This window comes from Carcharhinus amblyrhynchos, chromosome 10, assembly GCF_965287045.1.
Source record: "Carcharhinus amblyrhynchos chromosome 10, sCarAmb.v2.hapA, whole genome shotgun sequence".
In the NCBI taxonomy this organism is placed as follows: domain Eukaryota; kingdom Metazoa; phylum Chordata; class Chondrichthyes; order Carcharhiniformes; family Carcharhinidae; genus Carcharhinus; species Carcharhinus amblyrhynchos.
The window spans coordinates 63341184-63485362 of NC_137333.1; the positions used below are offsets into that span (position 1 = coordinate 63341184).

A 144179-nucleotide genomic window follows, 5' to 3' on the forward strand; every position below is an offset into this window, starting at 1 on the left:
CCACTCAAGTCAATTTTTGCTAATTGAAATAAGGTGCATGACAATCAAGTGGAATGTTGTTGTAAATTGGAGAATGAGGTTATAGAGCAACAGGAGGGTTACAAACAAAGGAGCTTATTTACAAGTGTGTGTTCTCTTACGCAGCTGCTTCCTCTCTGCCCATTTCCCTGTGCTAGGGACTTATGGCAGCATGCGCTTGTCAATATTTAATGATTTAGCTATGTGCAGACAAAAGCAATGTCTATCTTTGCAATCTATTTGCTGAAAGTGAGAAATTACTGAACGTGGTTCAAAAATGGCAGTTGGCAGAAAAGATCCGACAACAATGTAAATTTTCTCTTGTGCAGGAACTGATGGCCTTTCTATGCTCCAAAGATGATCCCTAATGCTTCCCTTTCAACCTGTGCACAGTTACTTTCAGCCTTGCTCCAGGTTCGAGACACAAAAACAATGCGTTTCTCTTCACTTGATTGCATGATGTGGGAGACCACCACTCCTACACCACAAGGGGATGCATCACAAGCTAACTGCGAGGTTAGGGTAGGATTAGAATTTGAGTAATGTTCTTTTTGCTTCAGAAAAGAGTTATTGCACTGATCTGACTGCTTCCACATTTTCTTCTGGTACAAGAGGTTAGGTAATGATTTCAAAATAGTTGCCAAGTTTGAAACAAATCTTACATAATAGTTCAACAACCCCAGGAAGGAATGCAACTGGTTAATTTTCTGAGGAGCAGGCACCTCTCTAAAGCCTTAACTTTCATAGGAGATTTGGGGAGGCCAGTGGTGTCAATCACATGCACCAAATACTCAATGGAGGATTGGAAGAACTTGCATTTGTCCTTGCAAACTCTCAGACCATTGTATTCCAATCTCCGGAGGATAGCTTCCAGATTCCAAAGATATTCCTCTTTATCTCGTCCAGTGACTAGGATCTCACCCAAATAACACTGGACTCCTCTTAGTCCAATCAGGATCTGATCCATTGTTCTTTGAAACAATGCAGGAGCAGAAGTGATAGCAAATGGCAACCTTTGCTACCAGAACAAACTTGTGTGTTACAATTGTCAGAATTCCTGTGACTTCTTGTCCACATTCATCTGTAAGTAAACCTGGCTCAGGTCAATTTTGCTGAAATGTTTGCGGGAATGGCAGAAGGCCAACAAGTCTTCAGTGCAATGGATACTGTTCTGCACATAATGCTGAATTAATCATGACCTCAAAGTCTCCATAAATTCTTAGCATCCATCCTTCGAGATGATTTTTGATGACCGGATCCTGAATTTCCTAACTCACAAACCATAGTCAGTAAGGATAGGCAACACCTCCTCCTCCATGATCATCTCAACACCAGTGATCCACAAGGCTGTATTCTCTGCCCCCTGTTATATTCCTTATGACTGTGTGGCCAAATTCCCCTCCAACTTGATTTTCAAGTTCGCTGATGACACCACTGTAGTGGGTTGGATTTCAAACAATGACAAAACAGAGTACAGGAATGAGATAGAGAATCTGGTGAACTGGTGCAGCAACAATAATCTCTCCCTCAATGTCAATAAAATGAAGGAGATTGTCATTTGACTTCAGGAAGTGTAAAGGAGAACATGCCCCTGTCTACATCAACAGGATGAAGTAGTGAGCGTCAAGAGCTTCAAGATCACCAACTACTTGTCCTGGTCCCCCAGTGCCGACACTATAGCTAAGAAAGCTCACCAACGCCTCTACTTTCTCAGAAGACTAAGGAAATTTGATGTGTCAGGTACGACTGTCACCAACTTTTACAGGTGCACTGTAGAAAGCATTCTTTCTGCTGTATCACAGCTTAGTACGACTCTTCTTCTGCCCAAAACCACAAGGAACTACAAAAGGTCATGAATGTAGCCCAATCCATCACGTAAACCAGCCTCCCATCCATTGACTCTGTCTACATTTCCCACTGCTTTGGCCAAGTAGCCAGCATAATTAAGGACTTCACATACCCCGGACATTCACTCTTCCACCTTCTTCTGTCGGCGAAAAGATACAAAAGTCTGAGGTCACGTACCAACCGACTCAAGAGCAGCTTCTTCTCTGCTGCTGTCAGACTCTTGAATGGACTTACCTTGCATTAAGTTGATCTTTTTCTACACCTTAGCTATGACTGTAACACTACATTCTTTGCAAGCTTAGAGAAGGAAAGCTAGTGTGCAAGTAACAATGCTTTTCACTGTATGCTAATACATGTGACAATAATAAATCAAATCTGCCCCGAATAGTGTCATTTAGCATACTTCCAAACTCACAATATTCTGCAAGCTTTTAAGCACAGCCATAAACTGTGCAATTGACTCCCTTTCTTCTTGGTTTCTTTTATGGAATCAAAATCCTTCTGTAATCACCAAGGATTTTGGCAAAAAATGTGCTTGCAAAATATCTATGATCTGTTCATACATTTTAGTGCCTAGCTTCTCAGGTGCACCAAACTACAGAAGAGATTAACTGTTTTCATCCCTCCATCACGCTCAGGAAAGTGGGCATCTTAATATCTTCAGCTATTTTGCTTGCCTGTACAAAATAGTTAAAACACTCAGTATAGGAGACCCTATACTGGTCCATATTTTCATCAAAGCATCCAATGATACCGGAAGCTCCCACCAACTTTCTTACTAAAGGAGGGTTCCTATATGCACACTTTGCAATGTGTTTCCAGCAGTTACCTTGCTTTTTCTTTCACACAATGCAACCACATAGAATCCCTACAGTGTGGAAAGAGCTCATTTTGCCCATTTGGTCTGCACCAACTCTCCGAAAGAGCATCCCATCCAGGCCCTTCCCTCCACTCTATCCCCGTAGCTCCGTGCATTTACTGTGGCTAATCCTTCAGATACTAAGGAGCAAATTAACATAGCCAATCCACCTGACCTGCACATCTTGAGACCTGAGCTTCAGCCTCTTATTTAACACACACAGTCCTAATACTACCGGAACATACTGTTAGCTGCTCCAGGTCTGGAGCACATGTGAAAAGCTTCTTCTCTAACTTTTCTTTTCCTGACTTTTTCCTCTGTAAATTTGTCTTCCCTGGTGGCTAGTGTGTGCCATTCATTGTCCTCATCCTCAGTTTTTATGTTGTAGATTGGAGGATGAGGAGAGAGCTTGGAGGGTCAAAAACAATCGTGATATGTATATAGGTCCGTGTCTATTTCCTACGGTAGGAACATTTGGCATTTCTTCCGGTGAATACATTGATACAGCAGAACTCAGTAAACCAATAAGAATTAATACAAACACATAACGGACATCTTGTGGCGGGGTGGGCAGTGTCCCTGCTTCTGAGCCAGATGCTCTGTGTTCAATTCCCAGCCCAGGACTTGATGGCTAAGGAAGGTGAATATGGAATTTGGGCAACCAGCTTGAGTATCAATCTGCAACTCCTGCCAACATATGCTAATGGAAGGTGGTAGAAGTGGCTGAAATTCCTGATCAACCAGATGATGGAAAGAAAATTGGAGCCTCTACTATCCATTGCTCTGGACTGCAGTATGCATGTCAAAGTGCTGGTTGGCTCAATTGGCTGGATGGTTGGCATGGATCAGATTGGTGCCAGTAATGCAGGATTTGATCCTGCCTTGGCTGATTTTTTGATTATTGTCACACGTATTAGTATATAGTGATAAGTATTGTTTCTTCCGTGCTATACAGACAAAGCATACCATACATAGAGAAGGAAAGAAGAAAGTACAGAATGTAGTGTTACAGTCATAGCTAGAGTGTAGAGCAAGATCAACTCAATGCGAAGTAGGTCCATTCAAAAATCTGATAGCAGCAGGGAAGAAGCTGTTCTTGAGTCAGCTGGTACATGTCATCAGAATTTTGTATCATTTTCCCAAGGGGAGAAGGTGGAAGAGAGTATGTCCAGGGTGCATAGAGTCATAAATTAATTTTTGTTTCTGAGGCAACAAGAAGTGTAGATAGACTCAATGGATGGGAGCTGGTTTGCATGATGGACTGGGCTTCATTCACAACCCTTTGTAGTTTTTTGCAGTCTTGGACAGAGCAGGAGCCATCCAAAGCTGTGATACAACCAAAAAGAATGCTTTCAATGGTGTATCTGTAAAAATTGGAGACAGTTGTAGCAGACATGGCAAATTTCCTTAGCCTCCTGAGAAAGTAAAGGCATTGATGGGCTTTCTTAACTATAGCATCAACATGGAGGGACCAGGAGATGTTGTTGGTGATCTGGATATCTAAATATTTGAAGATCTCAACCATTTTCACCCCTGTTGATGTAGACAAGGGCATGTTCTCCACTATGCTTCCTAAAGTTGATAACAATCTCCTTTCCTCTGTTGACATTGAGGGAAAGATTATTGTTGTCGCATCAGTTCACCAGATCCTCTATCTCTTTCCTGTACACTCTTCACGGTTTGAGATTGGACCAACTGTGGTAGTGTCATCAGCATACTTGAAAATCAAATTGCAGGGAAATTTAACCATAAAGTGTAGGTGTATAAGGAGTATAGAAAGGGGTGAGAACACAGCCTGGTGGGGCACCAGTGTTGAGGATGATTGTGGAGGAGGTGTTGTTGCCTGTTCTTATTAATTGCAGTGTGTGGGTTAGGAAGTGTAAAACCCAGTCACAGAGGGAGGAGATGAGCCCCGGGCAACAGAGTTTGGAAATAGGTTTTGTAGGAAAAATGGTGTTGAAGGCTGAGCTGTAGTCAATAAATAGGAGGCTGGGTGTATCTAGTTATCTGGGTGTTTCAGGGTTGAGTGTAGAGCCGGGGACATGGCATCTGCTGTGGACCTGTTGTGGTGATAGGTGAACTGTAGTGGATCCAGGTAATCTGGGAGGCTGGTTGATCTTTGTCATGACTAATCTTTCAAAGCACTTCATAATGATGGATGTCAGAGCCACCTGAGTATAGTCGTTAAGGCACACTGCCTGGCTTTTATTTGGTATCGGGTGATAAAAGTCTTCTTGAAGCAGATAGAGTCCTCGGATTGGTGTCATGAGAGGTTTGAGATGTCTGTGAATACCTCTGCCATACAGGATTTGAGTGCTCTTCCAGGTACCTCATTTAGACTAGTCGCTTTCTGCGGGTTGACTTTCAAATTTGGGATCTGCTTCCTTGCCCTACCTCTGGTGAAGATCATGGTGCTGTGGGTCAGACCTGCCTTTGGTGGAGTAATTGTTACTTCCATGATAAAGTAAGAAAAATGGCTGGTCTGTTTTGTGCCTATTAGTATTTTCCTGTTTATTTCCCCTCAGGGTGGGTGTTATGAGTGGCTTAGAAACGGATTTCACTCTTACTTGATGTTTATCCATTATATAATTGCTGATACATAGTATCTGTGTTGTTTTATCTAGCCATTGATGACAGCATTCTGCACGCTGCATTTTCAGTTGAAAAATGAGTGTCGAAGTCGGAGGCGTAGTTGCAATCATCCTGTTCTATTTGGCAATCCTAGCCGTTGGAATATGGGCAGCCTGGAAAAATAAAGACAAAGCAAAGCATGGTGAATTACTTCAAAATGAGGTTATAATGATAGGACAAAGAGACATAGGTTTAACGCTCGGGATTTTTACTATGGCTGGTGAGCTTATTCATTTATATTTACTTTTACACTTCCCAAAGTTTAAAAGTGATATTCATGTTTTAAACATAATTGCAGTTGTGTGTGCCATGTTAGTTTTGTGAGAACTTTTCCCACTATCTTACTGTTATTTCTGACCAAGGTGAGGAACATCCATGCTGGGAAATGGAACACTTTCAATTTCAGGATTGGAGTATTGCCATTAGTCATTATGCATCAAGCATAAATGGTTTGAGGCACAGTAAACCTCCCTTTCCTCAGTTCTACGCAAATGACTCCCTGACTATCAATTATAACTGAGTCCACATCAACTGGGCATCAAAATGAAACCCCAAGCTCACTTTATAAATGATCGTTACAGTCAGCAAACAGGACAGACTTGCTCACTCTGGTGCTGAAATTAAATTCAATCCCAGAGACAGAAGGAATGTCTATTCCATTGCAATTCCTAACCCATCTAAAAATAATATAGTTATGTAACAATAAATATCTGCTGCCAAGTCCTTACACTCTCCATTATTACTCCTGATGGTGACTGCCCAATGAAAAGGGTCTCAGTGGTGCCAGTGGGAGCTGCTGAGGCAGGTTGGACTCTTGAGGCTGACTTTAAATGAAGGCACTCAGACTGGTATGTAAAAATTAGAAGTACACGAAAAGCAGAAACAGAATTTGTCTGCAGAACCATTGCAGCCTCTCTCCACTCCTTGGATTAAAGAGTGACTGGGTGCAGAGCCTGTTTCTGCTGTCAAATGGGTGCTTCACTGATGTGACAGCAGAAAAATAAGTTGGAAGGCTCATATTTTGTTCCCCACTACCCAAACAAATTACCCTGACCTTTGCATAGTGCATGTTAGAGGAGACTCCTTTTCTCCATCTCACCCAAATGGAAATGCTGGAAATCTCGAGGCAAGGTCAAGATGGTTTACACTCTGCATAGGTCCTTATATTTAACTATGTTAGGAATCAGTATTCCCCAAGTTTTAGTCACAGAATAATCAGATAATCTCCTTCATGTTGTCGAACAGATGGTCCAAATAAAAGGGTCCATGAAGAGTCTGCCTGCTGTCCATAAAGCCTGTGGCCACCACGTGACCAATAAATGTGGTTGAAACTACAAAATTTGAAAACGATGAGAGAAATCAAATGGGCCATCCTCATTCCTCTTGCACACAAACACACTCACTCCATTCACAAACAAAGGAAATAAGGTGCAAGAACGTGAGTTTGTGTGCACGCATGAGAGGATGGGAGTGTGTTTGTGTGTGTGTGTGTGTGAAGAGTGAGGGTGAGGATGTATGTGTGTGAGGAGTGATTGTGTTTATGGGTAAGGAGTGAAGATATGAGCACATATGTGAGTATGTGTGAAAAAATGAGTGTGTGTGTGAGGAGTGTGTGAGAGGAGTGAGTGTGTGTTAATGTGAGAGAGAGAGAGACATGTTTGTCAGAGTGTGTGTGTGTGTGTGTGTGTATCTGATATTAGAGTCAGCTTTCCAGCTTCATTCCTCCTGTTAAAAATGTGATGTACACACTTTTAATCAGATACATTTTTAATTATTACCAGATTAATATTTGCATAGACGTAGCTAGAAAAGACATGTTTACATTTCATTTCTGCGTTCACACTATTTTGTGGCAAAGAAGGGGTGTTGACCTAATGAAAATGTTTAGGATTCATAGAAACATAGAACATAGAACATTACAGCGCAGAACAGGCCCTTCGGCCCACGATGTTGCGCCGACCAATTAAGAAAAAAGCAATGACCCTCTAACCTAAACCAATCCCTTTCCATCCATAAACCTATCCATGGACCTCTTAAACGCCCCCAAACTAGGCGCATCTACAACTGCAGCAGGCAGGGCATTCCATACCCTTACCACCCTCTGGGTAAAGAACCTGCCTCTGACATCCGTCCTATAACTACTACCCCTTAATTTAAAGCTATGTCCCCTCTTGCTAGCTTTCTCCATCCGAGGAAAAAGGCTATCACTGTCCACCCTATCTAAACCTCTAATCATCTTGTATGTTTCAATAAGGTCTCCTCTTAGCCGCCTTCTTTCTAACGAAAACAACCTCAAATCCCTCAGTCTCTCCTCATAGGACCTTCCCTCCATACCAGGCAACATCCTGGTAAACCTCCTCTGCACCCTCCCCAATGCCTCCACATCCTTCCTATAAGGTGGGGACCAGGACTGCACACAATACTCCAAGTGCAGCTGCACCAGAGTTTTGTACAGTTGCAACATGACGTTGCGGCTCCTAAATTCAATCCCCCTACCAATGAACGCCAAGACACCGTATGCCTTCCTAACAACCTTATCGACTTGATTTCCAACTTTCAGGGATCTATGCACATATACACCTAGATCCCTCTGTTCATCAACACTATTCAGAGTCTTACCGTTAGCCCTATACTCTACACATCTGTTATTCCTGCCAAAGTGAATTACCTCACACTTTTCCGCATTAATCTCCATCTGACACCTCTCGGCCCAGCTCTGCAACTTGTCCAAGTCTCTCTGTAAACTATGATACCCCTCTTCACTATCTACCACTCCTCCGACTTTGGTGTCATCAGCAAATTTACTAGTCCATCCTTCTATACCCTCATCCAGATCATTTATAAAAATTATAAACAGCAGTGGCCCCAAAACAGATCCCTGAGGCACACCACTTGTAACCGAACTCCATGACGAATACTTTCCATCAACCACCACCCTCTGTCTTCTATCAGCTAGCCAATTCCTGATCCAATTAACTAAATCACCCTCAATCCCATACATCTGCATTTTCTGCAGAAGCCTTCCATGGTGAACCTTATCAAACGCCTTACTAAAGTCCACATATACCACGTCAACTGCTTTACCCCCATCCACCTCTTTGGTCACTTTTTCAAAAAACTCAATAAGGTTAGTAAGGCACGACCTACCCTTCACAAAACCGTGCTGACTATCTCCAATCAATTCATTACACTCTAAATAACTATAAATCCTATCCCTAATAATTTTTTCTAATACTTTGCCCACAACAGAAGTAAGACTCACCGGTCTATAATTCCCGGGCAAGTCTCTATTCCCCTTCTTAAACAATGGGACAACATTCACTATCCTCCAGTCTTCTGGCACTATACCTGTGACCAACAACGACCTGAAGATCAGAGCCAGAGGCTCTGCAATCGCCTCTCTTGCCTCCCAGGGAATCCTAGGGTAAATCCCTTCCGACCCAGGGGACTTATCTATTTTCAAACCCTCAAGAATATCTAGCACATCCTCCTTATCTACTGCAATACTATCCAGTTTACAACCCTGTAACCCAGTGTTCTCCACAACTACTTTTACATCTCCCTGTGTGAATACCGAAGAGAAATATTTGTTCAGTGCTTCTCCAATCTCTTCCGGTTCCACACATAACTTCCCACTGCTGTCTCTGACTGGCCCTAATTTTGCCCTAACCAATCTTCTATTCTTAACATATCTAAAGAAAGCCTTAGGATTCTCCTTAATCCTATCAGCCAAAGTCTTCTCATGTCCTCTTTTAGCTCTTCTTAACTCACTCTTCAACTCCCTCCTGGCTAATCTATAGCTTTCCAGTGCACTACCTGAGCCCTCAAGCCTCATCCTGACATAAGCCTCCTTTTTCCTTTTAACCAGCGAATCAACTTTTTTAGTGCACCACGATTCCCTTGCTCGACCATTTCCTCCTTGCCTGACAGGGACATACTTATCAAGGACTCGCAGTAGCTGCTCCTTGAATAAACTCCACATTTCAGATGTTCCCAGCCCCTGTAGTTTCCTAGTCCAACCTATGCTCCCTAATTCTCTCCTAATAGCCTCATAATTACCCTTCCCCCAGCTATAACTACTGCCCCGAGGTTCATGCCTATCCCTTTCCATCACTAAGGTGAACGTAACCGAATTGTGGTCACTATCACCAAAATGCTCACCAACTTCCAAGTCTAACACCTGGTCTGGCTCATTTCCCAGCACCAAATCCAATATAGCCTCACCTCTAGTTGGCCTATCTACATACTAAGTCAAAAAACCTTCCTGCACGCTTTGTGTAAAAACTGACTCCTCTAACGAGCTAGAGCTATAGCTATTCCAATCAATATTAGTAAAGTTAAAGTCTCCCAAAACAATTACCCTATTACTTTCTGTCCTGTCCAGGATCGTCTCTGCAATCCTTTCCTCTACCTCTCTAGAACTTTTAGGAGGTCTATAAAAGACTCCCAACAGGGTGACCTCTCCTCTCCTATTTCTAATCTCAGCCCTTACTACCTCAACAGACAAGTCCTCATCAAACTTCTTTTCTGTCACTGTGATACAGTCCTTGACTAATAATGCTACTCCTCCCCCACCTCGATGTTCTTGAGGTCACGAGGTGTTCAGCAGCTTGAAAAATTTTGAAATACTGATACATAGAGTATGTATATTGCATGTAGAAATGAACTGAAATAAATGACAGGTTTGGTTTCTAATCACCTTGTATCTGTCATGTAGCCACATGGGTTGGTGGTGCTTACATTAATGGCACAGCAGAGGCAGTCTATGTTGTTGGACAAGGATTTGCATGGACACAGGCGCCCATAGGATATGCATTAAGTCTTGTCATGGGTAAGGAAATATTGTTTTCTACAAATGCTTTGTAGTTTCTTCATTGACGTGAAAACATTAATTTGGAAGAAATATATAAATGCCTTGGTTCAAACAATACTTAGCTTTTACTTTTATGCTTAAGCTCTGTTACTCATTTCATCTTTTTTGCAAATGTGCAACGGTACAATTTTTCCTTCAACAAAAGGAAAATTAAATTAGCAAGAACAAGTAGATTATTTTAAATTACCTTATGCCACTCCTGTGTCTAGAACATTGATTTCTTTTACTTACTCAGGAATATTTTCCACTCCCACCTTCAGATGACTTTGTGGTGGGTGAGTAATAAATCTGGTATGCTGGAGAAAGTCAGTTTCCCAGCAGTTGGGAATTAGTTTGGAATTTTGTTCTGATTTTGATGGCTAGGTAATGTTTCCCACTGGTTAATGTCAGAAACCATATTTGCATACATTAGCATTTCACGAATGCTTATTAAAAGGCCAACTCGCCACAATGACATACTCCCTCCAAATTAAGATTCCCACTAGCAAATAATTAGAACAGTCTGTTTCCTGACTATCTAAGTGGATGCGCCTGGTAAAATTTACTGCAGCCATGACTTGGAAGTTAAAAGATAATCCTTTTGTAATAACTTCAATGAGACCCATGGGGTTGGAATCTTGAAGTAGAAGCACTAAAAGATGTCCTTGATTGAGGTCATAATTGCCTGCCACTGCTGCCTCATAGCGCCAGGGACGAGGGTTCGATTCTCGGTTTGGGGCAATGTCTGTGTGGACTCTGCACTTTCTCTCCATGTCTGCGTGAGTTTCCTCCGGGTGCTCTGGTTTCCTCCCACTGTCTGATAGATGTGCAGATTGGGTGGGTTAGCCATGAGAATCGTCAAAAAGATTGGTCATTATTATTTACCCAACCAGCAGCTTCATCTGTATATAAATATGGGAGTATCAGGTCTTCTAGCACTCTGGATTTTGATTGTGTATGTGAAGTGTGCTCAGAGTGGAGTAGAGTTTGCTGCCTTTCAAAAAAAAAGGAAACTGGTCAAGGGATACTGGTCTCTGAACAGCTAATTCACATTCCTTTAAGAGTGTTTCTGTGAGATATTGGGTGTCTACAGCTTGTACTGTTACTACCGTACAAGCTGCAGTTACCCAATATCTGGGTATAAGAAGCAAAAATGTCAGGGAGGGATGAGACAAGCCAATCTGATGGATGATGTGGAACATGAGAAGGGAGGGGGTAGACAGATGGAAAAAGTGCTGATGTAGATTAAGAGGAAACAGGGAGGTATTGTGTAACATGTGAGGTATGGTAGGGATCAGGTGGGGAGCATAAGAGTGGGGGAAAGACAGAGGCAAGATAAAGGGGAAACAAAAAAGAGGAAAGAGACTGAGGTAGGACAGGAGACAGTCAAAGATCAGAGTTGAGTAGTGAAAGGCTGCTCTGAGGCAAGACTGTCCAAGGAAGAGTCAGGCCACATTGTCTGCAGCATGTTGAACAGACTATCCTGGATTGAATAAAAGTTGTCAGGGGAATGCTGAAGATACTAGCTGGGGCCACATTAAGGGATATATTGAACAGCCTGCCCTGGGACTAAGATCATGCTGTCAGGGGCATATTAAAGAGACTGGCCTGGATTGAGGCCCCCGATTCATTCCTGGAACCATTCTTGTCAACCTCTTCTGCATTCTCTCCAAAAAATTCACATCCTTTCTATAGTGTAGCACCCAGGATTGCACTCACAATTTCAGCTGGGGCCTTGTATAAGTTCAACGTAATCTCCTTGCTCTTGTATTGAGTGTTGCTGGCTGGGCCCATCACTAACTGTACTTGATAGTCCATTCCAGAGAGCATTTTGAGTCAACCACATTGCTGTGGATTTGGTGTCACATGCAGACCAGACCATGTAAGGATGGCAGATTTCCTTCTCTAAAGGACATTTGTGAATCAGATGGCTTTTTAACAACAATTAATTTGGGCGTGTATGGGATGTCAGGGAGGGGTAATACCTTTGGTGGGGGAACATGTCACGTCCTTTCAGGGCAGTTTGTCCATCCTTTGTCCCCCCCCAGCACTCAGCTCTCGCCTGTGGCTCCCCGTAGCTGTTTGCATGCGACAGCGGCCACACCCCGGGCAACGGTCTCGACAAGCCCGCTAAACCAGGTAAGGGTAACTGACAGGTCTCAACCCTCAGTGAGATAGGGAGATGTCTATCCCAGCATATGAAGACAGAGTCCAAAGGATTGAGCAGAAGAGACCAATGGAAGGTCCAACGGTCAAGAAGGCGGCCTCTGCAAGTGTCATGCAACGCGAAGAGCAGGACAAGACACGGAAGACGTCCTGGTCATCCACTGCGCCTAGTCCCACCTCCAGCCATCTTGACTCTTGTCTTGCCGCTGGATCTAGATGGGAATTGGGAAGTGAGAGTGAGGCTGACGCTGTGCAACTCTCCCTCACTTTAATCCAAATCAAGCGCTAGTCTCGACACCATCATCATCATCATCAGTGTCCTGTTCAACCCTTGAAGTCCTGTGGCGATGGGCGAGTGATGAAGCAGCAAGTGTGGATACGCTGGGAGCTGTAGTCACGGACCTGTACGCAGGTGGCTCAGGTGTAATGGTCGTTTTCCGCTGACCGAAGCAGCAATGGAACTTGGCGTCTACCTGGGCAACTGAGCAGTCCGCTTCAGGAAAGCACTGCTCACCTCCATAGAATGAGGAAGGGGCTAGAAAAGGTGCTCTAAACATTGCCTGCTTCACTGCACCCTGGCCAGTTTACCGTGGCTGCCAGGGATCCCATTTAGCGGTGGAACACACAAAATAAAATACAAGGTAACACCGCTCACCATTGGCACTTGGAACGTGTGCATGCTTTTGGGCAACCCTACAGCAGACACTCCAGAGAGAAGAACAGCCTTAGTTGCCAGAGAGCTTGCAAGATACAACATTGGTATTGCAGCCCTGAGCGAAACTCATCTTGCCAAACCTGGCGCTGCCTCATCCACAAAGGCTGTCAAGCTCACAAAGCAAGGTGTACTGCTGAAGAACAACTTAAGCGCGAGCTGCGCAAGTCCAGAGCCGCCAGCGCAACAACTACAGTGTCTACACAAGTCTGTCCAATATGTGCCAGGACATTCTGCGCCCAAATTGGCCTGATCAGTCATTTTTTTTTTAAACTTTATTCCATTTCAGAGTCCCAACAAGTTGGGACATTCCCAATCCAAGCTGACAAGACAGGGCTCTCACCTCCTGTCTTGGGTTTGATCTACATGATCCAAGCTGATTGGAGTAGGTGTAGCTCCTCCTCCAAGGCTTGATCTTATTTGCATCTTAGCTAAAAGGCCAAGATTTCTCTAGGAAAACACTATAGAAATGATCCTTAAGAGTATAATCTTCCTGATCAGTCATCTTCAGACACATCGCAACCAGCCTCAAAATGACTAATGGTGTCGAGGTCCTCATCGATGATGATGGACGAACAACAACAACAATTATTTCATGATCATCATTAGACTTTTTAATTTTCAGTATCAGCCATGGTAAGATTCAAACCTGGATTCCTGGAGCATTGCTCTGGGTCTCTGAACTAGCAGTCCAGTGAAAATACCACTATGCTACTGCCTCCCTTAAAGAACTATGTGCTTTATTACCTCCTCTCCCCATCTGCCCTGGCACCTGTAATAATATATACACATGCACACCAGGTCCCTCGGCTCCTGCACCACTTCAAGAATTTTACCCCTTATTTTATCTGGTCCCTCTATGTTCTTCCTGCCAAAATGCATCACCTTACACTTCTCTGCAGTGAACTTCATCTACCTGCCCACTTCACTTGTCCATGTCCGATTGAAGTTCTACACTGTCCTCTTTAAGGTTTACAATACTTCCACATTTTGTTTCATCCACAAACTTTGAAGTTGTTCCCTACATACCAAGCTCATTAATATATATCAGGAAAAACAAAGGTCATTGTTATGATGGCCATAGGGAATCATCAGTGGATTTCCTTGTGGGCCTTATTGAATATGATCTCCCCTATTAGGCAAATGTAGGCTCCCTCAATAGGGAAGGAGAAGCATAGGGTTTAAAACCAACTGGCTCCAGTCAGACTGGCACTCTGTAGCCATTGAATGGTATTCAGGTCTCACTGTAAACAAAGAGTAATTGGTGATGGAAGACTGGCCTCAATACGATTATTACATCGGTGACGAAGAGTAAGACAAGTTTCTATTCTTCCCTCCAGACCATCCTTACTGCTGAGAAAAGTAATCCTCTGATAAGAAACATGTCTCTTTTTGGTAAACTTGAAATCTATGATGCAAGCATAGAAGACTGGGCCCAGTACACAAAATGCATGCAGACTCTAGAACAAGATGCCACTGTGGTGCATGTATCAGTGCTGGTGAAAGATGTAGGTGAACACAGTTGTCCATCTGATGTTTGGGCTGCCTCCTCATCTGAGGTGGCCTAGGGATTAAATCATCTGGAGGAAGATATCCTTTGCCTTATCTTGCTGGTACCTGGAATAGAGAGATCATTAATGATTAATTAGGCAGGCTCCTACGTCATGGATCACTCACTGTCATTGTCTGCATGTGTGTTCAATGTATACTGAATGCCCCTTCACTGGCTTGTTGGGGAAGGCAAGAAGTGATACCCAGGGCTAAAGGATATTAGCAATGAATATCCAATCTGACGGTAGTGTGTGACATTCCTGTAGGCTCTAATCCTTAGCCTGTTGCTGGTTGTGGTGGAAGAGTTAATCCAGACTGGTCTTTTAGGTTCAAACTGGTTTATTGTAAGATACTTCCTTGGTCTTACTAACCTACATGAAACACTCCCACAGTGTTCCAGCTGCCTCTATTTATAGGAGAATCAATGTCACGTGTTTAACTAGCAACTGTGATTACATAGATAGAGACTGCCTTACGAGAATGCAAGTTTCAAGTGTCCAGAAGTTTTACTTATCCTGATAGAGCGAAGGAGATAATCCATCCTTTCACAGCACTGCAACATGGTCCATTTTTGTTTTCCACAGATGCCAACCTTCCTGCTGACCTCATCCCAGGTTGATGTAGTCAGGAGGGTGGACCTCCAGCTCCAATCCATAGGAAACCTTTCCTGGCTAAAAGCAAATTATTGTGATGCTGGAATTTGAAAACCAACAGAGAAAATGCTGGAAAATCTCAATAGGTGTGGCAGCATCTGTAAGGAGAGAAAAGAGCTAATACTTCAAGTCTAGATGAACCTTTGTTCACTAAGCATCTCGCTAATGCATAATTAATAAGCTGAGAAGTGGAAGATCACATGTGTTCAGCCAACTTGCTAGCAGGAATCATACTAACTTTTTTGCATGCCATCACACTTACTTTCCAGAATGAAAATTCCACCCTAAGTTACCATCTGTAAGCAGACTTTCCTATACCAGGGGACACCTGGTCTCGGTGCTTTCATACGGCCCTGAGAATCCAGAGCTTTATGAAACATAAAACTTGCAAATTAACTTGACCAGCATATTGGGAAACTCATCCCACAGACTAGTCAAGCAACAGCCTTACTTAATCAAACCCATGTACCTTACAGACAGTATCCAGGACAACACCATTATCATCCCTGAACAGTAGAACCATTATTAGCTGAGCTGTTAAGTACTATAGAACAGACTCGGGGTGGGATTTTCTGGTCAAACTCACCCCAAAACTGGAAAATCCCACTTGAGGTCAATCCCACCCACTCCTGTGGCAGGTGAGACAGGAGAATTCTGGTATGGGTCTTTGGGAAGCAGTGAGTGAACAAACGAGAGAAAAGCTTATTTGACCTTATCTTCACAAATCTACTTGCTACAGATACATCTGTTCATGACAGAATCAGTAGGAGTGACTACTGCACAATCCTGTGGAGTGAAGTTCTGTCTTCACATTGAGGATACCCTCATCATATTGTGTAACACTTCCACTGTTCTAAATAGGGTAGATTTTGAAAAGATCTAGCAACTAATGGCGGAAGTGATAGTGGATGCCTTGGTGGTTATTTTCCAGACGTCGCTGGATTCCGGGGAAGTGCCAGATGATTGGAAAACGGCTAATGTTACGCCGTTGTTTAAGAAGGGTGCCAGGCAAAAGGCGGGGAATTATAGGCCGGTTAGTTTAACGTCTGTGGTAGGTAAAATGTTAGAATCTGTCATTAAGGAGGAAATTGTGAGGCATCTTGAAGGGAATTGCTTGATAGAGCAGACGCAGCACGGTTTCATTAAAGGGAAGTCGTGTCTGACAAATTTACTGGAGTTCTAATGAGGATGTGTCTAGGGCGGTGGATAGAGGAGAGCCGGTGAATGTGGTCTTTCTAGATTTTCAGAAGGCGTTTGACAAAGTACCTCACAAGAGGTTATTGCAGAAGGTCGAGGGACATGGAGTTGGGGGTAGGGTGTTAGTGTGGATAGAGGATTGGTTGTCAAATAGGAGGCAGAGAGTGGGGATCAATGGGTGCTATTCGGATTGGCGGATGGTGACTAGTGGAGTGCCCCAGGGGTCAGTGCTGGGGCCTCAGCTTTTTACCATTTATATAGATGATCTGGAGGAGGGAACCGAGTGTATGGTGTCGAAATTTGCTGATGACACCAAGATTGGAGGAACGGCAAATTGTGCGGAGGGTGTGGAGAGTCTGCAGAAGGATCTAGATAGGCTGGGCGAATGGGCCAGGAAATGGCAAATGGAATTTAATGTTGGCAAGTGTGAGGTGGTCCACTTTGGTAGGAATAATGGTAGGAAGGACTATTACTTACGGGGCGAAAAACTGCAGCAGGCGACGGTGCAGAGGGACCTCGGGGTCCTTGTGCATGAGTCGCAAAAACCCAGCTTGCAGGTGCAGCAGGTGGTCAGGAAGGCGAATGGGATGCTGGCCTTCATAGCGAGGGGGATTGAATATAAAAGTAGGGAGGTCTTGCTGCAGCTGTATAGGGCATTGGTGAGGCCGCAGCTGGAGTACTGTGTGCAGTTTTGGGCGCCGCACCTGCGCAAAGATATTTTGGCCTTGGAGGGAGTGCAGAGGAGGTTTACTAGGCTGATACCGGAGTTGAGGGGGTTGAGCTATGAGGAGAGGCTGAATAAACTAGGCTTGTACTCGTTAGAGTTTAGAAGAATGAGGGGAGATCTCATTGAGACGTATAAGATGATGAATGGGATGGATAGGATAGAGGTGGAGAGACTCTTCCCGCTCAAAAAAGACAGTAGGACTAGGGGGCACAGCCTCAAGGTAAAGGGGGGGCGGTTTAGAATGGATTTGAGGAGGAACTTCTTCACTCAAAGGGTGGTGAATCTCTGGAATTCTCTGCCCGTTGAAGTGGTGGAGGCTACCTCGCTAAATATTTTTAAGACGCGGGTTGATGGGTTTTTGATAAGAGAGGGGATTAAGGGTTATGGGGAGAGGGCGGGAAGGTGGAACTGAGCCGCGACAGATCAGCCATGATCTTATTGAATGGCGGGGCAGGCTTGAAGGGCTAGATGGCCTACTCCTGCTCCTATTTCTTATGTTCTTACGTTCTTATGCTTTGGGCTGCCAGAAACAGCAAAATTGAGAATTGTATGCAACTGCAATCAGTTCATTCATACCTCTGAATACTCTACAATTACCATCAAACTAAGAGATCAGCCCTTTCAATAACAGTGCAGGAGGGCAAGACAAGAGCAGCACTAAGTATACCTAGAAATGAGGTGAACCTACAACACATGACTATTTGCATGTCAAACAACACAAATAACATATAGTAGACAGAGCTAAGGGATTAGATCTAAGATCTGCACTCCTGCAACATCTAGTATTGAATGGTGATAGACAATTAATCCACAAACTGAAAAAGGAAGTTCCACGAATATTTCCATTCTTGGTGATGAGGAAGCCCAGCATGCCTATGCAAAAGGCAAGGCTGAAGCATTTGCAACAATCTTCAACTTGAAGTGCCAAGTGGATGATTCATTTCAGCCCTGAGCATCACAGAGCCAATTTAGTTCACTCCAGGTGATATCAGTAAATGGCCAAAGGTGCTGGATGCAGCAAAGATTATGGGCACTGATAACATTCTGGCAAGAGTACTGAAGACTTACGTTCCAGAACTTGCTGCATATCCCTAACCATACTGTTTCAGTACAACATTGGTATCTACTCAGCAATGTGGAAACTTGCCCAGGTATATCTTGTCCACAAAAAGGACAAGTCCAACGCGGCCAATTAGCATTTCAAAGTTTAGTTTCCCTCTTCAGCAAAATGATGGAATGGGCCATCAACAGTGCAATCAAGTGGGGCTTACTTAGCAATAACCTGTTCACCAACACTCAGTTTGGGCTCTGCTAGAACCACTCAGCTCTTAACCTCATTATAGCCTAGTCTGAGTGACTATCCTTGACATCAGTGCAGCATTTGATTGAGTGATACATCAAGGCGCCCTAGATAACTGAAATCAATGGGAATTGTGAGAAAATTCTCCATTGCTTTGAGTCATAACATCCACAAAGGAAGACAGTTGTAGTTGTTTGAGGTCAGTCATCTCAATCCCAGTTCATACTTTAGTGTTCTACTCCTAACCATCTTCAGCCTTCCTTCCATGATAAGATCAGAGTGCAGATGTTTGTGGATGATTGTACATCATCGTGCGTGACTCCTCAGATACTGAAGTAGTTGATATCCATTTGCAGTAAGTCCTGAAAAATATTCAAGCTTGAACTGATAAGTGGCACGTAACATTCATACCACACAAATGCTAGCTAATTACCATCTCCAACAAGAGAGAATCTAACCAATTCCCTTTGACATCCAATGACACCACTATCACTGAATCTCCCATTATCAACATCCTGGGGGCTATTATTGTTCAGAAACTGAACTCGACCATCCATATAAGTATGGGGCAGAGTTCTCCCAAAAATTCACATGAGAACTGGAGTAATTTATGTTGTTTTTTTTTCTCAGTGGGAGTTCAGAGAAGAATCTGAATTCAGAGAAGAATCTGAATCTGAATTAGCAAGTGTGAGGTTATCCACTTTGGCAGAAATAATAGTAGGAGGCATTACTATTAAAAGGGTGAAAAGCTGCAGCATGCTACGGTGCAGAGGGACCTGGGGGTCCTTGTGCATGAGTCGCAAAAACCCAGTCTGCAGGTGCAGCAAGTGATCAAGAAGGCAAATGGAATGCTAGCCTTTATAGCGAGGGGGATAGAATATAAAAGCAGGGAGGTCTTGCTGCAACTGTACAGGGTACTGGTGAGGCCGCAACTGGAGTACTGTGTGCAGTTTTGGTCGCTGCACTTGCGCAAGGATATTTTGGCCTTGGAGGGAGTGCAGAGGAGGTACGCTAGGCTGATACCGGAGATGAGGGGGTTGGACTAAGAAGAGAGACTAAATAGACTGGGTCTGTACTCGTTGGAGTTTAGAAGGATGAGGGGGGATCTTACAGAGACATATAAGATAATGAAAGGGATGGATAGGGTAGAGGTAGAGAGATTTTTCCCACTTAGAAAGGACAGCAGGACTAGAGGGCACAGCCTCAAGATAAGGTGAGGGGGGGGCAGTTTAGGTCAGAGTTGAGGAGGAACTTCTTCACTCAAAGGGTGGTGAATCTCTGGAATTCTCTGCCAGTTGAAGTGGTGGAGGCTACCTCGCTAAATATATTTAAGTCACAGGTAGATAGGTTTTTGACAGACAAGGGAATTAAGGGTTGTGGGGAGAAAGTGGGAAAATGGAACTGATCCACTTCAGATCAGCCATGATCTTATTGAATGGCGGGGCAGGCTCGAAGGGCTAGATGGCCTACTGCTGCTCATATTTCTTATGTTCTTATCCCCCACGGTCTGTGCACTGCAGAGGTCACCAGTGTGAATATCATTAAATTTTAGGGGGCAGAGCCTATTCCCACTGGAGAGGCTGAAAGCAGTGCGCTGAGTGGGCTACTGCGCAGCCCAGTCGCTGGCCACATCCACAACCCCGTGAATGCCGGCTCTCTGTACCCTGCACGGCCTGATCGTGGCCCCTCCAACCATTCCCTTCCCAGACCCAACCTTGAATGCCCCCCACCCCCCACCCTCCGCCCACTTTCCTGGCCCATCCCAATCTCCAGCCACCCTCCTTCCCCCACCGATTTCTATGCAGAGTGGCAGCAGGACCCCCCCCCCCCCCCCCCCACCCCCACCAATCGTTCCCTCAGAGTCTGCCACCCATCAGGCCCTGACCCTAGACTCTACTCCCACCCCCTTGAAAATCTGGCGCTAGTGACACTATCAGATTATGAATGTGCACATTCACATTCAATAAGATCATGGCTGATCTGAAGTGGATCAGTTCCACTTTCCCGCTTTCTCCCCATAACCCCTAATTCCCTTGTCTGTCAAAAACCTATCTACCTGTGACTTAAATATACTTAGCGAGGTAGCCTCCACCACTTCAACTGGCAGAGAATTCCAGAGATTCACCACCCTTTGTGTGAAGAAGCTCCTCCTCAACTCCGATTTAAACTGCCCCCCGCAAGTTGGCCAATCTCCCAGTGACAATCTCCTGGCCCGCTGCACTAAAAAAATTAGCGCAGCAGGATGGGAGAGTCGTGGCCATGGTGTTTGCAAAAGCAGATCAGATACTAGGAATTCTGCAGATACTAAAACCTGTCCTCCATTTACAAGGCAGAAATCAAATATGTGATAGGATCCTCCCCTCTTGCATGGATACTTGCAGCTCCAAGAAGCTGGACATCATCCAGTACAAATCAACCCAAATTGGCACCCTATTTATCTCCTCCAACATTCACTCCCTCTGTCAACACTCACGGCAGTTGTGTACAATCTACAAGATGCACTGCAGCAATTCACCAATGCTCCTTCAACAACACCTTCCAAATATCTATCATCTAGAAGGACAATGGCTGCATGGGAACACCACCACCTGCAGGTTCCCCTTCAAGTCGCACAACATCCTGACCTTGAACTAGATCACTGTTTCTTCACTGTCACTGGGTCAAAATCCTGGAACTCCCTTCCAAACAGAATTGTGGGTGTACCTATACCACATGGACTGCAGCGGTTGGCTCATCGTCACCTTTTCAATTAGGAATGGGCAATAAATGCTGGTCTACTCAATAATGCCCATATCCTATGAACAAATATTTTGAACAGCTGATGGCTGCAATTATAGAGCTCAAAAACCATGAAGCAGGGCAAATATGAGACTAATTTAAATCAAATATTTCTACTTATGGATCTGAAAATCTGACAGAATCATAGTCATAGAGGTTTACAGCATGAAAAAAGGCCCTTTGGCTCAACTTATCCATGGTGCCCATTTTTTTAAACCACTAAGCTTGTCCCAATTGCCCATATCCCTCTATACACATCTTACCCATGTAACTGTCTAAATGCTTTTTAAAAGACAAAATTGGACCCGCCTCTGGCAGCCTGTTCCAGACACTCACCACCCTTTGTGTGAAACAATTTCCCCTCTGAATCCTTTTTTATCTCTCCCCTCTCACCTTAAACCTATGCTAGTTTTAGACTCCCCTACCCTTGGGAAAAGATATTGACTATCTAGCTGATCTACGCCCCTCATTATTTTATAGACCTCTATAAGATCACCCCTTGGCCTCCTATGCTCCAGAGAAAAAGGTCCCAGTCTATCCAGTCTATCCAGTCTCTCCTTCATTCAAATCATCAAGTCCCAGGAACATCCTAGTAAATCTTTCCTGCACTCTTTCCAATTTGATAATATTCTTTCTAACATAGGGTGACCAGAACTATACACAGTATTCCAAGAGTGGCCTTACCAATGTCTTTTACAACTTCAATAAGACATCCCAACTCCTGTATTCAATGTTCTGATCAATGAAACCAAGCATGCCAAATACCTTCTTCACTAACCTGTCCACCTGTGACTCCACTTTCAAGGAGCTATGAACATGTACCCCTAGAATTCTTTGTTCTATAACTCTCTCCAATGTCCTACGTTATGGAGAGGATTCTTAGGGATAGGATGTATGAGCACTTAGAGCGTTGCGATCTGATTAAGGATACACAGCATGGCTTTGTAAAGGGGAAGTCTTGCCTTACAAATCTGGTAGAATTTTTTGAGGAGGTGACAAAAATGGTCAACGAAGGACGGGCCGTTGATGTCGTCTATATGGATTTCAGTAAGGCGTTTGACAAAGTCCCTCATGGTAGGTTGGTAGAAAAGATTAAGGCTCATGGGATACAAGGCCAGGTATCTAGATGGGTAGAGAACTGGCTTGCTAAGAGGAGACAGAGAGTAGTAGTGGAGGGGTCCTTTTCTAGCTGGAGGTCTGTCACTAGTGGTGTGCCGCAGAGCTCAATACTGGGACCTCTTCTCTTTGTAGTATATATAAATCACTTGGAAGAGGGAGTAAGTGGTGTGATCAGCAAATTTGCAGATGACACTAAGATGGCTGGATTGGCGGGCAGTGAAGAGCAGTGTCTGGCAATACAACAGGATATTGATAGGCTGGTATATTGGGCAGATATATGGCAAATGGAGTTTAATCCGGATAAATGTGAGGCGATGCATTTTGGCCGGAATAATGTAGGGGGGAGTTAAATGATAAAGAGTAAGCCTATAAAGAGTATAAAAACGCAGCGAGACCGGGGGGTGCAAGCGCACTAGTCTTTGAAGGTGGCAGTACAAGTGGAGAAGGTTGTGAAGAAAGCCTATGGTATGTTAGCCTTTATAGGAAGGGGTATAGAATATAAGAGCTGGAGTCTAATGTTGCAGTTGTATAGAACATTGGTTAGGCCACATTTAGAGTACTGCGTCCAGTTCTGGTCGCCTTACTACCGGAAGGACGTGGAGACTCTGGAGAGAATGCAGAGGAGGTTTACCAGGATGTTGCCTGGTATGGAAGGACTGGGTTATGAGGAAAGATTGAGCAAATTGGGGCTGTTTTCCCTTGAAAGACGGCGACTGAGGGGGGATCTAATAGAGGTATATAAGATTATGAAGGGGATAGATAAACAGAGGTAAGCTATTTCCTATGTTAGAGACATACAGTACGAGAGGCCACGGGCTTAAGGTGAGGGGGGAGAGGTATAACACAGATATTAGAGGGAGGTTTTTCACACAGAGGGTAGTGGGGGTATGGAATGCTGTGCCAAGTAAGGTGGTGGAGGCAGGCATGCTGGAGTTGTTTAAGAGTAACTTAGACAGGCACATGAGTGGGTTGGAGATGAGAGGATATAGGAGATTGTTATAAATAAGGTTCATTAGCATTGGGACGTCCCTGGTAATGTAAAAGGATGTGGTATGATAATAATGTTTTTCTCTTTTAATTCACGGGTTTTAAGTCGGTCCGCCTTGTTGTCCAATGAGGGCCATACACGCGATGGGTCGTACTTGGGCTGCTCTTGAATGTTCGAGATTGGCCTAGTGCTTCATGTCGTTAGTGTGTGCTTAAACTGGGCCAGATGCTGGGCAACACGACAGCTCAGTGACTATCACTGTTTGCTGTGCAGACACATGGATTTGGGCCAGTGTCTGTGGGAGTTTGCGCATTCTCCCCGTGCTTGTGTGGGTTTTCTCCGGGTGCTCCGGTTTCCTCCCACACCCCAAAGATGTGCTATTAGGCTGATTGGAGGTAATAAATTGTCCCTAAATTAGTTTCCCTCAATGTGGAATGCCATAAACAATGGATAAGGGCCATGGGTGGAAGGGGGGACTGGTAATGTTAAAATGGTGGCGTGGGCTCGTTGGGCCGAAGGGCCTGTTTCCCGGGCTGTTTTTGTTCTTTTGTTCTTTGTTCTTTAACTGAGTAAGTCCTGCCCTGGTTCAATTATAATGCCTCACCTCCCATTTATCTAAATTAAACTCCATCTGCCACTCATCAGACCACTGGCCCAATTGATCAAAATCCTGTTGCATCCCTAGATAACTTTCTTCACTGTCCACCATGCCACCAATCTTGGTGTCATCTGCAAACTTACTAACCATGTCTCTAAATTCTCATCCAAATCATTAATATAAATGACAAATAACAGTGGACCCAGCACCAACCCCTGAGGCATACCGCTGGTCACAGGCCTCCAGTTTGAGAAACAACCCTCTACAACCACCCTCTGGCTTCTGTTGTCAAGCCAATTTTGTATCCATTTGGCTACTTCACTTTGGATCCTGTGAGATTTAACCTTATACAACAACCTACCATGAGGTAAAAATCTTCTGAAGGTATTATAGCATCACATGACAATTTGAAGTGTCTTTTACCAAATTTCAACATATCAATCATTTCTAAATGTTACAGAATGTTGGATAAAATTGGATTTAACCTCTTCATCTGCTACCCATCATATTCCAAAGTCAAAGGAGGATCTTTACTCTTTGTAGAAGAAATTTGAGTCATTCAGTTCTGAAACAGGCATGGAGCACATCTTATTTTTGTAATATGACTATAGCATTACATTATATAGTCATTAGAAATAGGAGGAAGAATCAACCATTTGTCACATCCAACATTCAAAAAGATCATAGCAGCTCCGATTGTGACCTTAACCCCACTTTGCTTCTTGCCACCATTACCTTTGACTTGCTTGTCAATCAAAAACGTGTCTCACTCAATCTTTAATATATGCAATGACATAGCCTCCATTTTTCTGAGGCAGTTAGCCCTTTGAGAGAAGAAAGTTCTCCTCATCTGCATCGTAAATGAGGGAGTCCCTTGTTAAACAGTGCCTCCTAATTCCAGAATCCCCCACGAGGAAAAACATCCTTTTGGCACCTAGCCTGTCAAGCCCTCTCAAAATCATATCTGTTTCAATAAGATTAACGCTCATTTTCCCTTATAATATTTCATTTCCCAAATTTTCATCCAATCAACTAATCTAACGATAGCCCTTTGCAGATTCTTTGGGCACAATTTCCCAGCCAAGCTCACCCCAAGGCTGGAAAATCCCAGCCAAGGTCAAAGGATCTCTGCAAGGTCCGATTCCCATAGAACAAAGAACAACCCAGCACGGGAAACAGGCCCTTCGGCCCAACAAGCCCGCACCGCCGCATCACCCTACACCTATTCTACCCTGCATATCTACGAATGGAAGCCCTAACTTAGCCAGATTCAGGGGAGAATAGTGTCAATTTGGTAAACCAATCAGCCTAAGAGCACATCTTTGGGGTGTGGGAGGAAACCGGAGCGCCCGGAGGAAACCCACGCAACCATAGGGAGAATGCACAAACTCCCACAGACACAGGCCCAAATCCATGTATCTGCACAGCTAGCAGTGCTAGTCACCGAGCTGTTGCGGCGCCCGTCTACCGGTCCAGGATCAAGCACACACACCGACACGAAGTACTGGGCCTCTCCCGGAACCTCCAAGAGCAGCCCACGCACGACCCACCGTGTGCATGCCCCTCGTTTGACAACAAGGTGGACCTCCACCTGTGGAATAAAAAGACAAAAACGTTAACTTACAAGTCTGCATTTCCGGTGTCTCCCGAGGTTCTAACCTTATTTAATAGCCCCTACTATAACCCTCCATCCTCGTTTCACTCATGTGTCTGTCTAACTGAACCTTAAACGAGTCCAACGTTCCTGCCTCCACCACCCTCCTCGGTAGCGCGTTCCATACCCCCACAACTCTCTGCGTAAAGAACCTTCCTCTCACATCCAAGTTATACCTCTCCCCCCTCACCCTTAAATCATGACCTCGCGTATTTGTACCCAGTCTAGGGAGCAGTCTCTCACTATTGACCCTGTCTATTCCCTTCAGTATCTTATATACCTCTATCATGTCCCCCCTCAACCTCCGTCTTTCCAAGGAGAAAAGTCCCAGTTTCTCCAACCTTTCCTCGTAACCCAGCCCCTCCATGCCAGGCAACATTCTGGTAAACCTCCTCTGCACCCTTTCCAGAGACTCCACGTCCTTCCGGTAGTAAGGTGACCAGAACTGGACGCAGTACTCCAAATGCGGTCTAACCAACGTTCTATACAACTGAAGCATTAGACGGCAGCTTTTATACTCTATACCCCTTCCTATAAAGGCTAGCATTTCATAAGCCTTCCTAACAACCTTCTCCACTTGTGTCACAACCTTCATGGATTTGTGAACCTGCACTCCCAGGTCCCTCTGTATCTCTATACTCCTAATCGGTCTACCTTTTATCATATAGCTCCTCTCTGCATTATTCCTTCCAAAATGCATCACCTCGCATTCGTCAGGAATAAATTCCATCTGCCACCTATCTGCCCAATGCACCAATCTATCTATATCCCGTTGTATCACCTGACTTTCCACTTCAGTACCCGCCAACCCTGCCATCTTGGTGTCATCTGCAAACTTGCTGATCACACCACCTACACTCTCTTCCGAGTCATTTATGTATACTACAAAGAGGAGAGGTCCCAGTACTGAGCCCTGTGGCACACCACTGGTCACTGGCCTCCAGCCCGAAAAGGTCCCCTCCACAACTACCCTCTGTCTCCTATTGCCCAGCCAGTTCTCAATCCACCTAGCTACCTGACCTCGTATCCCATGCGCCTTAACCTTTTCTACCAGCCTACCATGAGGGACTTTGTCAAACGCCTTACTGAAATCCACATAGATGACATCAACGGCTCTCCCATCGTCAACCGTTTTTGTCACCTCCTCAAAGAATTCCACCAGATTCATAAGGCAAGACCTCCCTCTAACAAAGCCATGTTGCGTATCCCTAATCAGATCGCAATGCTCCAAATGCTCGTACATCCTACCCCTAAGTACTTTTTCCATTAATTTCCCTACCACTGATGTCAAACTCACCGGTCTATAATTTCCAGGGTTATCCCTACTACCGTTTTTAAACAGCAGTACCACATTTGCTACCCTCCAGTCCTCTGGGACCTCACCTGTGTCCAAAGAAGAGACAACGATTTGCACCAGAGGCCCAGCAATTTCATCTTTCACCTCCCTAAGCAGCCTGGGATAAATACCATCAGGCCCCGGAGCTTTATCCGTCCTTACGCTGCCTAAAAGCCCTAGCACTTCCTCCCTCGTAATAGATATTTCCTGCAACTGATCCTCAGCTCCCTCCAAGAGACCGCACGATTCCGAACCCCTCTCCTTCATGAATACCGACGCAAAGTATTCATTCAGGAGAGGCTGGGCGAATGGGCCAGGAAATGGCAAATGGAATTTAATGTTGGCAAGTGTGAGGTGGTCCACTTTGGTAGGAAGAATGGTAGGAAGGACTATTACTTACGGGGCGAAAAACTGCAGCAGGCGACGGTGCAGAGGGACCTCGGGGTCCTTGTGCATGAGTCGCAAAAACCCAGCCTGCAGGTGCAGCAGGTGGTCAGGAAGGCGAATGGGATGCTGGCCTTCATAGCGAGGGGGATTGAATATAAAAGTAGGGAGGTCTTGCTGCAGCTGTATAGGGCATTGGTGAGGCCGCAGCTGGAGTACTGTGTGCAGTTTTGGGCGCCGCACCTGCGCAAGGATATTTTGGCCTTGGAGGGAGTGCAGAGGAGGTTTACTAGGCTGATACCGGAGTTGAGGGGGTTGAGCTATGAGGAGAGGCTGAATAAACTAGGCTTGTACTCGTTAGAGTTTAGAAGAATGAGGGGAGATCTCATTGAGACGTATAAGATGATGAATGGGATGGATAGGATAGAGGTGGAAAGACTCTTCCCGCTCAAAAAAGACAGTAGGACTAGGGGGCACAGCCTCAAGATAAAGAGGGGGCGGTTCAGAACGGAGTTGAGGAGGAACTTCTTCACTCAGAGGGTGGTGAATCTCTGGAATTCTCTGCCCGTTGAAGTGGTGGAGGCTGCCTCGCTAAATATTTTTAAGAAGCGGGTTGATGGGTTTTTGATAAGAGAGGGGATTAAGGGTTATGGGGAGAGGGCGGGAAAGTGGAACTGAGCCACGACAGATCAGCCATGATCTTATTGAATGGCGGGGCAGGCTCGAAGGGCCAGATGGCCTACTCCTGCTCCTATTTCTTATGTTCTTATGTTCTTATGAGCTCTCCCATTCCCTCCGACTCAATACATAACTCCCCACTTTTGTCCCTAAGAGGACCAATTTTCCCTCTAACTACTCTCTTGCTCCTAATATAGGAATAAAATGCCTTTGGATTTTCCTTAATCCTACCAGCCAAAGCCATTTCATGCCCTCTCTTCGCCCTTCTAATTCCCCTTTTTAGCTCCCTCCTACTCTCTCTATATTCCTCCAGCGCACTCTCCGTACCCAGTTGTTTCGACCTAACATACGCCTCCCTCTTCTTCCTGACCAAGTCTTCAATACCCCCTGTAATCCACGGCTCTCTAATCCTACCTTTCCCATCCTTCCGCTTAACCGGAACATACCTCCCCTGCAACCATTTCATTTTGCCCTTAAAAGCCTCCCACTTGCCAACCGTGGACTTTCCAGCTAACAGTCCCTCCCAATCAGTGTCCTGCAGCTCCCTCCTAATCCTGCTATAGCTCGCCTTTCCCCAGTTCAGCACACTCCCGTTTGGCCGGCACTCATCCCTTTCCATTTTTATCCTGAAGTAGACGGACTTGTGGTCACTGTTAGCCACATGTTCGCCTACCTCTACCTCAACCACCTGCCCTGGCTCATTACCCAACACTAGTGGACAGGATGGGAAAATTCCGTCTTGTGAATCTTCCTCACAACTTGTTTTCCTACTTATCTTTATATCATATGCAAATGTAGCTACAATACAGGTGGTTCTTTCTTCCAAGGTCATAAATAGCTGAGACAACAGCACATATCCAGGTGATATAATTGATACTATAGAGGCACCAGGAGTATTTGGAATGTGATTGATACTATCATACCAAGAATAATGCAATTGCACAGCACACATCATTTATTTCATAGCTGTTCAGATCACAAATATTTGTAATATATATTACTGCCAGTAACTGTTATTATAAACAAAGGAATCTGATTTAACAAATTGTTTTTTTAATAACATTTTTGCAGGTGGTTTGTTTTTCGCTAAAACAATGCGATCGAGGAGGTATGTGACTATGTTGGATCCCTTTCTTGAAACCTATGGTGGAGGGATAGGTAGCCTGATGTTCTTCCCTGCTGTTCTGGGAGAGCTGTTTTGGACAGCAGCTGTATTATCAGCTCTTGGTGAGAAAATATGGCATATATTCAAACTTTCTTGTTTTAATCTGTAAATAATGAAGAAATAGTTCTAATGAACACTCTTTATTTAGTTTTGAAGCAAGCAGGAAAATACTGCAGCCCCAAATTTGTGAGATTCTACTCCCAACACAGAATTTGATTCGCAAGAAGTGTTGCAGTTTGAGTCAACCCACCTGATTCAACATGCTCCTAATTATCTTGTCATAAAAATTGATAACCAAAATTTCATTTGCACCAACAGTTCGGCACAATAGTTTATTTGCCTGATTCTCTCAACAGCACATCCTGTCAACACAGCTTTACACTGGAAACAGTCTCACAAATTCAGAGCTTATGGCCGGAATTTTATTGTCCCACCTGCCATGGGAATCAAGGGTGGACAATGGGAAGGTCCATCGACCTTGGACAGATTTTTGCAGTTCCAGGATGAACGAGGCCATAAAATCCAGTCCAATATGCCTTCTTAAATGTCCTGAATGATATTGATAAGGAGAAGCTGTGCCTAGTGGCAGAAACTAGAAAATAGACTTAAAGTCATTCACAGTGGAATCAGAGGTGACGTGAGGAGACATTTCTGAAATGAACTCTTTGAAAGCATGATTGAAGCAGATTCAATAACAAAATTCAAAAGGGAATTGGATAAATACCTGAAGGGGGGAGGGAAAGTGAACTAGAATTAATTGGCTAGATCTATCACAGGGATGGCACAGGCACAGTGGAGCAAATGATCTCCTCCTGTGCTATATTTTTCTCTGGTTCTATAATCCATTTGAAAGGTAACACCTCTAACAGATAACACTACAATGGAATATTGTAATCCAGTGTATTAAGTTATATGCTCAAGTCCTGGAATCTCCAACATTCTGACTGAAAAGATGAGAGTGATACCGTCTGATACCTTGCAAAGAGTGATAAACTTAAAATGACACTACCCAAAGCTTTACACCCAAACTTCCACAGCCAACAGGCATTGGGCACATTTCATTCCACAAGTTATAACAGTGCAATTTTTTTTAAAATTTAAAAAGGAAGTAACATGGAAAACTATGGTTGGAAATAATTGAAATGTTGAGGGTAAATCATGAAGTAATAAACAGATGCCACAAGCTTTAAATTTGCATTTGTAGGAAGAAGCAAAGGCTGGAAGTAAAGTATTTAAAATTCTACAAAAAATGAAGTAGCATGGAGGAAGTACCAAATCTGGCATTGTAAGAAGTACGTGGGCTAGTCAATTTATAACTTAGAAAGGGAGGGAACCAAAACAGCATTTATTCACCCAGAGAGTGGTAAGTCTGTGGAATTCTCTACCACAGAAAGCAGTTGAAGCCAAAACATTGTATGTTTTCAAGGAGTTAGTTAAAGTTCTTGAGACTATAGGGATCAATGGATATGCGGAGAAACCTGGAACAGAGTACTGAGCTGGTCAAAGGGATTCTGGCCATATGAATGTAGAAAAGAGTAGTAGGAAGGATCATAATAGAGATATCAGAAAAAAAGAGGTGAGGAGTGGATTAGCTACCACATCAAAATTTTCTCCTCATATCCTGCTCAGGTGCTTCAGAGAATTTAAAGAATTGTTCCAGACATAAAAACAGAAAATAGGAGCAGGAGTTGGCCATTCGGCCCTTTGAACCTACTCTGCCATTCATTATGATCATAACTGATCATCCAATTTAGTAACCTGTTTCCACTTTCCCCCATATCCATTAATCCCTTTAATCCAAAGAACTAAACCAAACTCCTTCTTGAAATCATACAATGTTTTAGCTCCAACTGCTTTCTGTGGTAAAGAATTCCATAGGCTTACCACTCTCTGGGTGAAGAAATTTCTCCTTATCTCAGTATGAAATGATCTACTCTGTATTCTCAGATGGTGGCCCCTGATTCTGACTTGCCTGCTGTCGGGAACATCTTTTCTGCATCTATCCTGTCTCGTCCTGTTAGAATTTTATAGGTTACCACGGGAGCCATGGAAGAAATATTCAAATCTTGGATGAACTTGGATTTTTAATCAATTAGTTGTCAAAGGGAAAACAAGTTTTTGGCATGAAAAACGATACAAATTCTATCAGGCCATTCACTGCACCATCAGTCTGTGTCAATCAACATCAAAGTGGCTGACATTGTAGATGTCATTGACAATGCTATAAAGTGGCATTTACTCAACAATAACAGCGGCAATTCTCCCCAAAAAATTCTAAGTATCAAATTCTAATAAAAATTGGAGTAAATCATGCAGCTTTCTTCACCAGGATTTTCAAAATTAATTTCCCATACTCTATGCACTGCAGAGTGCACTAGCATGAATCACGCTGAAAATCAGTGGAGCTATTCCTGCTGGAGAGGCTGGGAGCATAGTGCTGAGTGGGTCACTGCCCATGTGCTGATCTGTCAGCATCAAGATCAGTGCATGCGCAGTGGCCCCACACTGCTGGCCTCCCAATCATTAGCCAGCCTGCAGTGCTGCTCCTCCGAGCCTCCCATGGCCTAGTCGCTAGCCCCGTAAACATGTCTCGGCTAGCCTCGAACCCAGCCCACCTTGATGTTCTCACCCCCCCACAGTCCCAATCTCTCCAACCACCCCCCACCACGCCAGCAACCCTGACCCCGCCCATCCACAGTCCCAAACCCCTACCCCCACCCCCCGCCTCCACTTGCAGGCTGATTCCCACCCTCCACACAATGGCCAACCCCGAATGCTGGCCTTCCTCCCTCTGTCACTCAACCCAAATGTAGAGTGGCATCGGGACACCTCATCCCCACCAATCGCCCCCATCAAGCCTCACCCCCATTAGGCCCTTTGGGCATAGGCACTTTGCCTCTTGGGCAATGCCAAGGTGACGATACCCATAAGCATCACCCAACAACATCCAATCCCCCAAGGTCCTTGAAAGCCCCCCTTTCAGTGCAGAGGGGTCAGGCCACCAACTCCCCACAAGTTGGGAGCTATACTAACCCCACTGGAGCAAAATACTCCTGGGCGGGAGGGAGTGAGAGAGGCTAGCAGGCCTGGAGATTTCAGTGCCGAGCCCGCTAATGATATTTAAAATAGATTGAGATGAGGATTTAAATAATTTACTTAGCTCCATGCTGATTTCTGGCATTAGAAATCTGGCTACAGTGGGGAGCCCATGAACCGGCTTCTGCTTGAGTCTCCCAGCCCGCTGTGCTACAAAAGCAGTGCAGCAAGATAGGGCAATCGCCCACAACATGTTCACTGATGGTCAGTGTGGATTCTGCCTCGGGCATTTGGCTTCTGACTTGAATGCATCAAACATAGAGAAAAAGAGCTGAATTCAAGAAATTAAGCAAGAATGACTGCCTGAGATTTTCCAGGATAATATGATCAAATTCTTCATCAAGATTGAGAGTGACATAATTGATTCTGAGACTAGGGTCCTGAATCTTAATAAAGGAAACTGCCAAATTTCAGCTGCTTACAGTCAGAAACAGGAGACTTTACAAGAGGGAACAAATAAATGACTGACCAAATTTGCCAACAGACAAATACATGAATAGGATGGGAATTGAGGGACATGGTCTGCAGAAGATTAGGGGCTTTTAGTTCAGTCGGGAAGCATGGTCAGTGCAGGCTTGGAGGGCTGAAGGGCCTGTTCCTGTGCTGCAATTTTCTTTGTTCTTAGAAACTACAATGGTATGAAGAGTGGATTGCTTATGATAGATTGGGAAACATTACTTAAAGCGATGACAGTAGATAGGCAATAGCAAACATTCAAGAATGCATGGGTGACAATTGTTCATTCCTGTTTGGCTCAATAGAAACATGGGAATGTTGGCTGAACCATGGCTTACAAGGGATGGCCTACAAGGGAAATTAGAGATAGTGTTAGATCCAAGGAAGGGGCATACAAATTGAAACAACAGCAGACCTGAGGATTGGGGGAAATTTAGAATTCACCAAGGGAGGAGCAAACGATTGATTAAGTAGGGAATAATAGAGTACAAGAATAAGCTTGTGGGAAACATAAAAACTGACTGTAAAAGTTTCTAGAGGTATATGAAGGAAAAAAATGGGGAAGACCAAATGTCAGCTGTGTACAGTCAGAAACAGGAATTTATAATGGGGAACAAAGAAATGACTGACCAACTAAATGCATACTTTGGTTCTGTCTTCACAAAGGAGGACACAAATAATATACCAGAAATGTGGGGGAAGACAGGGTTTAGGAGAGAGAGAAGTTGAAGGAGATCAGTATTAGTAGAGAAAGGGCATTGGTGAAAGTGAAGGAATTGAAGGCTAATAAATCCCTAGGGCCTGATAATCTCCATCGCAGAGTACTTAAGGAAGTGGCCCTAGAAATAATGGATATATTGGTGGTAATCTTTCAAGATTCTATGGACTCTGGAACAGTTCCTACAGATTGGAGGATAGCTTATTTAACCCCACTATTTAAAAAGGGAGGTGAAGAGGAAATGGGATTATTTACCAGTCAACCTGATGTCGGTAATGGGGAAATGCAAGAATTCCTTATCATGGATTTTACAGCAGTTTGCTTGGAAAATAATGGTAGAACTAGACAGATTTACAAAAGGGAAATCATTCTTGACAAATCTACTGGAATTCTTTGAGGTGAAAAGTTGATTATTGGGAGCCAGCAGATATGGTTTATTAAGACTTCCAGAAGGCTTAATAAGAACATAAGAAGTCCCACATTAGAGATTAGTGTGTAAAATTAAAGCGTATGGGGTCAGGGGAAGTGTATTGAGATGGAAAGAAAAACTGGTTGGCAGGCAGGAACACAGTAAAAAGTCTGACAACACCAGGTTTTAGTCCAACCTATTTATTTGATAATATACTCACAAGCTTTCGAGGGACACCCTCTTCGTCAGGTGAATGGAGAGTTCTGGCCTCAGACAGAGCATATAAAGCACAGACAGTTTAGAGATTACTGATTAGAATGTGAATCTTTACACCTAACCTGCTGTTCAAGACCTGAAGTGGCTGATAATGTGAGTGGAAGGAGCACTGATCACAGTTTAAAGAGATGTGTATTGTCTCCAGACAGTACAGTAAGTGAGGTTTTGCAAACCCAGGCAAGTCACGGGGGTTACAGATAGTGCGACATGAACCCAAGATCCCTGTTGAGACCGTCCTCATGTGTGCGGAACTTGGCTATCAGTCTCTGTTCAGCGACTCTGCGCTGTCGTGTGTCATGAAGGCCGCCTTGGAGAATGCTTACCCGAAGGTCAGAGGCTGAATGCCCGTGACCACTGAAGTGTTCGCCAACAGGAAGGGAACAGTCTTGCCTGGTGACTGTCGAGCGATGTTCATTCATCCGTTGTCATAGCGTCTGCATGGTCTCCCCAATGTACCATGCTTCGGGACATCCTTTCTTGCAACGTATCAGGTAGACAATGTTGGCCGAGTTGCAAGAGTATTTACGTAAATACTCTTGCAACTCGGCCAACAGGGATCTTGGGTTCATGTCGCACTATCTGTAACCCCCGTGACTTGCCTGGGTTTGCAAAACCTCACTTACTGTACTGTCTGGAGACAATACACATCTCTTTAAACTGTGATCAGTGCTCCTTCCACTCACATTATCAGCCACTTCAGATCTTGAACAGCAGGTTAGGTGTAAAGATTCGCATTCTAATCAGTAATCTCTAAACTGTCTGTGCTTTATATGCTCTGTCTGAGGCCAGAACTCTCCATTCACCTGACGAAGAGGGTGTCCCTCGAAAGCTTGTGAGTATATTATCAAATAAATAGGTTGGACTAAAACCTGGTGTTGTCAGACTTTTTACTGTGTTTACGCCAGTCCAACGCCGGCATACCCACATCATGGCAGGCAGGAAACAGAGAGTGTGAATAAACGAGTCTTTTTCTGACTGTTGGGCAATGATTATAGGGTGCCACAGGAATCATCACTGGGACATCAGTTATTCACAATATATATTAATGATTTAAATGAAGGAACTAAATGCAATATCTCCATATTTACAGATGACACAAAGCTGGGCGGGAGACTGAGCTCTGAGGAGGATGCAGTGATTTGTGTGGTTTGGACAAATTGAGTGAGTGGGAAAATGCATGGCAGATGCAGTATAATGTGGATAGATGTGAGTTATCCACATTGGTAGCAAAAAAAGCAAGGCAGATTATTATCTGGCTATAAATTGAGAGAGGGGACTGTGCAAAAAGACCTGGGTGCCCTTGTAGACCAATCACTAAAAGCAACTACGCAGGTGTAGCAGACAGTAAAAAAGGCAAATGGTATGTTGGCTTTCATAGCAAGAGCCTTCGAGTTTAGGAGCAGGGATATCTTGCTGCAATTATGTCTTGCTGCAGTAAATGTGAGGCCATCCATCCATTTTGGTAGGAATAACAGCAAAATGGACTATTATTTAAATAGTGAAAAATTGCAGATTGCTGCTGTGCAAAGGGATCTGGGTGTCCTCATGCAAGAATCACAAGGAGTTGGTTTGCAGGTGCAGGAGATAATTAAGAAGGTAAATAGAATTTTGGCCTTCATTGCTAGAGGGATGAAGTTTAAAGGCAGCGAGGTTATGTTGCAGCTGTAAAAGGTGCTGGTGAGGCCACGCATGGAGTACTGTGTAGAGTTTTGGTCTCCTTACTTGAGAAAGGATATACTGGCACTGGAGGGGGTGCAGAGGAGATTCACTAGGTTGATTCTGGAGTTGAGAGGGTTGGTTTATGAGGAGAAACTGAGTAGGCTGGGGCTATACTCATTGGAATTCAGAAGAATGAGAGGAGGTTTTGTAGAAACATATAAGATTGTGAAGGCAATAGATAGGATAGAAGCAGGGAAGTTGTTTCCATTGGCGGGTGAAAATAGAATTAGGGAACATAGCCTCAAAAAAAGGGGAGCAGATTTAGGACTGAGTTGAGGAGGAACTTCTTCACGCAAAGGGTTGTGAATCTGTGAAATTCCCTGCCCAGTGAAGCAGTTGAGGCTGCCTCATTGAATGTTTTTAAGGCAAGGATAGATAAATTTTTGAACAGTAAAGGAATTAATGGTTGTGGTGAGTAGGTGGGTAAGTGGAGCTAAGTCCACGAAAAAGATCAACCATGAAATTACTGAATGGCCAAGCAGGCTCAAGGGGCCAGATGGCCTGTTCCTGCTTCTAGTTCTTAAATTCTTATATAGGACCTTGGTGAGACCACACCTGGAATATTGGGGGTGATTCTCCCAACAGTGCTGAATTGACAGGAAAGCTGATCTAGATCATGGTTGTTTTTTCAGTGCAACTTCAGATCCAAATCTCCCCACTCTGTGCAATGCAGAGGCACAATCGTGAATATCATTAAAAGCTCAGGGACGGGGCCTATTCACACCAAAGTGCCTGGAATTGGCAGGATGAGTGGGAACCTGTGCGTGCACACATCTCTGGGAGATCGCTGAAAAGACCTCCCAGCATCCAGATCACTGCTATCCAACCCCCACAGACATTGCTGTCCTCATCGCTGGCCCCCAAACACCCCCCCCACAGGCATTGCTGGCTCCCTTCCTCCATACAGACATTGCTGGCCCCCCTTCCCCATACAGAAATTACTGCTCCCCCTTTCACCCACACACAGACATGGCTGCCCACTCGCCCCATGCCCCCATGATCGGATAATGTGGGTACCCCATCCTTCCATCCCTTAAACATACTGACCTCACTGCTACTTTGCAGAGAACTTGCATTGTGCTGACATGCACAACCCCAGATTGCGATCACTCTCTCTCTCGAATGGGAGCTTTGAGTATTGCACCCTGCCTCCCCTCACACCCGGACACAGCTACCTATTGAATGGCAGCCAAGCAGCACCCCAATGGATGCTTGGCACTCAATTGAAAGCAGCCTTCAAAATTTCTCACAAGTATTTGTTGCCAACTGGCCCTTGATTGGCCACAGTCACTGTACCTGCACTCCCTCAATAACACCTCAATAAGTTGTCAGACTTCTTATTGTGTTTACCCCAGTCCAATGCCTGCATCTCCACATCATGACTCCCTCAATAAGCCAGGGCTGTGTATAAGCTGCAGGAATGGACACACAGCCAGTCACACCACAAAGATGGCTGCATGCAAACCTGCTCCCAGATTCACAGAGAGGCCGACCAGGAGCACCTGCTAGATGCCGTGGAGGAGAAGCGTGAGCAGTTTTTCCCTGGACAGGACCCTCATCCAAGGGGTGCATCCGCCATGGCATTGTGGGAGGAGGTGGCAGAGGCGGTGAATGCCAGGAGCCTGACACTGCATTCTGGCCATCAGTGCTGGAAAAAAATGTACGACCTTCTTCAGGCAGCAAGGGTGAGTGAGCATTCCACTTGGAAACCTGCACATGCTTGGCACGGATCTCAAGCCCTGCTTTTCACCTGAAGGTCATGCAACAAGTTGCCCTTCCCCCAGGAACAGAATCTAACCCCTTCCCTTCAGTGATGACCGCTTTCCCTGAAACTGCCAGCACAAGGCCTGAGACACAGGCACGCACTGCACATCATGCACTGCAATATATTAATGCTCGCTATCCACCTTCTGTTCCCACAGGAGAATAACATTCACAACTTATGCAAGATAACATAGACTGGTGGTGGTGTGCCTGACCTGTGGCAGCTGACCAGCATCGAGGAGCATGCCATGGAGCTGGCAAAGAGTGATGGGCGTGCCTGATTGATCACTGACAGCCAGGTCAGCATCCAGCATGCAAGTGGGCAGACGCGCACCCTCAACCTCGGTCTTTATTGCAGCTGTGGACCAGAGGAATCTGACCGTTTGGGTGTTGGCACTGGCCCTGCTGCTCTGGAGCAAACTGCCAGGACCCCTCGATGACACAAGGAGGGAGGCACTGAGGAATCCTCTGAGGGCAGCACCACTGACGTGGCATTGGCATGTACCACACAATCCACCAACACAGAGACGATCACCACAGTGGGTACATTTAGTGTTGAGGCTTCTGGGTCACAAACAGGCATGCACATCACAGTCACTGATGCACATTGGGTGGAGGCAGGCACATCCGAGGACTCGGGCACACAGAGTTCTGACAGAGGCCAAGATTCAGCTGTCCCCAAGCCAGCTGCTGGGCCTTTGGTGGAGATGCATCAGCAAATCCAGGGAGTTATGGAAGGGCTGTCAGCAACCATGTTGCGACTGCAAGGCTGTTTAGGGGAGTCCAACAGAGTGCTGTTTCAGGAGGTGGTGCCAACACAGCCTGTGAACCAGGCCAACACCACAGGGTGGTGACTGCAGTGAAAGTTCTGGCTCAGGGACCTGTCCTCATGGGTGAGGGGGTCCAGCTCATCCTGGAAACACAACAGGTCACAGGCGACTATGTTTCCAGCATCCAGGAGGCACAGTGTTCAATGTCCATGGGTGTAGGGGGCACAGTGTTCAATGGCCATGGGTGTAGGGGGCACAGTGTTCAATGGCCATGGGTGTAGGGGGCACAGTGTTCAATGGCCATGGGTGTAGGGGGCACAGTGTTCAATGGCCATGGGTGTAGGGGGCACAGTGTTCAATGTCCATGGGTGTAGGGGGCACAGTGTTCAATGGCCATGGGTGTAGGGGGCACAGTGTTCAATGGCCATGGGTGTAGGGGGCACAGTGTTCAATGGCCATGGGTGTAGGGGGCACAGTGTTCAATGGCCATGGGTGTAGGGGGCACAGTGTTCAATGGCCATGGGTGTAGGGGGCACAGTGTTCAATGGCCATGGGTGTAGGGGGCACAGTGTTCAATGGCCATGGGTGTAGGGGGCACAGTGTTCAATGGCCATGGGTGTAGGGGGCACAGTGTTCAATGGCCATGGCTGGAACTCTCACTGGCATTCTGGAGCCACAGCAGGCCGTGACTGTGAACCTCGACAACTTAGCTCAGGCTCAGAGGGTACTGCTGACAGACTTCAGAGCCTGGCTCGCTCACAGAATGTTGTAGCGGAGGGTCTCCAGATCTTGGCCCAGTCTTGAGGGCCAGCGGTGAGGGATCACAGATAATGGGGCAAACGCATCGAGGCCTCCAGGACCAGCAGAGCCAGATGATGCCGGAACTTCTGGAGCTTAGTCCAGCTACCTTGGCATCCAATGAAGTGTCCCCCGGGCATCCCAAAGGAGGCGGAAGGGCTTGAGCCCATGCTAGAGCCTTCCACCCAGGAGATCCTGGATTCCCCCTTTTCTCACAAGGGGCACCTCAGGGCCAGCGAGATGAACAGGATGGCATCGAAACAGTACTATCAGCAAGTCAACCAGCGCCTTCCAGGTCCCGGCACCTAGGAGACGTCCACCAAGGGCATCACAGGCAACAGGGCTTGCATCACAGCTGGACACCTCCATCTCCGATGTGCAACTTGGAGTAGCACCTAGAAGAAGCAGTTGACAGGACAAAGTAAGAAAGTTGTAGTTCACTAAAAGGGCACGGATCACCAGTAGTCAGGGTTTATTAAACAATAACATTAAGAACACAGACTTTTAATTGCTTCTCACAGCTGTGACTAATGTGCCTCTGATTTCCCCCCCTCCCCCGCACACACACAGAGCTGAGTGATCCCAATTCCCAACCATAAAGGTGCTGTCTGTTGAGCCTTGGAGTCTCAGCCACGTATTACAGAGTGCCTGCCCTACCTTCCCCAACATTCACCAGACCCTTGGTGCAAGTGCCTCCCCCCACTGCCTCCCCAACTTTGGCCAAAAAACATGTGTCCCCAACCCTTACAGCTACATGGGCCAGGGTGGCAGCATGCATTCGGAATTCAGGGGGGAGTCAGACTTGAGTGGCACCAGGGGCAGGGTCCCAGTGTGCACAACAGCAGTCGTCATCTTCCTTCAGCCTTCAACCAAGAGTCGCAACCATTGCCAGCCCAGGCACATTAATAGGGTCAGATGTTTCTAGGGGATCGGGTGATGGAATGAGAGGGGCTGGGGAAGGGTGATGTGGTGGTTTGAAGGCCAAGGTCAGTTTGGAGGGAGAACAATGGCTGCACTTGCTCCTGGGGTGTGGTGGTTCCAGCCCCATCGGTGCACACCACTAGATAGTTGAAGCGGGCTGCAAACAAGGCGTCCCTCGCTGCCTTTCCCTGCTGGATACTTGCCGATGCTGCCCGCCTTCTTTCCTCTGGATCTTCATATGGTGGGACATCCACCTTGCCACTCCTCCTCCGGCTGATCCACCCCGGGCAATGTTGTCCAGAGCACAGCAAATGATGATGATACATGAAGCACGCACACGGTCATACGCAGAGCCCCCCACAGAGCAGTTGAAGCAGCAGAACCGCATCTTAAGCAGGCCAATGCGCCACTCTATGATGGACCATATCTCCACCTCGGACTAGATCTTCCACACTGGCATATCAGCCATGACCTTAGCAGGTATCCTTTGTCACCCATTAGCCAGCCCAGGAGCCTGGGCTGATCTTCAGAGAGCTGAGGGATGTCCAACTGCCTGAGCACACAAAGCCATCATGGATACTTCCTGGATGGTGTGCATCGACCTGCATGATCCTCATTTGATGGTCGCAGACAGTTTGGATGTTCAGGGAGTGGAATCCCTTCCTGTTCACAAATTGCTGTGGTCCTGCATGTGGGGCCCACAAGGTGACATGTGTCCCATCCACTCCTCCCTGGATGTTGGGAATCCCAGCAATGGAAGCGAAGCCAAGAGCCCAGGCCTCCTGCTGTGCATTGCCCACATCGAAGTTTATGTACTGCCCTGCTGGGACATAGAGGGCATCTGTGACCTGCCACATACATTTGTGCATGGAGGCCTGGGAGATCCCAACTAGGTCCTCATTAGGACCCTGAAGTGAGTCGGAGGCATAAAAATTCAGGACAGCTGGAACCGTCATATCAATAGGGAATGGGTGCCAGGTATGTGAGCACCTCACAAAGGTATCTTGGAGGGGCACAGCCAGCGACAGCACATCTCCTGCGAGAGAGCCTCGAATGATTGGTGTGGCCTATACCTCCTTGGTCTCGGAACCATCCACCTTCTGTGCACCCTCTCGGGAACCTGCTTACTCACCTCCTGGCCCTCTGTGGCAACCCCTTACCCTCCTTCCTGACAGACTGGCAGTGGCTGCTCCTGGGTGGTCTCTCCATGCTGCCACCTCCTGAGCCACGCCTCCTCCTCCGCCCCTGCTGCCACCATAATGGCCAGCTCCAAATTGAGCAAACCGAGATCCATCTGCGTTTGGAATGCACATAGAATGACAGATAATTATCACTGGCTGAATAGACCCAGTAGCACCCCAATCCCTCACTTGGGCCAATACCCCCACTTGTGGGAGCTGGCAACACCACACAATCCATGATGTCATGCATGACCCAATTAGGGTTGTGTGAGATTCCCATCATAACAAATGCTGGAACAGATTATGAAGGTTGGTGTGCAGCCGTGGGCATTGCATACCCTTGAGCCATTGCTATGTGTGTAACTGCAGCATCCGTTACGGGCATATGTTGCTAGTCTGTGTCACAGGACAGGGACAGACTGCAAATCAGCACCAGATTGGTGTCCAGTGACAGCAGATCCCATGCAGTCCATGTCCAAACCTCTGCATCCCGGCCTGGAGCAGCAGCTGCTTCATCTGGTTAGGCCTCAGTCAGCTCATGGTGCACTTCTCCCCCACCCTGGAACACCAGCACTCAGTCGAGTCACTGACCTCATCCTGCGGTGCCAATGTCATTGCAAAGTGCCTTGAAGGGGAAAGCTGAACAGAACTCCTTGAGGGCACCTCCCACACTGAATTTCAGCACCGCCTGGAGGGGAAGGCTGAGCAGGACTCCTTCACAAGAACCTCACCAAGAGAGCTCTGAGAAAATAAATGCCCCCTCACCCCTACCCCAGATATCACTGGTCCATGGGCCTGATGACAGCAGGCGGAAGCTACCAGGCATCTCCAGGTCCTGCCTGCAAGATCCCCCATGCTCTTCTAGCAGCACTTATTTCCTCATGCCAGTTCAAGGCTGCCATGCCAAGCTGAGAGTTTTGTATACCTGCTCTGATTCGCGCCAAAGTGACATCACGCCAAAGAGGTGGGCAGAGATTGCCGATAATGGCATGCTAAGGTTTGGTAAGTTATGCAAATCAGCGGCACACTGGTTTTCAGCACAGTCCTGGCAGTGCTATTTTTTTCCGGATGGGAAATGCAGGCAGGTCGCAAATGTTCGCGGGGAATCCACAAAATGGCTGACGCACACCTTCTGACCTGCCAGAAAATTTGCAGGTTGCAACGGGAGAATCACCCCCATTGTGTGCAGTTTTAGTCTCCTTATCTGAGGAAGGATGTTGTTGCTACAGCAAAGGTTTACGAGATTGATTCCTGGGACTGACGTACGGGGAGAGATGGGTTAGGATTATATTCGCTGGAGTTCAGAAGAATGAGAGGGGTCTCATAGAAACCTATAAAATTCTAACAGGACTAGACTGGGTAGATGCAGGAATGATATTTCCAATTGTAGGGGAGATTTACCCCTTATACTTAGACTATGACTCCTGGTTCTGGAGTCAGAGTCTGAGTATAATGGACTGGGATGACTAGAAAGTTCTTCACTCAAAGAATAGTAATCTTGTGGAATTTGTTACCACAGAAAGCAGCTGAAACCAAAACAGCGTGGTTGGGATTTTGCCAGCCCGCTGCGCTGACATCAGCAGGGGGCCTGCAGCAGGACTCACATCCAGCCGATTGCAAGTCTCCCAGCCCTTTTTCTCCGCATAACCAGCCCACTATTTTCATCTCATTCTTAGGCCTGGGATGGTAGTCTTTGGCCCCTAGTGTCTTCCCCTGCATTCCCATGGAGAGGTTCCCATGGAAACACCTGCAAATCTCTTCCAAGTCACACATTATCCTAATTTGGACTAATATCACTATTCCTTCTCTGTCTGAGTAAAAAAAACTCCCATCCTAACAGCACTACAAGTGTCTCTACCAACAGATGGACTGGAGCCATTCAAGAAGGCAGCTCACCATCTCCTTCTGAAGGGCAATTAGTAAAAGGTAAACTTTGCCAGCAATACTCACATCTTAAAAGCAAATAACAATGCAGTCCTAGCCTAACTCTGAGTTTGAAATTGTGATTGTGGCTGCAGCTGGTATTTTGTGGCCAGCACTGATACAATGGGGCAAATGATTTGCTGTTCTGCTGGAAATTTCTATCATTCTATGCCTTTATAAGAATCTCTTTTGTTGCCAGAGATCAGAAAATGAAGTTACTGGTGGGACATGAACACAAGAAATAAGAGCAGGAGTAGACCGCATAGCTTGTCAAACCTGCTCCACCATTCAAAATGATCATGGAGGGTTGACCTTGGGCTTCAACTCCATGTGCCTGCCTTTGCCCCATATCCATTGATTCCTTGAAGACCAAAATCTGTCAATTCCAATCTTAAATTTATTCAATGGTAATCAGCCACAAATGAGTCCTGTTAGAATTTTATACATTTTAGTCAGATCTCCTCTCATCCTTTTAAACTCCAGCAGGTCCAGTCAAACAAATCCCTCCTCATAGGACAGTCCCGACACACATACACACACACACACACAAAATCAGGCTAGTGAACCTCTGCTACCCTCTCTATGGCAAGTATATCTTTCCTAAAGTTGGGAGACCAAAACTGCTTGCAATACTCAGGTATAGTCTCACCAAGGCTCTGTATGACTGCAGTAAAACATCCGTACTTCTAACTCAAATCCCCTCGCAATAAAGGCCAACATACTATTTGCCTTCCTAATTGCTTGTGGCACCTGCCTCTCCACTTTAATGAACTGGTGTACAAAGTCACCCAAATCCTTTTGTACATCCACACTTCTCAATATATCCCCATTTAAATAACACTCTTCCTTTCTGTTTTCCACACCAAAGTGTATAAATTTGCATTCAAAATGTTAACTCTGTTTCTCTTCCCACAGTAACTGCCAGATCTGCTGAGTTTTTCCAGCACTTTGTTCTTATTTCATTTTAGGAAATAACTTGGTCGGCTTATCTATTTTTGGGTCATATTTCGTAACAGAAATTTCACATAGGAGTTCCATTCAGAAACAATTATCATAAATGCAATGCACAGCCAATTAACATCTCCTACCTTCCCAATTTCCAAGATGGGTCACAATATCTGAAAAGGCTTGTAAAAATGTTGTAGGGGCTGAGTCTGAAGTGCATTATGAAATAAGCATATTATAATAATTGTAGCTGTATTGCAGTTTCTGGATGCTAGTATGTTTTCTACACTTTAGCTGTCAGTCTAGCTTAGATCTTCAAGCTTATAAGCAGGGTATATAATTTAATAAACAGTAAGGGACCAGAATATGGCATTGAATTAATTAGAGAAATGCCTCCTCATAGTTTGCCTCTATACTGTCTTCAAAATTATATGATCCTGATTATAATTCATTTTTGGTGTTATAGCTCAATTGAGTTAAGAACCATATCATGTTTTTTTACTCTAGATTTTTTGGGGGAGATTTAAAATCAAAGACCATTCCTCCAAGTAAGTTTTTACTTGCTATGTTCCAAGGAGAGCACCCTTTAATCAGATTCTCCAAGTAAATTAAAGGCATGTCAAAGGATAGAAAACAAAACATTTTATGTTGGTTTGCTAGGTTTATTATAGGTCCTTGCAAAATATATCTGGACTTCAGAAGGCAGCAGAATAAATATCACAGTTGTATGTGGCTTAGGCCTTAACTGACAGCTAAATTTAGTAATAAGTGGCACGGTGACACAACACTTACTGAACTAACTTGTGAGCTTGAAACCCATGGAATAATAGGGAGAGTGGCAGCATTGATGTGAAGTTAGCTAAGTGACAAGAAACAAGAGAGTAATGGGAAATGTTTTTTGGACTGGAGGCCAGTATATAGTGGACACCCCAGATGTTGGTATCGAGACCAATGCCTTTCTTAATATATATTAATAACCTAGATTTGGGTGCACATTTCAAAATCTGCAGATGGTACAAAACATGGATGTTGTATACTTTGTAGAGGATGATGATACATTTCTAGAGGGCAAAGGCAGACTTCTGGTGAATGAAATTTAGTGAAATCACAGAGTGATGTGAAGTGGTACATTATGAGAAGCAATATGAAATAAAGGGCATAATTCTGAAAGCAGGTGCAGGAACAGATAGACCTCTGTGTACATACGCACAAATCATTGAATGTGGCAGCACAGAAAGTCATTTATTGATTATGCCAGAAGACCGTTCTGGGATTTGTAATCTCTTCAGCAACTTGTGGTGAAAATATTCCATTTTAAATTAATATATCTGCTTAGGAAGCAAAGTACATGTTTTTTTTCCCACTTGTTTCTTTTCAAATCCTCTTGTGAAGATAAGTGGTAAAACTAAGCTCTCTAGTGTCTGTTTTTTTGGGTGCTAAGAGGAGTTGTAAGTACCAAAAATACATGCATGCTTCTGAGAGTAAGTGTACCCCACTCCTACCTCATGGAGGCTTTTGTACGTCACTGCATGATGTTCACTAGCAACATACAGAATGGGCAGATCATGATGTAATTCAGCATGTAATATTGATTTAACATCAATACTGCCACTTTGGAGATTCACATTCCAACCTATGGTGTTTCCTTAATCTCAGAGCTGAATGTTAAATGGCATGAAAGATCACACTCTTCACCTCACCAATACTATTTGAACAAATCATCAATCACCTGCATGTTGATTGATGCCTTATTCTTGACTACTATTGCAATTACACACTTCTTGATGCTTTCTTCAGTTGAGATGCTGAAGTGCTTTTTGTTGACTTAAATGCTTCTGCAAAGTTTGTACAAAACATGGCTGGAGTAGAAGGCCTTTCACCAGGCCTCGAATATGACTGGGAGAATGAGCAGAGGCCAAACAGAGCAGGACAAGCTGCTTAGAAGAGGTGAACCATAGGGTATTGCAGGAGCAATTCTCGTATCTTATCTACAATAATGACCACTATTTGAGATGTCTGAGCCTCACTAAACAGGTTGTCACTGAACTCTGCCACTTGCTGCAGCCACAAAATAAATGGCAGAGAAGCGAAAAGGTTGTAATATCTATGGCTTTCAAGGTAACTGTGCCTCTAAACTTAGCTCCTGCCAGGCTGCTGCTGGAGGTATAAGCAGCATCTCAGAATTTACAGTGCACTGCTGCATAAATCACTGAGCTTCTCTGCAAAGAGAGACATTTTCATTTCATTTTACCTTGTCTGAAATAAACAGGCAGAGTGAGCATGAGCACTTGGCAGAATTGCAGGCTTGCTCAAAGTGCAGGATGGCATTGACTGTACATACAATGCACCTCATGGCTATTATTGAACAGTTACCAATATGCGAATACTGTGAGATGTGGATTTAAGGCTTGAAGCAGTGCCAAATATCTGAGGATAAGGTGAAGCATATGAATGTTAAGCTTGAGTCCTGATTAAGGCCTCACCAACACCTTTTAGAGCTGAAACATAACCTCGCTTTTTTAAACTAGCAATGAAGGACAAAATTCCATTTGCCTTCTTAATTACCTGCTGCACCTGCAACCCAACTCCTTGAGATTGCTACACAAGGACACCCAGATCCCTCTGCACAGCAGCATTCTGCAATTTTTTACCACTTAAATAATAGTCCATTTTGCTGTTATTTCTACCAAAATGGATGACCTCACATTTACAACATTGTTCCCCATCCGCCAGACCTTTGCTCATTCACTTAGACTATCTATATCCCTTTGCAGATTTTCAGCGTCCTCTGCACACATTGCTCTGCCACTCATCTTAGTGTCATCTGCAAATTTTGACACACTACACTATCCCCAACACCAATCATCTATGTAAATCATAAACAACCCCTGAGGCACACCACTAGTCACTGATCACCAACCAGAAAAACACCCATTTACCCCCACTCTCTGATTTCTGTTAGTTAACCAATCCTCTATCCATGCTAATACACTACGCGTAACATTGTGCACTTTTATCTAATGTAGCAGTCTTTGGTGTGGCAGCTTGTCAAATGCCTTCTGAAAATCCAGATACACCACATCCACAGGTTCCCCATTGTCCACTGCACATGTGATGTTCTCAAAGAACATGACCTTCCCTTCGTGCTGCGTCTTACCAATGGGATAATTTATATCCAGATGTCTCGCTATTTCTTCCTTGATGATAGATTCAAGCATTTTCCCTACTGCAACAGTTAAGCTAACTGGCCTATAATTACCCGCCTTTTGTCTACCTTCTTTTTTAAACAGTGGCGTCACGTTTGCTGTTTTTCAGTCTGCGGGAACCACCCCAGAATCCAGCGAATTTTGGTAAATTACCACTAGTGCATTTGCTTTTTCTCCCACCATCTCTTTCAGTACCCTGGGATGCATTCCATCAAGACCAGGAGACTTGTGTACCTTTAGCCCCATTAACTTGCCCAACACTACCTGTTTTGTGATAATGATTATGACAGTTTCTAGGTTCTCACCTGCCATAACCTTCCTGTCATCAATTTTTGGCATGTTATTTATGTCTTCCACTGTGAAGTCCGACACAAGATACCTGTCAATGCCTCAGCCATTTTCTCATTTCCAGTTATTACACCTCCTTTCTCATCCTCTAAAGGACCAATGTTTACTTTAGCCGCTCTTTTTCATTTTAGACATTTGTAGAAACTTTTGCTATCTGTTTTTATATTCTGAGCTAGTTTACTCTCATAATCCATCTTACTTTTCTTTATAGCTTTTTTCCTGGCTTTCTGTTGACCCCAATCCTCTCGGTTCCCACTAATCTTCACCACTTTGTATATGCATTTCCTTTCAATTTGATGCCCTCTTTTAATTCCTTAGATATTCATTGCTGATTATCTCTTTTTCTATAGTCCTTCCTTATCGCTGGTATATACTTTTGTTGAGCATTGTGAAAGATGGCTTTGAAAGTCCTCCACTGTTCCTCAATTGTCCCACTATTAAGTTTTTGCCCCCAGTCTATCTTCGCCAACTCCTCCCTTATTCCTTTGTAGTCTCCTTTGTTTAAGCACAAGACACTGGTATTGGATTTTACCTTCTTGTGCACCATTTGTATTTTAAAATCAATCATGCTGTGATCACTTCTTCCAAGAGGATTCCTAACTGCAAGATCATTAATTATTCCTGTATCATTACACAGGACCAGATTTAGGATAGTTTGCTCTCTCAAGTTCCATTACATACTGTTCAAAGAAGCTATTGCAGATTGAACTCCTCCTTAAGGCTGCCTTGACTGACCTGGCTTGACCAATTGCTGTACAAGTTTTACATTCCCATCCTGTGACCATCCTGCAACCATGTCTCTGTAATGGCCACCAAATCATACTCGCTCACAATGATTTCTGTTGTCAACTCATTTACCTTGTTTCAAATGTTACATGTTGTTTCGAATGAGCATTCAGATCAAGTTCCCATATGTTAGTTTTTGTACCTTCTTTTTGAATTCTAAAACTTCCATTAATAACATCCCCCGAGTTCTCCATCCTTTTAACTTTTTACCTGATTTTTGATTAGTTGGAACATTTTCCCCACATTTTGTCCTTGCTCCCTCCTTCTCAGACTGCTTACATAGGTTCCCATCCCCCTGGTGTATTCGTTTAAACCCTCTCCAACTGCTCTAGCAAACACTCCCCCAAGGATATCAGTCCCAGTCCTGCCCAGGTGTAACCCATCCAATTTGTACAGGCCCCACCTCCTGCAAAACTGGTCCCAATGCCCCAGGAATTTGAAACGTTCCCCAGATGCCATCTCTTCAGCCATGTATTTATCCGATACATCCTATCATTTCTACCCTGACTAGCATGTGGCACCAGTAGTAATCGTGAAATCATTACCTTTGAAGTCCAATTTCTTAACTTCCTTCCTAACTCCCCGTATTCTGCTTTTAGGATCTCATCTCTTTTTGTTTACAAGGCCCTGCAATTGGTTTTAACTAGTTGTACAAACAATCAACCAAGTTCAGTTGAGAGCTGACTTAGCTGATTCCTGTTGCAGGAATGCACTAAAGTGCAGCTTTTAACTTCCCAAATAAGAACTAATTTAGTTCACTCTGAAAGCAAGTTTAATGACTTTTTACCTCCTTATAACTCCCTGTATTCACCCAACTCTAAGAGTACTCCTTCCAGTCAAACAAACAATGATAACAAACATTTCTCCCCTATTTCACCTGTTCAATCAAGTGCCGGAAAATCCTAGTGCTTGTTCTTTCCTGTGGTCAGCCATTGTTGATTGCTACATAGCATACTATTCCCAATGAGTTCAACACCCCTAAGTGCCCTCCCCTTTAGGAGGTGTAGACTAGCTTTAAATAATTCTAGGTTTTCTGCTGATGCATGCAATCAATGAATAATGCAGAGAGTGCTGGTTGCAAGCATACATCATGGTAATGTCCAGGATGCACAAGGTTTATGCTCTACCTACATTCCAGTCAATCCATACAGATTATTGGACATCACAATCCTTGTGTCCATTTTTCAGGGTTGTTCAGCTTATCATAGAATCCCTACAGGGCAGAAGGAGGCCATTCTGCCCATCAGGTGTGCACCAACAAGCAATATCATCCAGGCCCTATATCCATAATTCCATATATTTATCCCACTAATCCTCTAACCTACGCATCCCATGACACTAATGGGCAATTTAGCATGGCCGATCAGCCTAACCCATACATCTTTGGACTGTGAGAGGAAACCAGAGCACCCGGAGGAAACTCACTTAAACACCTTAAATCTTCAATGAAGTTTGACTGCACATTCATCCTTCGCCAGACAATAACTATTCCAAAAAATTAATTTATTTGTTCTGATTTCTATGCGAGGTATTGACAAATTGTGCTACCCCTCTTGTGATGCTTTGAGAAGGCAATTGTAACAGATTTTGGGTGACTTGATGCAGCTTTAATTATAAAGTTATTGCCAATAGAATGTATATGCACAAGTACAACAAGGTAAGATTAGACTTCAGGTGTGACTGCTCTTCTGGACTCCTGGGCTTCAACTGCCTGTCCCTCCTCAGCCCGTGATCCACTCCCTCCTGCTGGTTGGATAGCTTCCTGACGGAGTGGTCACATGGCCCTCAGAACATGTCCCCTCTTCAAGGACCACGCTACTACAGCAATGATGGGCTTTCTCCTCTAACTGTTGCAGTCCATGTGGTGATAATTCTCCAATGATGATGCCAGGAGGAGAATTATAGCATATTAGTCCAACAGCAGTGAAGGAATGAAGATGTGTTAAAATCAAAATGCGTGTGCTTTATTGAGTATTTGCACATGATGATGTTTGCATAAGATTATTGTTCTTGTCCTTTCTGATTGTGGAGATTGCAGGAATGAAACGTGCTGTCTTTGTGACATTGCTGAAGTATATCCTATAGATAGTGTGTGCTGCAGCCTCTGTGTGCCAATAAATGGTGAGGATGAATAGTGAGTCCAACAACAGCAACAACATTCAAATAAATAGCTCTGTTCTGGATAGTAGCAAACTTCTTTATTGCATCAACATCTGTTGGGACAAGTAGCAAGTATTCATGCAGTATTAATATGCACCTTCAGATGGTGAAGCGGAGGATAAGAAGAATAGAATAGGAAATTGTAGGCCTACTGCTCAATTTTGGTAAATTGCTACAATTGTTATTCGGAACAGAATGATCAAGCATGTGGACAGATATGAACAAGTCAGAAAAGCTGGCCCAAAAGTTATAAAAGGAAAGTCATGCCCCATGAACTTGGTTTAATTTTTTTGACGCAGTAACTAAAATGATAGATAAAGGAGTGTCTTTTGATGTTATTTACGTGGATTTTCAGAAGATATTCAAGAAAGTTCCACATAAAAGACTATTAACAAAAATGATAGAACATGGATTTAGAGATAACATACCGACATGGCTATGGAATTGTTTAGCAAGTAGGAGGCAGACTGTAGAATTAATGGGTGTGTACTCAAACTGGCAGATGCGGCTAACGCCCTCCATGAGGGATTAGTACCACAATCTTAGCTTTTCACTACATTTATAAATGACCTAGAAAAAGGAAAGAGAGCAATAGTTTGCTGATGATACCAGAAGTGGTAATAGAGTAGGTATTGTAGATGGGAACAGAAAGTTGTAAAGAAACAGAAGAACAAATGTGTACACAAAACTATAACAAATGGAGCTTAATGTGGATGACGATTAGGAAGATCAAAGACAGATTAAAGTAATTTCTAAACAGTGAGGAAAGCAGGAACAGAAAAGAGGCAGAGAGATTTTGGGGTATAAGTATATACATCACCAAAAGCAAGTGGACAGGTACAAAATAATAATTAAAACATCCTGAAGAAGAGTCATATGGACACAAAATGTTAACTCCATTTCTCACTCCACAAATGCTGCCAGACTGCTGAATTTTTGCTGCATTTTCTGATTATTTCGGATGTCCAGCTTCTGCAGTATTAATTTAGAAGATCAGGAGAATATTACCCTTTAATGTAATGTAAGGGGAGTAATGTAATAGGTATATAAATCGCTGCTTGGCATCCATTCTGCATCCAGCACTAGGCACCACACCTCAGGAAGGATACACTAACCTTAGAAAGAATGAAATGCAGGTTCATCAAAATCATTACTAGGGCTAAGATTTTAGATAATGAAACATGTCACATAGATAAGGTATGTATTCATTCCTTTGATTACAGAAGGTAAAGCAACAACCCAGTTGAGGTGGTTGAGACAATTAAAGGGTTAGATGGAGGAAAACTAGGAGACGATGCGGATGGCTACGATCTTGGGAGGCTGACAATTTGAAAGGCAATTGTGAGAAGTGAACAGAAACAAAAAGATCAGCAACTGAGAAGAAGCCCAAAGAAAACAGAGGCCAGCAATTCAGGCACATTCTTAGCCCACTAACTTCATCTGCAGCAAATAAGATAGAAACTGCAAGCCAGTGTTGGGTTCCTGAGCCACACCAGGCGATGCTTAGCCACAGAGTTTACCTACACAATCTAACACAAACTATCAGGTGGTATTTTCCAGCCGCAGGTGCCCCATGACCTCCCAAGCTCAACAGACCTTTAAAAGGTCCATCAAATTTTCTGTCTCGCCCGCTATGATTTCCGTAGCAGACGAGACAGAAAATTTTCAGCCTCGAATCTTGAGATAGAATGATCTTAAGAATGAAAAGGAAGACAGGGAAGAACTATTTCCTTTTTTGGGGGAACACAGAACAACTGGGCTTAACCCTAAAATTAGACTGAGTAGTTCAGGACTGTGTCAGGAAACATTTCTTCACACTTCCTTACATTCCTAAGATCTGTTGTTGGAAAAGGGAATTAAAAGTTACAGAATCAAGGTGCATATATTGAATCAAGAGACAATCAGTCATGAATTGAATGGGGGTCAGGCTTAAGAGATCAGAAGGCAATTTAATGGTCTTATATTCTTTTGAGAGATTGGCGAGGAGTCACTTGTCATATGATAGCCAGCCTCTGTTCTACACGTAGCCAGTGTTGTCATAGCCAATCCAGTCAAGTTTTTATTCATTCGTAACTCCCAAGTTGTTGGTGGTAACAAGATTAGTATTGATGGTGCTGTTGAAGATTTGGCAGAGATGGCTGGGATACTTTTTAGTTGAGAAAGTCAATGCCTGCAAGCTGTCAGCCCAATCCTGAATGATATTTAGGCCTTGCTGCAGTCTGACACAGGATACTTCACTTCCAGAGAAGTATTGAATGGAGTTTATTACTATTGCATACTCAGCCAAAAGTCTCATTCTAGATCTTATAATATAAAAAGAAAACATCAGTGTTGGCTAGGTTGAAAATGCTTCCATGTCCTCAGGCTACAATAATTGATCAGTGCCAACTACAACCATCTACTTTTGTGCCAGGAATATTCCAGTCTTTCCATTTGTCTCCAACTGATTTCAGCTTTGCTGGGACTTGCTACTACTAAAAATTGCACCTTTGTGTTGAGGCCACCTGCTTTTACCTTCACTCTGGCAGGCAACTCTTCCATTCATATCTGTGTCAAATGTGCTATGAGATTTGGAGCCATGTACTCCTGGTTGGTTCTCAGTATGCATTCAATCAGTAGGTGTCACTTGGAAACCCTTAATGTTTCCTTATAGCAATTGATTGATGATTGGAAGGAGGTTGATAGCTGGGGTAATTGGAGACATAGCTTTCTTAAGGATGAATTTTACCACCGCAGTTCACCCAGTCATCATAGAACCCATCCAGTTTTCACTGGTCGCTAGATCCTCATTCTAATATAAAGATGCCCAATCCTAAAATACCCTTCTGAATTCACCATTGAACTATGGTTGGTCTTCCAACTTAATGGTGATGGAAAGGTTCGGAATATGCATGACCATGAGGTTGGATTGTGTTGAAATGTTGCTGGCAGCAGCTCAGTTTTGAGTTGCTAGACATGTTGCTTGCCTCTTCCTTCATTAATCATAACTTCTGTTTCTCTTAATATTTTTGCTCACATGAGAAGTAATCCTTTTAAAGGTTTTGTCAGGTCATAGCCACAAATTGATACTGATTGATCACATCAAAATTCATAACTAACAAACATTTTCTCCTTTAGGTTCATCACTGAGTGTGATTTTCAAAATCAACGTTCATTTGGCCATTATTATTTCGACTGTGATAGCAGTTTGCTATACTTTGATTGGTGGTTTATACTCAGTTGCATACACAGACATGGCCCAATTGCTCTGTATCTTTGTTGGATTGGTAAGTTTATAAAATAGTTTGAAATTATTGAAAGTACTACGTTTCAAACAACTGGATATACAGAATGCATTTAATAGTGGATAAGACTTCTTGCTTTGATTCTTCATGCAGTACCTTAGCGTGCCTTTTGCTTCTTTACATCCTGCCGTTTCAAGTATTGCCATCACCGCAACTCAGTATGTTTACCGTGAACCATGGATGGGAAGAATAGAGCCTGAAAGAGCTTGGATTTGGATTGACAATTATCTACTGATGGTATGTATAGAGTATTAATTATTACAATCTGTATGAGGTAAATGAAGTGACATTACTTCCTCTAAGGCACCAGAATCTAGCTAAATAATACCATACGCCACCCCCCCACCACCTCGCCACCATATCACTAAAACCACTAGCACCACAGCAGCAATGTGATTGGTTTCCAATGGTACTTCAAGTTGCCATTGTCTCTTGCAGCAAAGATCATCTCTTCTCATTATTCTGCACAGAGTTGGAGTATTGTTGAAATGTTAAAAATCTCTGATTCTTTAGACCAGTTTGCTTACTCCAATGTTTTACCCCAGTGCCCTTATTTGTAAGGTGGACAAACGACAAACATAAGTAAAGGTTCAACAAATTACCCACATAAAGCACAAGGATGCCCCAAAATCAGATATACCACCCGCAAAGATGGTTTGGTTAAAACTGCAGGCTCGATTCTCTGAGTCCCTGTGGTCCGGCGTCACAAAGGTGAGTCTCGATGGCAGCTTCTTCCTTCCTTCTTCTCTAGTCAGCCTTCCGAATCGTCAAGGGTTGCCTCCTTCATCGAGTCTTCTCCAGTCTTCCCTGCTGGTGTCTGAAAGTGCATTCCTTTATCCCCTGCCTGCTTGCCTTTCCAGAAACTTCTCTGGCTTCCGGCCAATGAGGTCCCAGGAAGGGGGTTCCAATACCCAGTGGGTTTCTTGATGTCTGCCTGACAGGACACCAGGGTCTGCCCTCAGATGTCCATCTCCATGCTGCTGCTTACATGTAACCTGTTATCAGATTAAGCCAACTGCAGGAACTCTTGGTGACAGAAAGTCGCCCGACCTGGGCTTCTAACAATAGGCTGGTGCATTTCAATGGGGTGCAATGATCTCCTGCTAAGTATCAGTAGGGTGCAACGACCTTTGATAGGAGGTTGATGAGTCAGGCCCAGACAGGTTTGGGTATTGTACAACTGGCCTGCCTGAGGTTTGACTGTGTTTGATTTTTAATATGCCCAATTCTTTAATTTAGGATATCCAATTTTATCAGCCTTAAAACTAGGCCCTGTTTATCTTACATTCCCTCCTCTTGATCCAGTGAGTGTCAGCAAGCTGGATCACACAATTCTCACCAAACCATCTCAGTAAGCAAGTACCCTGAATCAGGGGTTGATAGTATCATCCCTAACCCACAATAGTACCAACAAATTTAAATGAAGTAAAATAATTTAAAAAGCAATAGGAACAATACATCAATTGGGTATATACATGACAATGCAACAAACAGTACAAAATGACAAGTGACTGTACACACTAAATATAGATGGGACAGTATTAAGGCTCTTGATTGTAGAGCCTCTCCTGATGTCGGATGGCCCTTGCCGAGTCCAAGTTTTGCAGAAATTCCTTCTTCCATCGAGCAAATTTAAATGTGAGGATGGTTAGGTACACTGCCATAAGTAGGATTCCTATTATGGCCAGGTGGGACAGAATGCAGACCCATGGATGGATTTGGACGTTTGAAACCCAATCCCAGAGGTAGTGACTCTAATTTCTTTAATGTTCTTTTCTATTTCCCCTATTTGTTGCGCCACTCTGACAAAGGTCTTGTGTGCTGTGATCAATTGTGTCCAAATCTGTTGAAGAAGTGTTATCCTGGTATCAAATTTTTCAAAATAGTCTCCCAAGCTTTGTCTCAATTTATCACGAGCATTTTAGTGTTTTCTCTCTTCTGTGTATGTCTACCATCTCAATTAATCCTATCCTGGCGGGAATCTGTGGTTTAATGCAAAAGGTAGTGTTGTGGATGTTACAAATGGCTGCCCCATGCTGGTAGTTTTCTAGTGAGGTTGTAATACAATATTCTCCCTCCCCTCTGTAAGCCACCCGGGTGACATCTCTTTCCAAATTTCGAATTTCCAATGTACAATTTAGGTCAGTGGTTGTTTTGAATCCACACAGGGCATGTTCATTTTTGTACACCGGATATGGACACACAACCATTTTGTCTGTGTGTTCACATTTCTCCAGACTGGTGCTTACGAGCTTCTCTCCTTTCTCAACCACATTCGGTAATGTCCCCTGTTATCCCATCCACATCCCTCCTTTAATGATCCCTATAATTTCGGCTTCAAAAAGTCTCAACCCGACCTTATCTTTTAAAATTACTGGGATCCCCAACACCATTCCTAGTGCAGTCCCCAGGGTTCCTCTACAACTATCGTTAAACCAGACCTTGGTCAGTTGCCATAATTGGCAGTTAGTGACATTGGGGTGTCTTTTTCCCCGGTACAGGTGTTCAATCTGTTCATCACTGATCCACGACGGAACTTTCCCCGTGCTAACCTGGCCAAAATTCTCTCTTAACTGCTCGACCATCCATTGCCCATAGATGCTATATAGGGTTCAGTTCTGTTGCCTGGCATCATCTTCCACCCTCTCTTGGGCGATCTGATTAATAGTTTGGCCATGTCCTTCTAGTATAGTAACCATAAGGCTACTAGCCCTGTCCTCAGCCAAATCTCCCTCGGCATCTTGCCCAGCATTTTCATTTAAACTGTCCAAGGTCTGTTTAGCTTGTCGGGTTAGGACTCTGAGCTTATTATCCAAATCAGCCAGATCCAGTGCATTAATGGTGGATGCCCCTGCTCCATATGCAGTCGCCAGATCATTCAGGATTTCCCTCCTCTTGCGCGCCTTTGACCTGGGCATCTCTTCCCCTGTGTGTGTCCCAGTTTTTCGGCTTAGCAGCCTCTTGGACAAGTGGAGGTACAGTTTTCTAAGTGGGGAGGGACACCAGTCTGGTAATTGTGTTCTGGCTAAATCTATCACTACTGGTACCAATTCGTAGTGTGTGTTGTCAAATAATATTTTCCCTGTATGTTTTAGTATCAATCCATTTTGGGGCCCTGGGTGGTTTTGGGACACATGGGGATGGGTGTGCTAACAGTTGGTCTTAACCCATTCTTAATTTCATAGTAGATATACTCATTCTGAATAACCTTACCGGGACACTTCTTTCCTAATTCCAGCCCTTTATCTGGACCATAGGCTAGACAGGCTAGCTCCATGCACCCATGTTTAGTGCCCACCAGTCACTAGTGAGGGTCGTCCTTAGGGAGCAGTAATCAGAGCTCCTATTATCTTTCCTGTACACCACTCTTTGGTTATTACATCCATAGGTGATACTCTTATTGGGGTGTACCCATAGGATGCCATCCTCACATTTGCCTGCATCTGGTGGGGTGAACCACATATATCCAGGGTATCGTAGGCTGCTCTTTTGGTCTTTGGTTGAGGTGGTGTCTGTGGTTCGGTCTGAGATGAGGAATCCCAGATAGCAGAGAAGTATGTAGTTCATTCTGAGGGAGATCAAGGTAGCACCTGTTAATTCTTATTAATATCTGATTCTCTTTTCAATTTCATTACAAGAATTTCGTATGACTCCCCCCTTCTTTCAAAAAAAACAAAGAAATAAATAAATGAATAATAAAAGCCCAGTAGTGTCATACAAAGGGTTGGTTGGCAATCAGTGTTTAATGGGGTTGAGTGGGGTAAGGAATTTGCAGAGCGTGAAAACAGAATGTCAATTGGGTGATGCGTGGAGTGGATGGATAAAGCTATTTACAATCTGGACTGTGATGTCCTGATTCTTCCTTCGTGAAGGGAACCTACGTGGGCGGGCTTTGGCTGCCAGGTACCATCTCTGGTAGTGAGCGCCGGGTCAAACGGTTCTGGGCGTCCCAGTACCAGGGGCGCCATAGGGGGTAAGGTTTGTGGGTTCCCCATCCTTTTTGTCGGAGTCCCCTGGGCCGTGGTTTTATTCCTGAAGCTCTGTACATTGGGAAGGGAACCCTGGGTGTAGGTGCTGGTTCTAGGGGTAGTGGGTGGGGGTTGTAGCTGCTTGTCAGGCCGGTCATTCAAGGGGCATGGGTTGGGGTCCATCGTCAGGGAACTGCTGAGATGGTTGTGTAGGATAGTTGGGTGGTAACCTACAGTTCTGGGCAAAATGGTTGGGTTGCCTGCAGGTATAACACTGTACTTGTGGGCATGGGCCTCTGGGCTCAGCTCTATGTCATTCTCGGTGTCGAGGGTTAGGCCTACATCCTGTGTGGCCTTGTGGTCCCTATGTCGGTGAGCAGCAAGAGTGTATGGGTGTACAGGGTTTGCTGGTCCCCTGAAACTTGGTGCCCTACAGTCCTGGGCAAAATGGTTGGGTTGACCAGTTATAACTATGTGCTTGTGGGAGTGCATCTCTGGGGTCGGTTCTATCTTGTTCCCTGTACATGGGGTTGGGAATATATCGGCATTCTGCACGAGGCTGCGGTCTTCTGTATCAATGATTGGCAGGGGTATATGGGGGTGAATTTCCCTGTCCCCTGTTTCCACCTCCCCCTTCATTATGCCAAACAGGGACTGGGTTTGTGTGGATTGGGCTCATCTTTCCGTGTTTTGTGGGCTTGGGGGGGGTGTCTGTTTGTCTGACTTCCTGTTCCCACACACGAGTCATTTTGTGGATGGCCCAGGCTTCTGTATGTGGATTATCATCAGGGTCAAAATTCTCACAGGCTTTCCGACTCTCCTCAGTAGCGTGTGCTATCAGGGTCCAGATCTATGTGGGTCAGTAGTGTGCATTTAAGCGAACTCGATTTAATTGGCCAAAAACTGCAACAAATTGGTTCCATAGTCAGCTACCAAAGACTGTTGGGTGGTCCCCTCTCTTTTGTTGGCAATTGTTTAAGCCTTGTACCGGGTCATCCCTATTGTAGCCTATGGCAGCCAGAATGGCTGCCTTCATTTCTGGTAGGGTTCCTCCAGCCACGTTCTGGGGTTCGGGTAGGGCGGAACGGATAGCAGGACTTAAACACAACAGAATAAGTTTAACCTCTTCTGCCTCATCTAGGCTGTTTAAAACATGATGTTGGGTGACCTGGTCAAAGAGAGCATGTGGATCCCTGGAGGGTTCAAATACTCCAATTGCTTTAGCTATGTCAGTGAGCTGTGGCATGGTGTATGGAGTTACATAAGTTATATTGTGGTTCTGTCCGTCCTGTCGTCGGTTGGTGACCGGATTCATCGGCACAGGAACCAGATTAATGACTGGACTTATACTGGGAATAGCCCTAGGAGCTAAGACTGAGTTTTCCGAGATGGGGGCTGGATTAGGTGCTGCCGTAGGTTCCACTACCGGGAAGGGAGGTGAGGGTCCCCTGTCAGCATAATGGCAAGCATCCTCTTCTAAATCCCTCCACTCTACCTCTGGGTCACTCTCCCCTGTTTCAGTGGTGAATGCACACATTATACCCCTTTTTATAGCTAGTTGTGATTTTAAATCTGCAATCTCACGGAGGCATTTGGAGTGGTCTGTTACACAGTCTGTATTTGCTTTTCCTGCTTGGTGTTTCTGCAGGAACTCTTGGTGACAGAAAGTCTGGCCCGACCTGGGCTTCTAACAATAGGCTGGTGCATTTCAATGGGGTGCAATGATCTCCTGCTAAGTATCAGTAGGGTGCAACGATCTTTGGTAGGAGGTTGATGAGTCAGGCCCAGACAGGTTTGGGTATTGTACAACTGGCCTGCCTGAGGTTTGACTGTGTTTGATTTTTAATATGCCCAATTCTTTAATTTAGGATATCCAATTTTATCAGCCTTAAAACTAGGCCCTGTTTATGTTACAGTATTTGATCATGGATTTTGATTGCAGTACTTGCATTGCAGATTTAAATTCACAGATTCAAATTGGAAGACAGTAGCATAGTGGTAAAGTCACTAGATTAGTAATCCAGAGACATAGGTTCAAAAATCAACACTGTAGCTGATGAAATTTAAATTAAATTAATAAATCGATAAGTAATGGTGACCATAAAAGCATTGTCAATTGTTATAAAATCCTATCTACTTTACAAATGTCCTTACCTGGTCTGGCATACATGTGACTCCAACCCCACAGCAATGTGAGTGACTCTTAATGACCTAGCAAACCATTCAGTTACATTAGACCACCACAGAAGGGAATTAAACCAAATGGAATCAAAGCACCGGAAACAATATGGCAAACCCAACTCTACAAAGCCATACTTAGCAACATCTGGGGTTTTGTGCCAAAATTGGGAGTGGCATCCCATAGACTAGTCAAGCAACAACCTGACATAGTCATACTCACAAAATTACATATTATAGACATAGGGTGGAATCTTATCAAAGATTTGGCAGATTTTTGTTTCTGGCAAGAAAACCAGCATGTTTCTCTCCAGATTCTACCACTCTCTGCCAAAAGAATCAAGTCTTTCTTGCTGACATTGGGGGTGGGGGTGCTTAAGCATGCTGCAAAACCTGGCTGGGGCACCATCTTTAAAGAGCGCTCTGATCAGGACTGCATTCCCCATTCTACCACTGAGGCCTCAGGGGCTTTCTTCCCCCTCCCCGTCCCTGATCAGAGCCAGCGTTCATTCTGACCCCACCGACCACCCCGCATACCAACTCTCCCCCACCCCCCCTACCAAAAACACCTTCCCAGGACCATCAGCTTCTTCTCTTCCTCTCTCCCTCCCCGTAATTATCAGCCCCTTCCCCCCTCCACCTCTGAACCACTCCCACAATGGCCATCATCTGCATCTGGTATCCCCTTCTCGTTACACCACTTCTGACCCGCAGCCATAGCTAAATTAACCCTCCTTCATGAGTTTCCCATGGGGCCTGCCCCTTGGCACAGGGTGACACTGCTAGGCTTGCACTACCACCTTGGCACAGCCAGTGTGACACTGCCAGGGTGGCATGGTTGCATTAATTATCATATAGAGGAAACACATCAGGTTGCAGATGGGTCGCCTCTGATTCGTTGCTCTACCATGAGCACACTGTTTCCTCTGTTTGGGCACTATATTTAAACAGTATTTGTGCACAGCTTTTTCAATGAATGCAGCCCAAGACTTCAACGGATGAGAGAGATAGCCCCAAAAGCAAAGAAGGTAGCTGCGCCCAAATCCCGTGATATCTCCCCAAAATGACTGCTAGACACAATTGAGGCCTACTGTTATGCCCTCTACCCCATGGGTTTCTTTAGTGTATCTTCACATCCACACTGCTTTTCCCTTTGGGGAATAATGGAGAATTGGTGGGAAGATCCCCGAGCTGATTATCAGCCTGTTGAACCATGTAATGAATGCTCCTTCTGTGGCCAACAGATCCTGGCATTGAACTCAAACCCAGAGCTTCTGTTCCAGTGGTTCACAGTGCCACATGGAGGAGATCCACCAATCTCATCATTCCGGCTTGGGAAGTGGTGGCAGTTGTGCTCCTTGCTAGTGCTGCATGGAAGAGGTCATCCAACCAGTGCAGAAAAAGGATGAAAGATTTCATTCATAGCATCAGAGTATATCAATCATTTCATTACTCTCAACTCACACTCACCAGCTCATCACTCATTCACTGGCATCTCACACGTTGGCAGCTCAAGTGATATCAGCACTCCCTCTCTCACACACACCTTCACATCTCCATCTCAGCGCATACCCTCTGCGGTTTCTGTCTTCATCCTGTCAATGGCTGCACTCACCAACCTTATTGTCTGCTCTGGCATGCATCCTATTCATACTTTCCATCTGTCTTTATGCAGGATAAGATGGTGCACATTCAAAGAAAGAGATCTCAGACAGGAGAGGAGTGGCCAAAATCAAGGTCCTGACTCCCTACAAGAATGGAATCATTGAGCTGCCCAGACAGGACAGGCAACTAGTGACAATGAGGCGGGCAACGGATATCCTGCACTCGCTCATCCCTCAGGCAACTAGACTGGGAGTATACTGGGAGTATATTAAACAGTCCTGTTTAAGAGTCACCTGCTAATTATCTTTCTTTCACAGGCACCTCTGGAATGTGCCTAAGGACACCCATAAATCAGACCCTCAGTTCCAGCCCTGAGGACAGCTAGGGTGAGAAACTAGCGTACAACGCCACAGGAAACATGTCACAGCACTCACACACACTTTCCAGCATCACAGAGACACACACTTTAGTGGGACCTAATTCTAGTGCAGCCTTGGCATCAAACTCTGGTAAGTACAGCACACAATTAGGTTATAAGCGGACAGAGGCAGTGATATTCGAGATCATAGCACTTGGAGGATTTTTGCAGGCCAGGAATTTGCATAGTCCAATCAGATGCCACTAAATGAATTGTTGGAGGTGTAGTAATGATATGGAAACATCAGGAGGGATCTCAGCTACATTCCACAGGTTACTGCAGAGGATGGAGGTGATTGCTGGCTTCAGTAGGAGGGGATAGCACTAGTATGACAACGCACTGAGGCCAACACTGGTAGGATGGTGGCCACCATGGAGTTCATGATCCAGGAGATCGTTCTTGCACTGCTACAATTATAGCACTCCATCAATTTAGCCATTGATGGCATTCATCATTGGCTATGGAAGAGGGATGGACCACCTAGATCTCAGACCAGCTGCCCCTTCTCCTCAACAATAAGCCAGAGGCTCTCAGGCACACGTAGGGAGGAGCACTGGCAGCTGGACACCCCAGGGCCATCCACGCAAGTGACTGCAGGAGCATGCAAATGATGTAAACGTCCTCGTCCTCTGACCCATCACCTCCAGCTCCACAGGCCCAGGGAGGATGCATCTGCTCAACAGCAGGACATCTAAAGCAAGCCATGATCCTCTAGGTCTCAGCCCTCCAGAGGATGCCCATAGAAGTCATCAAAGCCAAGACACAGCCTTTAGCACCTTCACCTCTGCTGTGGGTGTCAGGGAAGCACCCAAACATAGCATTAGGAATGTTTATAAAAATTTAGAAACACAGCAATGGCATGGGTGTTCACAACATGTATATAATGTTCACAATGTAAAGAAAATTGCATCCATTTCCACATCTCCTTATATGTAGGTCCCCTTTTTATGATGAGCTGTGCTGCCATCAATCAGGTGCGATACCCTGGGCCGTCCCCCTATTTGTCATAGATATCACTATCATAGGTCTGTCATCTATGTAATGTACTTCCATGTCACCACTATGTGTGGCCCTTTTCCTGATCATTCTCTACAACAGCAATGTCTGAATCTTAATGTTAAGTGTGTTTGTGTAAGGAATCTCATTCATGTGCTTTTCATGATCATAGGATCATAGAATCATAGAATCCCCACAGTGCAGAAGGAGGTCATTCAGCCCATCAAGCCTGCAACAACAATCCCACCCAGTCCCTTTGTCCGTAACCTCACATATTTACCCTGCATCCCCCAACATTAAGGGACAAATTTAACATGGCCAATCCGCCTAACTTACACATCTTTGGAGCGTGGGAGGAAATCTGAGCACCCGAAGGAAACCCACGCAACATAGAAGAATGTGCAAACTCCACACAGACCGGAATCGAACCGGATCCTTGGAGCTGTGAGGCAGCAATGCTAATTGCTGTGCCACCAGGCTGTCCATCATGTTATGTATATTCTTGGCTGCGTAAGATTGAGGCAGAAGGGTTTTACTATTTCATCTGCATTCTTGAAAGGTGAAGGTGTGGTATACAAGGAAAGATGTGTTTAAGCATAGAGCAGGGTTATACATTGTGCTACTCCTCTGTTCTCTGACTTCCATGATGTGGAGATGCCAGCGTTGGACTGGGGTAAACACAGTAAGAAGTCTGACAACACCAGGTTTAAGTCCAACCGATTTATTTGATAGTAAACTCGCAAGCTTTCGGGGTTTGCCCCTTCATCAGGTGAATGGAGAGTTCTGGCCTCAGACAGAGCATGTAACAGCACAGATAGTTTACAGATTACTGATTAGAATGCAAATCTTTCCACCTAACCTGCTATTCAAGTCTTAAAGTGGCCAACAATGTGAGTGGAAGGAGCATTAAGCCCAGGTTAAAGAGATGTGTATTGTCTCCAGACAGTATTGTAAGAGAGGTTTAGCAAACCCAGGCAAGTCATGGGGGTTACAGATAGTGCGACATGAACCCAAGATCCCTGTTGAGACCAACCTCGTGTGCGGAACTTGGCTATCAGTCTCTGCTGAGCGACTCTGTGCTGTCGTGTGTCGTGAAGGCCGCCTTGGAGAATGCTTACCTGAAGGTCAGAGGCCGAATGCCCGTGACCACTGAAGTGTTCGCCAACAGGAAGGGAACAGTCTTGCCTGGTGATTGTCGAGCGATGTTCATTCATCCGTTGTTGTACCGCCTGCATGGTCTCCCCAATTGGAGAGCTGTTGTATGCTCTGTCTGAGGCCAGAACTCTCCATTCGCCTGACGAAGGCACAAACCCCGAAAGCTTGTGAGTTTACTATCAAATAAATCTGTTGGACTTAAACTTGGTGTTGTCAAACTTCTTACTCTGACTTCCAGGCAGGGCTTTTCTGCTGTGAGCCCATACAGAGTTGTATGCGCTTCTGTCTGCTAGCCACATTTCCTACTTTCTGAGTGTACACCTACTAAGCTCACCAATAATTGGGAGGTCCAAAATTCTAACCCCTCAGTCACATTATTGCCCTGGTGCCCAAAAGTACATCCTTGCCTATTTTAAACCTCTAATTGTCTGGATTGCAGCTACAAGGCTCTTGTCACACTGTCGGGATGCAGGGCTGTGTGACTCATCACCTAAACACTTGCTAAGAGGTGTGATGCGAATTGTCAACGGTAATATTTGGTGATCAGTAGAGCCTCTGAGCATGCTCTGGATGTGCACATTTAGGCAATGTGACGGGGAACAATGGGATTGGAACAAGGATGTACTGAAAGTGAAATGTGCTCTTAATTTGCAAGGACTCATGATCTTGATGTCTTCATGGTGTTTGAAGTTTGTAAGGGTGACAGCTGGCCATGAGGTTCAATGTGTGCCTTAAAGAGGAAGTATTTTCAAACAGTAGGGCCAGATTCTCCTGTATCCTGCAAATGTCCGACCTTTGGGTGCAGTGGGAATCTAAGGCGAATCATCACTGGTCTCCACAAATGGAGATCAGTCATGAAAGCCATGCCTTGCAGGGTGGTAAGTGGGGCTGGCTTGGAGGCCACTAAAGCCCACGGGTCGTTGGCAGAAATGGCTGGGTAGAGCCCTGGCACTGCCCTCTGGCATCTTAATGGTTCCACCCAGGCCAGATTTGGCACAGCCAAGGTTCCAGTTTGGAAGTGTCAAACAAGGGGGCCTGAAGGGGAGTGCTGGGAGGCTGAAGTGGAGACGTTTGGCGATCCCATAATGGGTGGGTGGGTGCTAGTACCAGCAAGCGGGGAGGGGTAGGTCTGATGTCAGTGAGTTGAGGACGGGTTCTTAGCCAGCAAGTAGGAGGGGGTGAGTGGGTGCAGGGTTGTCTGGAGATTGGGTGCCCTTAAAGAAATGGTGCCCTGATCTCTGAGAAGTCAGTCTTGCCAGCATTTTTAAGTGCCCACTCCAAAAAAATGTGAAGTGCAAATGAACTCAGTGAGAATCTCCCCAGACTCCAAAGCAATTTCTAAGTTTGGATGAATTGCAAACTGATTCACACCAAATCACGCAGTAGGAATCTCACTGGTTTTCCCATCAGGGACAACACTTTGGGTGGAACTTTACGAGACTTTTCCTAAGTGTCGAGCGGGCATGAAAGTAGGGAAGTTCCAGATCTGCTTTTTGGGTGCGTTTTCAGGCCCAATGTTATGCATTCTGTCTTTAAAATTTTGGGCAAGTCCTTTTCTTGCTGCAGAAGGGAGTGGGTGGGGCTTAACTTCCCAGCCAGCCTGTAGAGGGAGGTATTGTGCATGTGCAGACCTCTGATGCTACACATGTGCATTAACAGTAGAAGGGGTCTGACAGATAAAGACAGCAGTCAGGCCCCTGCTACTGCCGGCAGCCTCAACTAGCAGCCACTCCCCCACCCACACCCCCTCCACCCCCACAATCACAGGGGCCCATGGCCTTAGATGCAGCTCCTGCAACACCCTCTGCTCAGACTGATTTCGGACCTTCTCCCTCCCTTACCGATCCCGAACCCCTTCCCTCCCCCACCAATCGCATGCAGTGTGGCAGCAGGCCCCCATTCCCCCAGGGACGCTGCCATCATCGGACCTGTCCACTCACAGGCCCCATCCCCGGCACTGCCCCAAAAGGCTCACCACCAAAGACCTCGCCTCCATTGGCCCCACCTCCTGGCACTGCCCAATGGGCATCCCCGCTTTGTCCTTGGCCTCTCCGGGGGACCTAAATGTCCTCTGGTTCACTGCTGAGACCAATACAACTGTTCCCCGTTCATGGAAAGCAGGTATTTTCCTCGTCAGATAGTACCTTTCCCAGCGAGGCCACAAAGGCAAGCGAGCCCAGATGATTGACACCGGGATCACTAAACACATTCAAAACACTATTGTAATAAATTTGAATAAAGTAACCAGCCACTCACCTATTTCTGGTGCACAGCTGACCACGCCGGAAAGCTGGTTGCAAAACTGGCGCCATTCACGCTAGTTGCTTCATGCCTGATTTTAAGGCATTTTCCACTGCAAAATGGATGTAAAGCGGCAGTAAAATTCTGCCCAGTGTTGCCAATGGTTCCATATCTCCAGGCATTTGGTTACTCACATTTGCCCATTCCTCTCAAATTGCCTCCATAGGGACTGAGAAGCCATCCATTGTTAGTGGCTCTGAAAGTAATTGCTGTACTGAACTATGCCTGTGAATCCTTCTAGGTCTCCACTGGGACTTATGCTGGATTTCTCAAGCACTCACACACAATTGCATACATGAAGTCAAGGAAATCCTCATTGCCAGGGCCTACAGTTATGTTTACTTCAACAGAGATCTAGTCAGTCGGGATGCCAGAGCATTGGATTTTGCTGAGATGTCACGATTCCCATGGATGCAGTATGCCATCAACTGTACTTATGTGGCTATAAGAGCTTCTTGGCTACAACACTCCAATACATAAACGGTCACAGTAAATGCTACCACTCGCTCAATGTATAATTAGTCTGTGACCATGAGAAAATTACCATGCAGGTTTGCACCAGATACCCAGGAAGTGTCCATGACTCATATACCTTGAGTAAATCACAGATCCAAACACCTTTAAGTGACCACTTAGGATCCAGGGTGATAAAGAGTCCCTGTAAATGAAATGGCCACAGAATCCTGCAGGCTGAAGATACAACAAAGCTCATGCCACTACCCAAATGCTGATGGAGCAGGCCATAGGCATCTTATAAAAATGTGATTCTAATTGAATGAAATGATCTTGCAGAGCAGTCCAGTACACTCCCTAGAGGGCCTCATAGATCACTATAGTTTGCTGTGCATTGCATAACTTGGCATTACAAAGGGAGGAGGATTTTCCAGATACCAACATGGAGAAGTTGCACATCTCCTCCGATGAGAAGATCATTGATAGCGATGAGCGCAGTGCTTCAAGGAAGCCAAGGCAGCAAGGAAAGAGGCCAAAGCATGGGTTAGAGAAAGCAAGCATGCACATGAGGTGCTCAGAGCCACCAGATTCCAGGAAGAAGATGATAAGTTGTAGCGAGTACCCTCTTGGATAAGTGGCCTCCATCCTAGGCCATCATGAACACCAGTGCTGCTATTGCTCACATTTCTCATCATCTCTCCCTTCACTTCATCAATTCTGGGCTGCATCATGTTCTGGTGATAGTGCACATCCCTCAGTCGTTCCATGGCCACAAGCCTCATGGCCTTGCCTGTGACCACCGCTTCCCCTGAATCTTGAGTAGGTTTAGCATCTGGGGGTTAGCGGTTTTATCAATGATGAGGGACAGTTGACATGTGGATTACAGCCAGCATAAATGTCAAAGAATCCCTACAATATTAGAATCATAGAATCCCTACAGTGCAGAAGGGGACCATTTGACCCATCGAGTCTGCACCGGATCTCCAAAAGAGCACCTTACTCAAGCCACCACCACCCTATCCCCATATAATTATCCTGCTAATTCATCAAATCTACAGATCTTTGGACATTACTGGATAATTTAGCATGGCCAATCCACCTAACCTGCATATCTTTGCACTTGGGAGGAAACTGGAGCACCTAGAGGAAACCCACACGGACACGGGGTGAATGTGCAAACTCCGCACAGACGGTCATCTAAGGCTAGAATTGAACCCATGTTGCAGGCACAGTGAGGCAGCAGTGCTAATCACAGTGCTACCGTACACAGTTGGTTGCACAGAACGAACTTGGATGCCTAGTGGAACCGGGTTAACATCACGCCACCTTCTTCCAGGCCAGTGATCAGACTCCAAAGAGCTGGATATGACCAGGCACATAAATTTTGAATGACGGAACACTAAATGATATAATCACTGTTTAAAGACTCTTGTCAGATAACATTTATGATTTCCATGAGGGTTCCATAGGTTAAGGATGAGACAAGAGGAAGCAGTGCAGGGCAGGGGCACAGCACATCAGTCTCAGTGGAGCCTTTCCTGAATGTCTCAGCAATGGGCTTCTTGATGTGACACCAGCTGTCCACTGGCATAACTTTCAACTGCAACTGGGGCATCTGATGTTGTGTGCACTAACCTCACTCATCTGCTGTGGGACTGTCAATGAAGTGAATTCTGTGAGGCCTGCCAACAGCTTATGCCCATCCAGGCTGACAAGGGGGAGACCCCTTAGTATACTAACACATCCTGTGAGTGGGAGAACTTCAGAAAGGACTGCCAACAGCTAGGGGTTGTTATATGAACCCAAGGCTCGGCCTGCTTGTGAGTGGATTGCTGATTCAAGTGTGTGGAGTCCAGATAGCCATAATGTGTTAAGCTGGCATTGAATACAAGACCAAACAGCTGTTAAGGGACTCAAAGAGGATCATGGTGTCTAGTAATCAATTCAGAATATTCCCCTCTCCAATTTCATAGTAGGATGATGTCCGGTAAGGTCTCCCACTGATTCATGTCGGGAATTCCATTTGCATGCAAAAACACTCCATGCCAGAATCAAATTCGGTCTCCCAATTACTTTGCAAGAGTGAGAAATTAGACTGCTCATGACCCTACTTGCCCTAGTGCTGCTCCAGTTTCTCAGTAATGCCAGCGTTACATCTCATTGGTGGAGTTAGTGTTGGTCTGCTCATGGTAACTGCCACAGGCACTGAACTGGGCTACTCTCAGTCTTCATATTCGAAAAGGACAGCACTAGTGTATGCTGTGAGTTTCAGGCAGGGTTCCACTATTGTAAGAAGGGCAGAATGGGTAGGATGACCGAGACACAGATGACCAGAGACATGACAGCAAAGGGGAGACTAAGGATGGGGAAGTTGGAAGACTAGAACACAGACACAGAAAGGAAGTACAAGAATCAAACAGTATGAATTGGAGGGGATTCATACAGACTCCAGCATGGGGGAGGAAGGGGGTGGGAAGAGGGGTGGTGTGCTTGTGTTAATGCGGCACAAGAGCAATGGTTGCACAGTGACTCATGGGTGAGGATGGAGGGAGACTGCGATCTGATCATTCATGAAGGAACAGGAGAGTCAATTGAAAGACAATCATAGGCCCTGGCCCGTGTCAAAACATCAGAGTGAGAGATTAAGGACAGTCCTAGGACCTTGTGCACCACATAATCAGGGTGAGTGATTAAAGGCTGTCCTGGGGCCTTGTGGAACCAACAGGGTGTGAAATTAAAGGAAGTCCCAGGGCTTTGTGCACCACATAGTCACAGTGGTGATTAAAGGCAGTCTTGGGGCTTTGCAGGCCTTGTTACAGGATTATGCATGGCAAGCACATCTTATTTCCACTGCAGTAAAGGGCAAGGGCTGTATGCTCAGTTGGGATAAGGCACAACTTGTTTATTGCCTTACAATCAGTGACTATGAGGTTGTCTGGCTGCTCAAAGGGATGATCATGGTTGAAAGAGGCATCTGCAGCCTCTAAATGAGCAAAAGGTAAGTGGGCACTTGAAGCTCTCCTCTCCGCATCACTGTGTACATGGTGCATGGGCATATCAACAGTGATGGGTTCAGTAGGGAGGGGTGGAATGGCCGCACTGTGGTAAAGGAATCCAGAATTCCTGGAGGAGACTGGAGAATTACTGTGGAAGGTCTGCCTGCACATCATGAAGTTCCATTAAGATTGGAGAGGCCTGAACTGACAGGGGGAGGATCAAAGCTAGTTTCAAAGTAGAAAGTCTGCACAACCAGGTTAAAACCCTGAAGTTATTATGCAGTTTCAAATTGAAGGGAGGAACCCACAGCTGGGCTAAGAGGCCTTTCAGGGGAATTTCCAAATTTCCAAGAGTCTCAACATTGCAATAGTCAGAACTGAGACAAAAGAGGAAGACTTCCTGGAGAAGATGCAATTTGAGCCTGTTGGTGGGTTTTAGTGAGAGACTGCAGGAGTCATTCACAGTACAATAGAGTTACTCTATTTCAGCACAAACAGAGAAGTATGGGGGAATGGAAAATCCAGACAACCATTAAGGTAGAACAGAAGCTGCATCTCTGCCCAATCGTCAATGAAAGCTTTTAATATACTTTCTCCAAATGGCATGGATTATAGGCCGAAGAGCATCCAGACATTGCTAAAGTACAGGTTAAGCTTGATCAGCAAACCAGATCAGAGATCGCAGGAGAGCCGATGGTAAGGTAGCACATTTCATGAATGCACCCAAAGTTCTTCCAGCCTCTGTGGGATAGAGTTGTCAAGTCTCCAGTTTGACAATTAAAATGATAGATGGAATGGAATGTGATGAGAAGGGATGGAGCAGAGTTCGGGAAGTACACATAAAAACTACACCCAAGGTGCTAAACCATGCCAGTTCTAATCAGAAGTCCAAATGTGAAAGGTCAGTAAGGTCTGAGGATGGAGCTTGTATAGGGTGATGGAAGAGATGCTGGTGATGCTAAAGTGTCCATGAGGCATTCAATATTGATATTGTACTAGATCCCTGAGCAACGTAATCTTTTGAATGCATGGTGCCATTATCAAATTGTGAGATTGAAGTGAGCTGTAGGTTGGCCTGGCAGAGTGGATGAGGTGATTCCTACACTGTATGGCATTTCTCAGTCTTCCCCAGGGGCTTGATGAGCTGACCTCTCTTGCAACTGCTTTCCAGGCTGGAAAGTTGAAGCTGATAAGCCTAGTGGAGCCATACCTTGGATAGAGGACATCCCAGTGCTGGCACACTCTATGGATGATGGTCTTAAGGGAGTCATTGCTGAACCTGGGATCAGCATTTTTTTGGTGGAGTTTCCTGTTCACTGCCAGCCTGCTGAGAGTAACGTGTGTCTTCAGCTGGTGTTTAAATATACATCCAGACCTTTGTTCCCATTTGGTAACAACAGGACAGGTGAATCTGTGTCTGCTCCATCATGTATTTGTGGAGATAATCGCAGGTGCATAAATAAAGGGCATCTAAGTGCAATAGGGTGCAATTTCCTGCCATACCAGCCAATGGGAAACATGCCATGAAACCCATCTGGCACCACATTCGGTCTCTGGAATGGAAAATCCCACCCCTTCATTCTCTTCAGCACCTGAGTCATTAGCTTGAGGTTCTATTGGTTTTCTTTTCAAGGATATTAAGGCACTACAGTTTCTATGATACTCTGGTTTGTCTCAATTCTGTACGATTCTGGTTGTGGAGTTCTTCCAGTGATGAAACCTTCTTTCTGTGGATCTCAGACTCATACTGCTTCTCAGGCTTCAGCACTGATAACTCATGTGCTCTGCATCTAAAATTAAGGTTTCCAGCCTATTTGTTACATCATTCTTCCTCATGATGCTTTACCCTCTTCTGATCGTTCATGGTGTTATTGGGTTTAAGTTTTTGTTTCAGATGACTGTTATGCTCTCACTCTCCTTCTCATTAATAACTTGGATGGGCAGAAGTTTGAAGTTTGTTGAAGTTAGTGCTGAAGTTTGATAACTCAGAAATGCTAGATTTTCTTCAGCAAGTCTTTACATCTCTCTCAGCTCCTCCACAAATTGGAGGACAGTGTGGTGAACTGGTTACACGCACAAAGCCATACTCCTTTGTGAAATTTTGGAATAACTCATTGGCAAATTGCAGCACTTTGTCTGACACAATGGCAGTGATCTTACCATAGCGCCCTACTGACCTATGGGGAGGGTGAGCCAATAAGATCGCGAGAGAGCCAAGAAATCAGGTTCATGCCCCAATTTCTCGCCTCTCACCATCTTACCGACTCTAGATATCCGGCACATTCAACTTTGTGCCTGGAAAACTGTATATGTAGGACAATGGGAGATCATTTCTTCTATAGAATGAGTAATGCTTGGCCACCAGACCGATTGCTGAGCTCTCACATGACATTTTGCTATTCCTAAATGAATGTGGTGAAGTCTTTGAAGAATATCAAGCAGAAGCGCTCTCACAACGACTAGTCTCTTGTTGAAAAGTCATTGTCAATGACAGTGAGGTGCTTGCACTTTTCAAAGTATTGATGTAGTGCCGTATTACTGGGGATATAGCCTGGCCATCCTTCCAGACAATATTCTTGTTTTTAGACATTCTTCACATTTGTGCTGCGTTTCTTTTGCCAATGCTTCCTTTACAATTGTGCCGAGTCTTTATTCTGTTTATATTAGTGATCTTGAGGTCTACACTTGCCGTTTTTCTGCACTTGAAATAGTACTGAGACCTGTATACAATGCATCAATACCCACGTTGGGTTGTAATGTGCCAAGCTTTCACTGGAGATTTAAAGTTGTTTAATCTTTTCAAAAGCATTTTGCTGGTCCACATTCCAGCATCACTATTGATCCTATTTCATTGACCTCTGCCAACTTTGGTAGGAACTGGTCTACTTGATTGACCATCCTGAGGAATCAAGTTCACTTATGTTCCCTGATTATGGAAATTAAAGTCATAGAGGTTTACAGCATGGAAACAGACCCTTCAGCCCAACTTGTCCATGTTGCCCTTTTTTTTAAACCACCAAGCTAGTCACAATTGCCCACATTTGGCCCATATCCCTCTATACCCGTCGTATCCATGTTACTGGCTAAATGATTTTTAAAAGACAAAACTATACCTGCCTCTACAACTACATCTGGCAGCTTGTTCCAGACACTAACCACCCTCTCTGTGAAAAAATTGCTCTGCTGGACTGTTTTGTATCTCTCCCCTCTCATCTTAAACCTATGTCCTCTAGTTTTAGACTCCCCTACCTTGGGGAAAAAATTGACTATCCAGCTGATCTATACCCCTCATTATTTTATAGACCTCTATAAGATCATCCCTAAGCCTTCTATGCTCCAGAGAAAGAAGTCCCAGTCGATCAAGCCTTTCCTTATAACTCAAACCATCAAGTCCCCGTAGCATCCTAGTAAATCTTTTCTGCACTCTTTCTAGTTTAATAATATCTTTTCCATAATAGGGTAACCAGAACTGTACACAGTATTCCAAGTGTGGCCTTACCAATGTCTTGTACAACTTCAACAAGACGTGCCAACTTCTGTATTCAATGTTTTGACCAATGAAACAAAGCACACTGAATGCCTTCTTCACCACTCTGTCCACCTGTGACTTCACTTTCAAGGAGATATGAACATGTACCCCTAGATCTCTTCGTTCTGGAACTCTCCCCAGTGTCCTATCATTAACTGAGTAAGTGCTGCCTTGGTTCAATCAACCAAAATGCATCTCACATTTATTTAAATTAAACTCCATCTGCCATTCATCAGCCCACTGGTCCAATTGATCGAGATCCTGTTGCAATCCTAGATAACATTCTTCACTGTCCACTATGCCACCAATCTTGGTGTCATCTGCAAACTTACTAACCATGGCTCTAAATTCTCATCCAAATCATTAATATAAATAATAAATGACTGTGAACCCAGCACTAATCCCTGAGGCACAAGCTTCCAATTTAAAAACAACCCTCTACAACCACCCTCTATCTTTTGTCGTCAAGCCGATTTTGTATCCAGTCGGCTACCTCACCCTGGACCCTGTGAGATTTAACGTTATGTAACAACCTACCATGTGATACCTTGTCAAAGGCCTTGCTAAAGTCCATGTAGACAACGTCTACTGCACTGCCCTCATCTACCTTCTTGGTTACCTCTTCAAAAAACTTAATCAAATTTGTGAGACATAATTTTCCATTCACAAAGCCATGCTGACTGTCCCTAATCAATCCTTGCATCTCTAAATGCTTGCAAATCTTGTCTCTCAAAATACTTTTAACAACTTAACCACTGTCAATGTGAGGCTCACCAGCCCGTAGTTCCCAGACTTTTCCCTGTAGCCATTCTTAAACAAAGTCAGAAGAGTTGCCACCCTCCAATCTTCAGGCATCTCACCTGTGATTATTGATGATTCAAGTATCTCTGCTTGGGGACACTCAATTTCTTCCCTAGCCTCCCACAGTGTCCTGGGATACACTTCATCAGGTCCTGGGGATTTATCTACCTTGATGCACTTTAAAACTTCCAGCATCTCCTTCTCTGCTATATGTACACTCCTCAAAACGTCACTAGTTATTTCCCCAAGTTCCCTAACATCCATGTTTTTCCAAAAACTGCAGCAGACGACGGTGCAGAGGGACCTCGGGGTCCTTGTGCATGAGTCGCAAAAACCCAGCTTGCATGTGCAGCATGTGGTCAGGAAGGCAAATGGGATGCTGGCCTTCATAGCGAGGGGGATTGAATATAAAAGTAGGGAGGTCTTGCTGCAGCTGTATAGGGCATTGGTGAGGCCGCAGCTGGAGTACTGTGTGCAGTTTTGGGCGCCGCACCTGCGCAAAGATATTTTGGCCTTGGAGGGAGTGTAGAGGAGGTTTACTAGGCTGATACCGGAGTTGAGGGGGTTGAGCTATGAGGAGAGGCTGAATAAACTAGGCTTGTACTCGTTAGAGTTTAGAAGAATGAGGGGAGATCTCATTGAGACGTATAAGATGATGAATGGGATGGATAGGATAGAGGTGGAGAGACTCTTCCCGCTCAAAATAGACAGTAGGACTAGGGGGCACAGCCTCAAGATAAAGGGGGGGCGGTTTAGAACGGAGTTGAGGAGGAACTTCTTCACTCAAAGGGTGGTGAATCTCTGGAATTCTCTGCCCGTTGAAGTGGTGGAGGCTGCCTCGCTAAATATTTTTAAGACGCGGGTTGATGGGTTTTTGATAAGGGAGGGGATTAAGGGTTATGGGGAGAGGGCGGGAAAGTGGAACTGAGCCACGACAGATCAGCCATGATCTTATTGAATGGCGGGGCAGGCTCGAAGGGCTAGATGGCCTACTCCTGCTCCTATTTCTTATGTTCTTACGTTCTTAAATATTCATTTAAGATCTCATCCATCTCTTGTGGATCCGCACATAGATGATCTTGTTGATCCTTAAGAGGTCCTACTTTCTCCCTAGTTACTCTTTTCCCTTTAGGTATTTGTAGAAACTCTTTGGATTCTCCTTTGCCTTATCTGCCAAAACAATCTTGTGTCCTCTTTTTGCCCAGTCAATGTTGGGAATGTTAAAATCTTCTACAATCACCACTCTATTTTTCTTGGAGCTATCTGTAATCTCCTTATACATTTGCTCCTCAATTTCCCGCCAACTATTTGGGGCCCTACGGCATAACACTTATCAAGGTGATTTCCCTTTATTTCTCAGTTCAACCCATATAGATTCAGCGGGTGAGCCCTCAGGATTCACCCATCCTTGAAGAGTATACCCTCTATACTCTTCAAGGGGTCCACTTGATCCCAGTGCCTTTGCATGTCATGTGCCTCCTTCTTCTTCTTGACCAAGGCCTCAAAATCCTGAGTCATCCGACTTCAAACAGCTTTGCCCTTCACTCTAAAAGAAATGTGCTTATCCTGAACCTTGGTTAACACACTTTTAAAAGCCTTCCACTTACCCTTTGTCTTCCCACAGACTCCTTCAATTAATTGTTGAAAGTTTCTGCCTGATACCAACAAAATTGGCCTTGCCCCATTTAGAATTTTCCATAGCTATCTGAAAACTAATGGAATTATGGTCACTTGTCTCAAACTGATCCCTCACTAACATTTTTGTCATCTGCCCTTCCTTATTTCCCAAGAGAAGGTCAGGTTTTGCCCCCTCTCTAGTCAGGCCATCCACATACTGAATGAGAAATTCCCCCTGAATACACTCAACAAATTTCTCTCCATCCAAGCCTCTAATACTATGGCTGTCCCAGTCAATGTTGGGAATGTTAAAATCCCCTACAATCACCACCCTATTTTTCTTGGAGCTATTTGTAATCTGACTCATTTGTCCCTCAATTTCCCGCCAACTATTTTGGGAGCCTATGGTACAACACTATCAAAGCGATTTCCCCCTTCTCAATTTAACCCATATAGACTCTGTGGGTAAACCCTCAAATATATCCCCTCTCAGTACGGCCGTGCTGATTTCCTTAACCAAAAGTGCAACTCCCCTCCTCTCTTATCTCCTGTTCTATCTTTATTATAGCATCTGTACTAATTCTCTAATCACTTTTGTTTTTGGTGACTTAACTGGGATTCCACTGCCTTATACAATGTGACTTAGAAATTTTACTATAGGCTTGGCCTACTCACATTTTTCATTCAGTGCTGGGCCTGCTTCCTGTAAGATTCTCAGGACTTCTCTTCTCTCCTGGACCCATTTCCAGTGCATTGCCCATATGGCATATTACTCCTTTCTCGCCTTCTAACATTTGAGACATTGTTCTCTGAATAATTTCTGGAGTGAACACATTTTCAAAGGGAAATCTATTGAAGCAATCATGGCATTAGAAATGTGGTCAGTAACCCACTGTTTGCATCCAATTTGGAATATGGCTAGTTTTGCAAGATTCTCATCCGTCGAGTAGATTTCATGTCCCATTGGTTTGTTTATTTGAGTTAAATCCATGCAGATTCTTATAAAAAGGTTTGACTTTGGAATTATAACCATTCCTGGATATCATTTTATTGCCCTGGTGACCAGTGAAACAGTGATGCCGCTTTCTGCTTCATCTTTGCAATTTCACCTTTGAGTTTGTCCAAGTGCAGATGGGAGAGCTTCCTGGCGTAAAGAGGCAGATTTGCTTAACATCAGCTCATTGGGTGATGTGGTAATCAGTTTTTAATTTTCCTCATCCTGCAAACAATTTTGGAAAGTCATTTCTGAATGTACTGCTATCTGAACTTTATCTACTTTATAGATCAACTTCAGTTTTAAGCATTCCTTTTCGCTCAGCAGACAGCTTTCTTGATTTTGAATGATATAGAGAGGTTTGAGGACTTCTCAATCTTTATATTTCAGCTTCGCCATGACCTAGCCTTTAACTTTGAATGTAGCCACACCAGGACTCTGCAATTCGATAGGCCAGGGTTGTAATGTAATCTTTTTGGGTCATTTGACTTCATCTGGAAAAATATCTATCTGCCCTTGGAGGGTTACTTCATTTGTTTGTGGTTCTTCCACTTCTCATATTTCAAAATTTCTGTTTTAAAATTTTATCCTCTTATTACAGATTATTAATTTTTTTGAATGACAAACAGTTGCCTATTTTTCCACAGCTTTTGAACTTTGCCCCCAGCAATCTTCTTGCTTGGGCGTACCCTTCCCACCACACTAAAGATATTTCAACATGGAAATTGGCATGTTGGAAGTAAGCTTTGACATACTCTGGGCGGAACCGCACGAGGTTCGTACAACCCTGCCCAAGGCCAACAGAGAATGCCACTCTCCGAGTCTCGCCAGACCCGGGAATGTGGGTGGGCGTGCCAGTAAAATTCTGGGTGAAATTTTACCAGCATGTCGTCCTGAGGTTCATACGGTGCCACCTGAGGTAAAGGGAGAATTAGGGCAGGTGTGCCGATAAAATCCTGGCCAGATTTCTTGTGGCCTACAAACTGAATTGTCTTACTTGATCTTCTCTAGAGGACTTTTCCTTCTGCATGATCTAACACTTGATCCAGCTTCCGAATTCCATTTGCTTCACAATTTCATAGAATCATAGAATTGCAGAAGAGGCCCTTCAGCCCATTAAGTCTGTACTGACACATTAGAAATATGGCACTGCTTTTACTCATGTTAAATCTTTCTTATCTGTAAAAGATCTAATAACGTTTTTTCTAGGACTCCTATTATGATTCTGTCATGAAGCAACTCTGGGTCATTTACTTTTTGTCCATTGTCACTATATTTTATTGTGTGGTCAGGGTCTAGACAGGTTTCTTTGGGCTTGTCTATTCTTCAAAAGTAAGCTGCTCAAGACTATAATTTCTTCAAACAATTATTTTTTAGTTGCAGCTACTACGTACGTATTCGAATCTCTGTGCAATGTTGGAACTTCTCCTCCTTACTGATCTCTCGTACTCAATCTTCTGATTGATTTCATTATTCATCAGCATCATGCAAGCTTTTGATGTTAACCCTTTACAAGGTGGGCGGAAAAGCTGTTCATCTGGGAAAATATAGACTCCGCAAGGTAATTTTAAAAGGCTTAAAACTTGAACACATTCCCTTAGCTTGCAAGGAATAGGTCGCTTAATATGATTATGTCACTTCTAGCAAGTATAGTTGTGCCAGGCTATGAGCATGATTGACTACCTTAAATTGATTTGATTTATTATTGTCACATGTATTAGTATTGTTACATACAAAGCATACCATACATAGAGAAGGAAAGGAGAGAGTGCAGAATGTAGTGATACAGTCATAGCTAGGGTGTAGGGAAAGATCAACTTAATACGAGGTAGGTCCATTCAAAAGTCTGATGGCAGCAGGGAAAAAGCTGTTCTTGAGTCAGTTGGTACGTGACCTTAAACTTTTGCATCTCTTTCCCAACAGAAGAAGATGGAAAAGAGAATGTCCATTGTATGTGGTGTCTTTGATTATGTTGGCTGCTTTTCCAAGGCAGGGACAAGTGTAGATATATATCATACAAAGCAGCCTCCCATCCATGAAACAGTCAATGGATGGGAGGCTGTTTTGCATGATGGACTATGCTTTATTCACAACCCTTTGTAGTTTTTTGTAGTCTTGGACTGAGCTTTGATACAACCAGAAAGAATGCTTTCTTTGGTGCATCTGTAAAAGTTGGTTAGACTCATAGCAGACATGCCAAATTTCCTTAGTTTCCTAGGAAAGTAGAGATATCGATGGGTTTTCTTAACTATCGCATCAGCGTGGAGGGACCAGGACAGATTGCTTGTGATCTGGATACCTAGAAACTTGAAACTCTCAATCATTTCCACTTTGCCCTCATTGATGTAGACAGGGGCATGTTCTCCTTTATGCTTCCTGAAGTCAATGAATCTCTCCTTCGTCTTGTTGACATTAAGAGAGAAATTATTGTCGTCGCACCAGCTCCTCTATCTCTTTCCTGTACTCCATCTCATCGTTGTTTGAGATTCGAACCACTACATGGTATCATCAGCAAACTTGAAAATCAAATTGGAGGGGAATTTGACCACACAGTCGTAGGCATATAAGGAGTATAATAAGGGGCCAAGGACACAGCCTTGTGGGGCACTGGTGTTGAGGATGATCGTGGAGGAGCTGTTGTTGTCTATCCTTACTTTTTGTGGTCTGTGGGTTAGGAAGTCTAGGATTCAATTGCAAAGGATGGAGCAAAGCCCAAGGGCACAGAGTTTGGAGATGGTTTTTGTAGGAACAATGGTGTTGAAGTGGAGCTGTAGTCAATAAATAGGAGCCTGACATAGGTGGCCTTGTTATCTAGGTATCCCAGGGTTGAGTGTAGGGCCAGGGAGTTGGGTCTGCTGTGGACCTGTTGCAGCGATAGGCAATCTGGGAGGCCGGAATTGATTCATGCCATGACTAACCTTTCGAAGCACTTAATTATGACGGATGTCAGAGCCACCAGCCCATAGTTATTAAGGCACGCTGCTTGGTTTTCTTGGTACTGGGACGTTTTCTTGAAGAAGATAGGGACCTCAGACTGTTGTAAAAAGAGGTTGAAGATGTCTGTGAATATGCCCGCCAGCTGCTCTGCACAGGATCCGTGTACCCCATCCGGGCCAGTTGCTTTCCATGGCTTGACCTTCGAGAAAGCTGCTTTGACATCTGCAATGGTGACCTCAGATATAGGTTCATCCAGGGCTTCCATTTGCCCTGAACACTTGTTCAAAATGTGCATAGAATGCATTGAGCTCACCTGGGAGGGGAGAATTGGAGCTGACGATTTTACATGTCTTCATCTTGTAGCCTGTTATGTCTTGCAGACCTTGCTATTGTCGACGGGAGTTGGTGTGGCTACCTTGAGACTCTACCTTGGTCCGGTACTGTCTTTTGGCATCTTTGATGGGTCTTCTTAGATCGTATTTGGCTTTCTTGTATAGGTCAGTGTCACCTGACTTGAACGCCTCAGACCTGGATTTCAGCAAACAGTGAATACCCCTATTCATCCACAGTTTCTGTTTGGGAAACACACAAAGATTTGCTTCTTTGGCACACAGTCTTCTACACACTTACTAATGAAGTCGTTACTGTAGTGGCATATTTGTTCAGGATGGATCGTAGAGTTTTTAAATACTAACCAGTCCACTTACTCCAAGCAATCCCTTCGGTGAGCATCCGAATACTCAGGCCAACATTGCATGACTTTCTTGAATGGATTCTCATGTTTCAGTTTTTGCTTGTAAGCTGGGAGCAGGAGTACAGCCTTGTGGTCTGATTTGCCAAAATGTGGGTAGGCGAAAGAACAGTAGGCATATTTGATATTTGTTTGGCAGATGTCTAGTGGCCTCTGGTGGTACAGGAGACGTGTTGATGGTATAAGAACATAAGAACATAAGAAATAGGAGCAGGAGTAGGCCATCTAGCCCTTCGAGCCTGCCCCGCAATTCAATAAGATCATGGCTGATCTGTCGTGGCTCAGTTCCACATTCCCGCCCTCTCCCCATAACCCTTAATCCCCTCTCTTATCAAAAACCCGTCAACCCGCGTCTTAAAAATATTTAGCGAGGTAGCCTCCACCACTTCAACGGGCAGAGAATTCCAGAGATTCACCACCCTTTGAGTGAAGAAGTTCCTCCTCAACTCCGTTCTAAACCGCCCCCGCTTTATCTTGAGGCTGTGCCCCTTGGCCTGATTGAAGTCCCTGACCACAATGAATAAATCGATGTTCATTGAATTTGCAAACTGATGAACAAATGAATAAATTGGTTATTGGTATATAAATTGGCTATTAGCACACTCAAGATTGTTCAGCAAGTGCTGCCCAATTCAGAATCACATCTGACTGTAGATGTTTTGTATTAGGTTTTCCATGTACAAACTGGTTGCATACTATCCTTTTGTGAACAATCAAAGAAACATGTTATTTGATTTGATCAGCCAGTTGCTGGGAATTATGGCCACTGTTCCTGAAATCACACCAGCACTGAAATTCATACATGATGATTCTCAAACGTGTGATAGGCAGAATATTTTTCTGGAATAATGGGCAGCATCATTTTAGTAGAAAAATCCATTTGTGTAGCCACTGCACATTAACGGTGCGAAACAGTTTCCTTAACCTGTTGTTCACACGTTTGAGATAATTTGCCTTTCCAGCGTAACTTCAGTTAGATTGGGTGCTTTGAACAACAGATTAAGGAAATTGTTTCATGCTGCTACTATGTAATGGTAGTGCAAATGGTATTTCCCACCAACAGGATGCTGCCATTGGTCCAAAAAGATGATCTGCTGACCACGCAATTGAGAAACGTTGTGTACAAATTTCAGTGCTGGTGTGATGCCAGGTATGTGAGCCAAATGCCCCAATGGTTGGCCAATCAAATCAATCAGCATCTTCCTTCAGACTTTCGTAATATGCAAAGAACAGATTGCACTCAACCAGCCCTTGCTTGCAAAACTCAAAATGAAATATTTACTGTTAGATGTGAATCTATGATTGGGTAGCACTTGCTGAGTTCATTAATAGCTAATTTAGGATAATAAGTCAAAGCATGGCTCATTTACCCTTGTTAGAAGCATAACATATTCATTTGCAAGGACTGTTTCTCTGCAAACAATGCAATATGTTCAAGCCTTGCTCTTTTTTTAGTTACCTTGGAGCTTACAAAGCCATTAATTTCCCATTATTTTCTCCAGGGCAACACTCCAGCGAATCAGGGTTGTCTTGCCAACCTATCAGCACAATTTTTGTTGTGATAGTTTGACATGTTCCATTTATCCTGTTGAGTGCAAGTTAACAAGCTTCAGCAACATTTCTGTTTTCAGCAATACCCAAAAGATTTTAATTGTATCTTCAAGACTGATTTAAAATCACAACCACCATACAATCTAAAATTTGTCAGAAAATACAATAATGTAACAATACAGCAATAATGTTCCAAGAAATAACCATACAACCACAAACAGGTAATCAGTCTTTGTTAATTATAGTCCTCAAGTCAACTGGCCAAATCACCACCTCCCATCTGCAGTAGAGGTCGTATTAACATAGAAACATGAAAATAGGAGCCCTTTGAGCCTGCCTAATCATTCAACTCAATAGCCTAAACCCACCTCCCCCCAACATCCTTTGATCCCCTTCATCCAAAAATTATATACAACTCCTTCTTGAAAAATGCAAAGTTTTGACCTCAACTGCTTTCTGCGCTAGTGAATTCCACACACTTAACTCTCTCTGGTTAAGAAATTTCTCCTCATCTCAGTCCTAAAAGGTTTACCCCACATCCTTAGATTGTGACCCTTGGGCAGCCCTTGCATCAGGAACATCCTTCCTGCATCTAGTCCTACTAGAATTTTATCGGTTTCTATGAAATCCCCCCCTTATTCTTCTGAATTCCAGTGAATATAATCCTAACTGGCTGATGCATCCGTTTTACATTCCCAGGAATCAGCCTGGTAAACCTTCGCAGCACTCCCTCTACAGCAAGAACATCCTTCCTCAAATAAAAAAAACAAAAATGCACTCAATATTCCAGGTGTGTCCTCACCAAGGCCCTGTATAATTAGAGCAAGACATCCCTGTTTCTGGTATTTGAATCGTCTTGCTTTGAAAGTTAACAAACCATTTGCTTTCTTTACCACCCACTGCACCTGCGTGTTTACCTTCAGTGACTAGTGCATGAGGACTCCCAAGTTTCATTGCACATTCCGTTCTCTTATAGCCATTCAGATAATTTGCCTTCCTGCTTTTGCTACCAAAGTGGATAACCTCACATTTATCCAAATTACTGCATCTACCATGCATTTGCTCATTCACTCAGCTTTTTCAAATCACACTGAAGCAAATCTGCGTCCTCCTCACAGCTCACCCTCCCACCCAGCTTTATGTCATCTGCAAATTTGGAGATATTACACTGGGGTCCTAGCACCAATCCCTGAGGTATCCCACTATTCATTGCCTTCCTTCTGGAAAAAGACCTGTTTATTCCCACTTTTCCAGTCTGCCAACCAGTTTCCTATCAATCTCAATGCATTATCCCCAATCCCATTAACTTTAATTTTACACACTATACTCTTGTGTGGGCTTCGTCGAAAACTTACTGAAAGTCCAAATAAATCACATTCATTCATTAACTCTACCAGTTACATCCTCAAAGAATTCAAGTATATTTGTGAAACATGATTTCCCTTTCATAAATCTGTCCAATGCTACTATTGATTTTTGATAATGGACTCTAGAATTTTCCCCACTACCAATGTCAGGCTTACTGGTCTGTAATTCTCAGTCTTCTCTCTATCTCCCTTTTTAAATAGTGGGGTTACGTTAGCTACCATCCAATCTGTAAGAACTGTTCCAGAGTCTATTTCTGGGACAACTTCCTTAAGTACTCTGGAATGGAGATTTTAGGCCTTGGATATTTATTGGCTTTTAATACCCTCATTTTCTCCAACACCATTTCTCTACTAATACTGATGCAGTTCCTCTCACTAAACCCTGTGTTCCCCAACATTTCTTGTAACTTATTTGTGTCCTCCTTTGCGAAGACAGAAACAAAGTCTTCAGTTGGTCAGTCATTTCTTTGTTCCCCATTATAAATTCCCCTGTTTCTGATTGTAATGACCTACATTTGTCTTCACCAATCTTTTTCTTTCACATACCTATAGAAACCTTTATATTCAGTTTTTATGTTCGCCACAAGCTTACTCTCATGACCCATCATACCATTCCTAATCAATCCTTTGGTCCTCCTTTACTGAATTCTAAACTGCACTCCACATACACTCCAGGAATTTTTTTTATATCGTATTGTGACTAATTTGACTTGCACAAACAATATGCAGATAAAACTCATCCATAATCACAGATATTCCTTTTTCACATACGTCTCCAATTTTCTGTTTAACACCATTCCCAAAAACACCACTAACATTTTTTGCTCCATTATGTTTCTCAACTCTACCTATACAGATTCCACATCGTTGGAGCTAATTCTCCAGCCATTCACACACCACCCCCTCCCCCCCCACCTCTGCCAGTGAGGATGGAGAATTTGGCGCCCAGCCAAATCTCCGTGCAATGCAGCATAATCAGAGCATTCCGCTGGTGTAAAGGGCTAGAGAATCCCACGCCATACCTTTCCTCGCTATTACTTTAGTTTCCTCTTTAACCAGCAAAGCAGTTCCACCGCCTTTTCCTCTTTGTCTGTCCCCCCTAAACACTGAATACCCGTCAATGTTCATTTCCCATTGCTGGTCAGCCTGCAGCTATATCTTTGTAATCCCATCTATATTGTACCAGTTTATATCTATTTATCTGGTTAATTTATCAATACTATTGCAAATGCTCCATGTGTTCAGATACAAAGACTTAAGGCTTATCTGTTTAACATTACTTGACCCATTCCTGCAATTTTTCGCTGTGGCCCTGTTTGATTCTGGCCCTTGAATTCTCTGCTGATCACTTTACTCCCCTTACTATCTTTTGTTCTTGTCTTTGATTCCCCTTCTCTGACTCCTATCCCCTTACCATTTTAGTTTAAACCCTCCCCAAGAATTCCAGCAAATATTCCCCCGAGGACATCAGTCTTGATCCTGCCCAGGGTAACCCATCTGATTTGTACTAGTTGCACCACCCCCAGAACCAGTTCCAATTTCACTGGAAAGACGGAGGCTGAGGGGAGACCTGATAGAGGACTACAAAATTATGAGAGGTGTAGACAGGGTGGATAGTCAGAAGCTTTTTCCCAGGATGGAAGTGTCAACTACAAGGGAGCACAGGTTCAAGGTGAGGGGGGGAATGTTTAAGGTAGATGTGCAGGGAAGTTTTTCATGTAGAGAGTGATGCGTGCCTGGAACATGCTGCCAGAGGAGGTGGTGGAAGCAGACACATTAGCAGTATTTAAGAGACATCTGGATGGGTAGGGTACATGAATAGAAAGGGAATAGGGGGATAAGAGTAAGGGCTGAAGGGCCTGTTCCTGTGCTGTACTTTTCTTTGTTCAATATCAAAGTAATCTGAAACCCTCCTCCTCGCAACATTTCTTCAGCCATATATTCATCCCATATATCCTGTTGTTTCTATTCTGACTAGCATGTGGCACTGGAGTAATCTTGAGGTCATTAAGTCTAAGGTCCTACTTTTCAACTTATTTCCCTACTTCCTTATATTCTATTTTTAGGGCCTCATCCCTTTTTTTTAACCTGTGCTGTTTGTACTAATGAGTACCACAACCATTGGCTGTTCACCTTCCTTCTTCAGAATGTCCTTTAACCATTCCAAGACATCCTTGACTGTAGAACTAGAGAAGAAACATACCATGCTGGAGTCTCATTCATAGCCACAGAATCACCTCTCTATTCCCCTTACAATTCAATCCCCTATAACTACTGCATTCTCATACTTTTTACTCCTCCCCTGTGCAACAAAGCCAACCATGTTGCAATAAATTGGGCTGTTGCTGCTTTCCTCTGAGAGAACATTCCCCTCAACAGTATCCAAAGTGGACACCCACTTGTTATACCTTGTTTCAAAGCAGGCAGGACGGGTTGACTTTTGCCAGCCTTTTGGAAATAGGCTGGGAGGCCAGAAGGCTAGCAAAATGGTGCAGGTAAACATTGTGTGGCATGTCCGGATTCTTCCCACCACTATGGCCTGTAGTCAGAGGCAGGAAAGGTGTCAGGCAACCCATCCTGTGCTTAGCTGAACAAATTAGTCGGCCAATAAACAGTCTTTGCTGCCTCCACTGGTATCTTACCAGTGGTTGGGGAAGCCCAGAATCAAATGGGGAGATCACAAGGTAAACCTGCCCTTTCCTCATAACCCGTGATTCCCTTACTGATCAAAAATCTATCGATGTCATGCATATTGCAGCCCAGCACTGATCTCTGTGGAGCCCCACTGGTTATAGATCACCATCCTAAAAAAGAACACCTATCCCCGTTCATTCCTTCCTGTCCAAAAGTCAATTCTTTGTCCATGCCAATATATTACCTCCAACAGAGTTGGTATCATGGGTGCTATTCTGATTGGCGGTTGGTGATTAGTGGAGTGCTGCAGGGATCGGTGCTGGGGCCTCAACTGTTTACCATTTATATAGATGATCTGGAGGAGGGGGCTGAGTGTAGGGTGATGAAATTTGCTGATGGCACGAAGATGAGTGGAAAAGCAAATTGTGTGGAGGGTGTGGAAAGTCTGCAGAGAGATCTGGATAGGTTGAACGAGTAGGCGAGGACCTGGCAGATGGAGCGTAATGTTAGCAAGTGTGAAGTTATCCACTTTGGCAGAAATAATAGTAGGAGGGATTATTATTTAAAAGGCGAAAAGCTGCAGCATACGGTGCAGAGGGACCTGGGGGTCCTTGTGCATGAGTCGCAAAAACTCAGTCTGCAGGTGCAGCAGGTGATCAAGAAGGCGAATGGGATGCTGGCCTTTATAGCGAGGGGGCTAGAATATAAAAGTAGGGAGATCTTGCTGCAACTGTACAGGGTACTGGTGAGGCCGCAGCTGGAGTGCTGTGTGCAGTTTTGGTCGCCGCACTTGCGGAAGGATATATTGGCGTTGGAGGGAGTGCAGAGAAGGTTCACTAGGCTGATACTGGAGATGAGGGGGTTAGCCTATGAAGAGAGACTAAATAGACTGGGTCTGTACTCCAACGAGTTTAGAAGGCTGAGGGGGGATCTTATAGAGATGTATAAGATAATGAAGGGGATAGATAAAGTAGAGGTAGAGAGATTCTTCCCGCTTAGAAAGGATAGCAGGACTAGAGGGCACAGCCTCAAGATAAGGGGGGGGCAGTTTAGATCAGAATTGAGGAGGAACTTCTTCACTCAAAGGGTGGTGAATCTCTGCCCATTGAAGTGGTGGAGGCTACCTCGCTGAATATATTTAAGTCACGGGTGGATAGGTTTCTGATAGACAGGGGAATTAAGGGTTATGGGGAGAAAGCAGGAAAGTGGAACTGATCCACTTCAGATCAGCCATGATCTTATTGAATGGCGGGGCAGGCTTGAAGGGCTAGATGGCCCTTATTTCTTATGTTCTTATGTCCTTATGTAACACCATGGGCCTTTATCTTATAACTTAACCTTTTGTGAGGTATCTTGTCGAACACCTTCTGTAAGTCCAAATAAAACACATCTACTGGTTCCCCTCTATCCACTCTAGTTCAGATTTCCTTGAAAAATTCTAATACATTAGTCAGACAAGATTTCCCTTTTATGAAGCCATACGGACTCTGTTGATTAGATTATGATTTTCCAAATGTGCTATTATTTCCTTAATAATTGATTCCAACACTTTTTTAATAATAGATGTTAGGCTAGTCAAAACTGATTTTTGCCTCTCTCCATTTTTGAATAGGGGTGTCACGTTGGCAATTTTCCAATCCTCCAATCCTTCCCCAGAATCCAAGGATTTTTGAAAAATTACAGCCAATGCAGCCACTATCTCTGTAGTTACTTCTTTTAGGATCTTAGGATGCAAGCCATCAGGACCAGAGGATTTACCTTTCACCCCATTAGTTTGATTAATACTACTTCTGTAGTGATGGTGATGGTACTTAATTCCTCCCCCTTATACTTTACTATTAATGGGATATTCTTTCACTCCAAAATACCTGTTCAACTCTTCCACCATTTCCTTGTCAAAGAAGAACAAGAACAAAGAACAAAAACAGCCCGGGAAACAGGCCCTTTGGCCCAACGAGCCCGCGCCGCCATCCCAACACCACCAGTCCCCCCCTCCACCCATGACCCTTGTCTAATGTTTTATGGCCATCCACATTGAGGGAAACTAATTTAGGGACAATTTATTACTGCCAATCAGCCTAACAGCATATCTTTGGGGTGTGGGAGGAAACTGGAGCACCCGGAGAAAACCCACGCAAGCACGGGGACAATGCGCAAACTCCCACAGACACTGGCCCAAATCCATGTGTCTGCACAGCAATCAGTGATAGTCATGGAGCTGTCGTCTTGCCCAGCATCTGGTCCAGTTTAGGCACACACTAACGACATGAAGCACTAGACCAATCTCGAACAACCAAGAGCAGCCCAAGTATGACCCATCACGTGTATGCCCCTCGTTGGACACAAGGCGGACCGACTTAAAACCTGTGAATGAAAAGAATAAAATTATTATTGTACCATATCCATTTACCAAAAAAAACATTATTATTGTACCATATTCATTTGTCCCCCATAACTGTCCCCCAGATTCATTTTCTAAGGGGCCTATGTTCACTTTGACCTCTCTCTTCCTTTTGTCATATTTAAAGAAGATCTTGTCAGTTATTGTATTCCTCGCTAGTTTTCCCTTGTGGTTTATTTTCTTTTTATTATTTCGTCCTCTTTGGCTGGATTTTGAATTTAGTCTTCGGGGCTATCACTGACTTTTGCCTCCTTATATGCTTCATCTTTCAATTTAATACTCTGCTTAACTTTCTTGGTTAGGCATGGTTGGTTTATCCCTCTCTTAGTGTCATTTCTCCTTACTAGGAAATGTTTTTGCTGAGAGTCATGAATTATCTCCTTAGATGTCTGCCACTGCTTGCTTATTGCCTTTCCTGCTAATCAATCCACCCAGTCCACTTTAGCTAACTGAATCCTCATTTCATTGTAATTCCCTTTATTTAAATTAAATAGTTTTTTCAGACCCATTTTCCACTCATAAACTGAATATTAAATTCTCTCATGTTACACTCACTACTTACAAGGAAATCTTTTATTCTGAGGTCATTTATTAAACCTGCCTCATTACCCATTAACAGTTCCAAGATAGCCTGTTTCCTGGTTGGCTCCATGACATGGCTCTAGAAACCATACTTAAAGAACTCTATGAATTTGTTGTCATAGCTACCCTTTCCAACTTGATTAACCCAATCAACATGAAGATTAAAGTCATCCATAGTTATTGCTCTATTATTTTAACATTATTATTTGCTGATTTTCCTTTCCTACAGGATAGCTACTGTTTGGAAGTCTATACACTACTCTTATCAATTTCTTCTTTCCTTTGCTGCTTACCTTCACCCAAATGGAATCTACATCAACCAAGCCTAGATAATCTCTCATAACTGACCTAATTCAATCTCTTATTAACAGTACTACCCTGCCACCTTTTCCTTTCTTCCTGTCTTTCAGAAAGGTCAAATATTCCTGATTATTAAGTTCCCAGTTTTGATCTCCTTTTAACCATGTCTGTGTAATGGCAATGAGACCATATTCATTTACCTCGCTTTGCGCTGTCAGTTTGCCTACCTTTTCCGAATGCACCATGCATTAAGATACAAAACTTTTAGTCTTTCCTTTTTGCCATTTTAATCACCCTAACTTTTCTTTGCACTGTGGCTCTATTTGCCCCTTGTTCTTGATTACCATCTGCCATTTCTGCATTTTACTGTTCTTACTTTTATAACTGTCCTTGTTTTTTTTCCCCTTGTCATTACTTATCACAGCTCTGAAGTATGATTGTTTGGAATACTCAATAGGCCTGGGAGCATAACAGTTAATGTTTTGAAATGAATGCCACTCTTCCTTGGAGTTCTGAAGAAGAGTTACATTCAATTTGAAACCTTAACTCTGTTTCCCTCCTCACAAATACTGCCAGACCTGCTAAGTTATTTCCAGCACTTTCTGACATTATTTCATATTTCTAACCACTTTAGTATTTTGCTTTCATATTAGTATGGTTGTCTGTTACATTTAGCTCTCTTTTATGACAGTGGCCCTCAAAAGTGTTGCTCCCTTTCCAGTCCAGTGGTTCTTGTTTATCTGTGGAAAAGCAGCAACCAGATTCTAGCAGGTTACTATGAAAAGTCCCTTCTGGCCTTGCAAAGCATGGTAGTATATATACACAACTGGCTACAATAAGTAAAACTTCATATCTCAACTAAACTGTTGATGTCCCTGGGTTGGATAACTTCTGCAAGTCTCAACCATGAGTTCTGAAATTAGTCAAGAACATTACAATTTTGTACAAATTGCAATCTTTCTTTCATGGAACCCTTACATGGGTTTATTATGGGCATTACTATATAGGTCCTTATTATGGAGGAATAAACAAGAGCAGGAGGAAGACGAAATGACAGAGGCATTCAGGATAAGGTTTCACCAGAGGACCAGAATACCAAGTAAGAGTTACCATTGCATCATTGTCTACATACAATGCCACTCTATCAGGGACATATCAGAAGAGACCTGCTTAAAAAAAAAACTTGTCAAATTAAGAGGCATAGGAAGAAATGAATGGCACATTGCAAACTGACTATCAAATACCCTTTCAAAGACAAAACACTAAAGAAACGTTAGAAACACTTCTGTAATGAGACCTTACTACACACAGGTATCTGAAAATACATTTTCCCCACTGTTTTGATTCCTTTTTGTATGGTTCCTAAACATATCATAACACTTCGTTAATTGCTACCTGTATTCCAATGACATTTGGTGCTCTCTCCTCTGGGCTGTCAGATTCCAATTTCACCTCTAACTTCTCCAATATCCTCAGATTTTGCATTTTACCCAGTGAAAAACACTTAGGATATCACAAGTGGATTTCTCTGAATTTGATGACCTTGCCTGATGACCCTGAACCACAATATTGATATCCCTTATTGGTCTCTTACCATGACTGAAAACCTCATGTTGCCTTTATAAGTTACAGCATGATGAGTGAGAAAAAAATGATAGAATTGATCAAGATTAGGTTGGTTGGATAGTGGTGAAATTGTGCTCATCTCATCTTTTTCCTCTTCATGTCATCTTACATTAGGTTTTGTAAAGCAAAAAAATGTACTAATGTTATAATGTCACATTCCTCATGAGGACTAAAAACTTTTAAAAATAAATTTGAATTCCCAGTGATTGACCTATAGGTCACACAAAAAGATTTCAAGTTTTAATATCTTTACTGTAACAAACAAACTAAAATCAACATTGCATAAACATTACTTAATAGGTAACTAACACCCTGAACCACAGTATTGATATCCCTTATTGGTCACTTACCATGACTGAAAACCTCATGTTGCCTTTATAAGTTACAGCATGCTCTCTCCAGAACTAGTCTTACAGGACCTGTCCAAACTTACTCCCAACTTTTGATGGTCTTGCTTCTCCTTGTTTTGCTGAGTCAGACTGTTCGGGCCTAGAATGCATTGCCTGGAAATGTGGTGGAGGCAGGTTCAATTGAGGCATTCAAGAAGGCATTAGATGATTACTTGAATAGAAACAATATGCAGGGGTATGGGGAAAAATGAAAGGAATGACACTAAGTCATAATGCTTATTTGGTGAGCTGGTGCCGACATGATGGGCCAAATGGCCTCCTTCTGCACCACAACAATTCAGTGATTCAGTGGCTGTTGAAAGTCCTTTTCCTCAGTCTTCCAAGAAATTTTGAACCAACCTGCACAAACACAATTCATTCTGGTGATTCCTTCCCCTGGCCATGCTACTATAAATCTTCCAAAGGTTCTGTCTCTTTGACCAGAGAATGTCTTCCCATCTGCACTCTGTCCAGTAGTTTACAGAAAAAGCAGCTTTTTTTTCGTCTGCTGACTGTAGAAATCACTGTCCATATCCTTCTCTCTCTTCCTATGTTCAGGATTTTAAAAAAAGATTGCCTGTATGTCTACCCATGGCAAAGCCTTTGTTTCCAGGGATTTGGCATTTGGTAACCCAATAACACTTCACCTGTCCCTGTCTCCATGATAACCAAGTCACATTGGCTTATTGCTGGACCGAGCATGAAGCTACCACGTGCTTGCTTCTTTTTACCCCATTCACCTTAAACTAATGACACAGGTAGAACATAACCATCTTATAAAACCTTGCATTCATAACAATATTAGGCATCTGCCTTTACAGTTCCATGTAGCAATGTACGTGCTGAATCATGTTACAACTATATTTGCATTACAAAATGACTGTACAGGCAAGCTGCAGATAGTCCAGGCAAAGCTGAACCAGCTTTCAATTCTGATTCGCATTTGTGATTTCAAGTTCCATTCCAGAGATTTGAGCACAAAAGTTATGCAGACACTCTTGTGCAGTATTGTGAAAATGCCGCATGGTTGGAGGGGTCACCTTTCAGATAAGATATTAAACCAACGCCCTATTTATCCTATCAGCTGATTGATAAAGGTCTCATGGCACTATTTTGAAGAAGAGCAAGGAAAGATTCCTTGATGTTCTGGATAGTATATTCCCTTCGCATCACTAAAACAAATTACTTGGCCATTATTACATTCAGTTTGTGACCTTGCTGTGTGTGAATTAATTTTAGTGCTTCCTACATTGCAATGGTGACTTCAGTTAAAAAGCACTTCGGGACATAAGAACAGGAGTAGGCTATGTAGCTCCTCAAACCTATTTCTTGATACAGTAAGGTCATGGTTCACCTCTGAACTAATTCCATTGACCCACTTTTGTCCTTAATTTCCTTAATACTTTGGTTATCAGAAAAACCTATCAATCTGTTTTAAAACTGACAAGTAATCCACTATCAATTGCCATATACAGAATAGAGATCCCTAATTTCACTCTGAAAAGATCTGACTCAATTTTTGCATGGGTCCTAGATTCTCCAACTGGAATAAATAGTTCTTCCCAATCTGTCCATGTAAAATCTTGAAAATTTCAATCAGCTCACCCCATATTTTTCACAATTCCAGGAAATAAACCTGAAGTTTGTATAACCTGTACACATAGTTTAGCCCACTGAATGCAGGCATCATTCTTGTAAATCTATGCTGCAATCCTTTCATAACTAATGTAGCCTTGTAACGAATGATGCCCAGAACTGCTAACAGAACTAGAGGTGATCTGATCTGGTTTTTGTATAGCCAAAGCATGACTTCTAACCCGTATTATAGCCATCTAAATATAAAGGACAGCATTCCATTAGGCTTTTTATTAGTTTTCTGTGCCTATTCATTATAATTTAATGATCTGTTTACTTGGATCCTCGTGTCTCTCTGAATAACAACTATTCCTAGCTTTTCATCATTCAAGAAGTACCCACTTAAATCATTTTTAGGTCCAAAGTGGATGATCTCACAATTGCCTCCATTGAAATGCATTTGCCACAGTTTAGCCCACTTAATCTATCAATATCTCTTAATAATTTTATGCTTTGCTCTGTGCTGCTTACAATGCTGCTTATCTTTATGCCTTAGGAACGTGTACATGTGACTTTGTATCCTTTAGTCTAATTCATTAATAAATATGGGGATTATTGGAGGCCCTAATACAGACCCTCATGGAAACTACTTTTCACATTCTGCCACTTAGAGTTCCAGCCCATTACCCCTGCTCCCTGTCTTCTTCCTCTCAACCAGTCTCCCAGCCAGGTCAATAATTTACTTACAATTCCATGAACATTACCTTCAGCTAACAGTCTTTTATGAGGTAATCAAATGCCTTCTGAGAGTTCATTTAAATGACATCTTTGGACATCCCCTTGTCCAGTAATTTAGTCACCTCATCAAAATATTCAATCAGCTTCATTAAGTGTGACCTTCCCCTTACCAGTCAATGCTGGATTCCTCAGATCAGTTGAAAATTTTCAAGGATTCAGTCACCCTATCAAAGACAGTAATTTCCTGGCAACAAGTCCTAGGTTGACTGGACTATAATTTCCTGATTTCCATCTGTCCAATTTCTGAGATCAAGGAGTAGTATACACAATGTGGAATATTACAAAAGCAAAATATTGCACATTTGAAATAAGTTTAGAAAATACAGGAAGTACTCACCAGGTCAGACTGCATCTGTGGAGAGAGAAACTGGGCTGACATTTCAAGTTTCATAATCCTGATGAAAGGTTTCAGAAATTTATATTGGGTTAGGATCCTGATGTGACCTCCCCCACTTCTTGTTTTACCAAGGCGAGGAAAGGAGGACAGTGGGAAACCCCCAGGGATGAGGTGGCAACCCAATTGCGCTATTGGCTGGAATTTTACCACCCTGCCCGTCACGGGAATGAAGAGGGCGCAGGAAAATGGAAAGGTCCATTGATCTCAGGTGGGATTTTATGGTTTTGGGACAAGCGAGCAGTAAAATCCCACCCATTGTTGTAAGTTTGTATGTTGTCTCATGAAGAGGTCTCAGGGCGTGTAAGGTTTACTGATAACTATCTTTTAATAAAACAACACTGATATTACAGCAATTAGAAGCAATTTTGCACATGGATTCCCTCTTTGCCAATAGCACAGAAGTTCCATGATATATCTGCACCCCAGCAGGTTGAAGAAGTTGGGTACATGACATAGAGAACTTCTGCAGTGAAAATGTAAATTTATGATTCGTTACACAGGAAACTCCAGACATGGAGAGACGAGAGGCTGCTGTCCAAACGATGCTATCACTGACTGAATGGTACCTCCCCTGTCTGGGCTTCATTCACATTCTGCTGCATTTTCCTGCTGTCAGTATTCAGAGTGACACAGAAATAACTAATGCAGGTCCACCATCCATTTGTATTGAAGATCGAGGGTAGGGCGGTTCATCAATGTAGCTGAGCTAGCAGCACCAAGATTCCAATCAGCACCAGGAGTAACACCAGCAGCAGGAGCAACATCAGCAGCAGGAGCAACACCAGCAGCAGGATCAACATCAGCAGCAGGAGCAACATCAGCAGCAGGAACAACATCAGCAGCAGGAACAACATCAGCAGCAGGAGCAACATCACCAGCAGGAGCAACAGCAACAGCAACAGCAACACCAGCAGCAGGAGCAACACCAGCAGCAGGAGCAACATCAGCAGCAGGAACAACATCAGCAGCAGGAGCAACATCACCAGCAGGAGCAACATCAGCAGCAACAGCAACACCAGCAGCAGGAGCAACATCAGCAGCAGGAGCAACATCAGTAGCAGGAACAACATCAGCAGCAGGAGCAACACCAGCAGCAGGAGCAACATCAGCAGCAGGAACAACATCAGCAGCAGGAGCAACATCAGCAGCAACAGCAACACCAGCAGCAGGAGCAACACCAGCAGCAGGAGCAACATCAGCAGCAGGAGCAACATCAGCAGCAACAGCAACACCAGCAGCAGGAACAACATCAGCAGCAGGAGCAACATCAGCAGCAGGAGCAACACCAGCAGCAGGAACAACATCAGCAGCAGGAACAACATCAGCAGCAGGAGCAACATCAGCAGCAACAGCAACACCAGCAGCAGGAGCAACACCAGCAGCAGGAGCAACATCAGCAGCAGGAGCAACATCAGCAGCAGGAACAACATCAGCAGCAGGAGTAACACCCGCAGAAGGAGTAACACCCGCAGCAGGAGCAAAATCAGCAACAGGAGCAACATCAGCAGCAGGAGCAACACCAGCAGCAGGAGCAACACCAGCAGCAGGAACAACATCAGCAGCAGGAGCAACATGAGCAGCAGGAGCAACACCAGCAGCAGGAGCAACATCAGCAGCAGGAGTAACATCAGCAGCAGGAACAACTTCAGCAGCAGGAGTAACACCCGCAGCAGGAGCAAAACCAGCAACAGGAGCAACATCAGCAGCAGGAGCAACACCAGCAGCAGGAGCAACACCAGCAGCAGGAGCAACATCATCAGCAGGAGCAACACCAACAGCACAAACAACACCAGCAGCAGGAGCAACACCAGCAGCAGGAACAACATCAGCAGCAGGATTAACACCAGCAGCAGGAGCAACATCAGCAGCAGGAGCAACACCAACAGCACAAACAACACCAGCAGCAGGAGCAACACCAGCAGCAGGAGCAACACCAGCAGCAGGAGTAACATCAGCAGCAGGAGCAACACCAGCAGCAGGAGCAACACCAGCAGCAGGAGCAACATCAGCAGCAGGAGCAACACCAGCAGCAGGAGCAACACCAGCACAGGAACAACATCAGCAGCAGGAACAACATCAGCAGCAGGATTAACACCAGCAGCAGGAGCAACACCAGCAGCAGGAGCAACACCAGCAGCAGGAGCATCATCAGCAGCAGGAGCAACACCAGCAGCAGGAGCAACACCGGCAGCAGGAACAACACCAGCAGCAGGAGTAACACCAGCAGCAGGAGCAACACCAGCAGCAGGAGCAACATCAGCAGCAAGAGCAACACCAGCAGCAGGAGCAACACCAGCAGCAGGAGCAACACCAGCACAGGAACAACACCAGCAGCAGGAACAACATCAGCAGCAGGAGTAACACCAGCAGCAGGAACAACACCAGCAGCACAAACAACACCAGCAGCAGGAGCAACACCAGCAGCACAAACAACACCAGCAGCAGGAGCAACACCAGCAGCAGGAACAACACCAGCAGCACAAACAACACCAGCAGCAGGAGCAACACCAGCAGCACAAAGAACACCAGCAGCACAAACAACACCAACAGCAGGAGCAACACCAGCAGCAGGAGCAACATCAGCAGCACAAACAACACCAGCAGCAGGAGCAACACCAGCAGCAGGAGCAACATCAGCAGCAAGAGCAACACCAGCAGCAGGAGCAACACCAGCAGCAGGAGCAACACCAGCACAGGAACAACACCAGCAGCAGGAACAACATCAGCAGCAGGAGTAACACCAGCAGCAGGAACAACACCAGCAGCACAAACAACACCAGCAGCAGGAGCAACACCAGCAGCACAAACAACACCAGCAGCAGGAGCAACACCAGCAGCACAAACAACACCAGCAGCAGGAGCAACACCAGCAGCAGGAACAACACCAGCAGCACAAACAACACCAGCAGCAGGAGCAACACCAGCAGCACAAAGAACACCAGCAGCACAAACAACACCAACAGCAGGAGCAACACCAGCAGCAGGAGCAACATCAGCAGCAGGAGTAACACCAGCAGCAGGAGCATCATCAGCAGCAGGAGCAACATCAGCAGCAGGAGTAACACCAGCAGCAGGGGCAACATCAGCAGCAGGAGCAACACCAGCAGCAGGAGCATCATCAGCAGCAGGAGCAACATCAGCAGTAGGAGTAACACCAGCAGCAGGAGCAACATCAGCAGCAGGAGCAACACCGGCAGCAGGAACAACACCAGCAGCAGGAGTAACACCAGCAGCAGGAGCAACACCAGCAGCAGGAGCAACATCAGCAGCAAGAGCAACACCAGCAGCAGGAGCAACATCAGCAGCAGGAGCAACACCAGCAGCAGGAACAACATCAGCAGCAGGAGTAACACCCGCAGCAGGAGGAACATCAGCAGCAGGAACAACATCAGCAGCAGGAGCAACACCAGCAGCAGGAACAACACCAGCAGCAGGAGTAACACCAGCAGCAGGAGCAACATCAGCAGCAGGAGTAACAACAGCAGCAGGAACAACATCAGCAGCAGGAGCAACACCAGCAGCAGGAGCAACATCAGCAGCAGGAGCAACACCAGCAGCAGGAACAACACCAGCAGCAGGAGCAACATCAGCAGCAGGAGCAACACCAGCAGCAGGAGCAACATCAGCAGCAGGAGCAACACCAGCAGCAGGAACAACACCAGCAGCAGGAGTAACACTAGCAGCAGGAGCAACACCAGCAGCAGGAACAAAACCAGCAGCAGGAGCAACACCAGCAGCAGGAGCAACACCAGCAGCAGGAGTAACACCAGCAGCAGGAGCAATACCAGCAGCAGGAGCAACACCAGCAGCAGGAGCAACACCAGCAGCAGCAGCAACATCAGCAGCAGGAGCAACATCACCAGCAGCAGGAACAACATCAGCAGCAGGAGCAACACCAGCAGCAGGAACAACATCAGCAGCAGGAGCAACACCAGCAGCAGGAACAACGTCAGCAGCAGGAGCAACATCACCAGCAGGAGTAACACCAGGAGCAGGAGCAACATCAGCAGCAGGATTAACACCAGCAGCAGGAGCAACATCAGCAGCAGGAGCAACACCAGCAGCAGGAGTAACACCAGCAGCATGAGCAACACCAGCAGCAGGAGTAACAACAGCAGCAGGAGCAACACCAGCAGCAGAAGCAACACCAGCAGCAGGAGCAACATCACCAGCAGGAGCAACACCAGCAGCAGGAACAACATCAGCAGCAGGAGCAACACCAGCAGCAGGAGCAACATCAGCAGCAGGAGCAACATCAGCAGCAGGAGCATCATCACCAGCAGGAGCAACGCCAGCAGCAGGAGCAACACCAGCAGCAGGAACAACACCAGCAGCAGGAACAACATCAGCAGCAGGAGCAACACCAGCAGCAGGAGCAATACCGGCAGCTGGAGTAACACCAGCAGCAGGAGCAAAACCAGCAGCAGGAACAACATCAGCAGCAGGAGCAACACCAGCAGCAGGAGCAAACCGGCAGCAGGAACAACATCAGCAGCAGGAACAACACCAGCAGCGGGAGCAATGCCGGCAGCAGGAGTAACACCAACAGCAGGAACAACATCAGCAGCAGGAGCAACACCAGCAGCAGGAGCAAACCGGCAGCAGGAACAACATCAGCAGCAGGAACAACACCAGCAGCGGGAGCAATGCCGGCAGCAGGAGTAACACCAACAGCAGGAACAACACCAGCAGCAGGAGCAATACCAGCAGCAGGAGTAACACCAGCAGCAGGAACAGCATCAGCAGCAGGAGCAACACCAGCAGCAGGAGCAACACCAGCAGCAGCAGTAACATCAGCAGCAGGAGTAACACCAGCAGCAGGAGCAACACCAGCAGCAGGAGTAACACCAGCAGCAGGAGCAACACCAGCAGCAGGAGCAACACCAGCAGCAGGAGTAACATCAGCAGCAGGAGCAACATCAGCAGCAGGAGCAACATCAGCAGCAGGAGCAACATCAGCAGCAGGCGCAACACCAGCAGCAGGAACAACACCAGCAGCAGGAGCAATACCAGCAGCAGGAGCAACATCAGCAGCAGGCGCAACACCAGCAGCAGGAACAACACCAGCAGCAGGAGCAATACCAGCAACAGGAGCAATATCAGCAGCAGGAACAACATCAGCAGCAGGAGTAACACCAGCAGCAGGAACAACACCAGCAGCAGGATTAACACCAGCAGCAGGAGCAATACCAGCAGCAGGAGCAACATCAGCAGCAGGAGCAATGCCAGCAGCAGGAGCAACACCAGCAGCAGGAGCAACACCAGCAGCAGGAGCATCATCAGCAGCAGGAGCAACACCAGCAGCAGGAGCAACATCAGCAGCAGGAGCAACACCAGCAGCAGGAGCAACATCAGCAGCAGGAGCAACACCAGCAGCAGGAGCAACATCAGCAGCAGGAGCAATACCAGCAACAGGAGCAACACCAGCAGCAGGAGCAACATCAGCAGCAGGAGCAACACCAGCAGCAGGAGCAACACCAGCAGCAGGAGCAACATCAGCAGCAGGAGCAACACCAGCAGCAGGAGCAACATCAGCAGCAGGAGCAATACCAGCAGCAGGAGCAACACCAGCAGTAGGAGTAACACCAGCAGCAGGAACAACATCAGCAGCAGGAGTAACACCAGCAGCAGGAGCAACATCAGCAGTAGGAGTAACACCAGCAGCAGGAGCAACACCAGCAGCAGGAGCAACATCAGCAGTAGGAGTAACACCAGCAGCAGGAGCAACACCAGCAGCAGGAGCAACACCAGCAGCACAAACAACACCAGCAGCAGGAACCACACCAGCAGCAGGAGCAACACCAGCAGTAGGAGCAACACCAGCAGCACAAACAACACCAGCAGCAGGAACAACATCAGCAGCAGGAGCAACACCAGCAGCACAAACAACACCAGCAGCAGGAGCAACACCAGCAGCACAAACAACACCAGCAGCAGGAGCAACACCAGCAGCACAAAGAACACCAGCAGCACAAACAACACCAGCAGCAGGAGCGACACCAGCACAGGAACATCAGCAGCAGGAGCAATACCAGCAGCACAAACAACACCAGCAGCAGGAGCAGCACCAGCAGCACAAACAACACCAGCAGCAGGAGCAACACCAGCACAGGAACATCAGCAGCAGGAGAAACACCAGCAGCACAAACAACACCAGCAGCAGGAGCAACAGCAGGAGCAGCACCAGCAGTCACTCCTTCAGCAATCAGGCAGAGGGGGTGGCCACAGAATTCCAGTTGGATTGTAGTGAAATCCTTAACACCAGGTCTATAGGTGGAGGTTCAGCTCTCTCGACATGCGTGTTCACCAGTGTCTCAAGCTGACATCATAGAACCAGTCCTTCTTTCCAGTAAATTAGCTGGCTACCCATTGTCCGTGATCAAAAGGGTTTCTGTCACTGCAGACCCACCCCTGCTGAACCCATATCACCCTGCTTACCCATCATGGCTGTCTGCCTCTTGCAAAATCATATGCTCTCTGCTGCAAGGTGAGAAGGCAGGAAGGTGAGAGTGCTAATAATGCCTTATGTCCAAAGGAAGGAAGGACACCATTTCTGGAGGGTGCCTATGAGGTATGAGTGTGAGAAGGCAATAGAATGTGATATTAGTTGCTCTGAAGGAAATATGAGGTATGCAAGGGGAGAGGAATGAACGAAGCTGCAATTGTGTCGACCAGTGGCGTGCTGGATAGGGGAATGCTTAGCCAGCAAGAATAATACATTGCTCACCAATCTTGCCCTCTTGAGGTGCTCCATGGTGATGATACCCTGGTGCACTATCTCCAATTTGGAGGAAAAACTCTAGCTGATGATGCCCTCAGCCACTTCCCGCCACACATGTCTTCCTTCCATCCTTATGAGACCTCACCTCATTGCAGCCCCATCAACTCCCTCAACAGGATCTCCAGCTAAGATATCCTCCCCATTCTTGTGAGTGCTGCAACCTCAAAACCCCAAGTACTGCTGAGCAGCGGGAAACATTTAAAGAAACAATTTACATTCCACTAAAAAACAAAGATTCAATGACAAACATTCATTCGTGGTTTACTGGTAGGTATGGTAAGGATATGAGAAGAAGCTTGTTACTTTGCAAAGATTAGAAGCAAATTTGAGGTTTGGGAAAGTTTGGGAAACCAGCAAAGGACAAGCAAAAGGTTGATAAAAAGGAACAACCAGAATATGCGAGAAAGCTAGTCAGGAATATAAAACAGATTGCAAGAGGAGGAACTAAAGGAAATGTTGATTTCTCAGAGGTAGAGAAATTATCATGGCGATTCCAAAAAAGTAGAGCTGTTGAACAAGTATTTTGTGTCTGTTTGTGCAGTGTTATATACTGGTGAAGAGTGGGACTGGAGCCAATTTTTACTCAGTGTAACGTTTATTTACAGGACAAAACATTACAAGCATGCACTCCTAACTCAAGTGCACCCTGGTTTCAGTGAGTCTCTATTTAAATTACTTAAATGAAACTCCTATTAACGCTCTCCACTGCATGTTATTAAACACAACTGATTTACAGTCAACACACAAGAGAAGACAGCAATTACATACCACAATGGAGGTATTAAGAGAGAGGAACTTGAGGTAATTAACATCAGCAGAGAAAACATATTCAAAACATGTGAAGGTCTAAAAAACAACTTCCCGAACCTGATAGCTTACACTCTCGAGTGCTAAAAGTGATAGCTATAGATGTCCTGGTGGTGATTTTACAAAATTCTCTCAATTCTCAATTCTTAAGGGTGGCACAATGGTTAGCACTGCTGTCTCACAGTGCCAGGGCCTCGGGTTTGATTCCAGACTTGGGTCATTGTCTGTCTGAAGTCTGCATGTTCTCTCCGTGTCTGTGTGGGTTTTCTCCATGTCCTCCGGTTTCCTCCCACAGTCCAAAAGACATGCTGGTTAGGTGCATTGGCCATGCTAAATTCTACCTCATTGTACCCAAACAGGTGCTGGAGTATGGTGACTAGAGGATTTTCACAGTAACTTTATTGCAGTGTAAATGGAAGCCTACTTGTGACACTAATGAATAAACATTCAACTTTAAGCCATTCTAGGATAGTTCCAATTGATTGGAAATTAGAAAATGTAACTCCACTATTTAAAAAAGGAGGGGGTGAGGGAACAGAAAACTATAAGTCAGTTAGGCTTGCTGTTAGCCATCAGAAAAGTACTGGAATCCAATAATAAAGACATTTTAATAAAGCACTTAGAAAATCATGGTATGATGAGACAAAGTCAACATGGTTTTACATAAAAGCAATCATGTTTGTTAAATTTACAAGTGCTTTATTGAGGATGTAACTAATAGGTCAGATAAAGGGAAACCAGTAAATGTAGAATATATCATTCTCCGGTGATGGTGGTGGTGGTGGGGGGACGGGGGGCGTGGTCGGGTGCTAACTGGAATCAGGTTAGCCACCCCTGGGGAACAGGTTGGAAGTAGCCACAGGGACAGTCAGAATGGCTTTGTCAGTGGAAAATCATGTCTCACAAATTTGACCGAGTTTTTATAAGGGGTAATCAAGAAGGTAGATGTGGACTATGCATGTCCACATGGACTTTAGTAAGGTGCCACATGGTAGGTTATTACATAAGGTTAAATCTCACGGGATCCAGGGTGAGGAGGTCAATTGGATACAGAATTGGCTTAATGACAGAAAAAAGAGAGTGGTTGTAGAGGGTTGCTTTTCAAACTGGAGGCCTTTGACCAGCGGTGTGCCTCAGGGATCGGTGCTGGGTGAGAATGATTTGGATGAAAATTTAGGAGGAATGGTTAGTAAGATTGCAGATGTCACCAAGGTTGGTGGCATCATGGACAGTGAAGAGGTTATCTAGGATTGCAACGGGATCAATTGGGCCAGTGGGCTAACGAATGGCAGATGGAGTTTAATTTAGATAAATGTGAGCTGATGCATTTTTAGTAGACCAAACCAGGGCAGGATTTACTCAGTTAATGATAGGGCATAGCGGAGAGCTGTAGAATAAAGAGATCTAGGGGTACAGGTTCATAGCTCCTTGAAAATGGAGTCACAGGTGGACAGAGTGGTGAAGAAGGCATTTAGCATGCTTGGTTTCATTGATCAGAACACTGAATACAGGAGTTGGGACATCTTGTTGAAGTTGTACAAGACATTGGTAATGCCATACTTGGAATACCATGTAGAGTTCTGGTCATCTTATTATAGAAAGGATATTATTAAACTAGAAAGAGCGCAGAAAAGATTTACTGTGATGCTACCAGGACTGATGGTTTGAGTTATAAGGAGAGGCTGGATAGACTGGGACTTTTTTCCCTGGGGCGTAGGCGGCTTATGGGTGATCTTATGAAGGTCTAGAAAATAACGTGAAGCATAGATCAGCTAGACAGTCAACATCTTTTCTCAAAGGAAGGGGAGTCTAAAACTAGAGGGCATAGGTTTAATGTCAGGGGAGAGATTATAAAAGGGTCTAGAGGGGCAATTTTTTCACACAGAGGATGGAGAGTTTCTAGAACGAGCTGCCAGAGGTAGTAGTAGAGGCGGGTACAATTTTGTCTTTTAAAAAGCATTTAGACAGTTACATGGGTAAGATGGGTATAAAGGGATTTGGGCCAAACGTAGGCAATTGGGATTAGCTTAATGGTAAAAACTGGGCGGCATGAATAAGTTGAGCTGAAGGGCCTGCTCCAAGCTGTAAACTTCTATGACTCTATGGCTCTAGGGGCTGTTGAATGCTGAGGTGGGATGGTTAAAGAGCCTGCCTCTGTGCTGTGGGACTTTAATATTAAAATTAATATCAGATTGGCTTGCAGCTCTCCAGATCCTCCAGGCAGAGTGCTGTAGTGACCAGAAGAGGTCCTGGGACCATGCTTGAGGTAAGTACCGGGAGTCCCAGAAGCAACAGAGTAACAGATGCCCTGGGTGGTTGAAGGGGATGGAGATCGATCTCAGTGTCAGGAGGGCAGGCCAGGGGGAAGTGGAATGGAAGTTACAAGACCCAGAGGGGAGAGTGCTCCAAATCTGAAGGGGCCGTAGATTTTTCTTTTTACGTCAACACGACAAACCAAAATCATGCATTATATAAATACCATTCTTCCTTTAAAATTAATAAAAATACTCACACATAATATATTTCTGTATCATGAACCCACAGAATGTAGCATGAAGCAATGTCTGTCTAAACAGCTAATTATTTTTTGTTTTTCCAGATTTTGGGAGGAATTCCTTGGCAGGCATACTTTCAGAGGGTGCTTTCTGCCTCCACGGCTCTTCAAGCGCAAATACTCTCCTTTGTGGGTGCTTTGTGCACTTTAGTACTGGCTGTTCCATCTGTAGTCATTGGTGCAATAGGAGTATCAACTGGTAATGTCAAACTATTTTAATCTATATAAGAATGAGTTAATGCCTAAGCAGCCTAAAACATTTCAATGTATAGTTAGAAGTTTACAGACAGCAAAATTATCCAGGTGCGTGTTTATTAATTAAGCATTCAAGAGAAGGGTCATTAGACTCATAAGGTTAGCTCTGTTTCTCTTTCCACAGAAGCTGCCAATCCTGCTGGGTTTTTCCAGCACATTCTGGTTGGTTCCCATTCTAGGAGTTGATTCTCCCCCTGCCAGCTCCAGGGCACGCTGCTCACAGACTGTCAGGTGCCACAGCTCGGACACATCTTCACCAGTCTGTGCCCTCTCTGGTTATGCGCGCTTTTCCCCTGTGGAGAAGTTAGGGGGATTGAAAGCATTGGATATTTTGAAATGCATAGGGTGCAATGTGTGCCTGAGTTTTGAAGCTTGTATTGGCTGTTTCAGGAAAAAGGGTTACCACTGGCAAATGCTGAATGTGGGTTTGAGGGAGTAGGTTTCAGAATGGAATGCACATTCACCCTTGCTGCCTGAAGAATGTAATTCAGTTTCTTCTGACGCAGTTTCCTGGACTGAGGTGTCAAGGTTCTGATATTAACTGCAGCTGCCACTATACCCGCACAATGCATTTGCAGCATGACCCCTTGGGTGATGATCCTGAATGGAGATGAGCAGCTAGTGCCTCTCCTCCACTGCATCCTTCAGGCAGGCCTGGTCAGCCTCAGAGAACCTCCCGACAGGTTTCTTTCCAGCCACCTTCCTGGTGTGACTGGCACTGTCTCCATTATTGCAGCTTATATGCAGTTCTGGCTCATTACGGGAGTGCAGTTGCAGTCAGTTTGGGCCAGTGGGCCAGTTAGCAAAAAATTCTTGTGAGAAATGTAAAGGGAACCTGGTTTCAATAGAGGGTGAGCCATCTCCCAAGGCACTGATTGGCTCTCATTCAACAAGGTGCTGGGTCTAGGGGGTGCAATGCTCAAGACTCTCATTCAACAAGGGGAATGCTCGAAGACAGGGGGTGTGCATGGCAGCACAGCATTATTTGTGTCCAAGGCAGCAATGAGGCCAGTTTGTGTGAAGTGGGGCAGGGGAATTGGGGGGATGGGTGCTAACGATATCTGGGTCGCTCAGGGGGCCAGCAGTGTGCAGGTGGGTGGGCAGGCGGGTGTGGGAGTGGTGCGGTGGTAAGAGGCCAGCGATGAGGTCAACGGTGTCTGTGGGGGGGTTGAGAGCAGCAATTTCAATCTCCCAGAGATGTGCACATGCATGGGATCCCACTCATCACACTGGTTTCAGCCTCTTCAGAAGGAATAGGCTCCATCTCCTGGTTTTTAATGAAAACACGCTAGTGGCCTATGCAGTGCAGAGTGTGGGAGATTCATTTTGGGAAACACGCTGGGAAAACCAGTGCAATGTATTCCAATTTTCATGCAAATTTGACACTTTGAAATTTTTGGGGAGAATTTCGGTCAGTGACTCTATTTTCTCTCCACAGATGCTGTCAGAGCTGCTGAGTTTTTCCAGCATGTTCTGTTTTTGTTTCAGATTCTAGCATCCGCAGTATTTTGCCTTTGTGATTCTATTTGTTAGCTGTCTAAGAGTTACATTTTTTTTTTACAGACTGGAATCGGACTGAATATGGTCTTCCAGATCCTACGCACAGGAATGAGACTCAGATGATTTTGCCTATTATACTACGGTACCTTTGTCCAAATTACATTGCATTTTTTGGCCTTGGAGCTGTCTCTGCTGCAGTGATGTCATCAGCTGACTCTTCCATCCTATCAGCAAGTTCCATGTTTACTCGGAACATTTATCATGGTGTAATTAGGCATGAAGTGAGCATGTGTTAAACCTACAAGTCTTCAATTTATTTATTGTACATATTTACTTTATTTTACATTGTTACATGTATTTTACCAAGTAATATATTGTTGCTAAGTTATGCGAAACGTGGTGATTGGTCAATGTGGCATATGGGTAACAAACTCAATTTATCTAATCACATCAAATTGATCAAATATTATTACTGAAGGAGGTTGCTGGAAGATGTGTTTTTAAATATATTTATCATCAAACTACGTTCTTAACATATCAACATCCTGAGGTCAAATGGCCGGAATGGGGCCCCACGGAGCCAGTTAGTCCTCACAAACCTAAGAGAGAATTTGAACTCTCCTGCAGAAAGCCAGCATGAGTAGAAAGCTTGGCTGCGAGCAATCAAAGTTTGGGTGGCTCAGAGAACCCTCTCCAGCCCCTCTCACAACTCAGGTAAGTGATAGTTGGGGTTGGTAACATGACAGGAATCTTGGAGAGTCCAGGAATTCAACACTCATCTCCCAGACATGGTTAACAGTCCAGCAGAAAAATCAAAAGGGCATTAAGAGATGAGGTGCATTTTTTTCAGTTTCTTTGAATACTTTAATCTATTGACTTTAAAAAGTTGGAGATGGATAGGAAAAAAGTCTATTTTAGCAAGGTGAGACTATTAGAGTGAAACATCCATGAATATATCCAAACAGGGCTGCTTCAGCAACATTTTAGTTGTGGGAAGGGAGGGCAACCAGGGTAGCAGAAAGAATAAGCTTTCCTTAGGGGACCTGGAACAGTGTTCCAGTTCCTCTGGCCCTACAAAGACTATTGTTTAGATCTTACCTTTCAGGACCTCTGCTTCTTCCCCAGCAGGTTTTAATGATCGCTACAGAACAGGAATCTGGCTGCAAATAGAGTTGCTTAATCATAAACCCCATTTCACCCAGAATCTGTTGAGCAGAGGAATTTAAAATTCCCTTTAATTTCAAATCTAATTGGTAGAATAAAATCTCTCTAAACTAGACACAACAACACATTCACACAACTTACTGAACAGGCAGCCTAGAGTGCGGTCTGAATGGAGTGTGAGTTAAAAAGTAAGAGAGTAGAAAATTAATGGCAGCCATTTAAGGATATATTTCATATGTCTCAACACAAATATATTCCATTGAGAAGGAAGAATCTGAGAAGAATTTACCATCTGTGGCTAACTAAGGAAGTTAAGGAAGGTATTAGGTTGAAAGAAGCGATGTACAATACTCCAATAATTAGTGGTAGACAAGAAGTTTGAGAAACATTGAAAAAACATCAAAGAATGACAAAAATCTAATTAAGAGGTAGAAATTGGAGTGTGGTAGAAAGCTATCAATGAACGTAAAAACGTAGAGTAATGGCTGCTAAAAATATATAAAAAGGAAAGGAGCAGTGACAGTGAGCATTTGTTCCTTAGAGGGCGAGACTGAGGAATTAATAATGACAAAAAACAAAATGGCACAGATACTGAATAAGTATTTTGTATCCATCTTCACAGTAGAAGACACAAAAAGCATCCCACAATTGTAGAAAAACAAAGGGCAAACTGGAGGGAGAAACTTAACAATCACTATCACTAGAGAAAAAGTACCAGGAAAATTAATGGGATTAAGAGCTGACAAGAGCTCTGGACCTGATGCCCTCCATCTGAGGGTCTTCAAGGAAATGCCTGTAGAGACAATGGATGTATTGGATATAATCTTCCAAAATTCCCTGCATTTTGGAAAGGTCCCAGTGGATTAGAAAAGCACAAATGTAATATCACTATTCAAGAAAGGAGGACGACCAACAGCATGGTGGATAAAGGGGAACCCATAGACATAATGCATCTGGATTTCCAAAAGGCATTTGATAATGTGCCACATAAAAGGTTACTGCACAAAATAAGTAGGATGTGCTGGGGGTGATATATGAACATGGATAGAGGATTGGTTAACTAACCAAAAACAGAGGGTCAGAAAGAATGGATCGTTTTCAGGTTGGCAATCAGTTTGTAGTTTGGAGGAATCTTGCATTTGTACTTGAATCACAACAAGTTTGAATACAGGTATAGCAAAAAATTAATAAGGCAAGTGGAAAGTTGGCCTTTATTGCAAAGGGGATGGAGCATAAAACTAAGGAAGTCTTGCTACAGTGGTTCAGGGCATGGGTGAGACCACACTTGGAGGGCAGTGAGTAGCTGTTGTCTCTTAAGGATAAACTTGCATTGGAAACAGTCCTAGGATGTTTCATTCGGCTGATTCCTGGGATGAAAGTAATGGCTTTTATGGAAAGGTTGGACTAATACTCATCGGCATTTAGGAGAATGAATGTTTCCTCTCATAGAAGAATTAAGAACTAGGAAGCATTGTTTAAAATTATTGTGTCACCCATTTTAGATAAAGATTAAGAAGATTTTCTTCTCTAAGGGACTCATTAGTCTTTGGAATTCTCTGCCACAGAGAGTTGTGAAGGCTGAATCATTAAAGGCTGAGTTAGATTTTTAATCTATGAGGATGTCAAAGGTTATGGGAGGAAATGCAAGACAGTGGAGTTAAAGCCAAACTCAGCCATAGCTCAATAGGTCAAATGGCCTCCCCATTCCTATTTCTTATAATATTATGATTGTCTTTGCTCAATATATCCCTCTGGGGGTTGTACTGCAGAATGTCATGCCAACTTTGTTACCCAAGATCTAGGTCGCGATTCTCCCATCGTGTAGCGCTAATATTTTAGCGCAGCTGAGTGGGAGATTGTCACATCGGCCCATTTGCAGGGCTTGCACAAGCATTTGCACACCCCTTGCATCTCCCAGCACAGGTTTCCAGCAGCTTCTGCTCCAAGCCAGAAATCGCGGGGAGGCATAAAGACAATTTACATGGTAATTTTAATATGATTTAAATATGATTAGCAGGTCTGAAACTGAAGTCTCTGGGCCCACTAGTATCTCCCACCTCACCAGGGTATTTCACTGGGGATTACAGTAGCTCCCCACTTTCAGGTAGCTAATGGCCTAACCCTGCTGGAATGAAGGTGGGGTGCTATCGGGCTCCCAAAGGGTCAGACGGCGAGGGGGTGGGGGGGAGGGCGGGGCAGCCCACAGCATTGGCACCCTGGCCATGCCAGCCTGTTCCCCAGCATCGCCCAAGGGGCAAAGTGCCAATGCCTGGAGGCACCTTGGCACTGCCCATCGGACATGGGGCAGTTCCAGTAGGATGGAGCATAGGGAGGCCTGATGGGGAGGGGCCTATGGAGCAATTGGTGGAGTGGGGGATCCCACTGCCATTCTATATAGGGATCGATGGGGGAAGCTGGGAGGTCAGCGATCGGGCAGGCTGGGGGCTGGGGGCGGGGGGGATCAGCCAGGGGGAGGTCTGTCAGCCTGCTGGGGTGGGTCGCACTGTGGAGGAAGGGGGAGTTGGGGCTATTGGAAGGGTTTCCTGTCCAGGGTGGGGTGATTGGTGGGGGGAAGGGCTGGAGATCACAGTGTGCCTGGAGTGGGGTGGGTTGGGGCTGGGCCTGGGAACAGTTGGAGGGACCAGCACCTGGGCTGTGGGGTGGCAGAGAGCTGGCATTGTGGGGCTGGCCAGCGATCAGGAGGTTGGCAATATGGGACCATTGTGCATGCACCGATCTCAGCACTGACAGATTGGCACATGTGCAGTAGCCCACTCAGCATGCTGATTTCAGCCTCTCTAGTGGAAATAGGCCCCACCCCCTGAAATTTAATGATATTCATGCTGGTGACCTCTACAGTGCACAGAGTGTGGGTGATTCTTCTCTGAACTCCTACTTAAAAAAAACAATGCGAATTACTCTGGTTTTCACACAAATTTGACACTTAAAATTCTTTTGAGAAAATTTCGCCCCTGTAGTTTGGATCTGAAACCACCATTTTTCCAGCATCCAAATCTGTATCTAGAGATAGAATCAATCTGCATTGGCCTTTTTTAAATGACATCTTTAACATTGCAGTGAAATAACTTACTACATACACAATTCAGCTGAAATTAATAATCTGAAATGGACATTAACAATAACTGATGAAGGTTGGATTTATTTTTTTACTGATATATATGTTAATGACCGGGAGGAAGGAAGTGAGTGTACAGTAGCCAAACTTACAGATGGCATAAAAATAGGTGGAAAGGCAATTTGCGAGAGGGATACAAACAACTTACAAAAAGGTATATTAATTGGTTAAGTAAAGGGCAAAAAGTTGGCAAATGGAGTATAATGTGGGAAAATGTGAAGTTGTTCATTTTGGTAGGGAGAACAAAAGAACAGAGTGTTACTTAAATGGAGAAAAACTGCAGAAAGCTGCAACACAAAGGAACTTGGGAGCATTTGGGTACAGCAGGTTGTCAGGAAGGTTAATGGAATGTTGGCCCCTATTACAAGAGGGTTGGAGTATATGAGTAGGAAAGTCTTGCTGCAACTATACAAGGTACTGGTGAGACCACATCTGGAGCACTGTGAGCATTTTTGGTTCCTTTATTTGAGAAAATATATTATTTCATCAGTGGCAGTTCAGAGAAGGCTCAGTAGAATGATCCTGGTATGGAAGGATTGTCTGATAAGGAAAGATTGAACAGGTTTGGACACTACGCATTGGAATTTAAAAGAATGAGAGCTGATCTCGTTGAAACATATTCAGATTGTTAATGACAAGACAGAATAAATTCTGGGACAAAGCCTAGGACCAGAAACATAGTCTCAGAATAAAGGGATGTCAATTTAAGTCTGAGTTGAGGAGAAATTTCTTCTCAGCAGTCTGAGCACTGAAGACTGCCAACCGCCCTAGGACAAGCTGAAAAAGAGTCCTTTATCCCCTCTCACTGTCTACTGTCCATTAGCCAATTCTTTATACATGCCAATATCCTATCTCCAACACCATGGGCTCTTACTTTAAGACTTAACCTTTTGTAAGATAACTTGTCAAATGCAACACTGGTTCCCCTCTATCTATTCTGATTGAGACTTCTTCAAAAAACTCCAATAACTTAGTCGGACATGATTTCCCTTTCATGAAGCCATGTAGACTCTGCTTGACTAGATTATGATTTCCTAAATATGCTGCTATTAGTTCCTTAATAATTGATTCCAATTTTTTCCAGCAATATATGTTAGGCTAAATGGCCTATAGTTACTCACTTTTTTGCCCTCCTTCCTTTTTGCATAGGGGTGTCACATTGGCAGTTTTCTAATTCTTTGATACTTCTCCAGAATCCAAGGATTTTTGGAAAATGACAACCAATGCATCCATTATCCCTGTGGTTATAGAGCCATAGAGATTTATAGCATGGAAACAGGCCCTTAGGCCCAACTTGTCCATGCCACCCCTTTTTAAGCAACTATGCTAGTCCCAATTGCATACATATCCCATAAGCTCATATCCTTCTATATCCATCTTACCCACGTAACTGTCTAAATGCTTTATAAAAGACAAAATTATGCCTGCTTCTATTACTACCTCTGGCAGCTTGTTCCAGACACACACGACCCTTTGTAAAAAAAATTGCCCCTCTGGACCTTTTTGTATCTCTCCCCTCTCATCTTAAACCTATGGTCTTTAGCTTTAGACTCCCCTACCTTTGGGAAAGATGTTGGCTATCTAGGTAATCTATGCCCCTCATTATATACAGACCTCTATAAGAACATCTGTAAGTCTCCCACGCTCCAGCGAAAAAACTCCCAGTCTTTCCAGCCTCTCCATATAACTCAAACCATCAAGTCCCAGTAGCATCCTAGTAAATCTTTTCTGCACTCTTCCTAGTTTAATAATACCCTTTTTATAATAGGGTGACCAGAATTGTACACAGTATTCCAAAGATAGCCTTACCAAGTCTTGAACAACTTCAACAAGACATCCTAACTCCTTTACTCAATGTTCTGGTCAATGAAACCAAGTGCCAAACGCCTTCTTCACAGCCCTGTCCACCTGTGACTCCACTTTCAAGAAGCTACGAACCTGTATTCCTAGATCTCTTTGTTCTATATCTCTCCCCAATACCCCACCATTAACTGAGTCAGTCCTGCCCTGATTCAATCTACCAAAATGCATCGCCTCGCATTTACCTAAATTAAACTCCATCTGCCATTCATCGACCCACTAACCCAATTGATCTAAGACCCGTTGCAATCCTAGATAATGTTCTTCACTGTACACTATGCCACCAATCTTGGTGTCATCTGCAAACTTACTAGGCATGCCTATTAAATTCACATCCAAATCATTAATATAAATGACAAATAACAACGCACCCAGCACTGATCCCTGAGGCACACCACTAGCTTCCAGTTTGAAAAACAACCCCTGCACTGACCCTATGTCTTCTTTCATCAGCTAATTTTGTATCCATTTGATTGCCTTACCCTGGATTCCGTGAGATTTAACCTCATGCAACAACCCTACCATGCGGTACCTTGTCAAAGGCCTTTCTGAAGTCCATGTAGACAACATCAACAGCATTGCCCTCATCGACCTTCTTGGTTACCCTTTCAAAAAACACAATCAGATTTGTGAGACATGACTTTCCATAGCCATGCTGACTGTCCCTAATCAGTCCTTGCTTCTCTAAATACTTATAGATCCTGTCTCTCAGAATACATTCTAACAACTTACCCACTACTGATATGAGGTTCACCAGCTTGTAGTTTCCAGGCTTTTCCCTGTAGCCCTTGTTAAACAAATGCACAACATTTGCCATGCTCCAAACGTCATGCACCTCAACTGTGACTGTCGATATCTCTGCTAGGGGACCCGTGAGTTCTTCCCTAACCTCCCACAACATCCTGGGATACACTTCACCAGGTCCCAGGGATGTATCTACCTTGATGCACTTCAAAACTTCCAGCACCTCTTTCTCTGTAATATGTACACTCCTCAAGACACCACCATTTGTTTCCCCAAGTTCTCTAACATCAATGCCTTTCTCAACAGTAAATACTGATGTGAAATATTCATTTTGGATCTCATCCATCTGTTGTGGATCCACACAAAGATGATCTTGTTGATCCTTAAGAGGCATTAAGTACCATCACCATTACTAGAAAGTAGTATCAGATCCTTAAGACGCCCTATTCTCTCCCTAGTTGCTCTTTTGCCCTTTATGTAATTGTAGAATTGGATTCTCCTTTGCCTTATCTGCCAATACAATCTCATGTCCCCTTTTTTGCTCTCCTGATTTCTCTCTTAACTCTACTCCTACAGCCACTATACTCTTCAAGGGATCCACTTGATCCCAGCTGCCTATGCATGTCACATGCTTCCTCTTTTAAGATCCTAGAATGCAAGCCATCAAGGAGATTTATCTGCCTTTACTCCCGTTAGTTTGTCTAATACTATTTCTCTAGTGATGGTAATGGTACTTAATTCCTCCCTCATATTCTTTAGTTTCAATGGGATGTTCAAAGTATCTCCCACCTAAAAGTCTGATGCAAAATATTTGTTTAAGTCCTCTGCTATTCCCTTGTTCCTCATGACTATCACCTAGATTCATTTTCTAAAGGGTTTCACTTTGACCTCTCTCATCCTTTTCATATATTTAAAGAAGCCCTTTTTAACAGTTTTTATATTTCTCGCTAATATGCTCTTGTAATTTATTTTCTCTCTCTTTATTATCTTTTTAGCCCTCATTTGCTGGATTCTGAATTTATTCCAGACTTCAGGGCTATCACTGAGTTTTGCTTCCTTAAATGCAGTCGAATGCTCCTCTTAACTTCCTTAGTTAGCCATGGTTGGTTTATCCCTCTCTTAGAATCTTTTCTCCTTACTGGAAAACATTTTTGCTGAGAGTCATGAATTATGTCCTTAGATGTCTGCCATTGCCTGCACATTGTCTTTCCTGCTAAACTATGCACCTCATCCACTTTAGCTAACCCTATCCTCATTTCATTGTAATTCCCCTCATTTAAGTTAAACACAGTTGTTTCTGACCCAAGTTTCTCACTCTCAAACTGAATAAACTGACTGACCCACTTCATTTGTAGGATACCTGCTAAAGAATAATCAACACTGTGAAAAGTTATGCTTGGAATTCTTCCAATTCAATATCTGACTGATGAGTAGAGTACTCTACTTGGTGACAAAAATATTATAAATGTGGCCCATAAGTATCGTAATTATTATAAATATGGCCCATAACTATCATAATTATGGAAACACCAACACCTGCAAGCTTCCCCTCCAAACGACTGAACATCCTGACCTGGAATTATATTGTCATTCCTGTCTGTGGGTCAGACTCCTGGAACTCCTTTCCCAGCAGCACTGTGGTTGTGCCCACAACACAAAGGCTGCAGTAGTTCACAAAGGTGGCTCACCACCACCTTTTCACTGGAATTAGGAATGGGCAATAAATGCTGGTCTAGTCAGCGACACCCAGATCCAATGAATATATTAAAAGAAACACATTCAATTTTGCAGCTTTTTAAAATTTTGAATTGTTAGCATTTATAAAGTTTTGAACAAAATGCAATAAACACACTTGGCAAGTATGTTTATTTGCATAGAGCACAGTCATCTAATTTTAGTTTGGCAATCATAGAATCCATAAAATTTATACAGTGCAGAAGGAGGCCATTCAGCCCATTGAGTTTGCACCGACAACAATCCCACCCAGACTGTACTCCCGTAACCCCGCATATTTACCATGCTAATCCCCTGACACTAGGTTCAATTTGGCACGGCCAATCAACCTAACCGACACATCTTTGGATTGTGAGACATGGGGAGAATGTGCAAACTCCACACAGACGGGCCAGAATTGAACCCGAGTCCTTGGCGCTGTGAGGCAGCAGTACTAACCACTGGGCCACCATGCCACCCCAGTCACTGGAAAAATAAAATATCGGCTAGAATTCTCCAGTCGTTGATTCTCCACTGCCAGCCAGAATGGAGAATTTGGTTCTCTGCCAAATCTCCATTCACTGCAACAGGACCAGAGAATCCCAGCCACAGGCGAGTTCGGAGAAATCTGGCCTGTAGACCATACTTTATAAGTTCAGTCCCCCTGTTCCCTGGGCAAGATTAACAGTGTTAATGCTACAGTTAGCATAAGGATACTATATCTGATTACTTAATGATTCTTGATAAGAACTGCATGTGTTAAAATGCAGAGTTATGCAGTACAATGCAGCATTAAAATATTGTTTAAGGACACAATCCAATTTGGTCCGCTGATAGTCTGTTGGTAATCACTATTTAAGCCCATGCTTGAAGATTGATCATTTGGGCAATGACAGATCTGAGCAAATACACCTCAACAAAAAAAAACTGGATGATTAATGCACTTATTAAAAACTGTGGAAACTTTTCTTGTCATAACATACAGTAAGGATAGTCAATTAGTGTTTTTACCCTTCCCTCTTTATGTATATTACAGGCCACAGATAAAGAGCTAGTATGGATAATGCGAGCAGCTATCCTTGTGTTCGGAACAATAGCAGCTGCGATGACATGGCTGTCCACTTCGATCTATGGATTATGGTATCTGAGCTCGGATCTTGTCTTTGTTCTACTTTTTCCTCAGCTTGTATCTGTACTGTATGTCAAGGGAACTAACGCATATGGTTGCATCACTGGTTACTTTTTTGGTCTTTTGCTGCGTGTTGGTGGTGGTGAGCCTTACCTACAACTAAAACCATTAATTTGTTATGCTGGATGCCATTTAGATTTCAGGTTTCCATCTGGACCAATATATACCCAAAGATTTCCGTTCAAAACTGTATCAATGTTAGCATCCTTTGTGATGAACTTACTTGTTTCATTTCTGACTAAATATCTCTACAATATAGGAATTTTCCCACCAAAACTGGACTTTCTTCATGGCTTTGATCCACAGTTTAAAAAAGAAAAAACAAATAAAATAGCATCAGAGATCAGTGGTAGCACAGATGCAGTTGAACAGATGCCTTCAGATAAAGAAGACGAGGAACCTCAAAATACTACTTCTCAAGACAAGGAACCAGTCAATGATTAAGTTTCAAGTCCATTGATTTCAAAAAAAAGATGACAGACACATGCCTCAACTTCAAACATGGACATTGTGGCAAAAATGTATTACACCTGAAGCAAATGCCTCATCGTTTTGATTAGCAAAAGCTATAAATAATAAATAAAACAAAACTCACTGATAAACAGTTAAAGTTAGTGGACTAAAAATCCCAACTGAGTCAATTATTAGCAATGGATATCATTAGCTAGTTACTGTTCCATTCAGTTTAGAACAACAACTTGCATGTAATCTTTAATGTAGGAAAACACTTCTCAGGAGTATAATTAGATGAAAATTGACACCAAAAGTCAAAGAAGGAGACATGAGGAAAAAGGGCCAAAAACTTGGTCAAGGAGGTAGGTTTCAACAGATCATCTTAAAGGGGAAGAGATTGTTGGAGAGACGGAGAAGTTTAGAAAGGGAATTTCAGAATTTAGGGTCTAGAAAGCTGAAGACATAGCCAGCAATGGGGGAGCGAAGGAAGTGAAAGATGTACAAGAGACTGAAGACCTTGAAAGATACAGAACTCTTGGGAAATTGTAAGACTAAAGGAGGTTACAGAGATAGGGACGGGCAAGGCCATGCAAGAGCTCGATGATGAGAATTTTCAAATTGAGGTGCTGCTAGAGTAGCAAGCAAATTCAGGTCAGCAAGCAGAATGAATGAGACTTGATGCAAGTTAGGATACAGGCAAAAGAGTCTGAATGAGCTTATATTTATGAAGGGTGGAAGATTGAAGGCCAGATGCACTTTGGAACAGTCCAGGCTGAAGGGTATAAAAGCATAGATGAAAATTCCAGTAGCACATGGCTAAGGCAGGGGTGGAGATGGGCAAAATAACAGAGATGAAATGATGTGTTTTTTGTGATAGAAAGCATCTGGAGTTAACAGTTCAGCTCAGAATCAAATGAGATGGCAAGACTGCAAATGGTCCAGTTCAGCCTGAAGCAGTGACTAAGGGAAGATTGACAAGATTAGACATCTGATTATAATCTTCTTCACCTCATTTACCTTTGCTCAATAAAGCTGGAACTCCTGTTTTTTTCAAAAACAATTCTGAATTATTTTCCAATCACCTTTTCTGTCACATGTACTGTTTACTTACGCTAGTCAAGGGTTTCATATCCATTTTGTTTCAGTGCTTAACTAATTATTCATGACCCCTGATAACTGGATGTCTTATTGCTGGAAGTAAATTGAAACTGAGTGAAGTCAAAAGTGGTAATTGTGTACACTTACATTGCAAACATAGCTGAAATGCTTAACGCAGACCCTCAAAGGATAGCCCTTGATATATGCTCTTAACTCCTATATAATGCAACCTGAATTACTGGTCAGTCACAAAAATATTCTTCATAAAATTGTTGAATGCAAAACAATGCTTAAGAAGTTCCCTTTATAATTAATTGATAAGATGGTTTTTACCTGTTAGATCTAGTTCTCAAGGTATCACGATCCTCTTTTAAGGCATTAATATATAAAATGTGTTTAGGATTTGGTCTCTCTGAAAGCTCTCTACGTTTTTACTATTTGCAAGTTTTCCATTTTCTGGACCTTATATTGTGATATGAAAGTTCATGAAACAGTAGGGAACTAACTACTCATTAAAAGCTCAGACAAGATTTTATTCCTCAACTCCACTCCTAAGCAATTTGTGAATTATTTCAGCAAAACTGGAGTAAAATGGATACCAACTCTTTCCTCAATTTTGTGCTTTAATACTGATGTTCCTGAATTCCTGAATAGATGTTCTGTGATCTGTGCCCGATTCCACCTATGAAAGTGCAACAGTGTAAATTACATGCAAATTACAGAAATTTGGCCTGCTCCTAGATTTCCCCTAACTGCACTAGATGTGAATCGAGACAGACTGTCTGCTACCTGAGCTGTTGTATAAGCCCCATTTTAACTGGGTGAGTGAAGAATATGGTGTCAGCCAAGCAAGCATCAATGCTGGAGGGTGGAAGGAGGAAGCATTATGCTTGTCCTGCTCATTAATATGGGGCCAATGCTATTTAAACTTTCAGGGCTTAGTTAAATAAGCCAGACTTGAATTCCTCTCAACTATGTTGTTGATAGGACAGGAGTCAGGAAATCAGGATAGGAGGTTGAGGTTGAAATTGGGGTCCTAGGGAAATAAGCCGTGGCAGTTCATAGGTCATACAATCCCTACAGTGCAGAAGGAGGCCATCTGGCCCATCAAGCTTGCACCAACAACAATCCCACCCAGACAATATCTCTATAACTCCATGTATTTACCCTGCTAGTACCCTGACGATAAGGGCCCAATTTTACCAAAAATTCGCGTCCCTTTTTGGGTGTGAAATCGCGGTAAATTTGGGCATCGGACTTGTAATGCGATCTGCACCTTAATCCAAGCAGATCGCTCCTTTACCAACACCTGATTTGGGCGTAGGTCCGGTCGACACCCCAATCGGGCGACCTGATGATTTAAATGCATTAGCATGCACTTAAATCAATTTAATGAATTGAGTGCCCAACTTTACTGCCAAGTCCCACTTTATCGTCTTCTGGTCTGTTCTGGATCCATGCTATAAGCGACCTACTAAATAAAAGTCGGAAGCCAACACTTTCTCAGTGTGGGTTGGCGAGGAGGTAGGTGCATGGCGTCCAAAAGCTCTCCGGTACTTACAGGTGTGTCGTAGTCGCAGCCATTCCGCTGTCCTGGGTCAGTGGCAGCTCTGCAAGTATTTTGGGGGGGAGGGGCAGCCTGTTGCTGTGCTCGATCTCCGAAGTCTGTCGGCCAGCATGGAGCTTGGGTGCTGCAGTACAGCTGAGTCCTAGCACCGCAGCTCCCTTCAGGTCAAACACAGAACATAGAACAGTACAGCACAGTACAGGTCCTTTGGCCCTCGATGTTATGCCGAGCTATATTCCTGGCGCTGAGGGGTGGGGGTGGTGGGGTCACCCACTCTCAGAGGCTATCAGATTGACAGCTGCTCTGAACTTTTATGCGACCGGCTCCTTCCAGAGACCGACCGGAGATGTCTGTGGCATCTCTCAGTCTGCAGTCCACACCTGTGTCAAGCAGGTCACCGAAGCCCTGTATGCCCGGGCTGGGCAGTACAGCAAATTGAACCTGGACCAGGCCCATCAGGAAGCCCGGGCTGTGGGGTTTGCTGCAATTGCGGGAATGCTGAATATGCAGGGGGTGGTTGATGGCACCCATGTCACCCGGGGGCCCCCTACAGAATCCATGACGATTTGTCAATAGGAAGGGGTTCCACTCCCTGAATGTACAAATTGTGTGTGACCACATTGTTGGGTTGATGCCAGTGTCGTAGCTGTACTGGAAGAATTTGGCTCGGAGAGCGGCAAGTTCTGGAGCACAAGTCTTCAGTACTACTGCTGGAATGTTATCAGGGCCCATTGCCTTTGCTGTATCCACTGCCTCCAACAATTTCTTGATATCACCTGGAGCGAATTGAATTGGCTGGAGACTAGCATCTGAAATGCTGGAGACTAGCATCTGAATGATAGGGAATGGGATAGCTTGATCTTGGGTTCGGACACAGCTCAGCACAACATCGAGGGCCGAAGGGTCTGTGCTGTGCTGTACTGTTCTACGTTCTATGTTCTATGAAATGCTGGAGACCACTGGAGAGGGTCAGGTGGATCACTTGGCACTCCTGGCTGAAGATTGTTGCAAATGCTTCGGCCTTATCTGTTGCACTGATGTGCTGGGCTCCTCCATCATTGAGGATGGGGATATTTGTGAAGCCTCCTCCTCCACTGAGTTGTTTAATTGTCCACCACCATTCACTCCTGTATGTGAAAAGACTGCAGAGCTTATATCTGATCCGTTGATTGTAGGATCGCTTAGCTCTGTCTACACTTGTTTGGCATGCAAGTAGTCCTGTTTGGTAGCTTCACCAGATTGACACCTCACTTTAGTTATGCTGGGTGCTGCTCCTGGTATGTCTACTTGCACTCTCCATTAGAGTTGATTCCCTCGCTTGATGGTAATGGTTGAGTGAAGAATATGCCAGGTCATGAGGTTGCAGATTGTGCAGCTCCGCTGCTACTCATAGCTCATGGATGCCCAGTCTTGAGTTGCTAGATTGGTTTGATATCTGTCCCATTTAGCACAGTGATAGTGCCACACAACACAATTGAGGTTATTCTCAATGTGAAGGCAGGACTTTGTCTCCAAAAGGAATGTGCGGTGGCCACTCTTACCAATATTGTCATGAACAGGTGCATCTGCAGCTGGCAGATTGGTAAGGATGAGGTCAAGTTTGTTTTTTCCTCTTGTTGGTTCCTTCACTACTGCTGCAGACCCAGTCTAGCAGTTATATCTTTTAGGACCCGACCAGCTCCCGAACCACTTCTGTTGGTGGACATAAAAATTGCTCACCCAGAGTATTTTTCTTTTTTTTTTGGAAGGATTGTTTGCTATTAGGAATATTCTTCCAGGTTTCATAAGGAACCATAGGGCCCTCTATCCCAACCAGAATCATCTATCCTCGCATCTAAACTGGGGCAGCATGGTGATACAGTGGTTAGCACTGCTGCTTCACTGTGCCAAGGACCCGGGTTCAGTTCCAGCCATAGGTGACTGTCTATGTGGAATCTGCATGGGTTTCCTCCCACAATCCAAAGGTGTGCCGGTTAGGTGGTTTGGCTATGCTAAATTGACCTTTAGGGCCCTATTTTACCAATTGGCTAAGGGCCGGATGCAGACGTAAAATGGATCCGAGCCCAGAATCCTCATTCCAGCGCGCCCATACGCATTTTGCCCGCTCCAATTCGGTCCGCGCTGTGGGCGGGGCTTAGCGCTGCCGGAACGATCAGAGCTCTAAACTGCGCATGCGCAGTTCAAAAAAAATCTGAAACAGCGCTCCCAGTCACAAAAGACAAAGAAAGCGGAGAAGTGGACAAGTTAGCCTGCTACTTACTGATGCTGCCTCACTCAAACCCACTGCCAGCTTCACATTCCTCCTATCACACCCTGATTGACTAAAAACATTTTTAAAACATATATTTTTACTGGGCTTTTCTGTTTGGTTAAAGTTGTTTCCTTTATGTTTTTTAAAAAAACTGAAGACATTTTTAACAAAAATGAACTGTGACCACCAGATCTACAAGGTAAAAGTGAAGAAGAAAAGATAACTCGGAAGGAGTCCTCTGGGGTAGTTGGTTTGAGACAAAACCAAGAGGATGGGAAAGCAGAACAGTATTAAACCCTCAGAGATAAGCTTGAAATAATCCACCTGTTGAGAATTTCTTAATGTTCCCAATTAAAAATTATATGATACCATCAAGAGTGCTGGCTTGGAGTATTGTCTAATATGGTCAGTTAATATTATCATTAACTCTTAGAACCACAGGCACGAAAAGTACAGACCGAGAACATTTTCCCAAATGAGTCATTTAGTACGGGACCTCAGACTTTTGTATCTTTTTCACAAGGAAAGAAGGAAGTAGAGAATATGTCCAGGGTGCATAGGGTCCTTAATTATGCTGACTGCTTTTCTGAGGCAGCAGGAAGTGTAGACAGTCTCAACGGCTGGGAGGCTGGTTTGAGGGATGGACTGGGCTTTGTTCACGACTCTTTCTAGTTTCTTGCAGTCCTGGGCAGAACAGGACCCATACCAAGTGTGATCCAACCAGAAAGAATGCTTTCTATGGTGCATCTGTAAAAGTTGCTGAGAAAGTCAAATAGCGGACATGCCAAATTTCCTTAGTTTTCTGAGAATGTAGAGGCATTAGTGGGCTTTTTAAACTATAGTGTCAGCATGGAGGGACCCGGACAGGTTGTTGGTGATCTAGACACCTAAAAACATGAATTTGCAACCATTTATACTTCATCCCCATTGATGTAGACAGTGGCATGTCCTCCACTACGCTTCCTGAAGTCGATGACTATCTCCTTCATTTTGTTGACGTTGACGGAGAGATTATTGCCATGGCTGGCTCCACAGCTTTCATGGATTCAGGCCAGGTTTTTAAAAAGTCATAGCTCATGGCCCATCAGAGTAGCTGTAAATCATTTTGTGCAAGATGAAACATGTTAAAAGGTACATCCAAAAGGTGATCTTAATCCTCCATGCCAAGCTCTGCCCTCAGCCAAGAGAGCCAAGACACCTATTTTAGTAAGACAATATTGTTTGATTTACAGCTCAGACTCTCTGCTTGTTAAGATCAATTTCACAATGTTTCTTTAGACAAGTCAAGTGATTTCAAGTTTTTGTGGTTTGTGTTTTTCGTGACTTCATAGGTTTTGGATGATTGACACTTCTAAATGCTTGTGCTTCAGACTATTTTTTAAATATAGAAGGAACTTCTCAATTAGTCAGTTTTTTCCCCGAAGGGCTCATTTTATACATACCTCTTTACACTATGTGATTCATTTGTTATCAAAAGTACAGTGTATCAATGGGCATGAAAGTGCCATAGTTTGGCATTGAGGGCATGAAGGGCAATCATGAGCGGATGGAAGTGCAGAACTTTGCACAGTAGTCATGAGGGGGCATTGGGGGCCATGAGGTGGCATTGATGAAGCATAAGAATTGTTTGGAGGGTGAAGGGGATATGAGGAGTAAAGGCTGAAGGGCCTATGTAGTTTTTTTACTGGCTCCAAGTCAGGCCTTCAAAAAAGCCCACATCTGTATCCAACAGCCCCTGTGGCTGTCTCTACCCTTCTTCTCAGGTTTGCTGGCCTGACCCCAGATATGAAGATCATGTTTTTATGGATACTTTCTCCCAGGGCAGGCAGGCCAAGCCAAGAATTTTTTCAAATCCCTCACCCACCTGAAGGATAAAAATCCAAGCCATTATCTCTGTCATTTCTTTTGATTGCATTTCTTGTGAGTCTCTCAGCTTTGTAAATTCAACAAATTTAATTTCAAAAATATAACAAATGATAATCTCTTCATAAGCAATTTCTTCATTTCCTAAGGCATGCTAATTGAATATAAAGTTTGAAATTATGTCAAACTTCACTTCTTGCCCTACATTCCTTTCTTTCTGCCTTAGTATGATTCAGCACTGCAGAGAGGTGTAACTTCAGCATTTCCAACAGGAAAGGAGGCAAATGAGCAAGTGGAACTCAGGAATGCAGTTTTCAATAAGACATTAGGAACTATTAGGGCTGTTGCAACAAAACTTTTCTCTGCACAAAGAGTGATTAATGTGTGGACTAAACCTCCACCAAAAGTAATGAGCAAATTTCTTTTATTTATGGAAAACCCTGATGCTACAAGGGGAACTTCTTTAAAATCAAAATAGGCTAAATAGCCTTTTCATCTGTAAGTATTTTAGAGACAATTTACACATTCCTGAATCTTCCAATATGGGGGGAGGGAAGTGAATTACTCAAGTTGTTGATGTACACAGATCCCTGAGCCAGTTTTGTTCAGAAGTGCACAGAAAGGAGGAAGTAGTTTTTTTAGGGTAGGGGTGAGATGAATGAGCCAGGAAAAGAGTGAGCATTATGTAAAGAAAGGAGGATGACCATTATTGGGGTGGGTAAGTGAGAACTGTTGGGGGCTGAGCGGGGTTAGCAATGTCACCAGGGAGGAGAGGGAGTGAACATTGTTGTCGTGAGGAAAAGGGTGAAAAGTGCCATGAGACAAGGAAAGAAGCATCTCAATGCTGAGATGAGGGATGCGATGGACAATGCTGTGTAGTTAAAAATATGATCAACAGTATTGGGAGCTGAGGGAGATGAACAATGTTAGGATGACAAAAGAGGGCGAGTCTTGTTGAGGGAGATGAGGGAAGGTATGAGCATTGTTGTGGGAATGAGGGAAGGGGGTAAAAAATGTCAGACCGTGAGGAAGTGAATATTTTTGGGAGTTGTAAGGCTACACAGTTAAGGAGGTTGGCAGTTTTTTTATTCAAAAGAATGTAAATCTAACAGGACTAGGAGGGATGTTCCCAGTAGTAGAGGAGTCCAGAGCCCGGGGTCACAGTCTGAGAATATGGGGAAATTACTTCACCTGAATGTCTTCACTTTTCTAACTGGAGGTCTGTGACAGCAGAGTTCCAAAAGGACTAGTGCTAGGGCTTCTGTTGTTGGTGATATATATAAATGCTTGGGAGGAAAATGTAGATGATCTGATTGGTAAATTTGCAGATGATACAAAAATTGGGGAGTAGTGGACAGTGAGGAGGATTGTCAAAGGATACAGCAGGATATAAATCGGCTGGAGACCTGGGCTCAGAGATGGCAGATGGAATTTAACCTGGACAAATGGGAGGTAATGCAATTTGAAAGGTCTACTACAGAAGGAAAGTATACAATAAATGGTAGAACCTTTAGAAATATTAGCATGCAGAGGGATCTGGGCGTGCAGATCCACAGTTCCCTGAAGGTGGCAACTCAGGTGGACAAGGTGGTCAAGAAGGCATATGGCATGCCGGCCTTTATTGGTTGGGGCATTGAGTATAGGAATTGGAAACTCATTTTGCAGCTGTATAAGACTTTGGTGAGGCCACATTTGGAATACTGTGTACATTCTGGTCACAGTAAGAAGTCTCACAACACCAGGTTAAAGTCCAACAGGTTTATTTGTAGCAAACGCCACCAGCTTTTAGAACTGGCTGTTCCTTTGTCAGGTGACTCTGATGAAGGAACAGCCAGTTCTGAAAGCTGGTGGCATTTGCTACAAATAAACCTGTTGGACTTTAACCTAGTGTTGTGAGACTTCTTACTGTGTTTACCCCAGTCCAACGCCGGCATCTCCACATCATTACAATTCTGGTCGCCATACTACCAGAAGGATGTTGATGCATTGGAAAGGGTGTAGCAAAGATTCATTGGGATGTTGCCTAGTTTGGAGGATACGGACTAAGAAAGGTTGAACAAACTTGGATTGTTTTCATTGGAGCAGCAGAGGATGAGCAGTGACCTGATAGAGGTTTACAAGATTATGACAGACTTGGATAGTGAACAATCAGAGTCTTTTTCCCAGGGCTGAAGGGTCAATTACTTGGGGGCGTAGGTTGAAAGTGGGATGGGGAAAGTTTAAAAGAGATGAAAGGGGCGAGTTTTTCACACAGAGATCGGTGAATGCCTAGAACTCGCTGCCAGAGGAGATGGTGGAAGCAGATTCTATAACAATGTTTAATAGGCACCTGGATAGATACATGAATAAGCAGGGAATAGAGGGATATGGACCACATAGAAGCAAGAAAATATTAGATTAGAGAGGCATCTGTGCCAGCACAGACTTGGTGGGCCACAGGACCTGTTCCTGTGCTGTACAGTTCTTTGATCTTTCTTCTTTGGACAGTAGTAAGCCTGTGGAATTCTCTACCATAGAAAACAGTTGAGGGCAGAGAATTGTATGTTTTCAAGAAAGAGTCGAATATAACTCTTAAGATTAAGAGGATCAAAAGGATTTCTCCTCAGTCGTAAAAGCTTTAAACTATATGACCCCCTGGTTGCAGATATCCCCACCATTGGGACCATCCTTTCTGCACCTATCCTGTCTAGTCCTATTATAATTTTATAGGTTTCCATGAGATCCCCCTCATTCTTTTGAACTCCAGTGAATACATTCCTAACTAACTCTATCTGTCCATATATCAGTCCTGCCATTCCCAAGACATTTCACTAGTTACAGCTTGTCAACCCAAAATTGGCCCAGTTATCTCTACGCTCCGTTTCCTGTTAACTAACCAATCTTCTATCCATGCTAATATATTACCCCCTATACTATGAGCTCTTATTTTGTGCAGTAGACTTTCATATAAGACCTTGTCAAATGTTTTTTGTAGATCCAGATACACCATATCCACAGGTTCCAATTATCCACACTGCTTGCTACTTTCGCAAATTAATCTAAGAAATCAATCAAATACAATTCCCTGTTTACAAAACCATGTTGATTTTCAAAATGTCCTGCTTTAATAACAGATTCTAGCAGTTTCCCTTTGACAGGTGGTAGGCTAACTGGCTTATAACTTCCTGCTTTCTGTTTTTCTCCTTTCTTGAATAGTAAATTTGTGATTTTCTAATTGGCTTTTCAGAATCCAGGGAATTTTGGAAGATCCTGGCCAGCATCTCTGATCTCACCTGCAGCTGTAATTCTCTGATCCCACTGCCGTGAATGGAGATGTGACTGAGCACCTGCATCCCACCTACATCTGGTCTCTCTGCAAGCCCCCTTGTCAGCCTTTGGTGCTAATAGTTACCCCAGTATCTTTTCCTTCGTGTTTTATGTTCATCCCTCTTTTTTTGATTTTCAATAATGCTTGGACTTTGTTTTGTCTTCCGCAGCAAAGACAGGCATAGAAAATCTGTTCACCGCTGCCGTTTCCTTTTTCCTGCTATTAATTCCCCATTGCTCATTTTAGTTACTGTTTTTGTTTTAAAATGTTTGGAGACACTCTGATTATCTGTTTTTAAATTCCAGATAGTTTTCCTGCATACTCTAATTTCTCCCTCATTATAATTTTAGACATTCTTTGTGATTTCTAAAATTTGCCCAATCTGCCAACTTACCACTAATCTTCACACTACGATGTGCTTTTTCTTTCAATTTGATACTAGCCTTAACTTCCCTGATTAGCCAATTGTTGTGCATCTCTCTCCCAGAGTCTGTTTTTCTTAATGGAATATACCTTTGCTGTGCATTAAGGAATATTTCCTCAAATGTTGCAACTGCTCCTCCACCATCCTACTTTTTAACTTACTTTCCAAGTTCAATTTCACCAAGTCTGACTTCATATCTTTGTAATTGCCTTCATTTAGGTTTAACTTACTAGTGTTAAACTCACATTTCACACCCTCAAACTAAGTGTGAAATTATTTTCAATTCCAATTCTCTTCCCATACCCAGTGGTGCATTAATACAGACTTTTATCGGTTTCCACAGCTAGTCATTCCCAGAATAGGTCAATAGTCTGTTTACAGGGGCTTATGCTTGAGGCGCACCACTCCACATGAAGCATCGTTGATCAGAAGTCTTCCTCACTTTTGCTGCCATCCATTGTCATGTTTGGAAGGATTTGCAGGTTGACACATTCAACATGTTTGACTGCATTCTGAACACAACTTCCTTGACCATGAGGTTCTGTGTTGGGCCTCAAACTTAGAGTTTCTTGCCCCATGAACTCTTCTGTTACCCTTTCCTAACTTTCAGAATGTCAGATAACCTTGAATGTACCAGCCTTTGTTACCTTGCAACCACATCTCAGATATGGCTACTCAGTCATACATATTTACCTTACACCTGCCAACATTTAATCCATTTTGTAATAAATGCTACATTGTTAGGGTTTCAGAGCAGAACCACAAGGTATTTTATGAAGCCAGACTAGACCCAACAATTTTCTATTTTAGCAGACATACGAGGAAAGGATGCTTTGCTCCAGGAGTAATTTCACTGAAAAATTATGGCTCTTTTATCAAAATAAGAATTACTCACAACACAGTTTAAGTATAACTCTATCAAAATGAAGCAGCTTAGCTCTTAAAAGTTGAATAATATTTAAAAATGAAAACAACTGCAATTTCTAATTTATCACTATTTAAGTCCCAAATAAGCAACATTCATCCTAAAAACTTAAAAACAACTTTAATTATGGTTAGCAATCAAAAATACACTTGCTATAATAAGTGTAAACAGCCTGGGAGCTTTCAGAATTCTATCTTCAACCAGAACAGCCAAACTCCAATTCTTTTCTGCAAAAACCTGTTTCTTTCTACTACCGATCCAGGGCTGCACATAAATCATAACATCACATGACCCTGTCAATCACTGTACTCTGAAATCCTGGAGAACTTAAGTAAATAAGAGTCTATCTACTTAATATAACTACTTGCAAGGTTGAAATGAGCAATTAACCTGTTTCCTCAGCCTCTAAGCTCCATTCCTTCCAGACATACTGACTACTGGTAGCATAAAGCTGAATTTTTTAAACATTATCCTGAAACATAAAAAAAAATACACACAACAAATACACAGAAAATTCGACACATCACAAAATGCATTCAGTGACAGAGCCTTTCATGTTGTCTATTCACCATTCTTGTAAATTTTGGTCTTATCTATTGGCGTACTATTCAGCGTGTATGCTCTGTCCCTTCCTGCCTTATTCTAATTATCATTATCCATATCATTACTTTGCTCTATTCCTATACTTTCCTTCTTAATTTACCTCATCACCCCTCAAATGACCCCCACCTTCATCAATTCAGTTTAAAGCCTCTTCTGCCATCCCAGAGAAACAAGTGGCAAAATCTTGATTCATAGGTTTCTGTTCTAAATTTTAAGACTTTGAAAAGGAGGAAATGCCAACCCCAATCTACCTCGCCCCACCCCACCCCCACCCTACTCCCGCCCCCACCCCACCCCACCCCCACATCCACCTCCATCCCCACTCCCAACCCACCCCCATATCATCCCCACCCCCAGCCCACAACATAATTGAGCACTGATGAAATACCTCCCCTATACAATCAGTTTTATTGCTCAGACAGGACTATAATATTGGTAAGCCTTACACAAAAACTTGACCCTGTTGTGACATTGTCGCACATTTCTTAAAATGGAAGAGCATTTGGAAGCAATCCAGATGACCTAAATAAGTGACAACAAAGTGGTTTGACTAAATGAATATGGAACTCGTAAGAAATATAACAATTACATAGATTGCAGCAAGGGTAATGTATTAGAATTGTTTTACCACTCAAGCTTCCTATTGGAAAAATATGACTAAGTAAATTGAAGCAACAAATGAGTCATGGATTGTAATATCACCCTGTCCAATAGGAAAGAAATACTTGCCCTTTTCTTGTTTGAAAGTCAAGTATAACAATAAAGGTGAAAGCTCCTATAAACTCGTATAAATGAAACTGTGGAGGAAAGGGGATTCAACTCTTTCCATCCAGTGTTGTCTTCTAAATCAGTTCTGAAGTAATTTCTGTAATATATAATTTTGTCATCGCATCAATACAATGGTGTGGTGATGTTTTTTAGAAAAGTTTTACAACACCCTATGATTGTCTTCAGGTACTTAATGTAAGTAGCTTAACAGAAGGATTTTGTTCTAATATATTTGTTTAATGTGTAAAGTCTGAAATAATGACGTTCATTCAACTCGGGTGTAATTGAGAAATTGCAGCTTAGTTTAAGAACTGCAAATGTTATGCATTATATCTAACTTCACTTCCAGTGGTCTGTAATTGATTCATACTTCTCTAATAATTATGCCACTGCACTAAAGTGTTATTAGAGATTTTGTGCTCAAGCCTAGAAATCACATTACAAAGAGGAACGTCAGCTTTTAAGCAGGTACCTTTTAAACCAGTTTAGAGACTCTGACCCCATCACCAACTCAGGCAGCAAATTCCATCCTCTGTTTAAAAACGAGTTTCCTCATGCCCCCGTTAATTCTCCTGCCACTTAGCTTGAATCTATGATCCCTGGTTTTTGAACTTTTGTTCACACACCTGACAAAGGAACAGCATTTCCGAAAGCTTGTGGGTTTACTATCAAATAAACCTGTTGGACTTTAACCTGGTGTCGTGAGACTTCTTACTGTGTTTACCCCAGTCCAACACCAGCATCTCCACATCATGACATTTTGAACTTTTGCCCAGGGAAACCGACTCCTTTTCTCTATTCTATCTTTCCCCCTCACAATTTTGTAAATCTCACTAATGTCATCCTTCAGCCTTCTCTGTTCCAAGGAAAACAATCCCAACCTCTCCAATCTCTCCTCATAGCTACAATTCTCCAGCTCTGACAACATACGAGTAAATCTTTTCCACATTCTCTCCAGAGCAAATACATCCTCCCTGTAATGTAATGTGGAGATGCCGGCATTGGACTAGGGTGGGCCCAGCAGATCTTGACAGATTTGCAATGATCACACACCCTGATGGGCACCATCAAGTGCACCATCTTCTGTGGAGTCAGAGAGCAGTCCTAAGACTTTCACAGAAAGGATGAGTATCAGCTGGACATCACAGGGTTCTGCTCTCAGGACATTCCCAGTGTGTGCAGTCACTCGTAGTCCCCTCTGCCTGTGATCCCATGCATTTCAGCTGTCAAACCATCAGGGGCAGATCTGTCTCAGAGCAGGAGATCCTTATCAGGTCAGGGCCTTCCAGGACTCAGGCCACCAGAAGACATCTGCTAAGGTCATTACAGGCATGAGGAGCATTCAGCTAGTTGCATTCACCTCTGTGCTGGAAATCAGTACAGCACCGAGGCATGGCAGTAAGGTTAGGAAAGTTAAGAATTGTTAACGTTTTGGGTTATGGGTGTACTATCACTGCTCTTACAATCCAAGCTGATGTTGTAACTCAACAAAAAGAGGAGGAGCAGATTCACAGGATTGGCTAATTACTTCTAACACCAAGAAAGAAAACATTTTTTAAAAATTTTTTTTAACAGAAAATTCCATTACTGACTGTTTTATTTATAGTTTGTTCATTCCCACAATGTATGGCAGGTCCAAAGACCTCAATTATACAAATACAACAGCGTTATCCCCTGCACGCAGTTCAGTCACTCTCCCCCAGGGTGAGCCTGTCAAACAGGTACTCTCCCATGCCATTCTCAGGGGCTCCCAGTCTCTTCAGGTTGGTGATGTAACCGCCAAGCTTCTTGATCATCTTCACTTGTTCATCCAAGTAGTGAGTCTCCAGGAAGTCACACAGATGAGGGTCAGTGTTCCCAGAGGAGAGTTTGTGCAGATCTGGCAGACTCTGGTTCACATTCTTCTCCATCTGCAGAGCTCTCTGCGTTGCCTCAAAACCATTGCTCCATTCATCCTGCTCTGGCTTCTTGACATCCTCCAGGATGACACTATCTCCACGTTTATTCTGGAATCCCATCAGTTTCTCAGCGTATTCCCGTTCCTCATGTGACTGCTCCTTGAAGAACTCAGTAAAATGACACAGGGCAACATCATCCCGGTCAAAGTAACAGAACATGGAGAGGTAAGCATAGGAGGAATAAAGCTCCAGGTTGATCAGCTTGTTAACAGCCTCACAGTCCTTGTGGTAGTTCTGACGCACTTGGGAAGCCATCTCACTGAGGATAAGAGTCACACAACAAGCTTTTTTAATTAAACATGAAGAAAATGGATTATGATACAATACATCTTTACACCACACTTCCCTTAACAATTACACACAGGCTTTGGGATTAACATGGATTACAAAATACATCTCCATCTATAATGGTTTTATTAAGACAAACTCCCTTTTAAGCACACAAGATGGCTGCAGTCAGATACATTCTTGACTCTGAACCCTAAATGAATGTTCGCAAATTTTTCCTCAGCGCCCCCCTAAGCACCCCTGATGGATTGACAGCTGGAATGCATGGGATCACAGACAGAGGGGAATACGAGTGACTGCACACACTGGGAATGTCCTGATAGGTGGGCATAACTAGCTGGGATTTCTAGCATCTGTTTTCTTAATCATTACACCATGCTATAGCTTTTCTTCCAACAAGGCTAAAAGAAATGCTCCCTCTTTAGCCTTCTAAAACCAATGGCTTCTGCCAGAGCTGTGAGAGCTGCTATCTCTCTCACTACCAATGGCTTCTGCCAGAGCTGTGAGAGCTGCTATCTCTCTCACTACCAATCAAGTTAGCTAAATAAAAACTGAAAAGCTTCTCTACCTTATAAGGCTTAAGGGTTTATTTATTCTTCACGCCACAGCCTCCTTTAAGAACAATATAAACAGAGCTTATCCAACCTTCACACATACATTTGTCCAAAATGAATCTAACAATAGGTTTTATCCCTCCAGGCACAAAAATATTACATGAAACACACTTAAAACATTAAAACATTACCTATTTCTAATGTTTACCAATATAAATATAAACCCCTTAAAACTACCTTTGTTTTCCTAAGACTCTAAAGAAATTGCACTTTTGTAAATATGTTTGATGGTTATATGAATGTTTTGGATAAATGAAAGTGTTGTAAATTTATACATTGGAACCCTCTGAGATCAAGGTTTAGCCATCCTCCATTAAATGATGGTGTCGCACTATGACATTAATATTCATGCAATGTCAGCCTCAGTTGAACTAGTCTTTTCATCCTTGTGTGATGTCAGGCAGATGTGTTTAAATCTTTATCTGAAGTGTGTGATGCAAACAGTTCTCAGCCTTCTTCCTCAAGAAATACCATTGAATGAGGAGAGCTCATCAGTATTAATATTATAATGACATTTGTGTCTCCTCAGTTGTGGTGACAGAACAGAGTAGGAAGAGATCCCTTGGCATGTCCTCACCTCAGTTGCAGTAGTGTTTGCATCATTAGATGGCAGTGAAAGTTTAAAGTCCTCTCTCACACCACTCTGGTTCATCTCAGTTTCCAGAGTAAGCACATTCATAGGGCACAATGGACAAAGACAGAGATCATGGCCTGGAAGTTCTAAAGGCCAGAACATGCAAGAGTGAATACTGAACTCAATCTTGCTGTGAGTAGTTAGGCATCCTCTCGGATGACAAGCAATGGCATTAAGTGTGAAGGGAAATGTGGCAATATGCCTTTACTTAACTTTACTTTTCCTAGAACCTTCAGCAATTAATATATCACGGGAATGCCTCCCACGTCTCCCTGTATCAGTGTGTTCATACTGACACTCAACAGCTAGCTGAGCTTCCTAAACCTCTGCACCCTCATCTTCCAATGTGTTCTCATCCTTTTGTTCGCCCTCTAGCAAGGGATCACTCCTCTGCATGGCTAGATTGTGGAGAGCACAACATACAGATGATGCAGGAAAATGTGTTGAAATGTATTGTAGTGAGCCACCTGAGCAGTGCAAGCATCTGAAGCACATCTCCAGAAAAGCACTATGGTCTGCTGTGTAAGGGAGCGTGTGGAGCTATGAGCAGTGTTGTACCTCTCCTCAAAAAGATTCTGAGAATGACACACCAGGTTCATCAGCCAATGTTTTAGTGGGTATTCCTTTTCCCTAAGCAGCCAGCTCCACGGACATGCTTGCCCCTCAAAACTCTCAAGCACCTGGGAGTGACTCAGGGGGCAGGATTTTCCAAGACCGGTAAATCCTGCCTAAGGTCAATGGACCTTTGCATGGTCCACCACCTGCCCACTACAGTTCCTGTGGAAGGCGGGATGGGAAATTCCACCCAGGATGTAGGAGTCATGGCAATTTCCAGGGTGCTATGCACCGACATGTAGCTTACGCTTCTGATAATCACACACCAGTTGCATGTTGACGGAATGGTAGCCCCTGCTTTTTATAAACATTAAGGATCTGCTACCATGGAGCCTAAATAGCATCATGCGAGCAATCTATTGCATATTGTACTCCTGGCAATCCTGAGATGGTTGCAGAGCAGGTGGTACTTGCAACCTGGCTACCTTCATCCAGAGCAAAATTCTGGGCACTGTGGCAGTGTCAACCGGTGCTCCCTGGCACTGTCCAAGGGGCAAAGTGCCGATCCCCAGAGGGCACCTTGGCACCACCCACCAGGCATGGAACAGTGTCAAGAGGGCAGGGCCTATGTGAGGTGGGGCTTGCTGTGGCCAGGGCCTAGGTGGGGGCGGGGTGCTACCACTCTGCATTGGAATTGATCGGGGCTGGAGGGAGGCCACTGATCGAGGCAGGCTTAGGGGGGTGTGGTCTGCCGCAGTGTTCTGCCGGGTGGGGAAGCGTCTGTCGGGCGGGGGTGGGGGGGGTCTGCCAGGGAGAGGGGGGGAGCAGATTGTCACTGCTTTGGGGGGGCGGTGGCTGGAGATCAGGGTGCTCCTGGACGGGGGTACATCAGGATTGGCCCAGGAATGCTCATGGGGTCCGCAATCAGACCATGGGAGGATAAGGTGGAGGGGGTGCAATGATCCCAGGCTGGCCAGCGATCAAGCTGGCCACTAAACTGCAGGCTGACAGATAGGACCACTGCACATACACAAAGGCCTACAACTCAGCCTCCGCTGCCAGCTTCTAATGATATTCACGCTTGTGACCTCTGCATTGCAGAGTGTGGGAGATTCTAGTGTGAGCTCCCACTGAAAAAACAATCGTGATTTACACCAGTTTTCCAGCAAATTCAGCACTTACAACTTTTTTTGGCACATCACCCCCAATATGTATTTATCTGAAACAAAAGCCATTTATACAAGATGTATGCAATTTTATCCCATCCTTTCCCAGTAGAGTAAAGAATACTGCTTTGCAGCAGAGAATGAGTATGCACTGAGCCCGTATTCAAATCCAAAAAATACACCTTTGTCCTCATCTTCAGAATCAAATAACACTTCGAAATTCTTGAATTGCATCATCATATGGCTCATCAACATCCATTGCAATCCTTAGCGATCATGTCATCATCAGTTGAATGATTCCACAGTCATCTTCTGTGCCGTCAAGTTCATTGATATTCTACATTTCTTGAATGATTTGATGATAGCCTCCATTCTGATTCCACTCCAGGTTGCTACAATCCATTCACACAAGGTTGCTGACATCGGAGCCCATATACTGCCTCACTTGGTGAATGTCTTCTCTCCAACAATCTTCCAGTCATTCCATTTTTTTCTCATGCTATCCTTGTAGAACATATTTAGAGAGGCATCCAGTGGTCGAACAAGACTGAATAGACACTGGGAATCGTGGCAAAATCAGTGTTTTGCAATCTAAATTCAGCAATAATATCATCGAACATTTGTGAGCTGAGCACATCCTGGATAAGAAGGCTTTTTTCCTTACATAGTTCACCTGTTTGGATAATCCAAACTTTCATAAGAACATAAGAAATAGGAGCAGGAGTAGGCCATCTCGCCCTTCGAGCCTGCCCCGCCATTCAATAAGATCATGGCTGATCTGTCGTGGCTCAGTTCCACTTTCCCGCCCTCTCCCCATAACCCTTAATCCCCTCTCTTATCAAAAACCCATCAACCTGCGTCTTAAAAATATTTAGCGAGGCAGCCTCCACCACTTCAACGGGCAGAGAATTCCAGAGATTCACCACCCTTTGAGTGAAGAAGTTCCTCCTCAACTCCGTTCTAAACTGCCCCCCCTTTATCTTGAGGCTGTGCCCCCTAGTCCTACTGTCTTTTTTGAGCGGGAAGAGTCTCTCCACCTCTATCCTATCCATCCCATTCATCATCTCAGCCATTTTTTAAAGCCATCTTCATCCATCCATCCTTTATGGTGAAAGTGGACAAACAACTTTTGTGAATTGCTGCTTTGGCAGAATTTTCTCTTGACTATCACAATTGGCTTAAGCTTTGTACCATCACACATACACAACAATGAATCTGCTATTTTCATGGCCAGTTGTCTTTACTAACATTGTTTCTTCTCCAACTTTGCTCAGAGTTTGACTGAGAGGCATGTCAAAATTCATGGGAGTCTCATCCATGTTGCAACCCAGGCCAATCTGTACCTGTTCTTTTGTAGATATTTGATACGAAATGATTAAGATGTGATAAGCCGATCATCAGATTCCTCTGGGAAATTTTGGTCTTCCCTCACTGTACAAAATCATTTATCTCAATCAACATGATCCATCAACCATGGTTCACCTTGAGATCTGCAATGCCTAATTTTCTCGTTTGTTTCAGGGTATAGATTCAGATCGACCCTTGAGAAGCTAAAATTTTCCCATCCCACTTGCTACGGGGATTGTAGTGGATGGGACAGGAACATGCACAGGTCTATTAACTTCAGGTGGGATTTTCTGGAATTGGGGCGAGCGTGGCTGGAAATTCCCACCTCTTGAATCCATTCCGGTGATTTTCATCAACATATTTCATAACTTCTTTTTCCAACTACAACCACACTAGCACTGTTCATCTTTCGGCTTGCATGAGAAGACAGTCCCTAATCTCAAGCAACGGACCAAGACTGGTGGAAAGATTTCATTCCTGTTCATCTTGTCATGCCCAGCAGACAGGAGAATATTATAAATTGTCAAAAACTGTGCTTTCCCTTCAATAGGGATAGGGATGTTTTGCTGCAATTTTCAGGGCATTTGTGAGGCCACACTTGGAGTATTATGTGCAGTTTTGGTGTCCTTATCTAAGGAAGGATGTCCTTGCCATCCAGGGAGTACAGAGAAGGTTGCCTATCTGGGATGGCAATTCTGTCATAAGAGGAAAGACTAAGTCGGATAGGATTATAGTCACTGGAGTTTAGAAGAGTGAGAGGGGATCTCATTGAAACATATGAAATTCTAACAGGGCTAAACAAGGTAGATTCAGAAAGAATGTTCCCAACAGTGGGGGAGTCCAGAACTGGGGTCATAGCTTGGGGATAAAGGGTCACCTTTTAGAACTGAGGTGAGGAGAAATTTTTTCACTCAGAGGGTAGTGAATGTGTGGAATTCACTACCACCAAATGTAGTTGAGGCCAAATCATTGTGTGATTTCAAGAAGAAATTAGATCTAGCTCTAAAGGGATCAAGGGTTATGGGGTAAGGTGGGATCAGGATATTGAATTCGATGATCAGCCATGATCAAGATAAATGTTGAAGCAGGCTCAAAGGGCCAAACAGCCTACTCCTGCTTCTAGTTTCTATGTTTCTAAATGTCCTTTGTAGGATTTTAAAAATGGCTGCCACAAATCATCTGACTTTGGGAACTGTAAGTTGGCCAAGTTTCTGAAGTCTTCTAAAATGAATTAAAATTACCTTATACAAAATCACATCCACCATTGTCGGTACACACCTCAAAACAGCAAGGGCAGTAAGGTCTAACTATTAAAAGGGAGCTACCAAAAATGACTAAGCACAAGGAAATGTTACAGATCCCTATCTGCCTCCATTGTAAGTCAATGGTTTTGACAATGGGGAATTACTTTGTTAATGTGAACAGAAAATGGATTTCTTCTCATCGCGTATGAATGGCCAGTTGTCACATGATGAAACACTTCAATTTCTGAAAGCCTTTTTATGAAAACTCCAACTCATTTGCAGCCACACACAGCACTGCAAAATGCAAAGTAACATCAATAAAAATTCCTGGTTATAAAATCTGTCTTTTTTATTAAGCAACAAGGCATAAAGCTTAAATCTTGAAACCTATTTCTGAATGATCCTTATTGCATCTAGTAAAGAAAACCAGTCCTCTGGCTACAGATATTATCAAGGCAGCCTTTCTCAAGTTACTGCGCATCTCTTATTTCAGGGAAAATTCCATGAAATCTTGTTTTCAGTTACCTGGATACACCTGGATTCTAACTGCTGAATGAAAGAACTTGTGTCATTGGACTCTGATATTTATGTGAACTCTTAACTATTCTGTTTGGTTTGAATGTTTGTAGAAAGAAATTCTTTCCTATTATTGTATTTTTCTTATATGTTGTTCGTCCATCGTCATTGATGAGAACCTCAACACCAATAGTCATTTTGAGGCTGGTTGCGGTGTGTCCAAAGATGATTGATCAGGCCAATTCAGACATGGAATGTTCTGACACATATTGGACAGACTTGTGTAGACACTGTAGTTGTTGCGCTGGCGGCTCTGGACTTGCGCAACTCGCGCTTAAGTTGTGCTTCAGCAGTACACCTTGCTTCGTGAGCTTGACAGCCTTTGTGGATGAGGCAGCGCCAGGTAGGACGGTTTTGTGCCAGCGTTTCCCAGGTGGTCGTGTCAATGTCAAGCGACTTCAGGGAGGCCTTGAGTGTATCTTTGAAATGTTTCTTCTGCCTTCCATGCGAGCGCCTTCCATCAGAGAGTTCCCCAAAAAGGAGCTGCTTGGGTGTGCGCTTGTCCGACATACGGATGACATGACCTGCCCACTGGGTCTGCGTTCTCATCAGCAGTGTGTGGACTGATAGCAGACTTGCTCTAGAGAGAACTTCAGTGTCTGGTACTTTGTCTTGCCATCTGATGGGTAATATTCTGCAAAGACAAGTCACGTGGAAATGATTGAGCTGTCTTGCATGCCTTCGATACACAGTCCACATTTCACAGGTATACAGGAGGGTAGTGAGTACCACGGCGCTGTAGACCTTCAGTTTCGTTGCTGGGCTGATTCCTCGACATTCCCATATAGTGGAGTGCGGTCTACCGAAAGCAGAACTTGCTGCAGTTAACTTTTGCATCAACAGTCACTGCTTGGGAGAGGTTGCTGCCAAGATAAGTGAACTGGTCCACTGCCTGTAGTTTCTGCCCTTTCATTGTGATTATGGGTTCTGTGTACGGCACATGAGGAGCAGGCTGGTGCATGACTTCGGTCTTTTTAATGTTGATGGTGAGTCCAAAGTTGTCACAAGCCTTGGAAAATTTGTCCATACTGACCTGCATCTCTGGCTCTGAGCCAGTATACAGGGTGCAGTCTTCAGCAAAGAGGAAATCTCTCGGAACAGTCTCCTTCACTTTGGTAATAGCTTGAAGTCTCCTCAAGTTGAAGAGCTTCCCATCCACTCTGTACTTCAGGCTGATTCCAGCAATACTGTCCTGGAAGGCATCATTCAACATGGCAGTAAACATCATGATGAACAGTGTGGGTGCGAGCGCATAGCCCTGTTTGATGCCATTGGTGGCTGGGAATGCCTCAGAGGATTCTCTGCCAGCCAGTACTCTGGCCATCATGCCATCATGGAACTGATGTACTATCTGAATTAATTTGAGGGGGCAGCCAAACTTTGCCATGATCCTCCACAGGCCTTGTCGGCTTACAGTGTCGAAGGCTTTCGCAAGATCAACAAAGGTTGTTTTGAGCTTGCTATTCTGCTCCTGACACTTTTCCTGAAGTCGGCGCGCAGCAAAAATCATGTCAATAGTCCCGCGACCTTTGCAGAAGCCACACTGTGACTCTGGACGCACGCCTAGCTCCAGATGAGTGACCAGACCATTTAGCAGGACTCTTGTGAGGGTTTTTCCTGTGATGGAGAGCAGCGAGATTCCTCAGTGGTTGTCAGATACTTGCCGATTGTCCTTCCTCTTGTAGAGGTGTACGATGGAAGCATCTTTAAGTTTGTGAGGAATGGATCCTTACTTTCAAAAGGACTAGAACAACTCGATGAGCTTCTTGATAAGTGCAGGACCAGCAGCTTTGTTGATCTCTGCGGGTATGGCATCTGCTCCAGGGGCTTTGCCACTGGATAGCAGGCTGACAGCTTTCATGACTTTGGCTACTACTGGTGGGTCATCCATGGCACTGTTGATATCAACCTGGGGAATCCTGTCTATTGCCTCATCATTAATAGATGACAGTCAGCTGAGGACAGCTTCAAAGTGTTCAGCCCATCTCTGCAGGATCTGAGCCTTCTCTGTAATGAGAGTTGTACCATCTGTACTCACGAGGGGAGAATTCCTGAGAGATTGAGGTCCGTAGAGAGTGTTGAGGGCTTCATAGAACCGCTTCAAGTTGTTTCTGTCAGCGTATCCCTGTATTTCATCTGCCTTGGTGCTCAGTCAGGCATCCTGCATTTTACGCTGTTTATTCTGGACTGTCCTGCGAGCAGTGGTAAAAGCATTTTTCTTGGCAGCTGATGATGGGTTCAATGAAGACGATACTTTTTAACAAGTAGAGCCTGCAGCTCCTCATCATTCTCATCGAACCAGTCATGCTGCTTGCGGGTGGAGGGCCCGAGCGTCTTCAACGCAGATGTATAGATAGCATCCCTGAAACGTTCCCAGTCGTCCTCAGCACTGCCTGCGAGGTGTATGTTAGCAAGCTTGATTTCTAAGTCTTCAGCCAATGCTGAAGCTATGCTGGTGTTCATTAGCATGGCCGCATCAATTCTTCTCATAACCTTACTTCCTTGTGGTCACCTCTTGGGTCTGATGCGGAGCCTCATTTTGGAGCCAATGAGCCTGTGATCTTGTATGTATGGTGGTATCTTTGTAGTAGTAGCAACAAAATCTTTGCAGGATAATATATCTAGCATAAAATACTACAGTACAAAAGGGAGCCATTCAACTGTACCAACAATAATCCCACCCAGGCCCTATCCCTGTAACCCCATGTATTTATTCTCCTAATCCCCCTGACACCAAGGTGCAATTTAGCATGATGAATCAACCTAACCTGCACATCTTTGGACTGCAGGAGGAAACTGGAGCACCTGGAGGAAACACATGCAGACATGGTGAGAACATGCAGACACTGCACAGACAGTGGCCCGAGCCGGGAAGCAAACCCAGATCCCTGCCACTGTGAGACAGCACTGCTAACAACTTTGCCACTATGCCGCCCCTAGCATGAAGGAAGTGGCTGTGGGAGGTCAATCATATCAGTCCCAGGACATTATAAGAGCTCTTCAGATGTACTAGCTTCATCAATGATCTTCCTTCCATAATAAGGTCAGGAGCACAGATAGTCACTAATGATTGCACAACATTCAGCCCCATTCACAGCTCTTCAAATATTAAAGCAGTCCAAAAACTGGACAATATTGAAGTCCTTATGATTCCTCTTCAGGGCTGAGAAGCCAAACACCTAGAAATATTGGGCAGAATTTTCCAGCCGCATTTGCCCCAAGCCAGAAAATTCCATCCAAGGTCATCGGACCTTTTCATTGTCCGTCTCCCATCCCACCTTGGGATGGAAGGGGAAAATTCTGCCCATTATCTCAGTTTCTCTCTCTGATGCTGCCAGACCTGCTGAATCTTTCCAGCATGTTCTGTTTTTATTTGAGAAGAGGTAGCTATGGAGAGAGTGGGTCCATTTGTTTTGATTTTTCCCAGAATTCTAGAACAGTTGCCAAGGATTAAAATGTACAAAGAGCAAAGAGCAAAGAAAATTACATCATAGGAACAGGCCCTTTGGCCCTCCAAGCCTGCACTGCCCACGCTGCCCGACTGAACTAAACCCTCTATCCTTCCAGGGACCATATCCCTCTATTCCCATACTATTTATGTATTTGTCAAGATGTCCCTTAAAAGTTATTATTGTATCCACTTTCACTACATCCGCTGACAGTGAGTTCCAGACACCCACCACACTCTATGTAAAAAAGCTGTCTCGTACATCTCCTTTAAACCTTGCCCCTCACGCATTTAAACCTATGACCCCTAGTAATTGATTCTTCCACCCTGGGAAAAAGCTTCTGGCTATCCATTCTGTTCATGCCTCTCATAATCTTGTAGACTTCTATCAGTTCACCCCTCAACCTCCATTGTTCCAATGAGAACAAACCAAGTTTCTCCAACTTCTCCTCATAGTGAATGCCCTCCATACCAGGCAACATCCTGGTGAATCTTTTCTGTACTTTCCCCAAAGCCTTCACATCCTTCTGGTAGTGTGGCAACCAGAATTGAACACTATATTCCAAGTGCAGTCTAACTAAGGTTCTATAAAGCTGCAACATGACTTGCCAATTTTTAAACTCAGTGCCCTGGCCGATGAAGGCAAGCATGCCATATGCCTTCTTGATTACCTTCTCCACCTGCCACTTTCGGTGACCTTTGTACCTATACACCCAGATCCCTCTGCCTATCAATACTCTTAAGGGTTCTGCCATTTATTGCATATTTCCTATTTGTATTAGACCTTCCAAAATGTATTACTTCATGTTTGTATGGGTTACATTCCACCTGTCATCTCTCCACCCAAGACTCCAACGGATCTATATCGTGCTGTATCCTCTGGTGTTCCTCAACACTCTCCGCAACTCTGCCAACCTTTGTGTCATCCGCAAACTTACTAATCAAACCAGTAACATTTTCCTCCAACTCATTTATATACATTACAAATAGCAAAGGTCCCAGCACTGATCCCTGAGGAACGCTGTTTGTCACAGCCCTCCATTCAGAAACACACTCTTCCACTGCTGCCCTCTGTCTTTTTTGACAATAAATTTGATCCTGTTCTTTAATGAAGGAGGAAAAGAGAAAACCAGAATAGCCAGTTAGCTTAAAATTGGTAGTGGGCAAAATAATAGCATCTACTATTAGGATACATGGTGTTATACAGGTTTAATTTAAACACCTTCCAAGCATTCCAATTTAATGAGACAAACAAAAACAGTAATTCAATTACTTCATTATTTAACTCTTTTGGTACCAACTCAATTATTTCATTATTTAACTCTTTTGGTACCAACTCAATTATTTCATTATTTAACTCTTCTAGTACCAACTCAATTATTTCATTATTTAACTCTTCTAGTACCAACTCAATTATTTCATTATTTAACGCTTCTAGTACCAACTCAATTATTTCATTATTTAATTCTTCTAGTACCAACTCAATTATTTCATTATTTAATTCTTCTAGTACCAACTCAATTATTTCATTATTTAACTCTTCTAGTACCAACTCAATTATTTCATTATTTAATTCTTCTAGTACCAACTCAATTATTTCATTATTTAACTCTTCTAGTACCAACTCGATTATTTCATTATTTAATTCTTCTAGTACCAACTCGATTATTTCATTATTTAATTCTTCTAGTACCAACTCAATTATTTCATTATTTAATTCTTCTAGTACCAACAGTTGCAAGTCATTAACTCTTTATTGAACTTTAACTCGAACTGAGCATTAATTTTCAACTGAACTTTAACTCTTAAACGGGATTTTAACTTTAACTGAACATCAACTTTAACTATTTAACTGAAAATAGTTTAGGAGAATTTTGGCCAATAAAAATCCTCTATGTAGAATCTATCTTCTCCTTCTCTGAAGTATCTTACAGGATGCAAGTCTTCTTGCAATAGTTGCTTTCTTCAAGTTATCACCGCAAAACAAAGGCTCACATGTCTCTTTATCTACAGTTCTCCACTTGCTTCCGGACAATTCCCTGTCATCCAGCCAATGAACTGATCAGGATCCTAATTGCATCATTCAATTAGCCCAACCAAATGCAGCCAGAATAATATCATTGATTAATGTAAACAACTTCACGTACCTGGGAAGCTTCTGTCAAAATCTTGACTTTTGAGTTTGACTTTAACACAAACACATATTAACAAAGATACTTAACTGACAGATTGTCTTTATTTTACTTGCTAGCAAGGAAGGAGGTTCTTGACACAATGGGTCAGAGACACTGCTCCACTGGATAAAGAAAATCATCCTGGTTTATACAATCCTGTAGCTCACAATCAGTTGGACACAATCCAATCTAAAGTGTTACAAATGGCATACTTCATGTATTGAGCCAATAGAAAAAAGACTGAACCACCCTGATCTATGAATTTACAATACCTCATGAGATACCCCAATATATCATCCCTAAGCCTGTTCCCTAGTCTGTTGGTTAGGCATCATGTGAGGCTGCAATCATTTTTGATAGCAGCCTCACAAAATTTCTTCAGTAAAACAGTCTCACGTGGACATCCTTTAATTGATAAAGGGGCCTACAAAAGCCATTGATATTTTATGGCCTTGTCAGTGAAGTTAACTAAATTTCTCAGAGATGTGGTCAACTCAACTTGCCTTCAGGATATTCTCTGATTTTAGTCCTGATAAGTTTTGTTTATGGCCAATATAATGAAACACATGTATACATTTCTTATCAATTCAATGACTGGGCTTTTTATTACCACCTACAGTTCCAAGGGGTATAATCATGATAGCATTAATTCTTGTCAGTTCCCACTAAGTCCCCTACCATAACTCTTTTGTTAGCTAAGATATTAATATCTTTTTGATTCTGTTTTGAATAGAAAGTGTGAAGGCAGCTTCTTTAAAACTCACTCTTGTATCAGTTGTTTATGATAAGGTGTCTGGTGGGGCAACTAAGTCTCCTTTATGGCCTTGTGATTCCAACAGTTGGGTGTTTTAAAGGAATGTATCTAACGTGTGTTTGGTATCAAAGGGGCACTTTGTGCATCAAAATTTCTTTGTTTAATT

The 144179-nt window shown here is 44.0% G+C and overlaps 1 protein-coding gene and 2 pseudogenes across 1 annotated transcript; 1 reads left to right on the top strand and 2 right to left on the bottom strand.

Moving 5' to 3' along the window:
• Positions 1-5392: 5392 nt before the first annotated feature.
• On the top strand, positions 5393-116440 carry LOC145349296 (high-affinity choline transporter 1-like). Its single transcript, XM_080197802.1, has 8 exons — positions 5393-5576; positions 10074-10187; positions 29121-29276; positions 53808-53956; positions 54068-54211; positions 104481-104634; positions 106254-106471; positions 115844-116440. The coding sequence occupies exons 1-8, from the start codon at positions 5393-5395 to the stop codon at positions 116438-116440; spliced, it is 1716 nt and encodes a 571-aa protein (XP_080053928.1).
• LOC145349568 (small nucleolar RNA U3) lies at positions 13428-13578 on the bottom strand (annotated as a pseudogene).
• A 14500-nt stretch (positions 116441-130940) lies between the features above and the next one.
• Positions 130941-131468, bottom strand: LOC145349298 (ferritin heavy chain A pseudogene; annotated as a pseudogene).
• Between the last annotated feature and the right edge of the window lie 12711 nt (positions 131469-144179).

What these genes read in the sequence shown, in the direction of transcription:
- LOC145349296 (XM_080197802.1), top strand. Translation starts at nt 5,393, where the DNA reads ATGAGTGTCGAAGTCGGAGGCGTAGTTGCAATCATCCTGTTCTATTTG. An exon ending in CGGGATTTTTACTATGGCTG is followed by an intron (nt 5,577 to 10,073) that starts GTGAGCTTATTC and finishes TCTGTCATGTAG; the next exon opens with CCACATGGGTTGGTGGTGCT. An exon ending in AGCTGTATTATCAGCTCTTG is followed by an intron (nt 29,277 to 53,807) that starts GTGAGAAAATAT and finishes TTTCTCCTTTAG; the next exon opens with GTTCATCACTGAGTGTGATT.